Raw genomic sequence first — 144,179 nt, 5'->3', positions numbered from 1 at the left:
AAAAGAAGAGTGGCATAAGCACAAGAATTCAGATGGGCACGCTACATGCCTTTGTTCTGGTAGTAGTCCACTACTTTGGTGCTACGGTTAATGATCTCGAATGAGTTCACGGAGCAAGAATGTAGCCCAGAAAAAATATTACGCTTAACAGCTGTTTCTAGTGGTATCATTTTGCCTATGCCACTTTATATAACCCTGTGCATACTTACCTAAAGCACATGAGTGGCATCCTAAAAAAATATTCAGCTTTTGATATTGCTTTGGAGAAAATTCATACCTGCATTCGGTATAACTTATCATCAACTGTTAAGTCACCTTCTTACCTCATCAGCGAATCACTCCTGCAACCAAGTGTGCTGGTCCGAGTTTTAGCTGCATTTCCACCTGTGCAGCTGATAAAAGTGTTTGGCTGTTTACTGTAACTTCATATTTCAAACATTTGGTTGCATAAGAGGCTTTGGCAACACTGGCAACCCTAATGCTTTAGCAGGCTTCACGAAAGGCCACCAGTACCTCCTCGTTGCAGACTGTACTCGACATTCTTCTTGGTTCGACTGTGACTAAGAACCCATATATCTTTCCTCCAATACGACTGGTATTGGCGATGCTTTGATGCAGAAAGAGGCTATTGTCGCACGTGTCAACCTTAGGCCAGAAACCAGTCTGGCACAGGTGGAAACAGTCTTGTCTTTCCCATATGGTGGTTCAGTCTCGCGAGGCATATTCCTCACTCAATTTGCACACTGTCAGTGTGACTGAGACTGATCAAAGGTTGGCTATGGTGTCTGCTTTCTTGCCTGGTTTCGGTAGTGACATCGTGGCCAAGTGTTTCCACTCTGTGGGGAATTCCAATATTGCAGATTTCATTGATTACAAGCAATAGTGCTTGCTTCCTCGTTTCAGCAAGATTCCTCAACATCTGCAACATGGCTCCATCTTTGCCACGTGCAGTTTAAGTGTTGACATGCTCGAGAGCAACAACAGGTTCTGCCATAGTATGTAGAGCAGGCACGTACGCAGGATTTTTTTTTTCGGGCGTGGGGGGGGGCAACCCAAGGTAACGTTTTTATGCAAATGAGGGGGATGGTACTTTTACTAGTACAAATGTTAATAATCCCACTATTCGCCATAAATACCAGTAAACCCGCAAAGCAGAATTGAAATAACGTGTATCTCACAGGTATGCCTGTGAGATACACCTCTTCTTTGCTTGGCAAACAGCGAACCACATCAGATGGACTCGCGCATGAAAGATGGGCAGGAAGAACCTTGTCAAGAACAAGTTGACAAGCGAAAGTGCAAAATAAAGATTTCTAGTAGCGTTTTCTGAATTAGCACTGGAAGAATTACAGAGAAATGATTATTTTTGCAACAATCGCAGTTCTTTTGGATCCCTCGTTTACAGATCTACCAAGTGCCAAATTCGACTCGTGTTGTTATATGGCAAGTTACGTAACTATGCGTGGTCACGAGTCCCGTAAGACCGCGTAGAGAGCAGGACGCTGCGGTTCTAGGCGTACTGCGCCCACCACGGAAGGTTAGAAAAACGCCCCCATTAGCACAACAGGGAAGTGGCTACGTCAGGCGGCTCGATTGATAACTGTAGAAGCGTCATTCAAAACACACGGAATTATTCTCCACATCCGGCGGCGTTTTCTCTACTTCCTTTTTAAATAAAAAAGATGCTGATTAATAAATATTTTTACAAACAGTTTTCGCTTTTCCTCCCTGTTTGGCTGTCACCTTGGCTTTCTCCCTTAGTAGACAGCTTACTTTCTCACATCCTTGCGACTCTTGTTCCCAGTTGCCAATTTTGCTCGAAAAGTGCTGTACAATTAGGGAAAAACCAGACGAGGTAACGGGGGACAGTCATATTGCTTATGGTTTGAACGGTTATTGCAATGTCTGAAGTTGGACGCTGTTTCGCAATATTTTATTTTCCACCTTATCTAACGCATATCGCGGATATATGGTTCCGAGGATCGGCCAGCGTCGCGGCGAGCCGTTACTCGAGGAAATAATGATGCAAAAGGAAAAGTTAAACGCAATTGTCGTTTTCTCCGGCCACCACTCGTTCCACAAGCGTACAGACCAGCTGACTATGAATCGAATCTCTTTCCTGGCCCCTGGATCAGTCTGAACAAAGAAGGTTGAACTAATGAAGCAACAGCGTTGCGCGTGATCGTTGAATAGATGGTGAAATAGAAATTATGTTGGGCATTATAAATAAAACACTATAATTAAAACAATAAACTACGCCCTGCCTGTTGCAATAGATGGTGACAACTGAATTGATCTTGAGTTAATCGCGCGGGCACCGAATCGATGAGATAACTGGCCTCCACACCCCAGAAGATGCTGATAACTACCGCCATCCAGAAGGACTGAAAATATTGAAAACTATTCTACCTTGTGAAGATGGAATGGCAGCGAAAGCTGATATTCAAAGCTCTCAAACGAAAAGCAAAGTGTTTCACATCCGCTGCGGGTCGGCCTGAAGATAGTGCATGAATGTGTCCTAAATAAAAGAAAATCAGCTCGTGTCATTCCTGTACTTAAACCTGGTGAGCCGTCTAAGCCATCAAATTACAGATGTATTTCATTAACCACTATGCGTCAGAAATATCTCGAAAACAACCAGCGCCACGTGACTCATAAAGAGAATAACGAGACTCATAAGAGACGCGCGGGCATGAAGGAAGAAAGCGTCATTCGACTGATACACTCCTTCGTTGTCAGCCACATCGCCTACGTAGCCGCCTACCACAACTGGTATGTCGCGGAAAAGAACAAGATCAACACACTCATAAGGAAAACGTACAAGATAGCCCTGGGCCTCCCGTAATCGACGAGCACCGAGTTCCTGGCTCAGCTGGGCATATGCAACACCCTAGAAGAAATAGCCGAAGCACAACGCATATCGCAGCTCGAACGCCAGTCGACCACCACGACGGGAAGGTACATTATGAACACGCTCCGCATAACGTACCACAACCAGCACGGCCAGAAAATGCAAATCCCCAACAAAATCAGAGAGACCATTACGGTGGCAACCATCCCAAGAAACGTGCACCCCGATTACAACAGAGGTAGGAGAAAGGCAAGAGCCGAGGCTCTGCTCCGTTCATTCGGCAGCGAGAGAAACGCGCGCTTTGTCGACGCAGCCGAATATGCAAACGGCCAAAAATACACCACCGTAGTCATAGACGCAGAGTCAAAAATCAGAAGCACATGCAGTGTATGCACCAAACACTCGGAAATAGCGGAGGAAGCAGCGATTGCGCTGGCCCTCACAGAACAGGAATGCGAAGACGTACTAAGTGACTCGCAAACGGAAGTAAAGAATTATGCCAAAGGTCGAATTTCTAAGGAAGCCCTGTCCATTCTGGCCAAAGCGGGCAGATCTAAAACCGCGAGCTCGAGGATCATATGGTTCCCCGCGCACGACACCAAGGAAGGCGACGCGCTCCCGAACCTAAACGAGACGGCGCACCGGACGACGCGAGACATGACCCACCGCGCCGAACAGGGCAGCGCCTCTCGCACGATAGCGAACGCTTCTCGAGCAGAACGGGACAGGATCACCAGATACAATGACATAACCAGTGCATATTTGAACGCCAGAAGGATATACCCAACGCCGAGTCCCAAATTGAACAGGAGGCCGGCCGTCGCCTGGCGACAACTCCAGACGAACACCTTCCGTAATCCATTCCGTCTGAAACGTATCTTCCCAGATAAGCATCAGGACGACACGTGCAAATTGTGCCAGGAAGGACCAGCAACACTCAAACACATGCTGTGGGAGTGCAATGTAGTCATAGGAGGGATGGCAGTTACTCCGGAGACCCTGTCGTCGAGGTGGGCCGCCGCTCTGCGCAGCTTAGACCTCGGAATCCAGATGTGGACAGTCCAGCAAGCCCGTGAGGTGGCGTGGAGGCAGGGCCTTGACGTTCCCCCGTGGGAGACCTCAGCCCGGGTCGCGTTAAACCTTGCTGGACGAACAAGAAAGTTGTATCCATTCCTCCATCGATGAAACATCACCCATATGTATTGACTATACTAGTTTATTCCATAGCTACGGATATGATTATTTAATTGAGGTCCCCACACATGAAGTTACTAACGGCACAGGTACGCTTATTTATCATGCTCTTTCTAACCTCCTTCATTCACCAGAGGCCAAAGTTTTGCACATCGACATCACTGATATTATCCCCTGCTCTTACGCTTCAACTCCAACGTACGACCTTGCCCACCATACTAAAGACGTTCTGGACAAAGTCGGCTTCATAACTGCTGTTGCTAATACAAATTGGTCTGAAATTAAATCACTAAACGACCCACAGAAAGCATTTTCCACATTTTTTTCGCGTATTATATCATACTTACGGCAGTTCACCTCCAAAAACAAATGTAAAGAAACTAGCATTTTCTCACAATCCATGGATCTCGCAGCAGTTATTAACAGCATTGCGTAAACGAGATAACTTATATAGGAAAACCAAAAGGCAACCGTTTAACATGAACTTACGTGCCCGATATAGAAACCTCTGTAACACTCTTACCTGTAAACATAAATCAGCTAAATGACTGTATTTCGAGCAAAAAATTTTACAGGTGGCTAATAACAGCAAAAGAAAATGGGAGATTGTCCATTCTTCCTTAAACAGGAACACACGACTAAACCAAGAATCCAGAATTTTAAATGATGGAGTCGAGCTCAATTCCCCTGCCGATATGGCTGAGGCTTTTAGTAGTTTTTTCTTTCCTAACAATTTACCTTCCCCTACAAAGACCATCAGTATGAACCGTCTACCTAATTCATTCTTTTTATTTCCCACAACGCCAGAAGAAATAACTGTGGTTATAAATAATCTAAAAGTGACAAGCGCTAGAATTAATGAGGTCCACCCTGCTAAAATTACATTAATTGTGCATTTAATTACAGATATACTTTCATTTATTCTTAATTTATTATTCAAGACTGGTTCATTTCCTTCTGAACTTAAGCATGGCAAAATCATCCCAGTTTTTAAAAAAGGCGACAGCTCATTATTAAATAATTACAGACCTATTTACATTCTACCATTCTTTGGGAAGTTATCGAGAAACTAATTGAAATACGGCTAATGAAATACCTTTCTCAATTTAATATTCTCTCTTCATGCCAGTCTGGTTTTCGCCACGGATATTCCACAGAGCTGGCACTCATTCATCTTACTGATCAACTAAAGAAAAATAATCGACGAAGGATTTCTCGCCGCCTCAGTTTTTATTGATCTAACGCAAGCATTTGATAGCATAAATCATAATATCCTTTTTTCGAAGCTCGAAGCAATTGGCATTTGTGGGCCTGCTCTCTCACTACTAAAAAGCTACTTATATAACAGAGTTCAAGTTGTGTCCATCTCCAACACTTATTCTCGACAGCGATTTACTAACGTTGGTGTGCCCCAGGGCTCTATCCAGGGGCCACTTCTGTTTTTGGTTTATATTAATGATTTACCTAACTGTCTTTCTTCCACAAAATGCATTCTGTACGCAGATGACACCACTATATTCACATTTCATAAAGATATCTCATCTGTCGTTAATAAGTTAAAAGCTGACTTATAGAGGTTGATTGTACTCCGTAGATTTCTTGATTACCTGATTGATGACGTGGATGTGATCCATCGTAGAATACCCCTGCCTGAAGCCTGCCTGTTCTCTTGGTTGACTGAAGTCAAGTGTTGCCCTGATTCTATTGGAAATAATCTTGGTCATTATGTTATACAATACTGAAAGCAAGCTAATGGGCCTATAATTCTTGAATTCTTTGTCGTCTCCCTTATGGATTAGTATAATGTTGGCATTCTTATAGTTTTCTGGTACACCTGAAGTCATGAGGCCTATTGCGTATAATTTCCTCTTCAATTAACAATGGAACACAGATGGACGCCGTATTTATGGATTTCTCGAAAGCTTTTCACAGGGTCACTCACGAAAAGGTAATTTATAAGTTAGACACTATACTTCATAACAAACAATTAGTAAAGTGGATTTCAGACTACCTTTTAAACAGGGAACAATTCGTTGTTATTAACAATCATTGTTCTGACAAGCTTACAGTTCACTCTGGCGTCTCTCAGGGCTCCGTTCTTGGGATTCCATTGTTTTTAATATATATTAATGATATTGTGTCTAGCATTCCTGTGAAAATTAGGCTTTACGCTGATGATTGTGTCATTTATACAGAAGTAAGAAGTGTCTCAGATCAAATACTACTAAATAGTACGTTGCAAAAAGTTTCTGCATGGCGTGAATCATGGCAAATGTCCATTAATTTTGAAAGAACTGTATTGATGATGATTACTCACAAAAAGAACGCCTTACTGTTTGATTACAGTATTAATGATGTGAAACTTCCAGAAGTAACAGAATATAAATATCTAGGGCTCTGGGTCACTAACAATCTCAGCTGGAACAAACATATTGATTTCATAACGTGTAACGCTTTTCGTAAATTGTTTTTCTTAAGACGGACATTGCGGTTATGCACTCTACCTGTCCGCCTCCTTGCTTACAAATGTATTGTCTTGCCTACCTTAGATTATGCTGCTACCATTTGGGACCCATTCACTAAGACTAACATAAATAAAGTAGAGAGGGTTCAAAGGAGGGCTGCTCGATACATATATAATGATTACCGACGTACATCGATAACACATCTTTTAATCAAAGTTTGTCTGCCGACAATAAATGCGCGAAATCGTTCTGCAAGACTTAAATTCATGTGCCAATTAATTAAAGGACACTACAGAACTGAAATCACCCATTTAGTTCATTTTTCGTCAGGGTATGCGACCCGACAACGACATCAGCTAACTTTAACGCCTTTTCGCATCCGTAATAAATGTTTTAAATACTCATTTCTTCCACGAACTATTACCGATTGGAATAACCTCACTAACAATGAAGTGTTGCAACCGTCACTGACGTTATTCGCTCAACATATTGCCTAGTCTGTGTTACTGCATTTCATCACTTTACTGTTCTATTGTGTATTTTATTTTTTACTGCTTGATATCTTGTTCAAATGTATTCCTGATGCTGGCTGCAGAGCTTCAACATGCACCCTTATTTCTTTTGTTTACATTTTGCCATTTTTGTGAAACTGCTTAATTCTTTTTCCCACCCTGCTATAATCCCGATACCGAGATCGCAGTATCAATAAATAAATAAATAAATAAATAAATAAATAAATAAATAAATAAATAAAGGGCCGGAAGCTTTTCAAGAACGACGTCTCCTCCATCTTTAATTAAATCGGCTGTTATTCCATCTCCTCCTGCCGCTTGGCCCCGGGTCATATCTTGCAAGGCCATTCTAACTTTATCGCTTGTTATAGAAGGAGCCTCTGTATCCTGTTCATCACTACTTTGAATGAAGGTAGCGTGGCTGCTCTGGGTACAATACAGGTCAGTTAGAATTCTTCCGCTTTTACTATGTTATAGAAATTGCTGATGATATTACCCTGCCTATCTTTCAGTGCATACATTTTGTCTTGTCCTGTACCAAGTTTTCTTCTCACTGATTTCACGCGGCGTCCATTTTGCAGCGAAGCTATATATGGCTAGGGCATTTCCGTGGTCCGCCAACCGTCGAACTAGCGCGTTGGCGCCCCTCGGCGCAACCGCGCTCACGCGTTCGTCGTCGTCTCCTTTCACAACTAGCTCCATTGCCGCTCATGACTTAAGGGGGTGAGAGCCATTCATTGGCAGAACAAACGATCATCATCATCATCATCATCATCATCATAAACAGCAGCAGCAGCAATGGGTGGAGCATCGTCGTCTTCTTTCAGAGCTGGCTCGTTTGCCGCTCATCATACCAGTAGAATTTCATTTCTCTTCTATTGTCGTAAAGGCGAGGCCGCGCTAATTTTTTTATTGACTGTGATATGAACCATTTCTCAAGGGGGTATGAGCCACTTATTGCCTTACTTGACAGACACATTTAATAACAGAGGCGATACGAGAATGTGTGTGCATACCTATCGTCATGATGGCAACCGATCAAAACAACAAATATGTTCGGATGGATGAATGGATGGATGAAAAACTTTATTAGGGTCCTTTAGGGCGCGCCCTAGCGCGCAGCGGGCCGCTCCCACGTCGGGACAGAGAGGCCGAGCCTCTCCGCTGCGTCGCGGGCCCGTTGGACAGCCCATAACTGTTCTTCGAGGTTGGGGCTGTGTAGGACAGCATCCCAGCGTCAAGTGTTACTTTCATCGCCGCGTCACGCGGGGCATCGCCAGAGCATGTGAGGTAAGTTCGCTAAGTCATTGCATAGTGCACATGCATTTGTCGTCTTAATTTCTGGGTACATCTTGTGAAGAAGTAGGGGGTTTGGGTATACCCCTGTCTGTAGAAGCCTTAGTGTCAAAGCCTGAGGTCCGCATTTTTATTTGCTGTGGTATGAACCATTGCTTCAGGGGATATGAGCCCTTCATTGCCTTACGTGACGAACGCATTTAATGACACAGGTGATTAGGGTGATGTGTGTGCATATCTATTGTCAGGATGACCACCGATCAGGACAATAAATCTGTTCGTACCTTTATTCAAAATTCCATGTCACTTCTGTGTCGTACGCTCAACAGCTTCGCTGGACATCCGTCTTCATAGAGTGGAATGACTCATGATTTCTTACTGCTTCCTTGATCTTTTCCACATTATAATTTCGAATATCCCTTTCTTGTTGTTGATCAGCTTTGACAGTTGAGTGAATTCTATCTGGTCTCTTGAGTTGGACGTTTTCATGCTTTGTTGTTTCATTATTAGGTCCTTTGTTACTAAAGAGACCTTACCTATTGGCTGCCTTGGTGACTTGCATCTCACTTCAATTGCTGCCTCTGAAACCAACCTAGTTACGGTTTCATTCATTAGCTCTATGTCATTATCATCTCTCTGTTCTAAGGCTACTTATTTGTTTGCATGTACCAGCCTCAATTTGTCTGCTTTTCCCCTAACTGTGTCAAGGTTGGCCTGTTTCTTCTTGACCACGTGGACGCTTTGTCTCTTCATACTGACGTGAATCATAGACCTCACTAACCTATGATGACTGCGCTTTACCCAACCTAACACTTCTACATGTTGCACTATGCTGGGATCGGCAGAAAGTATGAAATCTATTTCTTCTTTCAACATTAGGGGGGCCACTTCATTCTATACCTCCTGTTCAACTTAATTGCGACTGCTACCCTCTTATTAAATGCTGTAGGATTGATCAATGTTGCCCGCTATGTTTTTATGGATTAGATCTATGTCCTTAGGCATTAGATCATGCCTTATGGCAACGTTCAACACGAGCTCAAGTGAGGCTAGCTTAGCAGGGCTGTTTAAGGAATTATAAGGCATTGCCTGGGATATCATTGGCCTTATTGTGGTAAGAACTGGTGAAGCCTATACAGTGCTAGCGGCCACTTCTTCTGCTACCGATCTCTTCCGAATAAGAGAGAATACGGGGAACGTTTTCTAATCCGTAAGAATTTCCGATATATGGTGGCGAAGAACTTGATTCTGAACGACAGGGTGCTCTCGGCGGCGGCACTGAGCCTCTGTTCGGGCATCTCGTTTAGCAGCACTGGCAGGCGGACCGTTTCCACCAGTTGCGTCGCTCATTGTTCAGAAAGAAAGCGTGAACACACGCGGAACGCATTCTCTTGCGGCATCGGCACAGGCGAAGAAGCGCATGAGCAGTGGGTCCGAAGGCCACGCCAGCGCTTTGTGTCCACACTGGCCGTATGCCTGGTCGCCGCAGGCACTCCGCTTTGCTTCTCACTCTCTCCGCATACTCTCCTTCACTTTCAGCGTCAGGGGTCCGCTGCACCCTCCTCTCCGCTTTGATCCTCGCGCCTCTTCCCTCTCGCCGCTTGTTTTAACGCGACAGCGTTAAGGAGCTCGTGTCGCAGAAAAGCCGGTGTCGTCGGCGTCGGCGTCCGCGGCGTTGGCCGTGAGCGATAAATCACGGCAGGCACTTCATAAATAAAAAGCAACTTCCAAGATGGGCTAGGTGGGAATCGAACCAGGGTCTCCGGAGTGTGAGACGGAGACGTTACCACTGAGCCACGAGTTCGATGCTTCAAAGCGGTACAAAAGCGCCTCTAGTGAACGCGGTGTTGCCTTAGAAACGCGCTGTTTCTAAGGCTCAGGCGTGCATTCCTTGCTCAGGCGCACATTTCGTTGTCGCGCCGAACGCTGCGTTGCTCGACGCTCACCGCGTCCGATGCGGGGCGCGTAGTCGCTGCGCCGTAGCCCATTGTCTTACACCCCTTGGCGGGTCGACGGGAACGCTGTCGCGTTCCACTCTTGAAGGCGAAGCTTAAGCGTCCTCCAATTTTTCAGCTGCCGCGGCGTCCCGCATTCGCTCTCATGTTCCGCCGTGCTCGTTCGCTAGGTTATGCCGGGAACGCCAGCGCTCGCTGCAGAAACGGGCGGCTATGAGCTGCGTCTAAAAGCGCGGTGCCACGGAAGACGTGATCTGCGAAGACGACCGCTACGAGATGGCGCTAGAGCAGCGCATGTCGTCTGTTCACCGATGACGCCATCGATAACGTATGCGGCGAGCGCGTACACTGAAATCATATGTGAAAAAAATTCGGAGGACGCTTAAGCTTCGCCTTTAATAGTGGAACGCGATAAAGTTCAAGGATATCTGACTGCTTCTCACGGTTCCAGGCAACCGCAGCTTTCTTGCGGATGCGCGGAGGCGAGCGCGATGGTGGTGTTGCAGGAACCTGCCGGGCCGCGCCGGTATATGTATGGCATAAACGCTGGAAAAGTGGTTTGTGTCAGAGATTCGGCGTAACAGAATTAAGTTTTCTGTTATATTCAAATTACACTCCGACGCAGCCATGTCCGTAGGTTGTCTTTAGTTCGTACTTTACGATTTTTCTGACGCATTTTACTTTAAAGAATTCAATTAATTCAGTAACGCCTCTGCGCTACACGGAGAGCCTCCGTGGCTGTGGTTCGAAAAGATTTTTCGCGAGACGTCGTCCGACGCCCACAACGGATTTTTAGCAACACGGGGCGCTTACCGCTATCACGTTAACAAAGTGCTGCATCAGCGGAGATCTGTCTGCGGCGCCTGTTGTGAATCGTGCCCACGCATCCACACGTCCATAGCCTCTCGAAATCTGCCGATTAGCAAGATAATCACGCTACACTTCGCTCCGTTTGCCGCGCGGCGCACGTGACAGATTGTCCGCACCAGCAAATATATGGTGAAATGAAAATGCGTATAAAGCTGTGCTCAAATTTCGCATTAGGGAGCATCGTAATCGTTGGCGAATTTTTTATACATTATTTTCTTCATGGCCATTAAGGAGGCGCAGATAGAACGCAAGCGAGAGCTTGCGCGGGCAAAGGAATTCACGGAAAAATCAGGCTTCCGTGAGCGAAGGTTACGTGACGTAGAGGCGATGCCGTCTCCACTCACGCAATGCCTGGCGCACCAGCACGGCAGCAAGTCTTCCCTTTAGCCCACTCTGCTCCTACAAGGCGCGAAAGTTATCTGGCGCTCCTGCCAATGACAATTTAGGTGCCGTTTCGCTGCTGCAAACACCTGCTTTTTCGCTGAATGAGTCATTTGATGTTTTCGCATCAATAAATGTAGAGAAAAAGCGCCGGTGTATGTCTGTGAACGCCATGTATGAGTAACGTGTTATGCCAATACGTTAAATATCTTTTCTTTCTGTGCCTGGAAGTCGTGAATAGGGATCTCATGGTTGACACTTTCTTTTTTTTAATGCGAGGGTAAATGCCTCAGGACATACAGAGGCAGCGTGCGTCTAAATGTCATACAAAAATCCCTCACGTGACCTTATCCTAGGTGCCTAGGGACAGGATCGTTTAGGGACTTCTGAGAAGGGGCGATGGTGGCGTCAAGTGATGCCGTGGCGCGCGTTGAATCTCCAGCCCACGCCGACCGCTGGTCGTATGTCTCCGCAGTGGGTTCAGTATTTGTTGGCTAAATGTCGTGCTGTAGTACTGGTGTGGCACGTCGGCTTTTAGTCTCGGTGAACTCTGGTGGTGTGAGATCCGTATTTCTGAAGAATTGAGTGGTGCTGACGATCGAACTATTTAAGTGGCGTAGCGCCTCGGCAATGCAATTTGCGAACCGGCGCTGTGCAGCAGCGTCGTCATGTTCGCCCCTTGTCAGCAGCGTCATCACATCGCACATGCACCTTTACTTGACGGGCGTCGCAGGCGGAGGTATTGTACGTGTTCTTTGCCACGACTTACGTTACGTAAGTAATGTAGTGCTTAAGATGGTGTTTGTTCACAACTGTTCACGCGTCCTTGAAATGGGGTAGCGCATGTTTTAAACCGTGTTTAGTGGATGCAAGTAGTGGACGCAAGCGGCATGCGTAAACAAGCATGCGTAAACAATCATTACATTACTTACGTAGCGTAAGTCGAAGACGAAGACAAGGATGACGAAGACAAGCGCTATCAGCACTTGTCTTCATCGTCCGTTTTGTCCCTCGTCTATGTATGCGCTGTAAGTTACGATTGATACCATGGCGTATATAACTCGTCTCAAAGCTCCTTTTACATAAGTGTACCCCCTTCTTACGGCTTGAACAAAAAAACAAGCTCTTCATAAACGTTGCCTTCAGCATTATCGATGCTGTCATCAGAATTTCTCAAACTTTTCAACACCACTGGGGCACGCAACTGGCTCAAAATAAGGCGCCTCCATAGGATGCTGCAGCCCGTCCGCGGGAGCCTAGGAGAAAAAGCGTGCCGTGCGCAGCGCGCGCAGCCGACGGGTGAGCAGAATCGTGGAGGAAAGCACCACGGGGATGCTTTTCAAATTATTATGGGGCTTTACACATGCGTGGACGTGAGCGCCATCTGGCAGTGCTGCAAGGTGGCTTCCTCCGTTTTCCTCCTCGTACTCTCTTGGCGATCGCTATACTCGCGGACAACTTTTCTTTGCTATGAAGCGAAGGCAACGAAAACTAAGCGCGCCTATTTCACCGCTGCTGGAAGCAGTCCCGCAGTTTTTCTCGCGTTTTCTTACGTGGGAAATAAGAAACAATACTTGTTTTTTACAGCGCCTAATTTGAAACAATACGTAACATTCAATAGTCAAATATTGATATTTTATTGCACTTTTAGTTTATTCTTTCGAGTTTTCACACACCCGAGACCGTCGCACGTTTCGCACACTCATCAAACGCACAATGACGCCCGTGTCTTCTGGTGAGTGTTCGTCGCTTGCTTTCCCACCAATTAGCTCCCCTGAGAGGCTGTTGACTAACTTTAGCAACAAAAACTGTTGAAGCACACAAAAATTTTGCAGCGTCTGCGCAGAAACTAAGCGAGCCCATCTGGAAATCTCAACCATGGCACGTACAAACGAGTGATCGAGCTGACTGCTGCGCCGGCTCTACCGACGGCAGCGTCAGTGGCGCGTCGCCATACGGCTGCTTCGGAGCTCCAACGCAGGCTGTGATGCTGGCTGTTCATATCGTATGTGAATACGATATCGTATGGTACATATCGTATGTGAATAAACACTGATTAACGCCGAGTTATTGTATCCGCCTTGACCAGAGAAGTTGTGCGAGGTTGGCTAAACCTAAACTAGTGCCGAGCGTGCCCGGTCTACATTGCGTACGAATACACTCATGTGCAGGAGCTCCGCCCCCGTAGCTTTCGCTTCACAGCCAAAAAATGTCCTCCACAAGTATATCTTTCAACCCCTTCTGCGCTCCGCTTTCGCTCTTTCGTCCTTCGCTGTGCTCGTTCGCTCAGTTACGCCGAGGTAGGACAAAGGACGCTGGGGAATGCCGAGGCGCGCCGACGCTTAACTCAGCGACGGGCGCCTAAGAGCTGCATTCTAAAACACCCAACTTGACGAGAATTCTCAGCTTGAGGGTGTTCAAATGAAGCTCTCTAACATCTGCAGCACTCTTGCCTTTCTTAAGAAGCGTCAAGCGATAATTCAAGCTGGTGAAGGGCCGATCAATAATTTAAAAATGTACTTCCATGTGACCAAGAAAGTGGAGCAATTTAAAAATAGAGTACATCGCAATAGCAAAGTTATAATTGGGCTAAAATAATCTAATAGGTGAAATTGGTCTGTCAAGCTGCCTGTCAGCTTTGATCCAAATCCGTGAATTGGGCTCTTGAGCGTATCCCCGCGACAACATTAACATATACGTGCTTTTGTAACTGTTGAAAACAATAATTGGGACATTCTTCGTGTCTGTCCTAATAACACCACCGTTTATTGAGTCTTCACACTGTAAATAATTGGTGTTATTATGTGATGGCTGTCTTTTGTAAGATGTAACAACTCTTCGTAAGACCAAATTCATGCCCATCCCGTTGTAGGACATATCATTAGGGAAAGTGTTCAACAAATGGCGAAATGCTCTAACGAAATAAAAACTTTGTTGAAACCGGCCCCAGCTCCTAGGCAGCCACTATGCTGCAATTTTAGGGTGCTAATAGTAGCTAGCCACAAGACCGCTAGACTCACTGCTTCTTCCTTCGTAACCACTATACCCAAGCGTGCGCAAAGATGATTAGTGCCCCAGATTTGGAGGCGCATGTTTAAAAATCTTTACATAATATATGTTCGACATAAAAAACAGTAAGTACAGCCAGTACGGGTTGGCTGAACAAAACGAAAGTCGCAGTTGTGTCTTCTCGCTACTAGGTGTTTGTCTGCGAACCTAACACCACTAGGAACTGCTCACATGAGTATTGAATTCGGCCAGAGCCGAGACGCAGATCAGGTGTTTTATTTCTGTATTTGCTGCACCGCTTTTACTGTGGCTCTGGAATGTGTTAAAAAAATGAAACGAAAATACTATGCAGATGGTTCGTTCACACATAGATAGCAAAGGAAAGCCGAAAGATTAAGGCTTGAAGGTACGAAACCAGTCCTTCCTTCAATAAAACGAAATATCTTGTACAGTGATTATTTAAATGAAAGTGAAGGGTGCGGTCCATAATTTCTCAGGTAATCAGCGTTGTTGATGTTGTTCAGCGCTGTTGCTGTTGTTCTTGCGCAGTGTGCAAGTGCATGTCTAGATCAGCCGGTTCGAGTTTATGCACGAGCCGATCAACTTAGAATCTGCAGCATATTTGCAGGCGTCTTCAACTGACACCTCCTGCGACGCTTTTCGCGGACACATCCTCGGCTGACGGTGCGTGTTGTGGAACGACAGTACATGGAACTTCCTCTTTCTTTTCTAGTAATTAGCATCGAAATCAAGCTATTTATAAGGGCAGTTTTAATGCTAAAGCATTATGGCCCATTGTGGGAAAATCTGGCATTGTCGTCGGCGGCGTAACCGAAAGAAAGTAATAAAAATGGCGAGCGGCGCGAAGAGTAAGAACACGTCAGAAATGCCGGGATTGACTTGCCAGGCGAGTTAGCTGTAAACAATGTAAATTGATGCCTTCGAAAAGAAAATTAGGTAAATTTCGATCTGGATGGGAATCGAACCTCGGCCTTCGGAGTGCGTGACAAGCATGCTGTTCCGAAGCTAAGGTGGCTCTTTTTATTCTTTGTTGCATGGAACTATGAATAATGTCCCAATCCAAAATTCTTTCACTATATTTTAACATACATGAGAAACAAATGCACACACGGTACGCAGTGCAATGAAAGCTCAAAATTCGGGCAAACACAAGCGTCCAGACGCGAAATCCATTCAGACATGGGGTCAAAGGTAGCAACCACACTACTCACTTGAGCAGCCCCTTCGCTAAAGACAGACCTTGTCGAACGAGGTGGCTTGGCATGCCTGTTAACCACTCGGCTTCTCCATAATGAATGAGGTCTTAATAACATAAACAAATCATATGGAGTATTACTGACTGTCTTTGTGAAATGAAGGAACCGGATACCATAATATGCGAGAGGTAAGTCCTTTTTCATAGTTCTTCGTAAAATGTCCCAAAAATGAAATGCGTCACGACGAAGTATGAAGCAATGTTCTATTGCCTCGGGTGGATTCCAATGTCTACAATTTGTATTCCAGGATACAAACAGTCCTTTCTCCTGAATCGATGTTTCGACTGGCAGGGTGGAGGTGTGCAGCTTAAAGAAAAATGTTTTCGCAGCTGGCGTAATGCACATCTACTGACACGGCAAAGAACATCTTGACCAAATAGAGACAGATACAGCTTTCGGCACAGAGGTTCAGGAAAAAGGTTATCAATAAGTGCTACAATAAACAAATATTCAAGGTTGAATCTGGCTTTTAAGAATGAAATAGTGTCGACAAGTTCCTTTAAGAGGCCCCATAACGCTAGTTCTTGAGCAAAGTTTCTCGTGACAAAAAGAAAAGGGAGGTGTGACGCAAGACGTGCTCGATTAACTGCGAGAAGGAATGGATGAAGGACATTTTTAAGGTAAAATAAGCGCATGACCAATTGTCGCACAAACAAATGCACAAGACCCAGGCCTCCCTTTTCAAGCGAGACAAAAAGGTTGTCCCTTCTCATGGCTTCCCATGATGAATGCCAAATAAAACATGCAAATATTCTATAAAATGCTGGAACATCGACACGTGAGCAGTGCAAGACCTGCAGAACATAAAGAAGCTTAGAAGCGCGAAATGTATTGCATGCCTTACCTCTCCCAAAAATGGAGAGATCACGTCCCTGCCAGGTTGTCACCGTTCGACGGATAGAGCGTATCGTGGACGTCCGATGAGGTCCACCATTACGGAAGTTATCGAGAGGCACACCAAGATATCGCAACGGAGACTGATTCCAATGACTGTTCGCGAATACAGAGGGAGTGAGCGCCCACATGCCTAGCCAAAAGCCTCTACTTTTGTCAAAATTTACACTAGCTCCTGCAGTCTCACAGAAACGCAGGGTAGCGTTTATTGCCTTGGTAATGCTTGGCTTATCGACGCAAGAGAAGGCAGTGTCATCTACATAAGCTAGCACTTTAATTTCCTCATCTGCATACATGTACCCTATAATGCTCGAGTCGCAAAGCACGCTTAATCAAAGCGGTTCTAAGTATATGGCGAAGAGTAAAGGCGAGAGCGGACAACCCTGACGAACGGATGACTGTACCTGTGTTATATCTGAGAGGGTACAGTTCACAATTAACTTTCTAGTGCGATGTTTATAACAAAGCTTTATACCATTGTATAATACATCCCCTAACTGAATATGTCGCGGTAGTTGGAACAAAATATCCTGCTGTCAGTATAGTCATTTGTCAGTATAGAGTGGCCTCGAATTCCGCATGTTTGATGGTCACCTACTAATTTGGTAATGACTGTCTGCAACGTATTTGTCAGTACTTTTGCAAATATATTGTAATCGATGTTACATGACGGTATCGGCCTATGTCCGTTTACTCTATTTATTACTTCGCTATCAGAGCTCTTTGGTATTAGGGTTGTGTGGCCCTGATAGAAAGATGGAGGAAGCTCACCATATTGATAGGCTTCCTCGAAAAGCTGCTCCAGAAGAGGACACAGGAATTGCTGAAAATTTGCATAAAATTCAGCACTAAGGCCATCGGGACCAGGTGTCTTGTTCTTCTGCAGCGTTTCGACGGTAAAATTAATTTCTTCTCGAGTTATTGGTCCAGCAACGCTGAGTCGATCATCTTCTTCTAAGTGGGGCATAAGCGAAATAAACTGATCAGCGTTTTCTTCGTATCCGTTCTGAGGCTTAACTGCAGTGAAAAGGATTTTATAATGGGCTTCAAATACGGTTGTTATTTGTGAAATTTCTGTGTATATGGAAACACCAGACTCAATTTCCAATATTTGCTTAGAAAGCGCGTATCGCTTTTCATCACTGAGAGCCCTTTTTGTGGGCTGCTCATCTGTGAAGCGAGTTGTGCGTGAACGCACCATTGCCCCCTTTGCACACTTCCGTCTCATATTTCTGTGTTTGTGCACGAACTATATTTATCTCATCACTATACAATCCCGGTTCCTGGCTTTCGAAAGCGTGCAACTTGTGAAGTAGATCAAAAAGATAATGCTTTTCAGATTTTTCTTCTTTGAGACAGCTCACATGAAATGGCAATCGCCTCATTTTTTAGTCTATCTTTGAACATTTTCCATTGAGCAAACAATGGAAGCTGTTGACATTGTGTTATTTCTAGTAATAATTCTTTCACTTTGTTTACAAAACTTTCCTCTCGTAAAAGTTGTGTTATTAAGTTTCCACAGTTTCCAGTTAGGAGCAAACTTTCGAAATTTTTGGGGACCCCATGAAACAGCTACTACACAGTGGTCTGTGAAAAATACAGGCTTCACGTCGTAGTTGTGAATGTGAGACCAGAGATTCGTCGAAATGTACACACTATCAAGTCGAGCATGAGAGGCGCCTTGAATGTACGTAAAGCGCACCCAAGAAGGCGTGTAGGCTCGCACGTCTATTAGATTGTGATCTTCCGTTAACTGATGCAGGAAAGTAGCACTTGCATCATAACGATTAGTTAGGTATGAGTGATCTCTTGCATGACAAACACAGTTGAAGTCTCCAAACGCTACCAAATCTCCGTCAGTATTTAGGAGTGGAGCAAGAGAGAGCAACAAAGCCTTCCTGGTCATTCACTTTTCAGGGATCATAAACGCAAATAAACAGCCAATTACGGGAACGAAAAGAAAGGTCACAGCATATAAAGCGGCCTTCCCCATCTACACGTAGTGACAATGAAAAGCGATTTAACTGCTTTCTAACTAAAAGAAGGCATCCAGCGGAAGCACCACAGGCTTGCCTAATACACACCTCATAATCTGGTTGAAAAGTTTGCAGCGCAAGGCTGACATAATTAGCAGACCAAATCTTGGTCTCTTGCACTGTACCAACATGAATTTCATGCTGCCTAAACATGTAGAGTAACTGGTGCTGGCGCCTTATATTTCGCAGCCCACGCACATTCAGTGTCGCTACACAGAAGGGAAGGGTAAAGGCGGCAGTCATTTTGCTCACCAAAAGCTTTTATTTTTGATCGCCCTTGACGACAGGTAAATCTGTGGTCTTGCGCCTTTTGGAATTCTTTGTGGCACTCTCCTGACTACGCTGACAAAACCGGTGCGGTACAACATCACCAGGGAAGGGAATTCCCTGAGCACTAGAAGGCCCTTTCTTGGGTGCCTGTACTGCACTTTCTGTTGCTTCGCGGTTGCACGGTGCCGGACGTTTCTTTGCCTGATTGATGTTCATCGCCTCTTCCTTGTCATCAGGGGGCTTTTCTAAAGAAATCGGCACTTTACGTGCCAAAACCACTTTCTGATTATGAGGCACGCCGTAGTGTCCCCGGGGACTCCGCAAATTTCGACCACCTGGGGTTCTTTAACGTACACCTAAATCTGAGAACCCGGGTGTTTTCGCATTGTACCCCCATGGAAATGCGGCCGCCGAGGCCGAGATTCGATTCCGCGACATCGTGCTTAGCAGCCCAACACCACAACCACTAAGCAACCACGGGAGGGCAAACCTTGCAAACCTTTCTTAGGGTTTGCTAGGTCATGTGGGCAAACCGAGTTATCCTGGCCGGAAGCTTCGTTAGTCTTTCTTGCGCTGCTGTGGCTGCTGATTCCACCTGTAGTCTCTCCGGTGGCATCTGCTCCCTCAATAGAATCCATGAGATGGTCCAGTTGTGGCTCGTCAGCGCTATATCGCCCAGAACGAAGCTTATTGGCGCAGGTCGACACGCAGGCGTACACCGAGTGACCAAATCGGTGGCACAGCAAGCATATCGGTGTTCTGCATTGTCGACAGACGTGTCCCTCACACTTGCAACGAAGACACAGCGGAGGCCTACCGGGGATAAGTACCAGGCACTGGTGTCCATAAATGGACATAATGTGTGGTATTGAGATTGCGGTGACAGTATCCTTGAGCACCAAGGAAACCTCCCGGTTCCTTAGCGCAAACTCCTGGGCCAGTAGGTGCATGATGAACTTGAAAAAGAGGGTACCAGCCAAACACAAAAGGACGCGCACACAAGGAAAAGGCTTTAGACAGGAAGGGAAGGTCCGTGTCTAACGCCTAACGCCTTTTCCTTGCGTGCACGTCCTTTGTGTTTCACTGGCACCCCCTTTTTTCAAGTTCTTCCCCGCTTGTTGTCACCTGTTCTTCCTTACCAGTGTGCCTCCATACTTTTCTCTCCACAGACTTCACCTAACCATACGCCTGGAATATCTCTTCAATGCGTCGAGGTTCAAGGTGAGGCAGAAACCATAGTAACTTCAGCTTGATGTTTTTAATCTCCGGATCCATCACCATCCCTTTGACACGGAGCTCATCACAGGCGACAAGAGTAGGTTTCGCCGCGCTACTTGCACAGTTAATTGTCCATACATGTCTCATTTGATACTGTCCGACAGCAATAATAAGTGCAGTATTCACTACTTCAAGCAGAGCGTCTCGGAAGTCAGGAGCACGGAATGGTCTGCGACTCAAGTCCAAATGAAGAAAAATGGAATTCAAAACATCGTTAGCGGTTGTTGGACGCGGGAGGACAACTTTGTAACTTGCATCTTCATTCAGAAACGGGTTCGACCGTCTGATACGCTGTTTCTAGCAGAGAGCATTTTCGAGCACAGCCGTTCCACACGCCGAGGTGGCTCCATGGTGATGGTTGACTAATGTGTCTAGAGCGTGCTTCATTGCAAACGCCACGTCACTGTCTCCGTCACTGCCTCCCACGTATCGCTTGCTCTTCGGATTTCATTGGTGCTGTGTCTGCTGCGATGCACTCTCGATGCCAAATAATGAGTGTACAAAATATGCGTGCCGAGCGCGTGCACATGTCATGTCGCTGCCTGCCACCCGTTACTTGCTCTTCGAATTTTATCGGCGCTGTGTCTACTGCGATGCAGTCCGAAGCGTCTACCTCAGCGGCAGCTGTGCAAACGTGGTCGCCCACGGAAGCGTGCCTCAAAAGACGAAGCAAGGGAGCACGAAAGAAGACGACATATTCACGACAGATCTATCATTGGGCACAAAATAAAATTCATCGATCTACAGCAAAATAGTCCGAACGTTTCCAGCCTATGGCCAACGTATACGCAAACCCACATAGACCGGTTCAGCAGAAATAACTTTAATGCCCCCCCCCCCTTGTCGAAAAGATCAATCTAAAAGATTTAACCTAAGCAATTACTATGCTTTCGCATGCCCGCACGTAAGCAGTCTTGACTGTCTATGCTGATGTCTTTTTCCTCTTCACCTGGACTAGCTGGCTTTCTGCGTAGTTTGCAGCTTATTCCCAATGCTCGAGAAAGTAATCTGTTGGTAGCTTTAACGCAAATAATTTTGCTGCGAACTGAGCAAAGCCACTATATGACGCTATACATGTCCAAGCATGAAGCCAAACCTCGGTACGCAATACGAACAACGGAGGCCCTCCTGCTACACTTAGCACAGTGAGCACGTTTTAAGCGGTTTCTGTTTATTTTCTTATCGTCGTCATGTCCTTTTCATCAGCCTACCTGATAACACGGCTAGTACCTTCATCTTCCTAAATTTTACGTTTTCTCTTTCTCTCTAATGCTGATCAACACACGCTGTTGTGTTCCAAGAAACAACTAGCCACTTAGTTAAGGTGCCCAGCGTTTTAACCACTATAATCGGCTTGCATAGCGGCCTGTATGTTTTGCTCCACCTGTAGGTGCTTTGGGCACTAAGCTCATGCACTGTACGTCACTTCGCCCATGACACTATCGTAAAACTCAGAGGGCGTATTTAGTAATTGTCCACTTGCTGGACCTGTCCATTGTGCCTGCTACTGAAGTTCTGAACGGCTGGGCTAGGCTATGCGTCAGAGAGACAGACGGCCCCAGCGAATCAGCACTCCAGCAGCAGACGAAATGAACATCTCTGCTAGGCAGAAACTTGCACAATACGCCCTCCCCTCTCCCCAGGACCGCGGAGTTTGATGAATTGACATTCGTATTGACATTGCAGTCATGTTCCGAGTAACATCCTAGCGCTTCTACTAATATGACATTGATCATCTTAAGCTGTCGATACCCAACACGGAGCCAAGGAAAATACAAAAGTTACAAAGCGTCGCCACGGATATTTGGAGGAACTGCCATCATATTACGTGTATGCAAAACAGACAGTCGTGTATAGTGCATTGCGTCCAAAGGTGAGGTTAATTGCTGGACCTATCGCAATTACATTAAATTTCAGTGGCACTATTCCAATCCACAGAAAATATTGCTATTCCTTCCTGGATCATTCATTCATTCATTCATTCATTCATGAAACTTTATTTGCTGAAAGACGTCGGAGTCGATGTGGTCGGAGCCCTCAGTCCAGGGCTCCGCTGGCCTTTGTTGCCCATCGGACCAGTTGGAGGAGGGCTAGTTGCTGTCCTGGATCCGAGCTGGCGAGTAGTACCTTGCACTGCACCTTATTAAGGGTGTAGATGTGTAGGTGCTTACCTACCTCGACGGGTTTGTTGGGACAATGTTTTACTCCAATAGTCGCCTGTGCCAGTCGTCTTTTTCAACTTCCCTTGTTCCAGTCCTCGCCAGTCTGTCTTTTAAACGTAGTAGCTTGCATAAGCGCGCACATTTTCCCATTTTTAAGGTAACCAGCCTTCCCTTTACTACATTTTGGTAACTGCCACCCAAGTTTACATGTTTTGTAATATCCTTGTCATCCCTAAAGCTTATGTAAAATGGAATAACACTTACAGAAGTTAAGAATAAATGAATCTATGGCGCCTGTGTTACGTTTCCGCATGGCTCAAAAGGTAATACCGTATTGATCCTATCACATTTCATAACATACCGAGTGCTGTAGCTTCCGACTACAGTAAAGATAACCAAAGCATGCAGGACCAAGCGGGCGTTGCCATAATTTACAGTGAAGAGAAGTGGCTACCTCTGAAATATTAAATGGCCACATTTTCCATCGTCACCACGTTTAGAGCATACTAAACTGGTCTACTTCTGAGCCCTGCATGCTGCAGCTTAGAAACACAGTCTATCCATGTTCTACTTCTGGAGTAGTAGTGAAAACCGATTTTATTGATGGGGATGGCCTCAAGGCCTGCGATGGTATGGGGTAAAGTGTCGCGAAGCTCGTCTATTCACAAGGAGTCCAAACCGGCCTTTCGCATGTAGGAGAGGGGCGTGTGATACAAGACGCCGTTCAGCCATGTCTGTAGGCCGTCTGCGTCTCCCATGATGACTTTGGTTTAGACGGCACGACAACGCCCCATTTTTTTTTTGTATCTGGACAAATACAGAGTAAGTGAGATGAGTCTGTGGGTTGTAATGCAAGTGATTTGGGCTTGTTGGCATGACGCCGTGAGGCTTATAGCTTGTGCAAAGACAAGGACGAAAGGAAGACGTGACACACACAGGCGCTCGTGTGTGTCACGTCTTCCCTCGTGTGTGTCACGTCTTCCCTCGTGTGTGTCACGTCTTCCATTCGTCCTTGTCTTTTCACAAGCTGTAAGCCTCACGGTGTCTACGGGCACATCGTATCGGCGGCAAAAGGGTCAGCTGCCGGTCGATTTGCTGCAAACTTCTCTACAATTTCGCATTCCGGCAGGCAAGTTCGAAAGGTGCCTGCCAACCTCCGAACGCCTTCTCGAGCTCTGCCGCGACCGCGAGGCACAGCCTGTCCATGTAGGGCGCCGCGACCACTTGCACGCCAACCGGCCGGCCGTCCGAAGTCAGGCCCGTCGGGACCGCCGTGCTGGGCAGGCCCGCCACGTTGGCCGGCGCCGTGAGCGACACGTGCCCCGGCCGCATGGCGTGCTCGTTGTGGAACGGCGCCGGTCCCAGCGCCGCGGGGCAAATTAGCACGCCGTCCTCGCCCAGCGAGGACAGGAGGCGCTCCCGGAAGTCTCTCGCCATCGCCAGGTAGCGCCGCACGTAGCCGGAGTCGGGCTTCGGCATCACGCTCTCGATCGTGGTGCACACGACGGCCGGAAAAGTGTGCAATGATCTGCGAACGACATAGAAGACGAACGTTTTCAGAAAAGTGAAGCTTGTTTAACCCAAGGCATACCAACCGAGCTGTGACGCCGAGCTTTCTGGTAATACATTAATTTGCTTGAAGTTTTCTTCTTGCTTGAGTGACCGTGCGAAAACAAGAAAAAGGCGTGGTGTCGCGCCCTACCCCGTGTGCCTTGTATGTGTTGCCCGTGACAGCTTAGTAGCTTTGGCACAACCGAATGCAAGTCTCTTATCATTTCCACTGTGTGATATACAAAATGCGTTCATAAAGCTTTAACTTCTGCTTTACGTGCTGTGTTCCTGTTTGTCAGAGCCCTTTTCCGGCGATGAAGCAATCCGCTTGGAGTTCGAGATAACGCGCTCAAGGTAATTAACGTTCCTTTAGCAGCGTCCTCGAGCGTTAAAGCCCAAGAACTGCAGCCAGCCCGATAGCAAACCGTCTGAAAGCACATTAAAAAAACTTTCCATTCCCAGCCTTCTATGTGGCATTATTTTTTTAGTTGTCTCTCGCTGCAACAGTGCCTAAAGCAATGGCTTGGCAACGCTTCAAGTAGCGTACGTATTACTCATTTTATTTCAAAATCGGTCCGCTGTGAACTCTAGGTGTATTGCAAATCCAATAGATCACAATAATTAAAAAAGAAATCACGAAAGAGCCACCATTTCTGCGGTCAGAATATTCTCATGTGAAACGGTTTCAAGATGCACAGCTTTGGAATGCCCGCAATAACAACGCAATATCGATGTGTCTTGTTCACAAAACGTATTTGCTTACAGAAGCGTACTTGTGAAACTTCGCGCTCAAATGTAGAGGTCACGTGACGTTCAGCCTGCACCGCTAGTCCAATCAATGCACACGCGCTCTACTTAAATGTCAGTTGAAGTAATAAAGTGAGTTTTTGCAGGGGTTTATAGTTTTAATCTTCTTTGAGTGCCTTATTACTGAACAAGGCCATGTTTAAGCTTCTTTAACGCAAGCTCTACATTTCGATACCCCTTTTATGGCCGCTCATAGCAGCTGCTGCATCAAGACGGCCGCTCATAGCAGCTGCTGCATCAAGACGGCAAGTTGGGCCAGTTGGTTGGGATTCAGCCCCGTGTCATCGTTTTATACCTTCTTTCGTCCTTGTCTTGTGTTCCGCTGTAACGAGCCTTACTATAGTAGTTAGCCTGTTCGACCTAGCTCCATTATTTGCTAGGACACCGCTTCAAAAGAAAGAAAAAATAATAGCTTGATCCCGAATCTCCTTCTTTTTCTGATGTTGAAACACTTTCTTGAACGTGGCCTAAATACCGCCACTTAATTTATTGGTGACAGAAGAAGCACTTCGTTTCTACGCTGAAACAGCTACGTATTGAAACAGTAGTTTAGGAATCGATCTGGTCAAGTAGTGTGTACACCTGAGATGAACTATGAACTCTGCGTCGTGAGAGAATTGGCGATTATGTTCTGCGTAGCACCTTGCGTGAGAAAGCACTTAAGGACAGCCCTTTACTGCGCACTGCGTCAAATATTGTGGCGCACAGTGTGAGGAACCATCCCCAATCACATTCAAATTCTATGGGGTTCAATCCCTAATTTGAATTATTCAAATCTCATATGGAGGCCGATTTTACTGTGTAACAACGCATCTAATCGCCACAATTCGATCGCTCTATATTATACCTAACGACAACTGTATTTCTATAGCTAGTTTACTTTGTGTGTAGAAACGTTGCAAGACTTGATAATTTGATCCTTGGTAATACTCAGGTTTATTCTTGGATCTATTCACATGCGTACTGTAGCAAGCCTGGTCATTTTCGTCGTATTGTTCAGTCATTTCCGTCACTAAGCTATATGATAATAACCTCTAAACACGTGCTCTCGTCAAGTAGAACAAAATTAAATTCGTTTTTCTTTCTTTTTTTCTGTGTGCTAGAACCGCGGCTTGAATATGAAGCATGTCGTAGTGAGGGACTCCGGATTAATTTTGACCACGTGGAGATATTTAACGTGTCCACAGTGCACAGGACGCTGGCGTTTTTGCATTTCGTCCCCATTTCATCCTCAGCCGGGATTTGATCCCGTGACCTCGTGCTTAGCAGCGTCTCGCGAATTGTAAAGCAGTCGCTAGACTAGGCCATCGTTTCCAACTCAGCACACGCATTAAGTCCCATTCGAGGTCATAGATTTTTAAGAAGAGTAGAGCGAAAGGCATTGAATCTGCGCGTGGGAGTCTAGTAAGAAACGACCGGAAGATTGTTATTATTATTCGATTTGAATACATACATACACATGGCAGGAAACAGAGTGCGAGGAGCAGGCTGGCAACTGCCACCAGAAAGGGCACAACGCCTGCCTACTCTTCAAAGAGGAGGAGACAGAAACATAGAAATGGAGGATAGGAAGAAGGGGAGGTAGGCAGAAAGAAAGTGAAAGCTGGCAAATGTAAAAGAATAACGTCTAACACACCAAAGCACATGTCACGCACAGCACAGGTGGCAGACAGGAGGGCCAGTTAAAAATTATGCTGATAACAAGCACTGTAGAAGCTGGTGTGAGTCAAGATTTCATGAGCCGGCAAAGCAAAATTGTGCATCACGATCACTTTCCGTTATATTAGCACCGTCAGTAGATTTCATGCGACTCGGCGCCGGACGCGTAGGATTAGACTGCCGAAAGTGTTCCTGACACTGCGCTAACATACCCAGCTTGTGCGCCCGGTGCCAAGTCACAAGAAACCTATCGAAAGTGATCGCATTCACGATAGCGACAGCTTTTTTGACGGGACACATCACAGTGACCAGCATGGCGATGACGACGATGTCATGCCGAGTGGCGGAAATTTGACCAAAAGAATCTTCGCTTCGAAAAAATCCGAGGACACCTCAGCACTTTTTTGAGTCGCGAATGAGAAAGCATTAATATCTAATAGAACGCCGCCCAGCGGTCCTTAGAGTTATGGACTCCTCGCGGACAAGCGAGCGCGTTTTGATTTGGCCTTACCGAGGCGCAGTGAGAACGCAGGCGAGAACTTGCGAGAGAGAGAAAGATAGCGATTGTGATGGGGAAGACGCGCTAATTTTCTGCAGCCCTTCAGGGACCACGACTCAGCGCCATGAGAGCTTGCGCGCGCAAGGAACGCGCGGATAACATAGGCGTCCCAGAGATAGGGTGACGTGCCGCCGCGGCGATGCCCTCTCCCCTCGCCCAACACCTGGCGCGCTTTCGAGGCATCAGGTGTTCCCTTCCGCGCACTCCACTCGGTCGAGACGCGCTCGTGACACGGTATTGCAGCCAATGGCAGTGGGCGCTTAGGTGTCGCTTCGCTGCTACAGACGACAGGCGCGAAGCTCTTTCGCTCCATGGGCCATTTGACGCTTGCGCATCAAAATGAGCTGAATGAAGCCACCAAGCCAGAACATCACGCGAAGTTTGTACGATCATAATTATTATCGCTGTAGCCATCAATCACCTTCCGCAGAGGATCCGCAGTGTCTCGACGAAAGGGTTGATACGGCGGCCGTCGGCGTTGGTGAAGAGGCGCGACGCCGGCTCGCACTTGCTGGCGCTGAACTTCGACAGCCACATCTCGAAGCCGCACGAGAGGGCCTCCAGCTTGATGGGCTCAACAGCACTGCCGCACTGCTCTTTCAAGTGCCTGGCCGCCTGCGACCATTGGCGGAGGACGGCCTTTGTATTCAACCAGTTGTTTCATTCAATAGTTGATTTGTTAAGGAAAGCGATTCATGTCCCAAAGCAGCTGAGGGCTACGATAGGCGTTGAACGTAAAGATAACCACGCCATTTTATACAGAAACAAAATTTACGTATAGGTGATTTTCTTTTAGAGAATCCAGCTTATTTACACATAGCACAAATGCGGTTAAAACTGTTTAATATAGTGCGCTCCACTAGAGCACACATATTTCTTCCCGTCTTTTTGCACCACTATGAAGCATCTTAGGATATTGCCGTTGAGTGCCACCTGCGAAGCGGTTTTCACCTGGCCAGGCAGCGGTAAAAGCACCCTTATGGGAGCGTCTGGTTCGAACGTATGGGTCATTTCTAGTGCTGGAAAAGCTGGGAGTGATGCGGTCTCAAAATGTTCCACCCAACCAAATACAAGCACAACAACAAGAACACTCGGTGTAACAACGTCAGTTACAGCTTTAGTTGATACAAAGGGTCAATACAAATGCACATATAGTGTAAATAATAATAATCGCAGGAGCAAAATAACTTAACCTGCATAGAAGTACAAAGTAAACTGAAGAAGAGCGTACATACAGCACTGCGTCTGGTACAATAGGCTCTCTAGAAAACAATCTCATTATACGTATGTTTTTTTTTTTTTTTTACAATCTGTAGTGCCTGATAAGAAACGTTCCCAAAGGCGCTTTTATTGATGGAAGTACGCACAGTGTGCTTCTAAAACGAAATGTTATATGAACACTGTTAAATAAACGTAACACATTCCTCCTCATTAAAATGAGAGCATCAACATATTTGAAAAGGCTGCAATTGTCGCTACGTTCCTAAGCTGCCTGCGAGAACGGAAGTCATGAGCGAGCGAACGCAATGTTCGCCACATGCTTGCCTTCCTCACTGCCTCGCGCATGTCGGGGTGGATGCGGCTGAAGAAGCTGCACCCTTCGTCATCCGCGTAGAAGACCTTGATCTCACTCAGATCGACCTGCGAGCATATGCCGTAGGATTCGGGTGGGTTAACTGCGCAACGTGGTCCTGCGTTCATGAAGACTCACGTAAGCAGACAGTCGCGGAGTCCGCGACTGTATCCGTGCGTACCTTCTTGTCGAGCTGCATGCGCGCCAGTTGCTCGGGTGTAAGCATGACCTTGAGCACAGCCAGCAGGTCGCACGCGTAGCGAGTCATGGGCCCTGTTGAGTACAGCTTCATGAACTCGTCGTTGAAGGGGTGCCGGTGGCCGTCATAGGACAGGATGCCTGCACAGGATGATGCCGTGGGGGAACACGTGATTGCACCGAACCCACGCGAACCATCGGTTGGACGATCCGTGGGAAATATGGATCTTCGTACCGTTCGAGCCTGTGCCAAGCGGATATAAAGTGATTGAAGATGTGTTCGACGCTGTTGTGGGTAGGCCTAGTAGTTCAGCGCTTCGGACTAGTTTTGCGTATGCGTTTTTCCTGGTTGCTCCGACAAGGTTCCTTCGGCAGTCCATTAAATTGTTACGACCTGCCGTGTAGTTTTAAATTCGGTTTTCATTACATTTTGATAGGCAATACCAAAGGAATCGACGCATTCGGATAGGGTGCAAGATTGTGTACATGGCAAAGCGGCAACCGAATCTTGAAGAAGGTAATGAGAACTATAATGCTAGGGACGAGAAAAAAGAAAACTGCGCTGCGTCACGCCATAATTGCGGTGGCCGTTGGAACATTGACGTGTTCGACGGTGTTCGTCGGGGATGATTGAGCAGAGGAGCGTAATGAAGAACGCGAGGTCAACCGATGCGCGCAACGGGTGTCAAAAGGCAAAAGCCAAAGACCCGAACAAAACGGAGCGAGGCGGAAAATTTGGAGCATACGCGAGAAGCCACAAGGAGCAAAGAGAGGGGCACAAAGGGAGGAAGAAAGCAAAACAAAGCAACTTTAAGATATAAAATTCAGTTTGTTAAGGAACTGCTCATGTAGGCAATCTTTTTCTCTGTCACAAAAACATCGAAATGACACACGGCTTGTTCATACACGTCTCCCTTTTTCACCGCATCATGTAGGCCTCAAATATTTCGTACGTTCGTTCTAAATGTCATGTACCAACGAGCCCTGCAACAAACTTTCTTGAAATCCAGTTATGAAGTTTTACGTCCAAAAGCGACAGAACTGCTGTGAGAGACTACGCAGTTGGGGGTCTACGGAGTGATTTCTGCCACCTGGGCTTTTTTTTTTTTACGTGCATCTAAGTCCAAGTACTAGCCTCCTACACTAGCCTCCTAGCAGTCATTTTCACCCATAATGAAGTCGCCCCATCGGGAATTAAATCTGTAGCCTCGTCCACAGTAGAAGAACGCACTTCGGAGACCGATTGCATGATTCGAGATTTTCAGAACGCTTCTCATTAGGTCTCCCCTCAGTTACTAATACAGATGCTTGTGTGCATAATTATACATAACTCTGTTAAAAAATGAATAATGGACGACTCAACATACCGGAAGCAACGAGTTGTCCTAAATGGCAAATGCTTTCCATGAGTTGATATCACATCTGCAGTTTCGCAGGGGTCCCTACTCGCACCTCGGCTGTTCCTCGTCCTTGTGAATGAAATTTCCAATGAAATCAAGTCACCTGCATGGTTGTTTGCCGATGATTATGTATTGTATTGAAATGTGGCCAGGGCGCGGATTGCGCACAGTTACGGGAAGATTTCCATCGTGTTGAAGCGTTATGCAGATTAAACATTATGATTTTGAACATGGATAAGCGCATGCACGTCAGCTTCACCAGAAAAGCTCACAAAGTGCACTATTTTCATCGTCATCATCAGCCTATCTATATGTCCACTGCAGGAGGAAGGGCTCTCTCCCTGTGGTCTCCCATTACCCCTGTCCTGCGCCAACTGATTCCAACTTGCGCTTACAGATTTCTTAATTTCATCGCTCCGCCTAGTCTTCTCCCGTCCTCGACTGCGCTTCCATTCTCTTGGCACCCATTCAGTAGCTCCAATGGTCCACCGGTTATCTAACCTACGCATTACATGACCTGCCCAGCTCCATTTCTTTCTCTTAATGTCAATTAGAATATCGGCTATCCCCGTTTGCTCTCTGATCCACACCGCCCTCTTCCTGTCTCTTAATGTTATGCCTAACATTTTTAGTTCCATCGCTCTTTGCACGGTCCTTAACTTCTTCTCGAGCTTCTCTGTCAACCTCCACGTTTCTGCCCCATATATTGGCTCCGGTGGAATGCAGTAATTGTACACCTTTCTTTTCAATGATAATGATAAGCTTCCAGTCTGTATCTGGCAATGCCTGCCGTGTGCCTTCCAACCCGTTTTACAGCGAAGCTGTATACCTCTCCCATCCAAGTAAATTTTCATGTCGTTTTTGGCGGGGTAATCAAAAAACTTCCGATACGTGGACCGATCCCGGAGATAGGGCAATGCCGGGCACACCCTCGGCGGAGGCGAAGCAGGCGTTAAGCACTCCCCATACGTGGGCCGATCCTGAAGATAGTGCAATGCCGGGCCTACCCACGGCGGAAGTGCGGTTCCCCATTAAGCGGCCCACATACACAGCTTCGCTGGTCATTCTTCTTCACAGAGTGGAAGGGCAATGAGTTTTTTTATTTTTATGTAAATTCTATTTGCATGATCAGGGTCCCCAGTGAGTAATTTACCTGTATAGAGGTACTCCTTTACAGACTCTAGAGGCTGACTGGTGATCCTGAACTGTTGCTCCCTTGCCATAATCAAGGAGTACAGGAGGCATGCATGGCATTGAACCACCTCGTAGATCGGCCCTGTGGGGATGCGCTACTCTCACGCGTCCTCTGATATCTTGTTTCCTCGCATAGCTCCCGTCTCCTGTAATCCAGCCTCGCCGCATGGCTTTACTGTGGCGGTCGGTATGCTTGCAGGGTAGTACGAGAGATGGCGCGAGTGTTGCTGTGCTAACGCCACGTATCGGCGGGGTTGCTTGGGCGCAAAAAGGAGAAGGCTCTTTCTCTTTGGCTCGCGGCCGCCAAGCGGCGCGGACGTTCTGCGCGTGCGCCGATCCATGCTTCTGCGAGACCGTCTCGCGAGGCCTTCCCCGGAATAGACAAACACGATCGTTCAAGCGCGCCACCGTTCGCGTGAACGTACGCGCGAACGACCAGGAGTTGGTGTCCAGCATGGGACGAACATATTCGCTCGTTATCCGGTCACCGTGAGTCGGATTCCGCCATTTCAGGCGTGCCCATCGGCACGTTTTGTGAATAGGAACTCGGCTAGCAGGCATTAGTCTATGAAAGGTCCAATAAATGCCCGTGTGATTGTTTGCACTACTGCGTTGTCGTTCCTTTGTCCAAGAGCATGGGTGAGAACCTCACAGCCCACTCCTTCGTCCATGGACATTGACAGAAAAAATATCGACCAACGAAAAGATCATAGCTTCGCTGTAAATTGCGTGCTCTGGACAAACAGCCTCGGGGAAAATGTTGGGCACACGCCCAACTGGAGACCCTTGAGCAGGCCCGGCGAGCCGCTGTAACAAGTGGGGCCCTGGAAGAGGCGCTCCACCCACCATAACCAAACAACCTCTACTACAATAAACGCTTACTCTCTCTCTCTCTCTCTCCCTCTCTGTCTGTGTGTGTGCGTGTGTGTGTGTGTGTGTGTGTGTGTGTGTGTGTGTGTGTGTGTGTGTGTGTGTGTGTGTGTGTGTGTGTGTGTGTGTGTGTGTGTGTGTGTGTGTGTGTTTGTGTGTGTGTGTGTGTATGTGTGTGTGTGTGTGTGTGTGTGTGTGTGTGTGTGTGTGTGTGTGTGTGTGTGTGTGTGTGTGTGTGTGTGTGTGTGTGTGTGTGCGCGTGTGTGTGTGTGTGTAAGCCTACAGCTGTGCCAGTAAATGATTTCAACGCCTGAGGAATCACTGACCTATATTCTGACATTATTTCCCCTGAATACGAAAATGATCGCAAGCAGACGTACCAGGTGTGGTCATGTGGCCGAAGGTGCCACAGTAGGTGGATGGGATTCGTATGCTGCCGCCAATGTCGGTACCGATGCCCAAGAGTGCGCCCGCTGCAGAGAGCAGGCTGCCTTCGCCCCCTGCACTGACAAGAGAGGTGGGCGAAATGGTACCTTCTAGATTGCACTCGAAGACCAACGAAACGAAATGGTACGAACGTTGAAAGGAAAACATCTGTTCTCCTTCTTCTTATGATGCTGCATAGAATAGACGCGACTTTTGTAACGCTTGGAAATAGCGCTGCACACACGCATATCGAGTCACCTTACACAGGGTGCTTTCTTTAGCTGCATCAAATTTTTGTAGCACCATTCTAATCCTTGATCTACATTTCTCGCTGAGGCGGCCATTGCTTCCACGAGAAATCGAAATGTTCAATTTATGAATTAACGTAATTTTTACTCTATTATTTTATTATTTACTCTGAAATTTTACTCTATTATTATAACGTAACTATTTACTCTATTATTTTATGCCACATATTTCAATAAACGAATTATAGCCGCTTACGTTGCGCAGCGTATCCACTTGGAACGAATTCTCTGGAGAGTGCCGAGATAATAAGTTTCAAAGTGTCCGTTGATATTCACTGGTGTTCCAGTTACTTTTGTGTTTCAGTACCATGAAGCACCGGTTTCTTAAAGAAGTAACTGTAATGCCAATGCATTTTGTCGGACACTTTGAAAGTTGATATCTCGGAACTGGTTCTGTCTAGAGAACTCGCTCCAAGTGGATAGGCTGCGCGAACTCTGCGGCTATAATTCATAGATTCGTATAATTCGCACACGTTGTCGTGTGAGTTCTTTATACATCGTTCTTGAAAGGGATCCGAGTGCAAAAAAGAAAGACAGGTTCACGCGACAAGGCGACGTCGTCTTCCCTGTTTTCATCTTATGTTCTTTTTTTTCCTTCTCGGATCGATTTCAAAAGCAGGGGCGGTATAACGTACAGTTATTCCACTGCGTTTCTATTCCATTTCCTTCGTTAGCCCTCTGCGATTGGTCAAACATTTAGGAGGCCTCGCCTGAAAACCGAAACTGACGAGAAGTCATGAAAACCGCGAAAACTCCCCATCTCGAGATGATGCGTATACCTTGATTACGCATGATCAAGTCGAACAAAAGAAAGCCATTTATTTCTAATTCAGCGTCTTTGTCAGCATAAGCTTCCCGCACGTCGCAAAACACGGAAAAGTGGCGTGTACGCAGTGAAGATGCAATAATATGCCGAACAAAACTATATATATATATATATATATATATATATATATATATATATATATATATATATATATAATACCGAGACCGATCAAGTTGTCAAGCGCTGTTTATTCCACAAAAGGCAACGCCCCAGCTCACGCGCGAAGAAGACGAAGAACAGGGAAGATGATGATGGCTATGTACAAATGAAAACGACGAAGTACGTTAATAGTGCTTACACTAACTTCCCTTACACCTTCCCTTGCTTACACAGAGGCCTGGGGTGCGGAGTGGAGTCCAAAGCAGGACTTGGTCTCCAGGGTGAAAACGTAGGTCACGGCGTTTGTTGTCGCAGTAACGCTTGCGCTCAGCTTGGGTAGCTTCTGTGCTTTGCCGGGCGATTTGACGGCAATGTGCAACTCGGGCAGCAAAATCTTCTGGAAGCGACGCGTTAGGCGAAGAAGGTGCGAAAAATAGTTCTCTGTCGAATATGGTGGAAGGAGATCGTCCATACACAAGGAAGAAAGGGCTGTAGCCGGTAGTCCGTTGAATAGCAGTATTATATGCGAATGTCACAAAAGGAAGAATTTTATCCCAGTCAGTGTGGTCACGACGGATGTACATGGAAATCATGTCAGACAGCGTACGGTGGAAGCGCTCAGTAAGGCCATTGGTTTGCGGATGATAAGTAGAAGTAGATTTGTGGACGGTATTAGTGGCTCGAAGAACTTCCTCGAGAACTTGTGAAATGAACGCCTTGCCACGGTCACTGAGAAGAACGCGAGGAGCCCCATGGCGCAAGACGATGGCGCGCAAGAAAAAGTCGGCGACCTCAGAAGCGGTGCCGGATCGCAGAGGGGCAGTCTCGGCATATCTTGTTAAATGGTCGACCGAAGTGACAATCCAACGGTGACCGGAGGGTGTCAACGGCAAGGGACCATATAAATCAATGCCAACAAATTCAAAAGGTGCGTCTGGGCAAGGGAGAGGTTGTAGTAAACCGGCAGGAGGGGATGTCGAGCGTTTGCGGTGCTGACATGACGCACAAGAGGCAATGTATTTGGCCACCGTTGAGGATAGGCCAGGCCAGAAGCAGCGGGTCTTTATGCGGTCGTAAGTCTTGTGGAAGCCTAAGTGGCCAGCCGATACATCGTCGTGAAGTGCCTCTAATACCCGCAAACGAAGGCAGCGAGGTAGAACTGGGACCCACCGGTGACCTGTTGGGTGGTAAACGTAGCGGTGTAGCACGCCACCTTGAAGGCGGAATTGTCGAAGTTGGCGTCGCAAGCGGCTGTTGGGTGGTTCGGCGGACCCACTAAGGCGATCCATGAGAGCTCGACAGTAGGAGTCGGCCCGCTGAAGCGAGACGAAATCAGAGCGTGATGAAAGCGTAACTTGGTCCAGGGGCGTTATCGAGAGTTGGTGAGAGGCAGGCGTAGCATCGGAACGACGTGGTTGGGAAGACGACGGCGCGTTACCTAGAGAGAGTGAGAGTGGGCAGCGAGACAATGCGTCTGCATCATGATGGTGTTTTCCAGACTTGTACGTTATAGTGAAGTCATATTCCTGCAAGCGGAGTATCCAGCGGCCTAAGCGTCCTGACATGTTTTTCATTGATGACAGCCAACACAGAGCCTGATGGTCGGTGACGATGGTGAAGTGGCGGCCGTAAAGGTATGGGCGAAATTTCTGAATCGACCAAACGATAGCCAGGCACTCTTGCTCTGTAATGGTGTAGTTCTGCTCCGCTGGAGAAAGTGTTCGGCTGGCATATGCTATGACTTGCTCTTTAGATGCTGTATTGCGTTGCAGAAGTACTGCGCCAATACCTTGTGCGCTTGCGTCAGTATGGAGTATGGTGGGGGCACGATTATCGAAGTGGCGAAGCACTGGTCCAGAAGTAAGATGCCGCTTAAGAGCTTGAAAAGCCGACTCGCAGTCGCTAGTCCACGTGAAAGAGGCACCGGTAACCAGCAGCTTGTGTAGAGGAGCTGCTATTGCTGCGAAGTCGCGTATAAACCTACGAAAATATGACGCCAAGCCGAGGAAACTACGTAGATCTTTCTGTTGCTGGGGGCGAAGAAACTGAAGAACGGCACTAATCTTTTCGGGGTCAGGCTGGATGCCATTTTTTGAGACGACGTGACCCAACACTTTTATTGTTTTGCTTGCAAATTTGCATTTTTTTGGTATTGATCTGGAGACCAGCATTCGCAAGGCACTTGAGAACTTCGTCTAATCGATGAAGATGTTGGCTGAAGTCAGACGAAAAGATGACAATATCGTCCAGATAACAGAGGCATGTCTTCCATTTTGGACCACGAAGTACGTTGTCTATCATGCGCTCAAATGTGGCAGGAGCATTACCAAAGCCAAAAGGCATCACATTAAATTCATAAAGGCCATCCGGTGTAGCGAATGCGGTCTTTTCTTTGTCAGTCTCGTTCATCGGAATTTGCCAATATCCTGATCGAAGATCAAGGCTGGAGAAATACTCCGCCCCTTGTAGTGTGTCCAAAGCGTCGTCAATTCTAGGTATTGGATATACGTCCTTGCGTGTGATCTTATTGAGCGCTCGATAATCCACGCAAAAGCGAACTGAGCCATCTTTTTTCTTTACCAGGACCACGGGAGACGCCCATGGGCTAGATGAAGGTCGTATTATCTTCCGCGCAAGCATGTCAGCGACCTGTTGTTCAATGACCTTTCGTTCGGACGGCGATACACGATAGGGGCGTCGTCGTATTATAGCGGAACCATCGGTTTCAATGCGGTGTGTAGCCGCAGGAGTTTGGCTCAACACAGGGGAACAGCTATCGAAACAGGCTTTGTGTTTTGCCAAGACCACCATTAAGGCTTCGGACTGCGCGGCTGTTAGGTCAGAACCAAGAACGGCTGGAGGAGGGAAAGAATCATCCAAACCTGAGGTTGGTGCTGGCGATGAAGAAGGGCAAAGCGTGACTAGAGAGATAGGTTGAGTGTCGGCGAGGGTTGCCACAGTCATCCCTTTGGGCAGCATCACAGGATCTGGGGTCGTGTTGCAAGCAGACAGAAGGGCGCGGCCGCTTGAAAACCGGACGAGACAGGTGGCAATGAGAATTCCGCGAGAAGTACAGCGGGAAGAAGGGGCGACTAGGGCATCTCCGTCGGTGATCTGAGGGGATGTTACGGCTACAACGTCTTCGTGACCAGGACGCAGAACGTAGTCTGCAGCGATGGCCAAGTTCACGCATGAAAGTGATGAGTCCGCAACAGGTTCAAACTCTGTATCCGTGATCTGGACAACTTCCTCTCTACATGAAATGACGGCTGAAGCAGAATGTAGGAAGTCCCAACCAAGTATAAGTTCATGGATACACGTTGGAAGGATGATAAACTCGATGTGGTGGCGTATGCCGTCGATGAGAACACGAGCAGTACACTGTCCGTCAGGGTGAATGAATGCATTATTAGCACCGCGCAAAATAGGTCCAAGATAAGGCGTTTTTACTTTACGAAGCCGGGAACACAGATCACTCCGAAGAACAGAAACGGCGGCACCAGTATCGATGAGAGCTGACGCGCGAACACCTTCGACAGTCACAGAAAGCATGTTGGCGGGGCGAACAGGAGGAATTTTTGAAGACCGATAAGAAGCAGTTTCCCCTCCAAAAACTGCAACAGTTAGTTTTCCGAGTGCTGGTCGACAAAATGGGAAGTGGGACGAAGCGGTGATGTAGAGCGCCGGTAAGGGGATGGAGAACGACGTCTGCCCGAACGGGAACTATGAGGCAGACTGGGAGCAGCTGGTGGAGAAGGAGAACGCTGTTGAGGGAACGAGTGCGGTAACGAGTGCGGTCCGGGATAGTAGTCGTCTGATCGGCGAGTGCGGTCTCTTTCGTGCTCAGCATAGCCTCGCCTTTCATCCTGCTGGCGCCGGCGGCAGAAGCGAGATATATGGCCGCGTATGCCACAGTAAAAACAAACCGGACGAGGTGGACGCCACTGAGGGTAAGATGGCGCAGCAAGTGCTCTAGTTCCCATCGAAGCCAAATGGTCATAGGAAACGCCAGTAGGCACGGAAGTCACGGTAGGGTTGGGTAGCGAAACAACATCCGCGTAGGTAGGTGTGGAGCGCGCTACCGGAGCAAGATGCGTCGTGGGTGTAGTCATCGCCGTCAACTCCTGCTTTACGACCTCGCGCAAGTCGAAGGTGGGGGTTGGTGCGCAGGCAGCAGGGGGACGCTTTAGGTCTTGTAGTTGAAGCTCCTCGCGGACGATGGTGCGGATAAGAGCACGTAGATCTGGAGAATGAGGAACTTGAGGATCGCTGCTGTCATGTGGAAGACGAATAGATTGCAGCTCGTCGAGGCGTTGACACGTTGAAGTGATGTCTTGGACAGAAGCCGGATTTTGCACGATTAAGGCGTTGAACGCGACAGGCCCAATGCCCTTTAAGATGTGGCGAACGCGTTCGGCTTCCGTCATGCTAGGATTCGCACGGCGGCACAGAGCCAAGACGTCCTCTATGTATGAGGTGTAAGACTCTTGGGGAAGTTGGCGGCGCGTTCCCAGCTTCTGTTTGGCGAATTCTGCACGGCCAGACGAGGAAGCGAAGATTTGCCGCAGCTTCGAGGTAAACGTGGACCAATCCGCGATGTCGGATTCGTGGTTGAAATACCACGTCTTTGCAACACCGGTCAAGTAGAAGGCGACGTGCCTCAATTTCTGGGTGTCGTTCCACTTGTTGCAAGAACTCACGCGGTCGTAGTGGTCGATCCAATCGTCTACGTCATCACCGCGCAGTCCCGCAAAGACAGGGGGATCGCGCTGAGGGCTCGTCACAGTCCAATAGGGCGCCGCAGGTGGGGTCGTCTGTGTGGTAGGGTTTGAGGCGCCGGAAGGGCCGGGGTTGGAAGTGTCCATTGTTGTAGGGGTAGCTGGGGGCAGGCGGCGACCGGAACGGAGCTCCAGGGAGAACGGGAACGCGAGAGGACGTCGGGATCTTGACGTACCTCCACCACTTTATAATACCGAGACCGATCAAGTTGTCAAGCGCTGTTTATTCCACAAAAGGCAACGCCCCAGCTCACGCGCGAAGAAGACGAAGAACAGGGAAGATGATGATGGCTATGTACAAATGAAAACGACGAAGTACGTTAATAGTGCTTACAATATATATATATATATATATATATATATATATATATACATAGCCGCTGACGTGGGGAGCGAGGGGGGCGTTTCGAAGGGAAATAAAGTGCTCACCCAGTGCTGTTTACTTGCCGCTGCTGGCACGAGTTGATTTCTTTCCTCTATTTATATGAAAAAAATTTTGTGGGAGCGCATAAGTTTCCCGAGCCACGTGTAGAGAGCATCACTCTGCCAAATCTCCTTCACCGAGCATCCATCTTGGCCGCAATAGTGACAGCTGTTTTCCCTTCTTCTGCCACGTGCTTGAACCTCAACAATGGCTTAGTAGGTGAACAACACAGGAGCCAACAAAAACGAAAGCGAGACTACATCCGCCTCGCTTTTCCCGTGATCCTTCCGCATACTCACCTTGCCGGGCTCTCCGACGATGAGCTCCGGGAATCTGTGCCGAAGTTCATCATTGTACTGCGGTAGTGGTACCTCATCTATCAATTTATGGCACCCCGTAAATTGCTCACGCCGACCGAAGACGTGCGCGCCAGTGGCAGCTCAGCACGTGCGTTCTTTTACGTCGCCCTTTCCACGGCCATCGCTCTGCGCGTTCTCACGAATTCGGCGCGACTTCGCAGCGTGCTCCCCCCTCACCGCTGCTCCCGCCGGCCGTGCGGCGAGTGTCGTGCGGGTTGTGCGTGCGCCCGTACAGCTTGTTGAACGACTCGGTCCACAGGCACAGCTCGGGCGTGTTGGTGGTGGCCACCGGGATGGCGCCGGCCTCCCGCAGGAGCCTCACGGCCTCGGCGTCGCGCTCGGCGCGGTCCCCCCGCCACGCTGGAAGGCCCGCGTCCACGAGAAGACCTGCGATGCGGGAACCACGACGACGAAAAGAAACAAAAAATAATAATAAGGGCATAGACTTTGGCAACGTTGCAGTAAGAACGAGACATATAAGTGCCCGAAAAGATTTTTTTTATTTTATGCTTAAATGTGCATAACCAAGGGAATAATTATCAAACAATAAGCCCAATTAAAGAAAATAAAAATAAAATTTGAAGTACTTTGAGCACTAGAAGGCCAACGCCAGACATCAAACTGGAAGTAGTCTTTACGACGAGCGACCTATGCATCATTTGGAACTTGTGAAGACATCTCTCATTATATGTGATCCACACGCGTACACAGCATTTACTTTGCATTGCGTACGCCATACCCCTACCACAGGAGATCTGTAGTCTCGTCTCTGTATGTCTACTCTAAACGTGCTTTCAAAATGGTTTGGTTTGGGTGCCTGTGGGTTTCGCTCAATCCACTACGGGGGATTATCATGAATCCGGTGGCAGTAAATCAAAAGAAATGAACACTTAAATGAATGAACGCTGGCGCGTCTCGAACTCGTCCTTCCTCGTCACGTGTTTCTGCTCTAAACCAACAAATCACTCTTGCGGCCTGCGATTCACTGAGGTCATAAAAGGTTTAGGCAGCAACTTCGTGCTCAATGCCAAAATTTGGCAAGAAAAAAATTTATTTCTGATGATTTGTCTGTAGGCGACACGCGGATAATGGAAGAGAAAATAGTCTAGAGGAATTCGAAATCCCGAAGGTAACGCCGGAAGAAGTAAAGAAAGCCTTAGGAGATATGCAAAGGGGGAAGGCAGCTGGGGAGGATCAGGTAACAGCAGATTTGTTGAAGGATGGTGGACAGATTGTTCTAGAGAAACTGGTCACCCTGTATACGCAATACCTCATGACCTCGAGCGTACCGGAATCTTGGAAAAACGCTAACATAATCCTAATCCATAAGAAAGGGGACGCCAAAGACTTGAAAAATTATAGACCGATCAGCTTACTGTCCGTTGCCTACAAAGTATTTACTAAGGTAATTGCAAATAGAATCAGGAACACCTTAGACTTCTGTCAACCAAAGGACCAGGCAGGATTCCGTAAAGGCTACTCAACAATAGACCATATTCACACTATCAATCAAGTGATAGACAAATGTGCAGAATATAAGCAACCGTTATATATAGCTTTCATTGATTACGAGAAAGCGTTTGATTCAGTCGAAACCTCAGCAGTCATGGAGGCATTACGGAATCAGGGTGTAGATGAGCCATATGTAAAAATACTGGAAGATATCTATAGCGGCTCCACAGCCACCGTAGTCCTCCATAAAGCAAGCAACAAAATCCCAATAAAAAAAGGCGTCAGGCGGGGAGATACGATATGTCCAATGCTATTCACAGCGTGTTTACAGGAGGTATTCAGAGACCTGGATTGGGAAGAATTGGGGATAAAAGTTAATGGAGAATACCTTAGTAACTTGCGATTCGCTGATGATATTGCCTTGCTTAGTAACTCAGGGGACCAATTGCAATGCATGCTCACTGACCTGGAGAGGCAAAGCAGAAGAGTGGGTCTAAAAATTAATATGCAGAAAACTAAAGTAATGCTTAACAGTCTCGGGGGAGAACAGCAATTTACAATAGGCAGCGAGGCGCTGGAAGTCGTAAGGGAATACATCTACTTAGGGCAGGTAGTGACGGCGGATCCGGATCATGAGACGGAAATAATCAGAAGAATAAGAATGGGCTGGAGTGCGTTTGGCAGGCATTCCCAAATCATGAACAGCAGGTTGCCGTTATCCCTCAAGAGAAAAGTATATAATAGCTGTGTCTTACCAGTACTCACCTACGGGGCAGAAACCTGGAGGCTTACGAAAAGGGTTCTACTCAAATTGAGGACGACACAACGAGCTATGGAAAGAAGAATGATAGGCGTAACATTAAGGGATAAGAAAAGAGCAGATTGGGTGAGGGAACAAACGCGAGTTAATGACATCTTAGTGGAAATCAAGAAAAAGAAATGGGCATGGGCAGGACATGTAATGAGGAGGGAAGATAACCGATGGTCATTGAGGGTTACGGACTGGATACCAAGGGAAGGGAAGCGTAGCAGAGGGCGGCAGAAAGTTAGGTGGGCGGATGAGATTAAGAAGTTTGCAGGGATGGCATGGCCACAATTAGTACATGACCGGGGTTGTTGGAGAAGTATGGGAGAGGCCTTTGCCCTGCAGTGGGTGCAACCAGGCTGATGATGATGATGATGATGACACGCGTCCATAAAGGGTTAAGCAATTTACTGAGCAAAACAGCTAGCTAGGTATTGTCACGTCGTGGTGACGTTGAAGAACACATTAGCAAATACTGTGAAAGACAACTAACTTTTATTGGGCGAATCTGTGCCCATAGAAACAGGCTACACTTATAGCACAACGATAGCGGCGAACACGGTCGGCGATCGTCGAAAATCTGATCAGCGGGTCAAATGCGTCGGCTTTTATACAGCAGTCATCGAATGTTCCAGACTAATCGTTGGGACCCGTATGCCTTCCACGAAGTTCTACAACATTCGAGTCACGCGATGAAATCAGATAACACAAGGTTCAGCGAAAACAGCCAGCGGATAGAAGCATCGATAACTTTCCAGAAACTTCGGATACATGCAGACACGTCCCGCGCTGTGCGATAACATTTGTTAGGAGGCGAAACGTGGTCGCCCGTTAAATATAAGTACACGTGTCAGTATAAATGTTTTCGATCGTTTCACTGAAACATAAGCAAAGCAGCCCACCTACGCTTCGCGGGTGCGATGTAGAGTGGAGCCCACTATTAAACGGAACACATATGTGTGGCCCTCTAGGTGACGAAAGTTACGCTGAAGACTGCTGTCTGAAGCTATAAGCTATGTCATTGCACTGCGCTGCTGTGAAGAAAATCCTTCAGCGCCACCGACCTCAAGCCATCTGCTACAAAACCGAGCAATTCCGCACTTAGCATATGGGGCGGTTTAGGCATGCTCTACACCGATGTGGTTTCTTTAATTAAACGTGGGCCGCACTGTGTATTTAGGAGAAAAGGCAGGACGACAACAACCACAATGACGCCACGACGGCGAGATCCACACGATCATGACGACGAAACCATGTTGGCCATTGTGTAACGCTAATTCGCTAATTATTAACCAATGGCGGTAACCATAAACTTTACACCAACACTGTTACATCAGCAGCGTTACGCTCACAACTAGCTCACTTAGACAATACTGCTTGCAACACCTAAAGTTGCTTTCCCCGCTTGCCTGAGAGAAACAATAACCGCAGAGATGTATTTGGAAGACGTGGGGGCCATTCTATGGAGGACATGTACGGGAAGTTCTGGTGCATATCTTAATTATGCGCTTTAAAATATTTACTAAGTACTCTTTTTCTCCCAAATGCCATGCAACATACGAGACATGTACTTGGTTTTCGATGTCTCCTCGGTGAACTATATGAAAGCACGTCGTCTATATTTCGCCGAAGTAGGAAGCAGGCTGTAAGTGATGTAGAATAAGCGTATAAGTTTTATACATTTATACTATTTGCATAGGTTAATTGCAGAATACGTAGAAAAATTATTTCTTCAATCGTTCCGAAGTGTCATACTGCCAAAATCCGCAACGTTTTCTAAAGTCATAAAACAACTGCACAATACAGCAAACTCAAATTAATTGAAAATAGGGGACAGGTTAAGTGCAGTGCATAGCGAAACTCTTACGTTCACGGCTTAATTAAGCGCATTGCATAGAATTACTAAACATTTGGGGTATTTTTTTCTCTATTTTCATCTGTTATGCGTGATTCGCCTTCGAGTTCCTGGTCTCCTCGCTGAGCTAAACAAGTCATCTTCTTCATATTTCGTGAAAGCAAGGACGACGTTATGGGTTGTGCGTGCGCGAAGTTCGAAGTCGTTGCATTACTTGGGGGATTTGCAAATAAATTACATGTTCAAGCGTTGTGCGGCGTTATTAGTTAATTTTCTTTCGTGTGACGCAAACTAGCACTCTCTCCTGGCATAATTACAAATTCTACCGAAATCAAACTCTGCGAACATGGGGAGAAACCAATGGGAAATCAGTATGTGACGGTAAATTTGTGTGCATTAAATACAGCCCTTGTAAAAAATTTTATTTAGCAACTGTTTAAAATCGTAATATGGCCACATTTTACCCTACGTTTACCACTGTCCCGAGGAAGCTCTACATTAGATCAAGCTTATATTTGCTGAAAATAAGGGCCAGGTTATTGCGTATTCAATTGCTCCGGAGCGTTATGACAGAGTTTCATTAACAGCGCAAAATTTAGCGCGTTGCCCTGACTTAAGAGGGAGCTTTAACTCAGGCATAACTGCGAGGCCGCCTATTCAAATAAACTTAAAACTAACAAATGCTTTTCTGAGATAATCTTTGGGCTCATTTTAATAAGATTTGTTGTATTTAAGAGAGAAAGGTAAATTCTAGGGACTGTTAGAAGAGGAATTTCTATTTATGGCGTTACTGCATTACGAGAATTTTCGAAAAAATGTAAACGTGAAAAAAATAGAAGTACGAAGTTTACAAATTTGTAACTTTGCACAACGAACAAATATCGCTGTTATACAAATTGCATTCGTTAAAGCATCCAAAGTGGACAACATTTCTCATACTAATTTCTATCTTACCTGAATCTGTTGCAACGTTTACAAGGGCATTGCTAAAATCCTGCTCCCATATTAGTGGCGTGCTTAATAGCCATGTACAATACAGCAAGTCTGTCTGCTTTATTTGTGGTATGAGATGCATTTGACAGAATTGTGATACCTTTCTGCATTGCTGAGTTACAAAGTTGTGAACTTGACACTTTCGTTTTTGAAAATTTGCAATTTTTGACAAGGTTTATTATAAAATCGAAGGCCTAAATAAAACATTCGCCCCCAAACGTCACTAAACTTTACCTTTTGCCTCTTAAGTTCTATAAACTTCAGAAAATTTAGCGCACCGGTTGCCGAGAAGAATGATTTCTCCTTTCCCGTGTATTCAGATAGGAGCCCTCAAGCTAAAGCTACATCTAAACTACAATTGCCGCTGAGGTAATACTTAGCGAAAATGAGGAACCACTAGTGAAAATCTCCAAGGGAAGTTTAATGCGTGTGTATGCAATGCACACATTCAAAAAATTTGTTAAACAAGTATTCAAAAGTTCCTCACGTACATTGTCGGCTATATTTCCCGTTGTCTCGAGGGAAGCGTACGTTACAACCAAGTTTATATATATGAACAACCGGGGAATTTTAGCATGACGAAATTGTGACGTTTCTGCGTTAATTACGAGCCTTACAAACATTTGGTGAACCGTCGTTCTTGTGTTTTTTTTTTTTCATGCGTTATAGGAGTATCGTTGTAGGTTTTACCGGAGCCAAACAGGAAGAACCTTCTCCTTTCTGCGCGTAAGTAACCCCGCCGTTAGGCTGCGTTAGCAGAGCAACACTCACGCCATCTCTCGTACTACCCTGCAAGCGTACCGACCGCCGCAGTAAAGCCACGCGGCGAAGTCGCATTACAGGAGACGGTAGCTATGCGAGTAAACAACATATCAGGGGACGCGTGACAGTCGCGCATCCCGACGAAGTTTTGGAGTGAGCGAAGCTCAGATTAAAATTGATCATGAAGAACGACTGAGGAATATGGAAACAGTCAAATGGGCTGGGAGAGTATTCAGATACATCTAAAGGAAAAAAATCATTGATGCACAGCGGAGGAAAAGAACTAGGAAGCTTACCAGCAAGTATGGGACCGGTATGGTAAACATGTCAACAAATAATGTTGGTGGCAGCAGTGGAAAATAAACCTGCTATGATTGACTACCTAAGAGATAGAAACGAGATCAGAAAAGAAGCAATTTATGATAACCCAAAGAGAACCTATTTACTTTTCGAAGCGAGTTCAGGATGCCTTAGAACGCTGTTATAAAGCGAAGGACATCAAGAAGGAAGAAGCCTGCCTTTGCTGCGGCAAAGAGATAAATTATGGGACACGTTATGTTAGAATGTCGAAATATCTACCCAGCTGTCGGTTTAGGCTCCTCTGGCCTCCTTGAAGACCTTGCGTTTAGGGATAGCAAGAAAAAAGGAAACGTGGCCGCGATAGAGATAAGTAAAAGGCGATTAGAGCTTTGGTGGCAGAAAAGCAAGGAGACCACAAACAACGGAGGCGTTGTTATGTCTGCAGTACTCCCCTTTGGTTCACGCTTCCGTCTTCAGATAAGATTATCACGCTCACCCGCAGTAGCTTTTCTTTTTATTTTTGCGCCAATATGATTGGTCAGGAAACGCACAAAGAGAGTGTTTGACAAGAATAAACGGGATTGCCTTCCGGGCCTCAGTGCTCATCGTACGTTTCTCGATCACCGGCGGTCACTCTGCCACCGAATACGTAAAACCGTACAAAAAAGAACACATTTACCAATAGTTGTTAAGAAAGTTTGATGCTGGGAATTTTTTATGGATTTTTTCAGATAGGTAGGACATTAGCCAAAAATAGACAACAGCTTGATGGCAGAACCCACCGCCTCGTTTCTAAGGAGACGCTCATAGCATCCATCGAACCATCCATCCAGCTGACATCCGCGTCTCCGGTAACCCGGTGTTCGCTGAACGCTATAAGTTCACGGAGAAGTTAAAACTCTCAGTGCCCTTTTGGAGGATCCATACTACGCGCCAGAACAAAGTGTGATTCAAAATTATTGGCAGCGATGACTGGTGGCACAAAAGACACTAGAAACAATTATTATTATTTGGCAAGGGATCAATATTTTTTGCTCTTTATTATGAAACAAAATAATATAACTAGCGCTTAGAGGAAGTGCTTAAACAGCAGCACCCGCGCTCTCTTCAAGGTTCTTCAAGGATCCGTTCTTGGGCCTGTTTCTCTTCCTACTGCTCATAAAATACGTTTTGTCAGCTAATCAACTCTCTTGATTACTTCTATTTGGTGACGAACTTAACGCTATTTAAGACTGCCAACAGTGCTGCCGACTGCATTCACTTACAAGATTTTTTTTTATACTCTCAAACTGTGTAGAGACAATAAGCCCGCCTTAAATGTTTCCAAAGCTACGGTACATTAGATTACACGGGGAAAACGCGTCATGTACACTTTTCATACACCCCTCGCCATGCTCCATTGACCAGGGTCAACAAAATTAAAGATCTTGGTGTTTACTTCGACAAAAGTCTAAGCTTCTGTTCATGCGTTAAAGATGCGGAACAATGACCCTTCGTGCCCTTGGTCTTGTTTTTCATGTATCGCACGACTTCCGCTCACATGTTGGCTTTGTGAAATTGTGTTCTACTGTGTGCCATCCACTACTATTGATTCTGCTGCACATACTCCAGATCTTTCAAATATACCGCAACACGCACCTCTAAAATCATCATCAGCCTGGTTACGCCCAATGCAGGGCAAAGGCCTCTCCCATACTTCTCCAACTACCCCGGTCATGTACTAATTGTGGCCATATTGTCCCTGCAAACTTCTTAATCTCATCCGCCCACCTAACGTTCTGCCGCCCCCTGCTAACTTTGCCACAGCTAACTTTAGCCACAGTTTAAAAATATGCAAAGGCCACGTAGATGGACAGAACCAAGGTAATGCTGTTTGCCGTCGCTTGGAGATACTCAGATTATTTTTTTTTTCTTTCCGCCTAATTAGATGATGAGCTTTAATTAATTAATGAGCTTCTCAAATATTATAGTTAGATGAAAAGTGTGAATGAGAAAGTTGTAGAGCCACATGAAAAACTCCCGATACAGCTTTCTCTTGCTCGATACGTGCTACATTAAAGTGTTTTTCCTAGTGTAAAAGAAGCCCGCGAATACCTACCAAGTGCCTCGAGCGGCCAGACGCGCGCCGATTTTGAGTGCGCTTGCGGGCTTCTTTCACGCTCGGAATAACACCTGTATGGAGCTCGTATTACCTACAGAAAGCTGTATCGGGGGTGTTTCACGTTTCTCGACAATTGTTTGATTGATACTTTTCATCTAGTTATAATATTGGAAAATACTATGAATAAATTAGTAGTAATTATGCAAGTACACGGAATGCAAAAAATAATCTGAGTATCTCCAAGCGACAGCAAACAACATTACCTTGGTTCTGTCCAGCTACGTGGTATTCCCATATTTTGAAGTTCTGGCTAAAGTTAGCTGGGGCATACTTATATGTAGATAGTCATGTTGTATGATTTCAGCCTCTTTGTTTTCCGCTGCCCTATCTCACTTTGTTTTGTGTGCCACATTTGCCTTTTCCGCACATTTGTTTCTTGCGCATTACTTTTATTGCAATAGCAATTACATTGTCACGTAGTAGCAACTGTGATATAGAACACAGTAGCGAAACCGTGAATTGCGAAACGAACTTTTAAATTGGGCGAACCTGTGCCCAGAAAAAAAAAATGCTACACTCGCAGCCCAACGACAGCGGCGAGCACACTCGGCGATCATCGGTATCTGATCTGCGGGTCAAGCACTTCGGCGTTTATATGCATGACTCGTTCAACGTTCCAGCGTAATCGCTGGCGCCGGCGTGCCTTCCCGAAAGTAGGGCGCGTCTTGCGCTGAGCGATGAATTTATGGTACAGGTGGAACACAGTCCAAGGATGTATAAGTACACGTGTCAGTGTGAACACTGCAAGAGAATTTGAAAGGCCTAAGCCTCTCTATGCCTACCCAACCACGAAACCCGTCAGTCCGTCTGTCACGTAAGACGAATCGCTGCTATAAAGACATTAATGCATAAAATAAATTCCAAAGGAAGCACGTTGGCGGTCGTCAATTCCGAGCCTACGACCCCACGCTCAGAATCCGAGTGTCTTACCCACTGGGCTACACGCTTGCAGAAGGGTTAACATATCTTAAACGTTTGAATGTGCTATACCGACAGTACAATATAAATGTCCGAGGAGAACAGTTTCTACGAAGGCTTTGTTAAAAGGTTTGGTGATGATGGAATTAAACGCTATCCTGGGACCACATTCTGAGCCAACTTGGAGCCTTGCAAAGAGAGAAATATTGAGATTTTGCGAAAATTCAGTGCCAAGCCCGCCACATCGCCAATGCGTTTCGGTGGTCGCGGGATGCGCTTTAGGTTGGGGCGTTCCTTTAGCTACCGAAATGCCCCCCGATCTCCGATGGCTCATGAGCTGCGCGTCGCGCAACACACGCACACAAGCAGTCAATGAGTGGATAAGGACGATGAGTAGTGATAAGGGTTTATATGAGTCTCATCACAGTTGATAATGATTCGTCTGGAATGCATAAGGTGCTAAAGAGCGATAATGACTTATAATCGTTGGAGCAATTCGAAAAAGTTTAATAACACCTATAAGGGTTGTATCAAGTCCAATAAGTTCCATAAAAGCAGATGGGTTGATTGGGGTCGGCTCATGACCGATAAGGTTGATAAGTGCAAATAAGGGTTAATTGAGATAACGTTGATACCGATCGATAAGGGTTGATAAGGCTCGGATCAAGTCCGATAAGGTTGATAACAACCCATAAACAGTCTTAATGGTTGGACCCACTCCGATAAGGTTGATAACGACCGATAAGGGTTGATAAGGGTTTATTCTCATCGAGTCAAGTTTCATAACATTGATAACGACACCCGGCTGCGTGGACATAAGCAGGTGGCGCAATGCTTAATTATGCATACGTAGACAACCCCCAGAGAAGTTTCTGCGTGATTTTTGTTTTCTTTTTTTTTTTGTCGTCGTCGTTGCTTTCGGCGTTGACGTAGGGAACATGCACATACTTAGGTATATGTGTGCTGTAAGCCATGCCATGCTCATTTGTGGGCCATATTACCCCACTATCCTATCACTAAAGTTGGTAGTAGCAGGTTTTACATTCTTGACCAAGTTATGCTTCAGAATTTTCAGAATGGTAGCCCACAAACAAATTACACGAAACAAAGCAGTGACATCGCATGCATTTTATCCTAACTATTCTCATTTTATTAAAAGTGCGAAACAGTATCAGAGCTCACACCTAAATGTGATGTACTTTGACTGGCGCAGTTCCGCACTATCTCCGGGATCGGCCCCTGAAAGAGCTTTGAAACATACTCGATACGAGAATCGGGCGGTGAAGCAGCTAAGAAGGACATGGCATTAAATAAATAGGCATAGATGAAATTGTAAGACGGCAGGATTCTCACAACAGCTCGATCTCCTCTTACGCCACGGGCGCGTGCCTCAGTAAATGGAATAGAACACCGTTAAGGACTTTCCGTGTGGAAGCCAGCGCCTTGAGACACTCCGCGTGATGTTTTGCGTTCATCAATAATTGCGCATAAAAATACTGATTTTTGTACATTTAACGTGTTTTCTGCAAAGCATTTAACACGTTAAATGTACGATTTCCCTTCGCGTCATAACTTTACCGGTACGTGACGAAAGACGTCTAGGATCGTTGATTTCCCGATCGCGCAGAGACCGGTGCACAGCGCAAAATGTGTTCTGACCTCAGTTTAGACAACTCTGCATGCTGGAATGAATTGTAAAACAGCCCACGCAGGCTCTGCGGATCATGCAAGCCATTTCGGCATGTGCCATCGTTTTGCCACGCGTAGTCGTCGAGGTACCGTGGATAGAATAGTGCCTGCCGGTGCGTAGTTTCCGCAGCGAAGCACCGTGTCCCTAACATCGCGCAAGCGTGCGTGCCCTCCTCCTCCCTCTCCCCCCCTCCTTTTGTTGTCAGAATGGCGGCCGAGACGCTCCGGCGAAACGCTAATCGCAGTATACCCTAAATGACGATCACTATTTCTTTCTCTCTCTCTCTCTCTCTCTCTCTCTCTCTCTCTCTCAACCACAGAACAGCGTCTGCATTTGGCGTAGTGTCGCAGTATCTGCGACGTCCAGGCACCGCCCTTCACCACGGTGACCTACTTTCGCGCGTCACTCTTACTCACCCCGTCTCTATACTCCGTTTCATACATCAGATGCAACGCTGTAGAGGCTACAGATACTTTTTGCAGTGGCTGCGTTCGTTCTTAGAAACAGTTCGGGGTCTTTTGATAGATTTTTGTGAACATTTTCTTTATATAAAATCAGTTCTAAACGTAAATAAGGATTTGCCCTCAGCAGCAAAGCATGTGCTCATCCGGCTGCTAACACGTTCTTTTATACCCATTTGTTTTTCGTTGTTTTTTTATTTGCAGCCAGTCGCGGCAGCCTGACGTGCACGCTCACGCGAGCAGCGAAGCATAGACGGAACGCGCGGAGTGATAACTTCGCTTCACCGCACTTCTTGCGTAGCTCCCAGAGCGTTGCATCTGATGTATAAAACGGAGTATAGTCCCAGATCGTGTTGGTTGAGAGGGACGAAGCAGCCAACACGGCGCATGGATTCCCGTGAAGAGGGGAACCGCCCCAGCAAATCAAGCCATCCTTATGCTTATTAAAGATGTTTTCTCTCTCTCGCGCGCGCGCGCGGATTTCCCGCCAAGCGCCGGTTGCTGCAGCAACGAAAGATGAAACCTTCCGTCTCGAAATTGCGTCGCACAGGCGACAGGTGGCCGCTGCCGTCAGTGCACTGACGGGTGCACGACATTGTTACTTTATCTGTCCTCGCAAGCAAAGATACCCCCCCCCCCCCACTCACCCCTAAAGGAAAAGAGTATACAGGGTGTTTCGGCGAGCACTTTAAAAATTTGTTTGAAAATTGCCGGTGGCAGATAGCCCAATTCTAGCCTATGAGCTGGTCTGCTCAAAGAAGGGCACATTACTTCCACAAGAAATTGAGATGCATAATCAAATAATTAGCATAATTTCACCAATTAACTTTTTAACTCATTCGCTTATAGCACATATTGCCATATGCAAATTCTAGAGGGTGAGACTGCAAGGCCCGTTCATTTCGAAAGAATTGTGTGGCTTCCACCATTTACGAGGTACTTGCCGTCGAACTTACGGTAAAAATCCACTGTCGCCCCACTTACTTTCTTAACAAAACGTCGTTTTATGCACTGAAGCACAAAAGTAAAAGGAACGCCAATGCATTTCTCCGCAACGTTCGGGAGATCATGTCTCAAAGCTGGTGTCGTCCTGAGAATTCTTTCCAACTGTATCTGCTTTGCGAAGTCCTCGGCTCGAATTTGCAAATTGCAACACGTGCCATAAGGTGATTAGTTAGAAACATAATTAGTGAATTTTCGTTAATTAGTCGGTCGTGCATTTCAACTTTTTTTTTTTTTTTGCCAGCAAGGTGGGCACCTTCGAGAAGACCAGCTCATGGACTAGAATTGTGCTATCTGCCACACACAATTTTTTTTTTTCACTTGTTCAAAGCGTTCGCGTGAAGCACCCGGTATACCGTGCACCGCAGCCCAGACGTGGCACGGCGGGAACAGGAGGCCGAGGTCAAGCGGACAACGTCGACAAAACCCCGCAGTTCAAATGCGGGACGCGAAAGCGCGCCTCGCGTCTGCCGTGAACGTGTCGTAGTGCGGGAAGGCGAGGTCGTCACAAAGGCCACAACGCCAACAAGACCCCGCAGTTGTAGCCGATGCTGTTCGCGATCATCGAGTCTTCTCTGTCCATGTGTCTACGCACGCGACATCACATGCGTTTACTTGGTAAACTTATGTTTACTGCAATTCATGCTGCCACCATAGCCGCGAGGCTCACTCTTGTAGTATTCGAACATGTTGCTATCGCATTCAGTGCTTCGGCCTTATGGCAAAACTGATTTAAGCGCAGCAATACGAAGGCTCCGCAGCTGTTCCTAGGCACTATAATGAACATTTCATTGAGTAATTTATTGTTTAAATTATTATTATGTTATTGTTAGGTTGTTGTTATTGTTCAGCTGTTATTGTTATGCTGTTGTTGTTGTTGTTGTTTTTGTTGGGGTGGTGGTGGTCCTGCAACATGGCACGAGCCCACGATGAGAATATTTATTTATTTATTTATTTATTTATACTGTCAACTCTCATAGAGGGTCATAACATAGAGGACAATACAATTACATACATCAAATATGTACAATTTCTATGTTTGTAAAGTAGCTTAACACTTGTCAATTCACAGTGAATAAGATGTTCACTTCAATGATGTTCAGCACACTTCTGACATTTATCAAAATACGTACAATGAACATCAAGTCGCACATATCACTTGGCACTTCAAAACTAAATTGAAAACTCCCGTAAATACGTCTCAGCAGCATTTTCAAAGTCGGTGACATTTTTTAGGCTAACAATAGCGTTTGGCAATTGGTTCCACATTTCTATTGCGTCCGGGAAAAAAGAGTATCGATATGTATCAGTGTTGGTACGGTACGGCTTTATGACGTAGTCGTGGTTAGTTCGCGGCTTTCTTTTGCCTGGAGCGTGTAGATATTTGAGTTTATCAATCTTACGTTGATCCTGCATTATTTTATAAAGCATCTTCAGCCTATATTTCCTTCTACGTACCTCAAAAAGATCCAAGTTGCAACGCTGTAACGTAAGCGTGAGCGATTCCTTCCTTCGGTACGTCGAACAAATAAAACGCGCCGCCAGTCTCTGTATCCTTTCCAACTTTCTCTTAAGCGTCACTTGATGGGGACTCCAAACAACGGCTGAATATTCTAGTATCGTCCTAATGAAGGTGGTATAAGTTTTATATAATAAGTTTAGTTTTAATTAGTTTAGTTTAGTTAATAAGTTTAGTTTAATAAGTATAGTTTTATATATATAAGTTTTACATTACGTCTGTCTGTGGCCACATACAAATATATTGCCACAGACACCGAGGCAAGCGCCAAGCTAACTGACGGTTACCTTCACATTGGGCACCCCACAAGAAAATCTAACCCGCGATGAAGGACGGCCAGAAAATCGGCCAATGTTCTAACCACGGCCATGAGCTTTTTTGACACGTTACGCCCAACGACGCCATCAATATCGCGCCCTGGTGCCAGCAGGAGTACAGGAACGCAGCATCGAACGCTGTCACGTCGCAGAACACAAATGGATGCACGCGATCGAAGCAACTGTGGGACGCTCAACTACACGCGCGTCGTTTGTCTCTGAGACACACGCGAGAAACGCAAACCCGGTCTTTTCGAAGGTCACTGCATTGCGCGACGCCTCCCCCCCTCCCCGAACCGGGCGAAGGTAAAGCTTCAGTCACAAACACTCGTGCGCTTGCACAGCCACGTGTCGAGTAGTACGCGTTGCCCTTATCAGTGTCTGAAGTTATCCGCTGAGCTATCTTCGCTGCTCAATTAAGGTAAAGGTTATCTCTCTCTCTCTCTCTCTGTGTGTGTGTGTGTGTGTGTGCGTGTGTGTGTGCGCGCGTGTGTGTGTGCGTGTGTGTGTGTGCGTGTGTGCGTGTGTGTGTGTGCGTGTGTGTGTGTGTGTGTGTGTGTGTGTGTGTGTGTGTGTGTGTGTGTGTGTGTGTGTGCGTGCGTGCGTGTGTGTGTGTGTGTGTGTGTGTGTGTGTGTGTGTGTGTGTGTGTGTGTGTGTGTGTGTGTGTGTGTGTGTGTGTGTGTGTGTGTGTGTGTGTGTTTATTTCACTTTGTCTAATTTATTTTATTTTCCGTTTTTCCCCGTTCCGCAACTTCTTGAGTGCGGGCTGGACAGGTCTCTTGGAGCAGCACAAGCTTTAAGAAAATCCTCACTTTTCCGCTTGCACAATTGCGCCGAGAGGAATGTTTCCTGGCTCCGCTCTTTCCTTCTCAGTGCACAGAATAAGTAATAAAACCAAACAAAGGCGAAACCTAAGTGCATCACGGGGAAAACTTCGGACACGAAGCTGACAGCGGAGATTGTATACATGAATACACGCCGTCGCTCGCCGCACAATGGAAAACTGGATCTTCGTTCGAAGGGAAGCAGCGAGGCGCGTGCGCCGGATGTTTCTGGGAGTAGACGCGAGGAAATTGAGACGACGCATCTGTGGCAGAAGAATGAACGCCACTCCTCTGCCATGTTGGTGCAGCGTCGTAGATAGATAGATAGATAGATAGATAGATAGATAGATAGATAGATAGATAGATAGATAGATAGATAGATAGATAGATAGATAGATAGATAGATAGATAGATAGATAGATAGATAGATAGATAGATAGATAGATAGATAGATCACAAATAATTGTTGAATGTTACCTTAGCAGAAATAGTTGCATCTCATTTTCGGCACCATTATAAAGTATTTAGTTGCAATCGTGCGGCGTCACGTCTATGCTAGCTACACAGGCTTTGTCGGCTTCGTAGAAAATCTGCATTACGGAAGAACGGAAGGCCAATCAGCTGATTGGATTAATTAATTTATTTATTTATTACCGATACCCTAGTAGACGCTATCAAAGCTCATGATCTCATGGCGAGCCGGTGAGCGAACTTGAAGGCAGCGTCGTCACCCGCCGTGACATTTCAGCGCCTATTCTGGCTTGTACGGGTGTCCCAGCTAAATTGAGCCAGATTTTTTAAATATGCAAATGCTATGTGGCTGGACAAAACCAATGTAATTTTGTTTGCCGTCGCTTGGTGATACTCAAATTATTTTGTTCATTCCGGTTAATTAAATAATTCTTAGTTTATATAACTTCTCATATGTTATAATTAGAAGCAAAAAGTGACAATGAGAGAATTGTAGAGCGACATGAAAAACTCCCGGTGCAGCTTCCCGTTGTTCAATACATGATACATAAAGGTGTCTTTCAGAGCGTGAGAGAAGCTCGCCGATGCACGCGAAAAAATGCCGCGCGACTGACCGCTCGAGGCACTTTGCATGTGTTCGCTGGCTTCTTTCACGCTCGGGAAAAAAAACACTTTTATGTAGCGCGTATTCAGCAACAGAAAGCTGTATCGGGAGGTTTTGTCATGTTGCTCTACAATTTTCTAATTCAACCTTTCAACTATAGCATTTGTGAAGTTGAATAATTAATTAGGACTACTTATCTAATTGGGCGGAATAAAAAAATATATCTGAGTATCTCCAAGCGACGACAAGCAACACTACGTTGGCTCTCTCCAGCTACGTAGCGTCTGCATATTTTTAAACTCTGGCTAAAGTCAGTTGGGACGCCCTGTGTACGTATATCAACAAGCCTCGTCTCGCGATAAGCGTGGCCATTTTGAAGCGCCATGTGTTAGCACGACTTGGCCCAGCATTGACCTTCGGCGACCCTTCTTAAATGGCCCGCTTCCTCACCTTTGATCATGACCGAGTTCTTGGTGATGAAGGGCACCCCGAGCAGCGGCTTGGTGCGCTCCAGTTCTTCCGGCGAGCTCGTCCTGACGAGCTCGTCGGCTGCCCGGGCCTCGTCCACGGCGGCCTCGAAGCGTTCGTCCACCACCGCGTTGATCACGGGGTCCACCTGGAGCACGCGGCGCTCGTACGCACGGATCACCGCTTCGCTCGTCACCTGCGCCAGTGAGCATCGCCGTTGACGCACAGAGCAAAAACAAAAGAAAGCAAAGTTATTCCGCCTGCGACCTGTAACGAAACGCGGCAGAAATGCGCTGTGAAAGTCGCCGAGGTTTCCGATTATTCTTTTTTTTTTCATTTTTAACCGTGACAAATACATTTACAAGCGAGTGAAAATCATTCTGAGGGCTGTAGCCTTCAATGAATACGTTGAAAATGCACCTCGAGTATTTTGCTTTTCATTTTGTTCTCAAATTCCGCGGCTTCTCACGTTCGACGGCACAGATAACTTAGCAAAGGATAACGGAACGGGGGGGGGGGGGGGGGGGGGGGGGGCAGGGGAGGGATTCACCTTCTCCGTTGGTAGGTGCCGCGCTTGCGTAACAGCTCTAGCTGTCGTGGGCTCGTCCACGCTCGGGGTAAAGAAGCCTGCGGCCGATTTTCAAACTCAGGTGGCACAGGAGAATGCACGGAAGTGAAACATACTTTGCAGATCTGAGCCAATTTGGCGTAAAATAATGGTGGGAGTGCTATCAGACGTGCGATGTAACTTGAAGCTCGTAATTAATTGCCGAACTTCCAGTGAATATCGGTAAATGGAGACTGGAACAGTTGCAGACACTGGAGAAGCATCCTCAACCATCTCACGATCATAATAAAGGCAATGCACCTTCCTCCAACGTTGAGTGATCACTGCGAAGACTGTAGTACACGCTATGTACTCCATTTAGAGATCCTTAGACATGTATATTCAGTTCGTGTTTGCCTGGTAACAGTTCCCACAGGCCTGTTGACTTTAAAGAGCCGTTCGGCGGCGTCGTAACTCATGACGTAAGTTACGCCGAAGTGGTGAAGGAATTTGAAGGCGGCGTCGTTACCTGGCTTTCCTTTTTGCCTCTTTCCTGGTTTACCAAAGCGTATTCTTGCGGTAAAAGTGGCTCTTTTGGTATTGTGGAATGGTAATTTACTAACACATCTTAGACTATGTTTACCTATAGTGTCCCACTATAGCCTCTGACGGCAACACTGACGTCAACTCTGTCCTACATGTATAAGATGACGGGGTGTGTACACCAAGGTGATGTTTTGAAAGTTCCTTATTGATGCATGTCTACCGCATCTTGCTCTGTACATCGCATCACTGAAGATGCTTCCTTGAGCGTTGTTCTGTTGGCTCGAAACGTTTGAATAGCGGCACGAGGTAAAAATAGAAAATAAACACTAATGAGAACGCATGTAACGCAGCAGAAGCAAGGTTGGGAGTGGCTCGCCTTTATTGGAGATCCGACAAATGTAGTTTTTCATGTGAGACCGTTGCTTTTCACAATATTAAAACAAGCAGTCGAATAGCGAGAAACCCTTTGGCCACTGTAGGCATAGCGCATTGTATAACTCAGCAAGACCGAAGGCGTGAATATAGAAAGAGGTTGTAGATTTCGGCGATTTGTTGATGCTCGTAAGTCATGACATCCAGCGCACGGATGAGGACACGCGCGAAACAAACAGTGATTGCGTTTATTCAGAACTGTCTTACCCCTACCTCCATGGTCTGCATTGATTTTCGAAAGAAAAACTAAGATGTTTCTCAAATTTGGCTCGTGCTGAAGATCTAGCAACACTGTCCACCTTGCCAAGGTCGCGTATTGTCCATCACGTCCAACGGTAATAATCCATGCTTTGCATTCGTAAACAAGAAGATAAAGGAATTTGTCACGAAGCTTTCTAGTGCTGAAAATCTAGCCATCGTCGCTTCCAACGTGGAATGGTCCCATCATTGCCCATGTGCCCATGGTCGTATGTTATCCAGCACGTCCAAAGTTGATGGCCCGTACTCCATTTCAATTTAAGCGTCAAAATGAACCTTGTAAATGGGTGAGGGCAATGTACGCGCACGGGACATTCTTTATACTTCTGTACTATGCGCACAAAGAGGGAGAAATTTGTGTGTGATCGCCGTTTTTTTTTTCTTATCCAGCGCAGTTCCGTCGCCAACAGCGCGCAAACAATGTGGTATGTAGCATTCATGGATACACACAAAACTGTCTCCCCTGCTCATTTTCCATGAGGGGGCAAATACCAAATGTGCGATCATGCATTAAAGCATGCCGAATCAAGAGAAGTAAAGAAAATGCTCGCTTAAGAGAAGACGTGTTCAAAGCGGTGAGACTCCTACGGAAGGCACAGGTGTCCGCCAGTCATACTAACTGGCGTTCCGCACGCACTCAAGCAGTCTGGAGAGGCGGATCGTAAGCAACGTCTGTGTACGCTCACCATATTATTTCAGCAATTCGGAGATGGTGCACTGTTTTGGATCGCACCGCTGGTACGATCTGTTGGGAACTCGGCGCTGACGCCCGTGGTTGTACCTGGGTCGCAAGCCCCAAGGGTAGCGTTGGCCTGGCGGCCTGGGGTACAACTGGAAGCATCCGAAGGTCCCGGCAAAGCATGAGTCGACTGGTAACAACGAAACAACTTGTTTATTTTAACATCGCAAAGAGTTGGCGGTCAGGTTGACCGAAGTAGAGAGACGGGAGAGCACTTTACTCAACAGACGAAATCGGAGCCCTCCTTTTGGCGTCCGGGGGCAGCTGTTTTTATACTCTCGCAGTTGAGGGCAAGAAGGAACCCCTCAAAAGACGAGCACGTGAATGTACAATGGGCTAATGGTGACGCACACTGTCGAAGCGCTGCCGTAGCACCATGTCGAGCACGATCTCGTAGCACCCTGTCGTAGCGCTGCCGTAGCACCATGTCGAGCACGATCTCGTAGCACCCTGTCGTAGCGCTGCCGGTCGGGCACAATGACTGTAATGAGAGGATGATCCCTGCTTTCGCTTCGCCTGGTTCGGGCACAATGACTGGAATGAGAGGGTGATCCTTTGCGGTCGCATCGCCGCAGTCGCGCCTGGAAACACCTGCCGATGAGCGTTGCGGCGACGACGATCGGGCCAAAATGTCTGCCGCCCCGCCGCAGTCGCGCCGGCAAAACCACGTGTCGCAGGCGAAACGCAACAGACCGCCCCGCCGGGGGAAGGAGATCCCGATGGACAGGGGACTGCATCCGCTGTCCGGAGGGATGTCGCTCGATGATGCTCATAACCGAAGTCGGGCGTCCCTCGACGTTTCTTGAGCGCAGCGCACAGAGAAGGCCTCGTTCTCTCGTTCAGGTTCGCACGGGACACTGCAAAGTGACTTCGGGAGAGTTCACATTTTTGTTCTCGTTCCCGGCAAGCGTTAGAACTACGCTGAAACTCAACCGCTCAGTCAGCAAGCACGGCACAACCCTCACTAAGCCCTGCCAGGCTCTTTCCCCTTTTTATACCACTGCCTAGTTCCTTACAGTAGTCTAGCATCACTCAGAACGCGTCCACAAATTGAAAAATTGCACTAGAAAGCATATCATCACTTTGAAACACTAAACAAAAGCAATATGTTAAAAAAAATCCTGCCTCAGGAAGAAAAACATCAGTAACAAACAATTTTGAGGCTGATTCCTACGTTAGGGGCTTCGACTTAAGCCATCGGCGTTACCGTTGAGACTCCCCTTTTTGTAACGCACCTCAAAGGAATATTGTTGTAAAGCGAGGCTCCAGCGCAGGAGGCGGCCATTTTTGGGAGAGATGGTCTGCAGCCATTGGAGAGGGCAGTGATCCGTCTCAATGATAAACCTCGAGCCGGCTAGATAGCATGACAATTTCTGAACGGCCCACACGAGACATGCACACTCTTTCTCGGTGGCGCTATACGCCTGCTCACGACTGGTCAGCTTACGACTAGCATACAGGACGGGGTGTTCTACTTCTCCCTTTTCCCGTTGGCACAGTACAACGCCCATGCCTCGCTCACTAGCATCGCACTGAACAATGAACCCTTTTGTATAGTCTGGCGATCGTAGCACAGGCTGGTTTGTTAGGGCACTCTTTAGGGCGCTAAAAGCTCTTTCCTTTGTCTCGTCCCAGACGACTGTTTGAGGCTCTGTCTTTCTTAGAGCATCCGTCAGGGGAGCCGCGATATCAGAGTACCTAGGGATGTACCTCTGATAGTAGCCGGCGACACCCAAGAACGACCGAATATCGGTCTTGGTGCGCGGTTGCGGAAAGTCTCGCACAGCGGCCACTTTTATTTCAGAGGGGCGGCGACGACCCTGACCAATCACGTGACCGAGGTAGACAACCTCGGCCTGTGCTAACTGGCACTTAGGAGCCTTTACTGTCAAGCCCGCTTCGCGCAGGCGGGTTAGCACTGCCCGCAAGTGTGCCATATGCTCAGACCAGGATGCGGAGAATATCGCTACGTCGTCTAGATACGGTAAAGCGAATTCTTGCTGTCCCCGCAACACTTTATCCATGAGACTTGAAAAACAGTATGGCGCGTTTTTCAAACCAAAACTCAACACTTTAGGACGGAATGTTCCCATTGGTGAAATGAACGCCGCATACCTACTAGCCTCTTCTGTAAGTGGAACCTGCCAATAACCCCTGACAAGATCTAGGGTGGAAATAAACTGAGCGCTACTAACTTTCTCAAGGCGCTCCTCGATGTTAGGGATCGGATAAATTTGATCCTTAGTGATGGAATTAAGCCTGCGGTAGTCGACGCAAGGACGAGGTTCCTTGCCCGGTACCTCAACTAAAATCAAAGGGGAGGTATAACCACTCTCACCTGCCTCAATAACACCGAGCTGTAGCATTTTCTTTACCTCAGCCTCCATAATATCGCTCTGGCGGGGTGACACCCGATACGCCTTGGATCGTACTGGCTCTGTGGAGGTAAGTTCTATATCATGAGTAAGTACAGAAGTCCTACCAGGCCTCTCAGAGAACAGACCTTGAAACTCTTGTAATAGCTGGTGTAGTTCGGTTTTCTGCTCGGGCGACAGCGGTGCTTTACTGATAAGGTCACTAATGACTTGACCGGTGTCTTCCCTGTTCGTCACTGAGCCTAGTCCCGGAAGCTCGACCGGAAGCTCTTCAGGAACGTTTACCATCATGCACACCACTGCTTCCCTTTGTCTATAAGGTTTGAGCAGATTACAGTGGTAAACTTGCTGTGCTTTCCGCTTTCCTGGCAGACTTACCACGTAGTTAACGTCCGACAGTTTCTGAACAATTCGTGCTGGGCCCTCCCACTGCACGTCTAGTTTGTTGTTTAGCGATGTGCGCAATATCATGACCTCATCGCCAACCTCAAAACGACGGGCCCTGGCTGTCCGATCATAATAAACCTTGGCCCTCTGCTGGGCCTTTGTCATTGCTTCACCTGACAACTCCTGTGCCCTTCTTAAGCGTTCGAGGAGCTTAAGCACGTACTCCACCACGACTGGGTCGTCGCCCCTACCTTCCCACGATTCTCGAAGCATGCGAAGCGGAGATCGAAGCGAGCGACCGTACACCAGTTCAGCTGGCGAAAACCCCGTAGCCGCATGCGGCGCGGTCCTTAAAGCAAACATCACCCCAGGCAGACACAGCTCCCAGTCAGTTCGATGTTCAAAACACAACGCTCTCAACACGCGCTTCATGACGGAGTGGAGCTTCTCAACGGAATTCGACTGTGGGTGGTACACTGAGCTGTGTAACAGCTTTACCCCACACCTTTCGAGAAAAGTTGTCGTCAAAGCGCTAGTAAACACTGTGCCCTGATCTGATTGGATTTCCGCAGGGAAACCAACTCGCGCAAATATGGACAGTAGTGCATTAACTATCTCAACTGAGCTGAGTTCTTTAAGCGGCACTGCTTCAGGGAACTTTGTCGCTGGGCAGATCACAGTCAAAATGTGTCTGTACCCCGTGGCTGTTACCGGCAGAGGTCCCACAGTATCAATAACGAGCCGTCTAAAAGGCTCCGTAATGATAGGTACCAATTTCAACGGCGCCCTCGATTTGTCCCCTGGTTTGCCCACCCGCTGACAAGTGTCACATGTCCTCACGAAATGGTCTGCGTCCCGAAAACACCCTGGCCAATAGTACTCTTGCAAGAGACGGTCCTTAGTTTTCTTAACTCCAAGGTGTCCGGACCACGAACCCCCGTGTGACAAGCGCAACAGATCCTGACGATAGCATTGAGGCACGATCAGCTGATCGAACTCCACTCCTCTGCGGTCTAGATACTTCCGGTACAGGACTCCACCTCTCTCCACAAAACGCGCAGTTTTCCTGGCGATACCTTCTTTGACATTGCAGCGCACGTTTTCCAGGCTGCCATCCTTTTTTTGCTCGGCTATCAAAGCCGTCCGGCTGACTTTTAGCAACCTATCAAGTCCGTCTGACGTAGGCGCGATGAGCAAATCAGTAGATAGCTCTTCTAACTTTCCCGCGTCGGGCGTTTCCTCTCCAGTATCTGGCGCCTTTAACGTTACAGACTCAAGTTTATTCAGTTCGGGCGTGCTCGGAATATCAGCTTGCTGCGCCTCTGACCCTTTTTCGTTGTTTGATAACGTCGGCCCCGCAACTACCGCCTTTGCAGCGAGCTCCCGAACCTTCGATCTGGTTAAGGCCTGAACACTAGCTTCACCAAACAAAAGCCCCTTCTCGCGCAGGAGGTGATCGGACCTGTTTGAAAATAGGTACGGGTACTGGGGGGGGCAGCATAGATGACACTGCCGCCTCCGTCTCAAGCGCTCCGAAAGGTCCTTCAATAAGCACTTTTGCTACCGGCAGACACACGCTATGAGCTTCCACGGCTTGCTTGATCCACGCGCACTCGCCCGTGAACATATGGGGTTCTACGTAAGACGGGTGAACTACATCCATCGTAGCTGCGGAATCGCGAAGCACTCGGCACTCTTTCCCGTTCACGAGGAGGTCTCGCATGTAAGGCTCGAGAAGCTTCATGTTCTCGTCAGTGCTGCCTATTGAAAAAAACACAACTTTTGGTGTTGTTTCCGGACACTGCGCCGAAAAGTGACCCGGCTTCTGGCACGTATAACAAACGCGCGCTCGCCTCATCTCGAACCGCTTCCTGCGTTTGGCTGCCGCCGTCTCTTTACGTTTGGTCGGACTGCTTTCACTCGCATCCTCCCTACGCGTGTCCCCCTTTAATCTCATGGGCGTGAACCTCGGTCTCTCAAACTTCGAGCCAAATTCACCCTTTTGACCGTCCTTAGCTCCGCGAGCCCGACGCGTCACAAACTCCTCGGCTAGCTCAGCGGCTTTAGCCACCGTACAAACGTCTGGCCTATCCAAGACCCAGTATCGCACGTTCTCCGGTAACCGACTATAAAACTGTTCTAGCCCGAAACACTGCAGAACTTTATCGTGGTCACCAAACGCTTTCTCTTCTTTGAGCCACTCCTGCATGTTCGACATAAGCCTATACGCAAACTCTGTATATGACTCACTTCTGCCTTTCTCATTTTCCCGAAACTTCCGACGGAACGCCTCCGCAGACAGCCGGTACTTTTTTAGCAGACTCGATTTTACTTTGTCGAAATCCTCTGCTTCCTCTCTATCCAAGCGAGCGACTACGTCGGCCGCCTCGCCGGGTAACAAAGTGAGCAAGCGCTGTGGCCACGTTTCCCGAGAGAACCCCTGCTTCTCGCACGTTCGCTCAAAGTTAACCAGGAACAAACCAATGTCCTCTCCAAGCTTAAACGGCCGCATTAGGTCAGTCATTTTGAACAATACGCGTTCTCCTGCACCGTGTGCCTGACTTCCATTACGAGCGCGTTCCATCTCTACCTCAAGACGCTTCATTTCCAAAGCGTGTTCGCGCTCTTCTTTTTTCTCTTGTTGCTCTCGCTCTTTCTGTTCTTTACGTTCACGCTCTTCTTTTTCTTTCTGTTCTTTAAGTTCACGCTCCTGTCTTTTTGACCTCTCCTCAATAGTCTCAAGGCATTCCGACAGCTCGTCATCCTCAGCCTCTAACTCAAGAATAGCCTTTAGCAGTTCAGGTTTTCTTAGTTTGTCTGAGACATCCAGACCCAACTCTCTTGCAAGCTCCAACAATTTCGGTTTGCGCAACGACTTCAAATCCATGGCTGCTCTGAATGCTGCTTTCTCTACTGCTTACTATTGTCTTGCCGCAAACTAACCCGGCAGCAACGACAACCACAATTACCAGCTCTGTTTCTGACACTAACAAAAAGCCTGGCAAAGCTCAGAAGAAGAAAGTCCCGCACTCACCAAACCTCGCAGCCAAGAGTCCAGCGCAGTCGTTCCGCTGCAGGCAACCAGTCATCACACAGGGCTCGTTGCACTGCTCCCGGATCGTCGATGAGCTGCTCAGCATACAGTCAACTGCATCTCTTCGCTGCTGGCCTCCGTTGTCGCGATCTCACCGCTGGCAGACAGTTGTTTGAAGTCGGAGGCGATCCCACCGCTGCCAACCAGATGTTTTGGATCGGATCGCTGGTACGATCTGTTGGGAACTCGGCGCTGACGCCCGTGGTTGTACCTGGGTCGCAAGCCCCAAGGGTAGCGTTGGCCTGGCGGCCTGGGGTACAACTGGAAGCATCCGAAGGTCCCGGCAAAGCATGAGTCGACTGGTAACAACGAAACAACTTGTTTATTTTAACATCGCAAAGAGTTGGCGGTCAGGTTGACCGAAGTAGAGAGACGGGAGAGCACTTTACTCAACAGACGAAATCGGAGCCCTCCTTTTGGCGTCCGGGGGCAGCTGTTTTTATACTCTCGCAGTTGAGGGCAAGAAGGAACCCCTCAAAAGACGAGCACGTGAATGTACAATGGGCTAATGGTGACGCACACTGTCGAAGCGCTGCCGTAGCACCATGTCGAGCACGATCTCGTAGCACCCTGTCGTAGCGCTGCCGTAGCACCATGTCGAGCACGATCTCGTAGCACCCTGTCGTAGCGCTGCCGGTCGGGCACAATGACTGTAATGAGAGGATGATCCCTGCTTTCGCTTCGCCTGGTTCGGGCACAATGACTGGAATGAGAGGGTGATCCTTTGCGGTCGCATCGCCGCAGTCGCGCCTGGAAACACCTGCCGATGAGCGTTGCGGCGACGACGATCGGGCCAAAATGTCTGCCGCCCCGCCGCAGTCGCGCCGGCAAAACCACGTGTCGCAGGCGAAACGCAACAGCACGTAGACACCGTGGTTCCTTATGACGTCGGCACTTTTTAAGAAATCGTCGGCAGAAGTTCATCAGCTGACGACGCTGCCATTCAATAAGGACGTCTGCATTGCTAAAGGTCACGCAAGCGATGTGTAAAACAGAGCCGTCTAGCTTATGATCTAGGTATTGATTCTGAACATCTTAACCCTTGAATGAAACCTAGGCGGGGTCCAGGCCCACCCCACCAAATCGCAGGGCACTGAATAAAGTTATTTGAATGAATAAATGAACCTTTCCTTCCATCCTGCTTCCCTTTCCACCTGTGCATAGCGTACTTGGCGAGAATAAAGCACCTCAGACCGACCTTTGTGCACTTTTTATCAATCATCTCTCTCTCTCTCTCTCTTATCCAGCTTCATTTTTTCTTAATGCGTACACGTAAAGTTCTGGCATTATGGCGCTCCAAACTGAGCAGCGACTTTTCAGACCGCTAAAGCTTTATTTCGCAGACGAACTGCGAAAATGACGGAGAATGCTGTAGCTGCAATTGTATCAAGTTTATAGACTTTCTGGTTCGTTCGAGTCAGCTCGATAATCCATTATGCGTGGCACACTCCATAACCTAATGCAGTGGCGACACCCTCACTGATGCATGTGCTCTTCGCACGCTGCCATGGATAAATAGCCTGAAGAAAAAAAAGGACGTGGGCTCCTTCTTTGCATTAGCGGGCTCCAAGATTGCCGCGGTGGCCACTGCCGATTTATCGGAAGGCGGAGACGGTTCCCGCCGAACGGCGCAACCTTTTCTTCTATTCTGCTACGAGATTAGCCCTGCACCACACTTCGCGCGTGTAACTGCCTCGGCTCCACTAGAAAGTTTAGCAAACCGCTGCCCCTTCACCGTTACTATACTACCGCCTTCGCCACCTGCCAGCCGTATACGTGTGCCACCCAAAACGCGCCAGGTTCATTATCGGCGTTGCTGGTGCCGTCTAGATGACGGCACCAGCAACGCCGTGTTGCGTACTCCAGGGTAGCGTACCGTACTGCTGCCGAGAAGTAGCGGCACCTGCCTATCGAAGCTCGACCGGCATTACTTATTGGGTAGCGTGGCGTTGTCGGCGGGCTGCAGGCATCCGGTAGATCATGGCGACCAAGCAGGGGCGAGACGATTTGCTAGTGCGAAACTTGCACGGTTTATTCAAAGGGAGTTGAAAGAAAATAAGAAAAGCATGAAGTATGAAGTCTCAAGTATGAAGTATCTCAAAGTACATTTCGGAGCCCCTTAAATAGGCTGTCTACAAGTGTGGGCGGGATCTTGCTTCGCGTCGATGACACGTGACAGGCACGGAGAGAGGGCCCCTCCTCCTGCAATACCGTGCAGCGAAGGAGAAGTCGATCCTCTTTTCGACGAATCCGGGGAGAAGGTCGGGTGAATGACCTCTCCGGCGCCTTGGGGTCCGGCCAAGAGAAGGTGGAGGGGATGAGGTAGCATACACGATGCCACGGCCATGAGAGGAGGGTAAGGGGATGAGGTCGCCCGTGGGCTCCGGCTCAGGGGGTAGGGTGAATGACCTGTCGCCACGTGGTGACAGACGCCAACCCTAACAGCCGATAATGAAATCATCGCTTTCATTTGAATCGTTCAGGGATATGCGAATCCTTTAGTAAATGTTAATTGTGGGCGGCGATGGAGGACACCAAGAGGCACTTTGCGCCGGACCATGACAACGTTCAATGTGGATTGTTCAAAAATCCGTATGGTCACGTTCTGGATTCACTTCTTGACAAATTCAATTATATATGCGCCGACAGTATAATTGCAACCGAGTGAAAGCATTCTATAGTTGTTGCTGTTCCGACGCCGGGCAAGCCTCCTACTGACCTGAAAGCTCTAGCTCTGCACGCCATCTCTTTGTTTCCAACAACATGCAAAATATTCGAGTGAATGTTAGCAACATGCGTTTCCTGGTGGCTAGAAGGCTAGAAATAGTACCACCCAGTCAAGATTCTTTTTCGCACACATTTGGGCCCATGAGACGGCCTGGCTATCATAGCCTAGTGTGTTCTACATGTATCCCCGAAAAGTGGGGTTTTATATTGAAGAAGGCTCTCGCATGGGAAGCCGTAACGTCATCAGTTTTTTTGGTTGGTGCGCCTTTTCTCGTTTCCTCAACAGTAGCCGTATATATACTGCCATTGCAATCGACATCGCTGAAGCGTACGACGGCACACAGCATAAGATCGTTCACAACATGGAATTTCTAGAATTTTCTCTGCACGTAACCCTCACTGTACATTCATTTCTAAATTCGCACATATTCTCCATTGGTGTCGATGATCATCCAACAGTATCGCGTACCTCTTACAGAGTAGCTCCACAGGTATCGGTCCTCGCACCTGTTCTTTTCAGGTTGGCTTTGTTCCTCTGATTTGGGTTCTACAAGATATCCCACACATCGATTTTCTAATCTTCGCCATATTGTCTACAAATGAAGACTTCAATAGAGAGCAACGCTACCTGCAACAGGTAGCGTTACAGGCTTTGGACGTCATTGAAACCTACGCCCGCTGCGCAGGTTTCAACGTTCCTGCTACTGAATGCTCCTACAGCCATGTAGCAAGCAAGTCTGATCGTAAACGCCTACCTCGAACTGAATGTCTGCTTATTCTCGCGACACGTCCGTTGCCTGAGGTAGATGGAGTACGGATCCTTCGTCTCGTTATTCCCCAATCCGAAACAGGATCCAAGTGGCTAGGTAAAATAAAGAACGCATCGCAGTCTAGTCTTCCCCTGGTACAAAACATTGCACCTAAATTTGGAGGAGCTTGTACTGAGACAGCCCGTAGCGTCGTTCAAGCTGTACTGCAGCCACGCATACTCTATCAAGCTCAATTTCACTGCCTCACTTTGAAGCAGTGGGAGCATATCGAGATAATAAATAGAGATAAGGTGCTATGAGAGCCTCCAATCACCGCTCTCCCCTGCATTACCCCTCTGTTCACCCTTCGAGAACACACGCAGCTGAATGCCATAACGGAAAAGCCAACCCAACGTGATCGAGCGCGCGAATTATAGGCAACACGTTGCAGTTGCGGCTAAATTGTACGATACACCCGCCGAAGTTGCTTAATGGCTATGGTGTTGGGCTGTTATGCACGAGGTAGCGGTATAGAATTGGGCCACGGCGGCCGCATTTCGGTGGAGATGAAATGCGAGAACACCGGTGTACTTTGGTTTAGGCGCAAATTAAAGAACCGCTGGTGGTCCATATTATTCCGGAGTCCCCCACTCGTTCGCAATTTTGGCACACAAAACCCCATAATTAAATTTGAACTTCTACAATGATTTTCACAAAACATCACCGAGGGCACCTCAAGTAGATGAACTGTGCCCTTGGAAGTACACTTGCATAACTGGCAACAAATATCCCAGCTGCCAGAAAAAAACCTAAGCCAAAGGTGCAGTTGCACTTTGATATTCCCTTGGATTAGTGAGCTTTCTACACGGACGCTGCTGTTACTCGTGGCAGTGGACACACGGCATGTGTCAGCCCTGTGAATTTACCTCTGCAAGGAAATAAGGATTGTACAACGGATGTTTATGATTCGATTCTACTATTGTTATCAGAAATCCCATAAGTACACATATACACCGTTTTCTTAAGTGCGCTGAAAGGGCTGAAGAGACGCAGCAAAGCTACATCAGTTTGCCAAAAGGTACGAGTACATAAGGTTGACAAAAACTCGCCTTTCCAAGTTCATGATCACTGAATACAAAGTCACAGCTCTGATCCTTTCAGTGCAATGGAAAATAACCAAGCACATGACAAGAAGAACGCACACCAACCAACACTTCTTGTGCCAGACTTATTGACGACTTTCCTAGCTCGAAAAAAGAATTCCCTCAGACATAACACACGCGCTCTTACCTGTCCCCCCCCCCCCCACACTCCTTATGCAGGCTCCTTCCCCCGCAACCTGTGGACGAAGTTTACGTAAGGAAGATCTGGGATGGGGTAGCCCTCACACCTTCCTTTATCTGTAAGGGCAGAGGCCTTGCCAATGCGATGCCACCTACCCGAACTGTACAACTCTGGCACAAAACGCGGATTCGTGCCACCTGCTGTAGAGTTGCCATGTGCGAGACATAAATGGGAGCCCTTGTCCAGCCGCCCTGGCCTCTGCAGTGACCGAGATGCTGACTTCAAGAAGTGGAGTCAGGACGGCTCTAATTAGAAAGCCTTGTTGGACTTCCTGAATGACGCAGGAATGCATTCATATGTACAGACGTTTTTCTAGTTTCCTTCCATGTCATGTATGTCACTCCGTTATGTCACCGCTCAGGAGAAGCTAACGCATCGACTCCCAGTCGTGAAACTGAGTTAGCCTTCTATAACGCGGGCTGTGGCTTCGCGTCGCAGTATCTGCTCCTTCCAGGCGCGCTAGTGACGCGGCGTCGTGGCGATGCCCTCTCCCCTCACGCAACACCGATTCGCCCGCTCTGCTCCGTCGAGGTGCGTTCGTGACGTGGCATCGCAGCTAATGGGAATTTAGGTACCGTTTCGCTGCTACAGACGTCGGCTTTTCCGCTCAATGGACCGTTTGATGCGTTAGAGTCGAAAGTAATGAATGCACTATGAGGGTACCTCGGCGGCACTTCGTCGTTAGTTCGAGTAGCACGTAGGAAACATCCGCCGTGGTGGCTTAGCGGCTATGTGTTGCGTTGCTAAGCACGAGGTGGCGGGATGAAATGCTGGCCCCGGCGGCCGCATTTCGATGGGGGCGAAATGCAAGAACGTCCGTATCCCGTGCGTTGTGGGCACGTTAAAGATCCCCTGGTGGTAATAATTAATCCGAAGTCCCCCCCTGCAGCGTGCCTCATAATCAAATCGCGCTTTTGCTGAGTAAAACCCCAGAATTCAATTGAAGTACGTACGAATATCTTCTAACATATCGCAAAGACGGCTAAAATCTGTCTACCAGTAAACTGCTAAGAAAGCAGCGCTGTTTCGGCTAAAAAACACGTAGTGCAAAAGACAAGAACACAAATATAGTGCATATGTCTCAGACACACATCCAAGATCCATTATACAAAATAATAATACAAAAGGGAAACAAAAGTAGGGTGACGCCTCACGCATTTAAACACACCAGAAGCTATAAATTTAACATAATTAGCACTTAAACGTCTACACAGGCTTAAAATAACGTCGCAAATGTAACAAACACTGACTGTAAAAATTATTCGCAACCGAAAGGCGTACCGGCGAACAAAAATGGTGTTGATACAAAAGCAGCTGCTTCCCTGTTCGTTCAAGCTCTACGCGACTTCGCGGTCCCCGCGTAGAGGTCAATGTCCAGTGAAATGGCCACTGCGCGAAGGATTGACGACTTTTGACTAACGCCGCTTAGATGAGGCTGTCTTTCTTCTTCTCTCTCTCTCTCTCTCTCTCTCTCTCTCTCTCTCTGTCTGTCTCTCTATTTTCTTCGTTTATGAAAATCGCGGTGCCTTGTGCTGTTTCCTTCGTCTATTTTCGTTCGCAGCCCGTCAGCCCTGTTCGTTTCACGGCCAGCACGGGATTGGCAGGGTTAGGAGGACACCGCGCAAGCGACGTATGGAGGGCGCGCACAAAGAACAAGACGAAGAGCCCGTGACCGAAGAACTCGTCGAGGGCGCTGTCAGGAAAGCGCGGCGCCGTCAACCAGCGCGCATGCCAGGATGACGCCAGCCGGCGCACTTCCCCGACCCTCGAAGCCGATTGACGCCTGCGCACACATTCGCGCGCCCGTTCGAACGCTTGTGCGAGCGACCACTTCAGACTGCATGCACTCGCTCCACACCCGTCAAGCGCAAACTGTCTATTTGCAGTGCTTATTCAGCGACCTACTCTTGGGCACCACAGCAGGCCCTCTTTTGATTTCCCCTCGATGCCCACGTTGGTTCCACGTTGTACTATACGGTCGGGACCATGCCAAGGCGACACGGTCCAACGATATAAGAGAAAATATCGGGGTCTCGGAGGAGAAGGTTAAGTTAGACATATTCGGTATCTAGAACGCTTAGTATGGGTCTCTATTGCTAGAATGCTTACTAGGTCATATTGCCTCTGCGCCCGTTCGTCGAGGCTGCATAACAAATATCCACTGTTCCGAAACTTCAATGGAATTGTAGTGGTTCTGAAGGAGGTGTAACGAACGATATGATCTTGCTCCTAAGTCCCACGCAGCTTGGAAAGCTAAAATTAAGTGCACGATGCGCAAGTTTATACGTGTGAGGTCAACAATATGAAATAGCATTGACACGCCATCCCGGTCTTGAGAAACTGATGTCCAGAGAATTTGTTGTGAGGCCACTATACTCCGTTTCATACGTGAGGTGCAACACTGTGAAAGCTACCCAAGTCGTGTGGTCTCCAAATTTTATCACTCCGCGCGTTCTGTCTACGCTTCGCTGGGCGCCAGCGGCGTTTGCTCGCGCGAGCATGCACGTGAAGATGCCGCGACGGTATGCAAATAAAAAACTACGAAAAGGAAATTAATATAAAACAACTTGTTAGCAGTCAAATGAACGCATGTTTTGTCTGCTTCCAAGGAAGGGTAAATTTATTTTCATTCAGGACTGACCTTGTATAAACAATATTTTCGCAAGAATTGGTTAAAAGACACCGAACTCTTTTTGAGTGCGAACGCAGCGACTGCAAAAAGTATCTCTATCCTCCACAGCGTTAGGTACGAAACGGAGTATACACTCGCTCATGGGTGCATGAGGTGTTTGATTACTTTAGAGTAATCGTAGTGATAATCCATGTGATACCTCTGTCGTTTCGCAGCGTTCTCAGCTTACCGGTGCTCATCGTCGCCTTGGAGGCCTTGTCGCTTGCGCTCGGCTTCTCTGTCACGACCTTCAACTGTGGCACGCGCACGACGTCGTAGTTGACAATGACGTTTCTGCTGCCTTCAACTTAGCCTCGCACCCACGCCGTCCCTCGGGCGGCCTAACTATGCGTGGCCTACCTACAGCAGTGCCGCAACGGGATTCTCTGCGGGAGTTGCAAACGGAGTAATTGAGCCAGCATGGTGGTTATGGCAAGTGCGCGGATTTGCCTAAACTTCGTCCTTCTAGCTTCAAACGGCTTCGTGACTTTGTAAACTCGGCACTTTCAACCAATGTACTGCGTAGTAAATAAATAAACATTAAAACTGTCCGACGGCAGGATTCGAAGAGAGGCCCTCTAGTGCAGAGGCCCGATATTGAAACCATTACACCACGGCCGCACGCATCTAGAAGCGGCATAGAACGAAATTATGAATTTCTCGCGGGCTATGGTATGGTATGAAAAACTTTATTCAGGTCCTTCAGGTCGCACTAGATTCCTAGCCCGAAGCGGGCCGCTCCCACGCAGGGACCGAAAGGCCCAGCCTCTCGACCGCATCGCGGGCCCCAATGGGCTGCCCACGTGTGTTGTTCCAGTTCGGGGCTACGGAGAGCCGCACCCCAACCCTCTTTGGTGTTGTCCTTGTCACTGCGTAAGGCGGAGCACCGCCAGATAAGTCATCGAATAATATGGTTTGGATGCTTGTTATGTGATTGTTCTTTATGGAAACGAATGCTATTCCGTATGTTGTATGCGTGACTCCAAGAAATGTGTGCACTTTTCGCTTCGCTTCGCCGGGTGCTTGCAGCCTGCTTGACCTCCGCCGCGGGTCGGTCCGGTATTGCGCAACCTCCGGCCCATGTTTTTTTGCCCACGGACGCGGACGCGAAAAATGCCGACCAACAAGAGGCTAACGGCTTCGCTGTAGTTTCGCCGACAATGTGCAGTAAAAGACAGAAGCGTCTAAGTAAAAGATAAAGACAACAAACTTCAGAGATACCCTCGGCTCGTAGCTCATTTACTGAGATAGTGATAGTCACGATTTTATTTTAGCCTGTGTGCATATTCCTCAAACAACTGCGTTCACCCTCAACGGGAAATTGAACAAGAACCCAGCAGCTACAGGCCGGTTTGTCAGAGGAAACGCGTGCATTCCTATAAAAATGTAGCATTTTTTAGTAAAAAGTAAAACATAATATTAATTAAAACTATTTTAAAACGTATAATTATAATTTTTGATAGTACAGAAGGGATATTGAGGATTGAAAAATTTCGACTTTCTCATCTTTCTGAGGTACGCAATTTTCTTTCTGTGTGACATATAATAATGCATGTTGTGGAATGAACTACGTGCATGAAGATACTTTAGCACAGTCAGACTCCCACTAACTAAGCCGCATTCATTTAGTAAAGTTGATAGCTTTGTGAAACCTTTTATCAAAATAAATATTTAACCTAGACGCTTGCGCTAAACCTTTCTTTACCCGCCGGGATTGTTCAGTGGCTATGGTGTGCTGCCGAGCACGAGGTCGCGGGATCGAATCCCGGCCACGGCAGCTGCATTTCGATGGGGGCGAAATGTGAAAACACCCGTGTAGTTAGATTTAGGTGCACGTTAAAGAACCCCAGGTGGCCGAAATTTCTGGAGTTGTTCAATGCGACGTGCCTCATAATCAGAATGTGGTTCTGGCACGTAAAATCCCATACTTTAATTTTTTTAATCCTTTCTTTGACATTGTTAGCGCTGTTGTTCGGTAAGGTTCAACATGTTGCTCTTTTATTATATTGTATTCACAGGGTCATCGGGCAACTTGTCCCTCTCGTTTTCTTTCTTTTTCTTTTTTTTTTACCAAGGTGAGGTGGCGCTGGTGTTCAGTGTAACAAGTTTCGAGAACTTGTGTAAAACAGTCACTTTCTTTCAATCATTGAGTGGGACAACGCCCAAGCACCTATTTGCTCTACGTAACTGTACGGCGTCGCGTTTCAGATGACTTTCAAATTTCAAGTCTCCTGACAGAATTCTTCAATCCATTTGTGTGTGTGTGTGTGTGTGTGTGTGTGTGTGTGCGTGTGTGTGTGTGTGTGCGTGCGTGCGTGCGTGCGTGCGTGCGTGCGTGCGTGCGTGCGTGCGTGCGTGCGTGCGTGCGTGCGTGCGTGCGTGCGTGCGTGCGTGCGTAGAAATGCACTGCTGCTTTAATCGGCCACTTGGCGGTAGTGAATTCTGCGAGTTAACTCTGCAAACCACGTGATCTTGTCTATGGTTTCGACGTCATTTCTCCACCAACCACCTGATTCTCGGCGCATCTGCTATTGTAGGTATCTGCCATGCATTGGGTTTATCATCGCTATTGTAATCTACGCCTTGTTCCTGCCGCCGACGCTGTTTTCATGGGCACAATAACGAAGAATTGCGTGAGAGAACATCACCATCTTGCCAAAAACAATTCTCATGTGATGTACATAACGTAATCTTTGTCCACTAGAGCATTCTTTCCTTTTGCAAAATCTTAGTTTTAATCGTGAATTTTCCTTCTTTCTTTTTTACGGCTGCAACCACAACAACCATAACAAACTGGCCTTCAGCTGCTGGGTCCTCATCTATTTCAACGTATAGCGGTGAGGAATAAAAGAGCAGCTGTGCCAGCGATGCCGCATAATGTGATCCTCGTCCGCAACAGTATTGATCGTTCTGGGCCGCTATGTTGTACGTGTTTGAAAAGCCGACGTTCGGTTTCGCCTCACGTGATTCACCTAGAATGACATAGGCCGCGATGTCGGCGTGACCTGGACAATGCTCCATGCGTTCAGGTAGGCAGCAGCCAATAGCAGAGCACATGAACCAGCAACTAGGTGTGATCCGTTTTTTACGTGCGACACCTTCCTCTCGCAAAATGTGCAAGCAAATATCTCGTGTGTTTTTGTTTCTGTTCTTGGTGGTGGCGTTTTTTTTCTTTTTTTATAGCACTAGAGTCTGATTGAAAAACAATATTCATTGTCAGTGACCTGCATTGTGTTTGTGCGGACAGGTTCTATTCACATTTTCTCTTCTTCTGATGCTATCTACCTTTACCCCGTCATAGAAGCCAACCGTGTAGCTAACATGATAAACCCCTCTGCCTTTCATCTCCTATCGTCCCTCTCTCTCTCTCTCTTTAGAGCACAAGCTCTGACCTGCAGACAACGCCACCTCCTAAGAATGCGCCAGATGGCTTCCACGTGGAACACCGCCGCCAGTATAGGCTCTTCTCCGGCCGGAATTCTTTCTCTCGGCGGGGCCGCCGTAACCGTATGGCACGTGGCCGGAGTCGTCGTCCGGGGAGGCACGTGTAGCAACGTCGGCGTGGAAGCAGGCGGAAGCCGCTCCTTTCGCCCTCGCGTGTAGCCTTGGCCGCGTGGAAAGTTACCGACAGGATTGCACCCTCTCTTCTGCGGCGCTGTTGTCCGTTAGAAACAGTTCACGGGAATGGGTTTGTCGCACGACTTGACCACAATCGCGGCGCGACTTTGAAAAACGGGAGAATTTTTTAAGCAGAAGTTTTTCTGAGGAACTTAGGACAACCGTGGTCTCCTCCGTCGATTTGTAGTCCCGAGTAGGCTGTGTAAACGGCACTGAATGTCGACCGACGAAGTGGTTCCAGTGAACGCATCTCTGTTGCGCGGCATAGAACGATAAATCACATCAAGCCTGTGCGTATAATATATGCGCATAGGTATTTTTAAAGCACGCAGACGTCTTAATGAAATAGCGCACGATAATCAACAGCTTCGTTGATTTTCTTCGTTTTTTATCTCGGCCGCATTATTCTTGGGCCATTCAATATTTGCATGTCGCTGGCTATGTGCTTATTCTTCGCCAACCATTACGGTCTTTCTTTTTTCATTTTTCTTTCTCAATAATGCTATTCTTCAAAATCAAAGTAAAAGAGAGTTTATTCAGACAACGTGTGGTACAGTTGCCTGGGGCGCAGACCAAAAGGCAAGTGGTTGCCTGACAAGGAGTCTGCGCCCTTGCTCCCATTCGAGAGCACAAGACATTCAGCGCATAAAATAAACACTAAGCTAGATGGAAATACAGAGTGGTTGGTAACATTGAAACGGGAGTTCTTTCATATTGAATATTTATGTACAATTGGGAAAATGCTGTAAGAAACAACAGAAAAAACAAAACAAAAGGAGTGGTTATGCCTGCAGTGACAATAGATACATAGTGATGTTATTTTTTAAAGCTTTGAATGATTTACTTTCTTGGATAATGTTTACAGCAGGATGGTGATCGTTTAAAAAACTGGAAACCTCCTCCTCCTCTTTCCCAACGGATAGATGTCAGTGTGGCAATGCCACAGGATCAAAGTATGCGCACCTGGCTATGTATTTTGCTCACGGCTCCAGTCTATGGATTATATAGCTTGGCGTGTTCAAATCGAAGAAACTTGACTCGTGCTTCGAGCTCGCGCAATTTGCGACAAATATTCTGCGCACAGCAGTGGCTAAAAGCCTAGAAACAGTACTGGCATGTAAAGCGGCCTTACAACGGCACGCCGAATGTCGATCAAATGGCGCCCGCAACTTCACTTTCACTTTCATGGATAAGTGAACACGATCCCAGTTTGAGCTTTCTAGTTCCCGAATAACAAGGCCGGTGTAATGTAGCGATTCCTTTCGCTCGATGTCATTCCTTTCATATCATCTACGGTTGACAGCCAACCGATACTGTAGATGACGTAGGCGTACCGCTGACGAAACACGAAAATGAACACAGTTTGAATGCAATCGTCACACTATGCCCGCCCAATTTACCACAAGGGCTCATGCATGAAACACCTGCCACAAGATAAGGTGTCCAACGTTTGCGACCCACTTCTCGTATCACACATGAAATTACGCCGCAGTTTCATTCTGCACTATCAAGCAGAGATTGAAATAATATATGAACAGTTTTTTGCCTTTATTACGTGCTAAAGACACAACTCTTTCCATACATCGTTTTATTGCTTTTGGGCGTTTTGTTAAAGAACCAAATTTCCCCGGAAATAGAGTTGCCAGACATTTTCTAAATATCTGTATGGTTAGCTGTCCCTAAGGCACTCTATTATTGCCCACCGCAGTGCTTAGTGGCTATGACGTGGCACTGCTAAGCACGAGGTATTCGTTTCGATTACCGATCGCCCCGGCCGCATTTAAATGGTGGCAACGTGCGGACACGCCCTTGCACTTATATTTGGGCGCACCTTACGGAATCCCAGGTGGTCAAAATTTATCCGGAGTCGTCCACTACGGCACACCTGATAATCACGTCTTACTTTTTACACATAAAATATCCTAATTCAACATATTGTATCATAAATTAATATTAAGTTTTAACTCAACGTTTACTAAGCTTTCGGAGCAGTTTCTCACATTTCGCAATGCTAGATCCCTAGAAGGTCCCTAAAGAGTTGAGCGGACTTTTGTCAGCGGTTCTGGATAAGGAGTGGGTAACGGCCATCGCTGGTACGTGGTGTGGGTCCCCAACGGCATACACCGGTCTGCCTTATCTTTTGTGCATATCCTATTCGCGTAGATCGCCATGTCTCCTCTGGTTCGTGAACTTGCGAGATGTCGCGCGTGGAGTGCGTCCTCTAGAGCTGATATTAGCAGGGGAAAAAAAACCCCACCTTCTGCTCTTTCTTTTTCTTTGCCAGACTCATCAAAGTTTGGCCAACGCTGCATATACTAACACTCCTGTCGCCTTTCTAAACACTGTAATAGGCAACAGGGTAGTTTCATTAAAAAACTACATTCGTCATCTCCCGCTTCAGAATGACCCTGACCCTAAAGTCTCCGACGAAGACTACTATGGGGAATTCCGGCACTGAGGTCGTTTACCTTGGATGAAGAATTATAGGTGTAGTACACGGATTCGTCTGACCTTCTTTCTTGTGGATTCACACGTTCTTGTGGCTTTGTTTAATAGCTTTATCTATCTTTTTATTGGCTTAAATTTCAAGGGAATCCTGTTTTTGTTTCTAAATGCATCAGGCAATGATGCTATGCGCAATTGCATACTCAGTTGAAGTGATCTGAATTTATAACACAACATGTTGGCGAAAAATATCACTTAACAATGCCACCAAGCCAACTGAAGCCATAAGCACGAAGTTTAGGCAAATTCGTGCACTAGCCATCATTCCTGTGCAAGTTGAACAGCCATGCTTTGCAGCTCCGGTAGGATGGATGGATGGATGGATGTTATGAGCGTTCACTTTGGAACGGGGCGGCGGGTTGCGCCACCAAGCTCTTGCTATTATACTGCCTATTGTCCTACCTTGGTTAAACAATAAAGAAGAGAAAAAAAACACTATGAACTACCCTACCCAATTTTCTGATCCCCTATTTCGAACTGTGCTTTTGTACGTCTCCGTTTTTTGTTGTTTCTCTACTTTTCTTCCACCAGTCCTCTAATCGCATCTTACTAAAGCCTATTGCGGACATGTTTACTTCTCCACTGCTCTCGCTGAACCCAAGCGCTTCAAGAAGGCCAGTGGCGCCTAAATCGACCGCTGAGTAGACGTCTTCACATTCCAGTAAAACATGCTCCATAGTCTCCCTAGCTTTACCGCAGCAAGCACATGCTAGCGTAGGCAGTAGAGCCACAGTGCCCTCTGGTGATCTTTGTGGGAAGCTCCAGGGTTGTGAGGAAATCTGGAACATTCCAACACTCTTGAAAACTTGCGCCTCGTAGTCATGTACGTCATGCGGCGGACATGGTAGTATTTATTTTGTTATTTTATTGGACGTTAAGTACACTGTCTGCTTACGTTTATTAATGTTGATCAATTCTATAATGATTGTTTGCTGTGATTGCGTGTGTGAGTACTCTGCGATAGCGGCATGATGCTTTGTATAGTGATTTCTCCTGCAAATATTCTTTGTACCCACCTTCCGAAGCCTGTAAAGGGTTGTGAACTTGTCGAGCTATCTAATCCGCTTGACAACGCATTAGCATTAGGAATGTCAAGGTGTGAAAGAAAAATCCAGACAATAAAATGCATCCCGTGGATATCATGGGAAAGATCTCAACGTCCTAGCTTCTTATAGGACGTACTGAGGACGTCCATGGCACCATGCCTACGATGAATTTTAAACGCAACTTCTACTGCTGGCCACTGATTTACTTATTTTTTCGCAGGGCCTTATGTCTGTAGTTTGCGCAGACAGAAAATAAAAGATTCGCTAGCGTATAGCGGACGCTTCAAGCATATAAATGAACACAGGTGGCATAACTACACAATTCATTTTTCCCAGCGAAGCTGCCTATGGCTAGGATCTGGAAAAATATGTGTCCGAGTTGACAAAAAACACTCATCATGTGGGCCGATCCTGGTGGTAGTGCAGAAAGGGTCCAAGCTCAATGGCTTATCGGGCAACCAGCGCTGAAACTTACCGTGCTAACAGCAGCGCCGCAACACAGCCAAGCGAGCGGTGGACACAGTTTATAGTAGCACATGGTACGATTTTGCGTAGGCAATTTGACCGCTCATGTTGAAGCGCATGTATCCAGCTTCTTACCTTTTTGGGCACTGACGTGCTAGAACGTAGCAGCGAATGCACTCCTCGCAACCCGTATGACAATGGACAGAACTCGCATCAACCTAAGCAATCGTTAGTACAGGCGTGCGTCTTTTATCGTTATATATGCCGTGCAATCTTCGTGGCCTACCTACCGGACGGTGTCAGCATACTTTAGTCGCACACTCAAGCTTACTCCTGGCCAGCACTCGATGCCCACACCCGTGTGGGCTTGGCGACCTGTAACGCGCCCTTGAGCTACCGTTGTCTCACTTGGGACCCAGAGAGGTCCCATGCGCATGGGTACGAGCAGATGTTTTTGAAAAAAAATGTTTTCTACAACTTTTTGAAAAATTTCTTTAATTATTATCGGCGCAAACCACGTAAACGCCCAAATGCCATTGCTCGCGCGTTCGTCGTTGTCGTCGTCCTCTTCCACAGCTGGCTCCATTGTGCAGAATACCACCATCATCAGCAACAGCTCGACCGCCGTCGTCTTCCACAGCTGGATGCGTTACCGCGCATCATCCCAGAATAGAATTTCACTTCTGTCGTCTTCTGGGTAGGCCGGGTTTACGGGGATATGAGCCATTGCTTAAGCAGGTATGAGGTATTCATTTTTCTTACGTGACCGGCACATTTAAGAACAGAGGTGATACGCCAATATGTGTGCGTGTCTATATCGCCACAATGACTGTACATTAGGACAATAAATATATTCGTAATCTTGTTCAATATTCTGGCTAACCTCTGTGTCGTGCGCTAAACAGCTTCGCTGGTCATCCACTTTCACATAGTGGAAGGGCTCGTCAATTTTTCATGTCACTCCGCTCGCTACAGAGGATCGGCACGGACGATAGGCGCGGCAATTCGCCACGGTCGACGACGTTTGTTTCGCAAGAGGGAGCTGCACAATGTACCCGTGGTTTCTATTTTTTTTTTCTCCGTCAGGATGAGTTTATTCTGCTCCAAGCAGGTCTCTCTTTACCGGAATTGCCTTTGCGTGGCGGCAGTGATGGCACTGCTTCAAGTGATGTTGGTCGGCTGGTGTGTGTCGGTGGTATAGTCCCCGCTTGAGCAACTCTTTCCGGCACACAGCATCAATTATTTGTCCATCAGCTGACCGTCACGAAGGCGTGTGTGCACGAGGCCCGAGATATCTTTCTTTCTGTTATTACTGTTATCCGGTCTTAAACGGAAACGCACGCCAAGTGGCGTTCCTCCGTTGCGCAAGTTTTCCAGCGGACATAGTTTCCCACGCACTCTTTCCGCAACTACCAGTCATGTAACAATATATATATATATATATATATATATATATATATATATATATATATATATATATATATATATATATATATATATATATATATATATTGCCCCATTAATGTGAGAAATTAGCATGCGAGAGCATTATTAAATAGCGCTGCGGTAAGGCATTGTAGCCTAAAGGAACACGGTAGTAACCTTAAGGTTGCCGCATTGTGAGCATGCATATCACTGTCCTTTCGGGATACTTGAGCCCGCCTTATATTGTGGTTGACTGATAAGGAGCAAGGATTGTTGTGCGATGTGTTTAAGCAACTGCGCTTACATAAAAGAGGCCGTTATGGAGAGCTCCGCAATAAGTTTGACCGCTCTTTAACGCTTTAACAACATTTTGTTGGGTCCATGAAACTGTCTAGAGTGTATATGTACTCTTTAGTTTCTAGTGTATTCACCCATTCATATATGCAAAGAATTTATGCAGGGTGGTTGCATCTGAGGACGTGTAGAATAAACTTCGACCTTTGGGCTCTGTAATAACGTGCTCCTTAATAGGAGTAAAGGTACACGTTTACATTCTGCTCTTTCTAAATCTGGCCGCCACGTTCGGGATTCGGACCCGCTACCTCATGCTCACGAAGAGAGAAACGTCGCAGTCGGACTCCACCTATCTAAGCGGCCTCGGTGCTGAGCTCAGCTGTAAGGACCCATTGAGGTAGGCCACCAGCCCTGAACAAAGCAAGACCATATCGAGTGAACCACTGTGCTGGGTGTAAAAAGCGAGAAACGATGAAATAAGGTTAATTGCAGTTCATTGTACTTGCTGTCCAAACGCGAATGGTTTAATGCTTCTATAGAGAAAGGCGCTGTTGCGCTAAAAGTGTCAAGCAGTCGGGGTAAACTGACATGCTTTTCAAATGCAGGTGCCGTAGTGCTGACGGACTCAAAGTTAGCGCTACATCGATTAGACCATGGCCTACCTGGATAGAAGTTTACAAGGCAATCTCTGGTAATGCTTAAAGATCTAGTGCGCAAGGACATTGAGGTAAAATTTCAGTGGATCTCATCCCACGTAGGAATTGAAGGAAACGAGAAAGCTGACGCTCTTGCAGGACAAGAACTCACATGCGTCTCAAAAGTGAAAACGCCAAAACTCTTTCAGATTGTGACCCATGGACTTACTCGCGAAGAAGCAACACCGTTGCATCCAGTCAGAACCGACTCCGCGTACAATCCGTTTTGGTCATTCAAGACTGGACGATGCGCTTGCCCGCTCTGTTCGGGTGGATGCAAATTTTTTCGCTTTCAGATATCAATATGAGGCACGCCGTAGTGGGTAACTGCGATTAATTTCGACTACGTGGGGTTGCTTAACAGGAACCCAATGCAGGGCACACGGACGTTATTGCGTTTCTCCCCCATCGAAATGTGACCGCCGGGGCCTGAATTCGATCCCGCGCCCTCCGGCTTAGCCGCGCAACGCCAAAGCCACTACGCCACCACGGCGGGTTAGGCGCATGTTAAAGAGCCGCACACACTTGAACCGGAGCCCTCCTCTGTTCGGCGTCTCAAAGCGTCACCCTCTCGGGGCCTTACAAATCCCACGAATGAACCAGCATCGGCACGGAGTGAGCTCGCTGTGTTTTTTTTTTTTTTCGTTTTCAGTCTTTTCTGGCATTGATCAACCGTGGTTTGCTTAGACGAGCGGGAGCTTCCACAAATGTCATCTGCCACGTGCGCAATCTCTGTTTTTGCACAGTGGAAAGAAGTGCATATAAAACTGCATAGAGGAATTACAGTGATGGCGCGAATTGTCAGGTCGCTGCTACGATTGTCAGCTGCAAGTGATATGCTCAGAAAGCTGCTCGTTATACAACGCCAGCTATCGCACTCTCGGCTTCGCACTTTACGATAAATTTTCTCGTTGAACTTTTGATTTATTTATTTATTTATTTATTTATTTATTTATTTATTTATTCTGAATACCCATTACGGCATTTTTTGTACCGTCCCCTATATGAATGATGCTGGAAACATGACCAGCGATAGAATCTACGACGTCGCAGTCAACAGCAGTACGGCACAGAACCACTGAGCCGGCCTGGCGAATACTTGGAGAATTATGATCGCTCGAATACTAACCATCGGTGTACGTTAGTGTTAAGATGTTAGCGGATAGCCGGGTACATGCTAGGCATGATTCCAGCACTTGACTTGCTCAGAGAGCAAAAACGTTTATCATCTTAAGAAGTGAAGGACGTTCAATCACGTGCTCGTGACCGCGAGCTTGTGTTGCTCGATGTACGTACACGCAAGTGTTAAGGGTTATCACGGTTTTTGCTCGCATTCCCGCGCGACAGGGATTCGCTGTACTCGTCGTGAGGCTAATTTGTAAGCCGAGAAGGTCAGAGATGCTTAGGCGGAGCACTTCTCGCTCAGGCTGCCCAGCTAGGCACCTACAAGAAGCGACAACACCAACAGCCACAATACCCGCCAACATTGTCCGAGCAGTTAGTTCGCTATAGCGCTTCCAGCTGCCAAAGCCGGGAGGTGCAAACACGCTGCGCTGGTGCAACCTGCAACTCCGGGAACTGCGGTGCCCTTATCGAAACCTTATTGCTTAGCCTGACGCTAAACATTGGGCACGAATCCACTCTGTGAAGGTGGAATGGCAGCGAAGCTGTCGTTTGTGCTGTCAAATTCGCCCCCAATCCATGGTGTGAACGTGATTGGACAGCAAAGCCAAACGAGTGCACGAAATAAAACACGTGTTTTGCCATTTGTGATTGAGCAGACTTCTCAGTTAATTAGCTTAATGAAACCTGGAACGACTAGAGTTTTATCCTAACAGGCAAACATGGGGCTGTCCGTTTCCCTCCCGTGGAAGCCCATGTGTTGACAGCAAACGGGGATTCCACAACCTTTGCGACTTCACTGGGAACTACCTATTTATGAAAAGTAAATGAAAATAGGTGTAGTGATAGCGTCGTCTTAGTGGCCAATAGTCATACAATTTTTGGGGATACTTTTGATGAAACAAGAATGACGATGGGTACGCGCACACATTCTCGTATCACCTCTGTTATTAAAAGGGTAAGAATCTCTATGCCTACCCAACCAGAAATTTATCCGTTACGTAAGATAGTTAATGGCTCATCCTCCTTAAGCAATGGGTCATACGCTCGTAAGCAAGCAAGAAAAAATATTATCCACCTGAAGTCTACTGATCTTGAAGATGGTGCCTCTTGACAACTAATTTACTGAAAAGGCATATCCAAGTGATGAGACGTATAAGCTTTTGTACAGAATGAAGCGATTTTCCATCAAATTCAGAAGCTGAGTTTTCGCAGACGCAGATTCGTTGACGCACACGAGAAATTCACGGAACTCTAGCCTTAAATAGCTCCGCTGTAATGACGTGCAGACCGGCAAAGGTACGTAGTACTGCTGGAAAAAGTCGATGAGAAAGCAATCATTCGTTCTGTCTATCGATACACCGTTCTCGTTAGTTTTGTAGGCGACATAAGAAAGCGCGCAGAAGACAAGCAGACGACAAGGGGCGCATTAGTGCATTCCGGTTGGTGTTCGCGCGCACCTGATGCATCATGAAGCGCTTGTGAAATTTCTGTGAACATAAGAAGACTGTTTTCTATGGTCTACATGTGTGACTACGATCAAGGTGATATCTTTTATTTCTGTGATCTTTATTTTTAATTGCAAGTGACCGCACCTTGTTAGGTATAGCGGACTGCTAAAGAGCTGAAAGTTTTTACTTCATCCATCATCGCGCTTCATTCACTAAAATTTTAGAGGAGGGAAAAGAAAGGAATAGATACGCAGGCTTAACAACCAAACAGTCAACACTAAACAACTTAACGTTGTGAAGAAGCGGACGACCTACTGAACCTGTTGCAAATGCTTCTCAATATGTATTAAATTAATGAACCAGTCTATAAATCGCCTTCCTGGTTAGCCGCGGCTGCGTGTGCCATCCACAACGCTAAAGGCAACCAAGTCGAATGAAGGCGTGAAACAGTTGGGCCGCTAAAGAGAAAGAGAGAGAGATAAAAGAGACTTGAGATAAGCCAGCTTCTCCGGACGGACACGATCTTACTTAACGAATACTCTACAGACTGAGCAAGTGTGCCCGGTGATGAAAAATGAGGCAGCCGGCTGGCACCACTTTTCCTTGTGTTCGTTGAGGGGCGAGGTCATGAGCAGGCTTGAAGAGCCCTCATCTTCCGGGAGCGCGAGGAGGACAGCGCGCGTGCTCTACTCTCACCGAGCGGGAAGGAAAAACGCAGACGTCTATCTGCGAAAGGGTTGGCGTCCACTACGGCGCCACGCTATCCGAGAGACCTTGACGCCGCGTTGCGCAACGGGAGTACTCCGTAAGCTAGTAGCCGCTGTGTACGGCTCACCTTCGGGAATTGCAGAGCAAGGAGCGTCCGCGCCACCTACAATAATGTCGGGCCACTGACAAAAGCCTGAGAATGCATAAAGGAGGAGATGCGTCGACGCGCATGTTGATAACACGGTAACAAAGAGAACGAAGATGGAGTATGATCGGTGCCCTCAAATCAGATATATATATATATATATATATATATAAACAAACAGCAAGGAGGTTAACCGAGGGGCCGATTTGGTATGACTGCGTGTGTGTGTGTGTGTCAAAAAGAAATTCCCGACGATTACGATGCACCCCAATGCAACAACTTTGCGCAGCTCCATGCGTGCTTTCATTTCGCGATATATTGGCTGGCGTGGACAATCTGTCTGACCAGCCGCGGTGCCTTAGCGGCTACGATGTTCCGATGCTAAGCTCGAGGTCACGGAACGAATCCCGGCCGCGGCGACCGCATTTCGATGGGGGGACGAAATGAAAAAAACACCAGTCTCCCGTGCATTCGAGGCACGTTTAATCCGGATTCCACCACTAAGGCGTGCCTCATAATCAAATTGTGGTTTTGGCACGCAAAACCAAAAAAATTCACTTAAATGTCAGCTATTCTCTAATACAACGCATGTGTCCTCACTAGCCGCTGTAGTGAGTAAATTAATTAAAGGCGCCGCTGCTGAAGGATCTTCTAGCGTACAAAGTCGCAGCGCATCGAGATATACGAGAGTGACAGTTTTCGATGCAGAGATAGTTTTAATAGCGACGTCTGAACAGCAGTTGCGAACGCAGTGCACTGGTCTATGCTGCAAGTTTTCCTCGCAGCTGGATAAAGGGCGACTTGCACTGGATGTTTGGATTACTGGATGGCTATGGAGCTGGTCGACGAACTTGATTTGCTACCGAAGTGCTTTGAGACCCAGATAAAGAGAGCGGGAGACAGTTAATCTGGCTTTGTGCATTGTAATGTGCACAATCCTGCGTTTTTCTCACTGTTCGCAAATAAGTGTTCGTCTTCACAAAGCTCTTGTGTCTTTCTAGTGCACAGTGCGCTAGAGCGAGTAGCTGTGCACGAAGAGGCCTGTGTGCACGTCAAGTGTGTGCTTACTCACACTGGAGCCCGTTAGAAATTGGATCGACTAAGAGTGAGTTTTGAGCCTTACGTTAATGTATCTACTGTGTTGTTATATGATACTGTTTCAATAACACTCTGTCCCGACCTCGTATCGTCCGCAGCTTCTTACTGCAGGAATTTGCCCACACTGCATGTTTGGTTTCACAAAATACAGCCCCTGTTGCTTTTTTTTTTCTCCAAAGCACCCTTCACCTCGCAAAACACGAATCTAAGCGGAATTAGCCGTAACCTAAGGAACATTACAAGGTTTCCCTAGAGAGCTTCTTTCCAACGCAGCTTCATTCCCACTGGCCAAACCTAACTGACAAGGTTTCTCTGGAGTGTTTCCTAGCGTAAGGTTTCCGCTCCGCGATGTGCCTAGTCGAATGTGATTGACGGGGTTTCCCTAGAGAGTTTGTCCAGCATGGCGGTTCTGGTTACCCGCGGAGTGCAGACCTTGCAGTGTGACTGGCAGGCTTTCTTTTCCTCGAGAGTTTGTCGTTTCGGTTTCACATCGCGTCAAGCATCCAGTGCGATGTTCGATGTCACACAGCCGGTATAACGACATTTCTAGGGCACGCTAACAAAAAGTGGCAGTGGATGTGTTTGCAGCACAAGTACACGCCAATACCTGACATTCCTCTCCTTGCTGTCTCTCTCTCTCCCCCCATAAGACTTGGGGGTTTCGCTTTCTCATCAATTTAGCGGATAACGAAAACAATACAAATTGCAGTCACCAGCAAATATACAGGATACCCCATTTAGCACCAGCATTGTTAAGCAGTCAGAACGTTGTTAGATGAATAAATTTTATTTCTACATGCACATGAAAGCTGCATATGTCAGCTCGACGCATCACTCACGTGTGTGTATGCTTTTTTTTATTTGTTTGTTTTTTATCACATCACTGGAGTGTACCTTTAGTGAATTATGGAATATGATACTTTTTTTCTTGGTACATTTGGGTGGCGAATACGCCTGACTGGAAGTGTCCCGGTGTCACGAACGAGCTCCTGTAGCCAAACAGTTCCACAATACAGCTACTAGAGGTAACACTTGCTCTGCGATCGTTCAGCTACGGGGTTAATAATGGTTAGTACATAGATTTGTCTGATCTTCATGCTTGCGGCTTCAGACGTTCTTGCGGCTTTGTTTACTGCGTTTTATCTGCCTTTAATTGCCTCGAAGTCTGAAGCAATGCTTTTCTTTTCTTTTTTTCTAAACGCGGAAAGCTAAAAGACTCTGCATTGTTGCACTTATAGCGCAATACATCGTCGAAAATGATCGATTTGCGAAGTCGCAAGTCCGTTTGAATCCAGACTGACGGAAGTATAGGCCAACACGTGCGCCGACCACCATTCCCGTGCTGGTTCGACTGCCATAGTCGCAGCTCCCGTAGACGCTAGCTAGGGTGAAAGTTCGCTCTGGTACGTACACTTTGTATGAAACCACTATGCATGGGCCGCCGTACTGGTAAGGAAAGGGTTCATCTACTCACCCGACCGTGTCGTATGGCGTCGGCCAGCACCACGGCCGGCGCAAGGAGCAGCGGGTCGCGCGTGCCCTGGACGCGCTGCCTCCGCCGGGTCAGGTTGGCCACGAACAGCAGCAACTCGGAGATGCGGTCCAGCACACGCATCAGGAGCTCGGAGAGCAGCAGTTGCACCGTCGCCACCGCGGCAGCCATGACGTCAACTCTCGAATACGCTGTACCACTCGATCCTTGGGAGACCCACCTGGGTAGACGTTTCACGAAGCGCCAACCGAGAAACCGATTCCAAGCGTATACGGTATGCGTGACACTCAGGGCATCGGCGACGCAACTCGGCGGCGACGGTATTACCCGACCAGTGAACGAGCACCCTCTTCGCGGGGTACAGCCCACAGTACACGCGAGCACGGCCAAGCCGAGGAATCAGGCTTCGATCGCACGTCGGCGGCGCCCAAGAGGTGACGTCGAGCGCAAACGCCGGCACCAGGCAAATGCGTAAGGAGTCGCTGGCGAGCACCGAACACTTAGGAGCACACGCGCAAACGCTCGAAGTGAAAGTCCGTCGTGCGCGGTTAGGTGCAAAGCCAGCGCAGTCTTCTCCGGCAGGGCACACCGGCTTAAAAGAGGTGCGGAAGACGCCCCCGCGCGCACGCGTAGGGTTTCCAAGCTGCGAGTCGAAGCGGGTCAGCGCGTGGCAGGGCCAAAGAAAGGAAAACGCGGAAGAGGCACTTTCTCGCTTATGTACGGCGAGGCCGGACGGAGGAGGCAGGTCCCAGGTGACGAGAAAGAGACGCGCCCCACTGCTCTGGCGAGCGAAGCACTCAGATATAACGGCGAAACCAACCGACCGACTGACCGAGAGCGCGCGCTCTCTCTGTCTCACTTCTCCCAACGTCAGTTGGAGGGAGAGTTCCGGACTCGCGACCTCGCCAGCCGAACTCCGCTAGCGCTTCGCGTCAGCGCGCCGGCGCGCCCGCACGGTGGAGGATTGCTCTCTCTCTCTCGCTGTGTGTTCGTGTGGCGGCGGTGCACCTGAGTAGGACGCCGTCGCGTGTCTCCGAATCTCCCCTGTCCTCGCAACCACAGCTCACCCGGCTGCCTTCCGTCAAGCAGTGTTTTAATCCCTTCAGGACACGTGCCATCCAAGCCACGCAACGCCTCGTTACACAGCGCTACGCCTGGCTAAGCATTAACACCGATGTTCGCCTGTGGGCACGTTCGTGTCTCGCGTGCCAGACCACCAAAGTGACCCGTCGCACGCAGGCTTTCTTGCTTCCTGACTGTCGCTTTGACCTTGCCCATCTTGATTTTGGTTGGACCACTTCCTCCCTTTCACGACTGCCGGTACAATCTAACATTGACTGACCGCTTCAGCCGTTGGCCCGAAGCCATGCCCATACCGGGCACCACTGCGGAAATTGTCGCCGAAGCCTTCGTTTCAGCATAAGCTTCCCGCTACGGCGGCCCCCGCATTGTGACCACTGATCGCGGGCGGCAGTTTGACTTTACTCTCTTCCCTCAATTACCTGCTTGGCGCTAAACACTGGCGTACCACAGCATATTATCCCTGTGCCAACGGCATGGTTGAGCTGCTCCACCGCCAGCTAAGCTGCCCTCACTGCGCACCTAGATCGGGAGCACTGGGTCGACTACCTTCTTATGGTGCTTTTCGGCCTACGCGCTGTCTTCCGTCGTTACCTTGGCTGTTCTCCGGCCTAACTCGTCTATGGTGCACCTCTGTGGCTTCCTGTAGACTTGTTCGTTCTTTCGACCGCCTCGCGCCAGCCGCTGCAGTACCTTCATGCCTACAGGACTGCATTCAGCAACTGCGCCCGTCCCGCCTTGACCTTCGGACCACAGCATCTTTGTGCATTCGGGCCTTGTGTCTGCAATCCGCATTTTTCTCAGACGAGATGCTGTAAGGGCACTTCTTACACCCGCCTACAATGGGTCGCACCGTGTCCTCCACAATATGCCGAAGTCCACCACCATCCTATTGAATGGTCGCGAAAAGGTAGCCTAATTACACTGCCTCAAACCGGCCTACCTCGAGACGCCTCCCACGGAGCTCTACGCGGATTTAGCCGGCGTGTCCGCGGATCTGCATGTAACCAAGACAGCACCGTCTCAACTTCATCTACGACTACATTTCGCCATTCCCTCTTGGCGGGGGGCCCTGTAGCGCCCACCGACGCTGCTACGAGCGGACCTTAAAGCTTGGCGCTCTCAGTGGGCACTGCAAAAGATGAGGAAAATAAAGTTGGGCGGCGCTTGCTTGCGGGGCAAGCACGGCACCCGCTTGTCCGTTCTAAGAGCCTGCTACATTGGTCCTCAGGTTATGGCGCTCCGCTGCAATCGCTCGATTCGTGACAACCACATTAATAGCGACTCATGTCGGCGTGAAAGAGCTTCGTTGAATAGAGGCACGTATATGCACATTGTTACATGCTAGGTGGCCCAAGTTGATCCGATGGTTGATTTCGAACTGTGTTACCTCATCACAGCAGCCCGATGCACTAACTTTCAACCGCAGAGTACCCAGTGACCCAGGTGGGCTGTAAAACGGTTAGATACAAGCACATATAGAAACACAGATATATAGACAGCCCCCGAGTAGGCGTCAGGCACGGAGATAAGTTCTCTCCAATGCTATTCACAGCGTATTTACAGGAGGTACTCAGAGACCTGAATTGGGAAGAATTGGGGATAAGAGTTAATGGAGAATACCTTAGTAACTTGCGATTCGCTGATGATATTGCCTTGCTTAGTAACTCAGGGTACCAACTGCAATGCATGCTCACTGACCTGGAGAGGCAGAGCCGGAGGGTGGGTCTAAAAATTAATCTGCAGAAAACTAATGTTTAACAGTCTCGGAGGAGAACAGCAGTTTACGATAGGTAGTGAGGCACTGGAAGTGGTAAGGGAATGCATCTACTTAGGACAGGTAGTGACTGAGGATCAGGATCATGAGACTGAAATAATCAGAATTATAAGAATGGGCTGGGATGCGTTTGGCAGGCATTCTCAGATCATGAACAGCAGGTTGCCATTATCCCTCAAGAGAAAAGTATATAACAGCTGTGTCTTACCAGTACTCACGTACTGGGCAGAAACCTGGAGGCTTACGAAAAGGGTTCTACTTAAATTGAGGACGACGCAACGAACTATGGAAAGAAGAATGATGGGTGTAACGTTAAGGGATAAGAAAAGAGCAGATTGGGTGAGGGAACAAACGCGGGTTAATGATATCTTAGTTGAAATCAAGGAAAAGAAATGGGGGGGGGGGGGCGTGGGCAGGACACGTAATGAGGAGCGAAGATAACCAATGGTCATTAAGAGTTACGGAATGGATTCCAAGGGAAGGGAAGCGCAGCAGTGGGCGGCAGAAAGTTAGGTGGGTGGATGAGATTAAGAAGTTTGCAGGGACAACATGGCCACAATTAGTACATGACCGGGGTAGTTCGAGAAGTATGGGTGAGGCCTTTGTCCTGCAGTGGGCGTAACCAGGCTGCTGCTGCTGCTGCTGCTGCTGCTGCTGATGATGATGATGATGATGATGATGATGATTAGTGCATCAAGTACCCAAAGAATGAAGAACTCCATCTCACACCTTACGGTATCCTGTTCCTTCCTTTCTGAAAGACAATCAGTAATACACCATATGATTTGTTTATGCCATTAGAACTATATTCAGTATGAAGAAGCTGCACTATGGACAGCCATGCCGAGCCACCTCGCTCGACAAGTTCTGTCTTTCGAGAGGAGGCTGTTCAAGTGCGTAGTGTGGTTGGAACCTTCAATCCAGTTGCTGAGTGGATTTCGCATCCGGACTCTTGTCTGTGTTTGCTTCATTTTTGAACTTTCACTGGACTGCGTAGCACATGTGCGTTCGTATACCGCGTGTATATCTAAACGCAACGTAAACAAGGTTCGCATTGTATCGCTTATATTTCCATGCAATAAAGAGAAAAATGGGTGATCATGGTCTAATGGTTATACCACCGAGCTTCTGTGCTCCACAGCAGAATTTCGATTACACTGTCGGTCACACATCACTTCTTTCTTACTAAAGCGTGGGGATACAGAAACCTGCGTGCCGCAAAGTACCAAGAATCAGCCAAGGAATGATTCGCATTAAATAAACAATAGGTTTGTTTTGACACACCTGCTCAAAACCCAAATTAGCGATGCGAGTCGATTCAGTTGTTACTGCATCCGCTCATAAGTTCGTGATGTCGCGGCACGAAAACAGCGAGAACAAAGGAATGAAGCAGAGCACGTTTCGTGCCGTGCTTCCTTGGTCTTGTTTGCATCGTATTCGGGCCTTGAGATGAGGAGCTTGACAATATAAGAATATTTTTCTTTTATTTTCAACCCTGCCACTCTCGTGTGCTACCACGTCAGGTGGGTAAATAATTACGAGTCCATGGGAGGAAATGTTTTCTGTGGGAACACGTCGCACTGTGATCTGAATAGTGGACAGCGCAGTAAAGCTCCATGAAAAGCAATAATGCTCTACTACTTACATTAAATACCATGAAAGTAAACTATCTGTCATCCATCGGAATTGTAGCAGGAAGCTATAAAGGAAACTCTGAGGGTTTCTCAAAAACAAAGCCCCACTGTTGAAGAAAAATTTATGCAGAAACTACACTGGATTTCTATAAGTAGGCGTAAACATTGTGTCACTTCTTGATCTTTACGCAGCCCGGTGTCATTATCAATCTGATCAAACTTGATTCGACCAGTATAAGCACTTATCAAGCCTTATCAGTCGCTATCAACCTTATAAGACATCCTACCCGTATAAGCCTTTCGGTTGTTATCATCCTTATCGGACTCGATCCAACTCTTATCAACCCTTATCGGTCGTTAACCTTACGGCAATCGATCCGATCCTTATCAATCTTTATCTGTCTTTACCAACCTTATCGGGCATGATCCGACCCTTATCATGTTTTATCAGTCCTTATCAACCTTATCGGACTTATCCGACTTTTCTCAACCTTATCGGTTCTTATCAATCCTATCCGACCTTTATAAGTGCTTGTCGCTCTTTAGCACCTTATTCATCCACGTCGAACCATTATCAACCGTGATGAGACCCGCACAACTCCTAATCGCTCCTCATCATCCTAATCAACTGGTTGACTGCTTATCTGCCTCTATTGCGAGAAGGGAAGTGCATGAGCCCTCAGAGGTGTCGGTGGCATTTAGGTCTGTCAAGGAACGCCCCAACGGAAGGTGCATCCCGCAAAAACGGAAACACATAGGGAAAGTGGCATCTTTGGCATTAAACTTTTGCAAAATCGAAATTTTCCTAATTTCTACAAAGCTCCATGTGGGCTCCAGGTATGGTCCTGACTTTTATTCCACCATCACCAAATCATTAAACAAAGGCTTCACAGAAACTATGTTCCTCTGACATTTGTTTTGTAGCGCCACTACAACACATTCAAATGGTTCAGATATGGACACTTTTTGCAAGCGTGGGTGTATTTTCGCATGGCACTACTACTATTTCCAAGCAACGAAGAAAAAAAAAGGTTAAAGAGTCATTGTTCCCCTGTGAAGGTGGCTTACCTGCGAAGCTGCTATGGTTGTATCAGTTATGTTGGTGTAGGGTTTTGTTTGTCTGCGACTATAGAAACATATACAAATTATGTATATGTAATTTATGCGAAATATAAAGAAAAAGTTCAGTGTCCTACTTTGTGAAGGATGATCAGCGAAGTTGTGTGGGTGAGTCCCTTAAAAGGAAGCTTTAGCTCGGGTGCTCCTATCCAAATAGTCTGGGAATTTATTGTGCACTTCTTTATCATCTGTACACTATCATCATCATGTGTGTGCTCCTCTTCTTCATCATACGTGTAGCGCATCATCATAGTGGACCGTGCCGAGGGCCTTCACCGCGTCTCTCAGGCTCAATAAAGGTCCGTTCCTACTGGGACGTCACATGTAAAAGGAGAATTCGGGTTTATCGGCAACCACTGCACCAAATTTGACAAACATTGTTGCATTTAAAATAAAACTTCAAATCTAGTGACTGCTGGCTTCGAATGTTTTATTTAGATCGTCAATTTTTTTATTAAAGAGTGGCAAAAATCGAACATTTTCGGAAAACTGAACCCTGAAGTTTACAACTCTCTAACTCAGCAACGAAAGCTTATATCACAAATATATGGATTGCGTCTGTTAGTACATCTAAAGCGGACAAAATAGATATGTTATACATGAATTTTAAATGATTCAGTAATATGGAAATACATCTTTTGCAGAACCTTTGCACACAACGTTAAAAATTCACGTAAGACATAAATTGACGTATCGAATTTGTCCGCTTTGAATGATATAATGGATGCCTTTTACAGAACCGCGATATCTCTTCTTGACGCAGAGCGATTGATTTATAAACTTCGTGCGTCTATTTAGTTTTGCGAACTTTCGAATTTTTGAGTTCCTTTCACAAAATTCTGGCTAAATCAAAATTCCGCTTCCAACAGTCACTACAGCTCAACTTTCTCTCTCAAATACAATAAATGTCATTAGAATCGGTCCAGGAGTGATCTCAGAAAATACTTTTGCGTTTTACATGTATTTGAATAGGCTGTGTTGAAGTTGGGCTCGAGCTGAAGCTTCCTCTTAATGGGGAACTGCACGTCCGCCGGGGGTCCGCACGGCATTGCATTATCTTCGGGATGGGCCCACGTATGGGGAGCGCTTAACGACTGCTTCACCTCCACCGCAAGTCCACCCGGCATTTCAATACCTTCGGGATAGGCCCACGTATGGGGAGTGCTTAAAACCTGCTTCGCCTCCGCCTCTGGTTTGCACGGGATTGCATTACCTTCGGGATCGGCCCACGTATGAAAGAAAGATGTCGTCTGCGCGCGGACGCCATCCACCAGATCCGAGCCGTAGAGAGCTTGGCTGTAATATCAGGCGCGTACAACGTCGCGCACTACGTTATGCATACGCACGTCTACCGGCGAAAGGCTTTTACGACGCTGCTCTCAAGGCGCATATATCGTCGACGCAGCTGCGACGTTGCGCCGTTTAGACGCAGGTAGTGGTTAAACCGAGCCTCGACGCGAGCGACGATATGCATTGACCGGGGCGCAGTCCAAAGGAGTGCACGAAGCAAAACATGATTGTTTGTAATTTGCGATTAAGCATACTTCCTCGTTAATTAGCTGAATGAAACTTGCATGAGCTATTTTATTCTAGCGGACAAACATGGGACTGTCCGTTTCCCTCCCGTACAGCCCATGCATTGACATCATACGGGAATTCTACAATATTTACAACTTCACTGTGAACTACGTAATTATACGGCGTAATGATAAAGTCGTCTTAACGGCTAATTGTCCTATAATTTGCTTCGGGATAGATTCAATAAAACAAGAGTAACAGCCGCTTTCTGTAACAATACTCCATCTGTAGATGTCCATGTATTGACGGCAAACGGGAATTCTGTAACGTTTACAACTTCACTGTGAACTAACTAAGTGTGACAAGTAAATGAAACTCGGCGTAATGATAGAGTCGTCTTAGCGGTGAATTTCTGTATAATTTTTTCCCAAGATACCTACATTAGATTGAGGACCACAGGATATTCGTGAGAAAGTTGGCTTTGCCGCAGGGCTTTTCTGTTCGCCGCTACAATTTTCCCGTAGGGTAGACATAAACAACTTCGCTGTGAAAAGTGGGTCCTTAGCCCAACACAATACGGAAAGTCAAGTTTGGAGGTTTCTTTGCGTGCGAAGACGTGACATGGAGGACTACTTTCTTTCACTGACCCGGCACTTTCGCACTGACTGTATATTGGTTGTCTTAGGTGACTTTAACGGAGTGTGTAGTGCACAGGATCGGCCGTCTACAACGCCGTGCCACGATACCAGCGCTGATGTTTTCAATGCCGTGGCTTGTGACTACCAGTTTGTTGATGTAGAGGAAGACGAAAAAAGTCCCATTTCACTACACACACTTTCAATGTATATGTATCATTATCTGTCCTCCCTAGACTATACGGTTACAATGTGACCCTGCGTTATTCAGTGATCATTCTTTGGTGTCGGTTTGTTTCGGCAACCGGCAATCTTAAAGTTGGCGGATGACCTGGGATTTATGGAAAATGAATAGTGTGTTACTCTCACGCAAGCCTTTTCTAAAGCGCTTCCCAGATATTCTTATTGAACTATCAAGTCACAGTTCTTGATCTCTCTTTGCGCAGTGGGAGACATTCAAGCAAGAAGTTAAAATGATAGCCATTGAAGAAGCCAACTTACCGTCTTTTGAGAAAACAGCAAAAGATAAAGAGTTATGCAAGTTGCTAGGCCAGCTACACGAACTTGAATGCCTGCATCCTTGAAGACATTTGCGACATTAAGGCACAACTGCAGACAGTGTACACTGAGAGATACAGAGGTGCACTAGTCCGAGCGCGTACTCGTCGGTATTTGGAGCAACCGCCATGTAGTCGTTCGCTTCGTGATGAGCGTCGGCATGCTCTGTCGAAGCAAGGGCTCGAGATAGAGTATGCCGGAGCGATTGTTTATGACTAGGCTGGAAGAATGAAAGCATTCACGGATCATTATGAAAATATTCTTCAGTGTGACAAAGTTAATACTAGTGCAGCTGTAACGAAAAAAATTATTTCGTCGCTGCCACAGCTCAGTGAAGAAGAATGTGTTGATGTTGTTAACAGAGACATATGTATCACAGGATTGAAGCAGCCATTGCTTCGCTAACTAAAGTGAAATTATTTGGCCTGATGGCTCGAGTGAGAAATCTTGTCAGTGCTCTTGCACTATAATGGCTCCCTTTCTGTTTAAAGTGTATGAAGAAGCTTACCAGCTTGGATGCCTACCCACCACGCTCTATCAAGGGGGCGCGGTACCCCAAAAAACTGCGATGCAAATAAATTGGTGAAAGTCGAGGGTTATCACCCCGTATCACTTTGCAACGTGGATTATAAGATATTTGCGAAGATATTAGCTAGTCACCTTCAAGATGTGATACAACCAATGATAGGCGACCATCGAACATGTGGCATTGGAGGACGATCAATCTCGACCAATATCCACCTTGCGTAGTCTGGGCTAGAATGTATAGCAGAAAGTGCAGGTCAGGTCGCAATAGTTCAGGTTTATTTGGCAAAAGCGTTTCATAAGGTTAATTGCTACGTTTTGCTCGTGTGTTAGAGCACATAAAGATTGGGCCTCTTCTTTTTAAAGGCATCACTATTTGTTGTGCTAATGGCATAACAAGGCTAATAGTTAATGGTTTTCTATCCGAATCTACCTGAGGGCGACGGTAAGGCAAGTTTGTCCCTTGTCTCCTCTATTATTCGCTTTCTAATTAGAATCGCCTTGCGCATAAATTCTGGAGGGTCATGCCTTTCACGGTTTCAAATTGTTATCCAATGAGATCCACGTACGTGCCTACGCAGACGACATAGCCTTCTTTTGTGCTGACAAGAGAAGCGTACTACGCAACTGTATTGCTTAGCTTCTGGTGTAGCAGTAAACCTTGAGAAGAGCTGAACGTTTTGGTTCGGTCTATTTTGCACGATGCCAGCCCACTTCGCAGGTATTCAGTGGAGGCAAGACTTAGTACTTAGGTGTGCACCGCTCTCAATATCGCACTAGTAATCCACACTGTTCGGCGGAAGTTGTAGAAGTGCAACGTAAGGTTAAGAACGAGCAGGGGCGGCAGTTGTCCATATTTAGCCGAGCTGAAGCTTGCAATGTGTTCCCAGCAGCTCGGCTTATGTATGTCCTTGATATATTACACTGCTCGCGGCTTACGTTGCAAGCTTTCCATTGTGTGTTTGCTGACTATGCATGGAGGTCACGTGTTGAGGCCATGCTACGTGATAGCTTCTTTTTTCCTATTGAGAGTGGGGGTCTTGACCTAGTTCACCTTTTTATTAGGTAACTTGTCTCCCAGTTATTCTTCTTTCGTGATGTAAACAGTCTATTTCTAAGAGAGATGTTACAACTTCGATTAATCAATTACCTTCCAAAAATAATTGTCTCATCATCAGTCAGAGATGCACCACGGGCTCCTTGGGACTTCTTGAAGGATGTTGTCGAAGGCTTTCGTTTTCTTAAGGCTCGCTTTAGTATGAATTATATTTTCACTGCCTCCCGCAAAGAAGGTTTTGCTGCACATATACAAACATTGTTTTCTCTTCGCCATTATCGTACGCTTTACTTGGAATGCCATTACCTAGATGTACTTAAGCGTGTCCATCGAATGATCATTCCTCCAGATATCAAATAATTTTTTTTAAATTACATTAGGCAACCCTTCCTCTCAAAACCTGGTTATAAAAGCGGGCTGTTTTGTGCCGTGGTCGACAAACTGCCGCTGGTGTACACATTCTGAAACGACTGATGACTGTTTTGTAGATTGTAGAGACGCCGTATTCTTCTGAAACATTCCTCAATGAACACTTAAAAAGGATTTAGATGTAACACCATACACAATTCGCTTCCTACATTTTAAAGATCGCTGTAAGCCGCCATATGACGTGTTCATGGTACTCGGCCTACATAGTCTTTGGCGCAGTAGAATGTGTGACATACACGCTGAACTACGGCGAAGCCCTCAGTCGTTTCTTCAGCAATTCGTTGCCTACGTTCGTAGAGTGTGTGTGCGTTGCACAAGAAAGAGGGCCTTACTGGATGCCTTAATTGGACGCTTGCACCTGCTTGCCTGACTCCTGAATGTGTTTTCAGTCACATTAAATTTCTGTAGCGCTTTGTTTTTCTATTTTGCTGAAGATTCTGCTCCCATTAAATAAAGAAGAAAGTAGGTATTTAGCCCGGAGGTTAAGGCACTCCCCTTCCGAGCGTGCGGTCGTAAGTTCGAAACTCAACAGTGCCGGCGTTTTCGTGTCAACTATTTTCTTTACAACTCTGCGGATTTCCAACAAGCCATATGTAGTGAACAAATACATACAGGCAGCACGTAAACGCACTACAAGTGTCGTGCAGGTACTGCAACAATGAGCTTGTTAATTTGCTTTCCGTTATTGAATTTATTTTCCCTTGTGTGGTCGACTCACTCGGGATTGCTCAGATTGAGAGACGCTGAAAGATGTAGCACAGTTTCCGAGTGGTTCGAGTCAGAGTGGGTCGAGTTGAGCCCGTGTAAGTGTTGGTCCTAGTTTGAAGGAGTCACAGTGGGAGTGAGATTTCGTCGGGGAGGTGGGGGAAGGGGGCTGCTCGCGCCGTTTACAGCCACCAGCTGGGTGCCAAGTGGCGAGCATGCTGCAAGCGACCGGAAACCTCATCTCCTGCGAGGGGAGCGTCGGAAGCGGCAGCGAACGGAAGAAGAAACTGAGACTTGAAGGCGAGATGTTCCCTGAGTATCTCTCTGTCTTTGGTCGCTTAATAATGTCAGGTCATGCAAATAAATGTAAAAGAAGTTTGCTGCTTTTAGAACCTGTGGAGTGATCGCGCCGCCTCTTGAATGCTCACCTCGGAGAAAGGTCAAAGCACGGACTGCAACTCGTGTCACGAACGTGACTATGTGTTTCCGAAAAGCGTGCGGTTACACGTGCGAGACTGAGTCCAGATTATTTGATGCAAATGTAACTGTAAGTCACCGCCCATGTCGTTTCGCGTTCTCTTCCGCTGTCCTCATCTTTTTTGCCGTCAATATGATAAGGAGTTTGAGTTCGCTTGAGCTGTTCCGAAAAGAAATGCAATGGTCTATCGACACATTTTCAGAAACGAAGAATCGTGCCAAAACAGGAAACTCGTGCTAGACACGTACGCGATCACAATATACAAAAACAATCATTTCAGCTCATAAGGCGGTAGGACGCACATTCGCGCAAAAACAATCCTCAACAGAATGATATTCGTATCTCTATCAGCGACTTAAAGCTTTTATCCGACAAGCCCGAGCTAGTTTTGTCGGGTGAACGTGCAACCTGTCAATTGTACTTTTTTTCTTTCTTTGGCCGGTCACCTCGTCAACCTCACGACACGTGTGTGTTTAGCCCTGTACTCGCGGTCCTTTCACTTCGTAGATCTATGCATACAGACCGGCAGCAGCATAAGATGTACTGCCGACATATTTCCAGCGCCGAGTCATCGCGCGTTTGGCGCATGCTCGGTGACCGCAGTGTGAAATCCTATACCCTTGTCAAGCGGGCAAGTTAAGTGCACTTACGGGTAGTGCACTTCGGGACCTTGAGTGATACTTTAGGCTACGCGGTGCTAAACGACAAAACAGTGAGCACTCGCAGTAAAAAAAATGGCGAAGGGTCTAAGAGCGCGTTTTTTGAAGCTGTAGATTAAAAAGAAAAGAAACTTCTAAAAAAGTGATTGTTTTTCGTTATATTATAAATAAAAAGAAACAATCTATTTTTTCTCAACAAAAAACGAAAAGACTTTTTTATTATAAGAGTTTTGCAAGTCAATGCCGGCAAGGACGAATCCTAGCCAATTCAGAACAACATGGCAGCGTGCGACGAGGCGGCATTTGATGCTGAGACTATGAGTGAGTTATGCTTTAATTATTTAATTAAAAGCTGTTGAACAACTAAAATTAACTTCTGTGTCCTTTTTTATGGATTACATTGTGTACCATCAAAACCGCTGGCAGCCAGGCTACGCCCTCGGCCCACAAAGTGCGTTCCGTGAACGCACTCCGACCGGACTGGATTCTTCTGTGAGTACACTGTAATTGCGACATTTAAATATGAGAAAGTGCGTTTAAACCGAGTGACACTCTCCGTAAGTGCACTTAACTTGCCCGCTTGACAGGGGTATTAGTCTGAATGTCATCCTCAGCTATAATTAGCGTTGCATGGCCTGGGGTCGAAATTGTGACCATTATTACTTGCAACCTGGCTGTTGCGTGAAGTATACTAATGATACGGACGTCGCGTATGAACTTGTTTATAGATATCGACTAAATAGGCTTGCTGTCTACACTGTAATCATCCCTTTCAGTTCATCAAGAATGTATTTTTTTTTTCTTTTGCGCATTGACCACCAAGATTGCAGATTGCCTGCCTTCATGACCTATTTGACACCCAGAAAGAGAAAAGTATTTGTCGAAAAACAGTGTAATTAGTCGGCGTACATTTGACTAGACGCTACTCCGTAGGAAGTGGCACGGCAGGAAATTATTGCCTTAGAGAGAAGGCAGGCAAAATACTAGAAAAGAAATATCGAGAAAGAAGTGTAGGCTTTCCGACATTATCGGCACAAAATGTTACTATGCCGATAAAGTAAACATCGCTCTCTCTCTCTCTCTTTCTCTCTCTCTCTCTCTCTCTCTCTAGACGTCGCAAATATGCCTCACGTGGTTGCCACTTTGTGTGCCCACTCTAGCACAAACTACGCCCGATGTATAAAATTCATCTTGCGTAGAGACCGTTGTGGCCAGTTTAGGGACCTCGCCGCAACCGTCGTATTACATTGTATGTTCATCTCGATGCTTATGGTACGCCCCTGTAGTTGTAGCGATAACCGCCTGTTAATGTGAAAGTTGCGACCAAGCTTAAGGAATAATCGGATGTAACATTGGGTCCAAGAACCGTATATCCGTACACCTCCTAAATACGATACAGACACGCACAGAGGACAATGTGTTAATTGAGAGCTTTGAATATGGCCACATCTGGGTTGGTTTACACTGCTGCCATTTCTAACTACGCTTTGAAAAACGGCATATAGGGACCCTGTATGAACAGGAACGCTATGCGTATCCGGCGTTGGGCACAGAAATACATGGCTTCCCAGCCAACATTGCCACTCTTCTTTCTTTAAGCAATAATAAAGAAGGCGAAAAGACGCCGCATATTGAGATGCTCAATCACTCGGATAAAGTTGAGTACGTCTCGTTGTGTAAATGTCCTCACCGTGCCGTCTACGCCTCCGTCTGCCCCACAATGTGTCCTCACGCTACAAGCGCTCCTCCAATTCCTGATTTTGGAACAGTGAAATGTCCTGTTGCCTAGCTCGGACAGGCGGGAGCAGCAGCAGCTAGCGTGGCGGGCCCTGCAGGCAGCGGAATCCGCAGGGACGGTTTCCGGCGCAAACAGGAAGACCAGCCGGTTTGCGCCCCTTTCATTTACTCTCGAGAAAATTAGTTCCTCCTCCTCGTTGCTCTCCAGAGAGAGATAGAGAAAATCATGCAGAGAAAGGCAGGGAGGTTAACTAGAGGTAGTTCCGGTTGGCTACCCTGCGCGGGGGGAAGGGTTAAGGGGGATAAAAAGAGAGACAGAGTGGAAGGGGGAGATAGAAAGAAAGGAAGACAAGCACGAACAAAGCGCGTACTCTACACAGCGGTAGGGAGCGGCATTTTTAGAGTCTGTCGTGAAGCCCCGTAGACCACAAGAACCTTAATAGCGCGAGTAAGGCCTTCAACGCGGATGTTCTTTCGGAGCATTGGCCTAAAGCTTTTAGTCCTGAAAGTGGACGATTGTCCAACTGGTCCAGTGCTCTGCACATCACTTGTCTCTCAGCACTGTATCGCGGGCAGACACAGATAATGTGCGCGAGCGTCTCGTCGATGTCACATGTGTCGCACGTGGGGCTGTTGGCCAGTCCTATGAGGAAAGCATAGGTGTTTGTAAAGGCAACGCCTAGCCACAGACGGTAGAGCATGGTCTGTTCACATCGTGGTAATCCAGGCGGGAGGTGCATCTGTATGTCCGGAGACAATGAACGCAACCGACACATGGTGAAAACATTTGAGTCCCACAGAGGCAAAGTACACTCACGGGACATCAATCGCAGCTCAGCCGCAGCTTCTGTTCGCGAAAGCGGAATGAATACTCGTTGACCACTTTCATGTGCAGAGCGGGCGGCTTCGTCGGCGTGGTCATTCCCGCTGATGTTACAATGACCTGGAAGCCACTGAAAGAATATGTCGTGTCCCTTGTCATAGCTTTGATGATATATGTGCCGAATTTCTGAGGCGAGTTGTTCATTCGGTCCGTGGCGCATTGGGCTTCGTATGCACTGAAGGGCTGCCTTGGAGTCACTAAAGACTGTCCATTGTTGCGGTGGCTTCCGCTTAATGAAATCAAGTGCAGCACGGAGCGCCGCGAGTTCTGCACCCGTCGAAGTGGTCACACATGAAGTTCTTACTTTGATTTCCTCAGATTGTGCCGGGATGATGACTGCAGCAGCAGAGCTGTTGAGTTTTACTGAACCATCTGTGTAGACATGTTGCCAGAATCTGTGCACGTTGTGAATGTGCTCCAAAGTTGATTGTTTCACAGCTTGCAATGGCGCTCCAGCTTTTTTCTGATTCCTGGAATTGTCAGTTGCACTTGCGGCCGGTGCAGACACCACAATGGATCTGCCAATCGTGTAGCGGGCGTAAATTCTGATGGCAAGTACGACTGATGTCTTACAATAGTTTTAGCAAAAGTTGAAAGTGGCCTTTTTGCTTGCGCAAGATGGTGTGAGGGAATCCGAGTCAGGTGTCGGATGTGCGCTCTCAGGACATCTGTATCAATGTACACTGTCAAAGGAGCGTCTCTGGCTATGGCCACTGTCGCAACCGATGACGTTGTTTTGGGAAGACCGAGACAAGTCCTGAGTGCTTGGGCTTGCACGCTCTGGAGTTTGCGAATATTCGTAGTGCAAGTATTTCCTATTACAGGTAAGCTGTACCGCAGGAAGCCCAAAAACAGTGCTTTATATAGTTGCAACATTGACGGTACTGTTACGCGCCAGGACGGCACTGTTGCTCTCCAGTGCTTGTATTCGAACTATGGGGTAAGACCATGTGATCTTGTTCGAAACGAATGAAGCCAGGTATTGTTCGTTCCGTACCCCTATACGGCGTAACAGTGGCTGAATGTGACGCTGAACACAATATCCGTCACAGCGTTCAATTTAGCGAGAAATTTATGCCAATATCATACCCAGGAGCCGGAATGAACGGCATTGACTTCTTTATCCCGTCTCTTGAGTCCTTAAATTAAATTTTGAACTGCGTTGACATATTTGAGAATTTCATGAACGCATACCAAACCGTGTCTCTGCACTTAATGGCTCGTACCAGGTGCCACGTTCAAGGATGAATTCTATTGCTCGGCATGCTGCAACAAAGTTACTCGCGAAATTATTGACTCATAATTTACACTTCTCATTATATTCAAACAAAAAGTGTATTCTGCACCAAGTAAGAACTAATAGATAAGAAGAAAATCCATTGAGCTAAATTTATAATTAATGGCATAATCATGTAGGTTCGAATATCATTTTCTGCATCGCATTCTTCAATGGTTTTCAGCTCACCACATTTTTCCCGGTAATTTCTTCCAGCGTTTCAATGTTGTGGCGCAAAACTCGAGATAGAATGCGAAGCAAAAGTAAGATTGATGCGAAGTGAAGGTGGACAGTGCTCTGAAAAGGGATTTCAAAGAATCATCAATACTCAATTGCTGGCATAGAGTTTCCTACAATAAATACTAGAGGGAATTCTGGCGCAGCGATCGTTCAGTCACCATGGAAATGATGGGAAGTACATAGCTATGTAGCTATGTCTTATATTCGTACTTGTGGATTCAGAGGTTCTTGAGGCTTTGTCTATTACGCTTTTCTGTGTCTTCATTTTCCTGATTTTCAGAGCAATATAATCTTTTCGAAGTGCGGAATACTCTGCAAACACGCACAATCGCTGCTAACTGCACAGGCTCAACCTAATGAGATGGCCATTTTGAAACGAACCAAGTGTCTCAACACGCTGGCTCGCCCACAAGAAATCCATAACGGTGTTCTATGCCACATGTCGATGCATGTGTTCGTGGCGTAGCATTCTGCTTCCGGTCACCGACGCGTGCTGACGCGGGATGGTTGCCTCCGAGCGAGCGGCGAGAGTTGTCGTCAACGGCCGTGTTATCCCGTCGTTTTCCACGCCCAAGGACTACAGGATTATTCTGCCCTGTGTTTCATCGGATTAAGCTATGAAGCGTGCAGTCATGCTGCACTGCGACATCTCAGATCGTCCATATCGCGTCGAAGGCTTTCTAAAGCCCCTGCAAAGCGCCGGCGTCATCAATGACTCATTACACTTATTTTTAGGCGCCAAAAAAACAGCGCACACCTCGTAAGAGAGGACAACGGGACACAGCGCCCGTTGTTTGTGCTGTGTGTGGTTTTTTGGCTCCTTAAAAATAGGTGTAATGACTCAATACCAACTTTCCCAGCAAGTAGTTCTCTTAGGTCATCAAGGACGCTATCCCAGATGTCCCATGTCTGGCTCGTTAACCTCGGACGGATAAAGCTAAAAAGAAGCTTGTAGAAGCAGGACGCTTGGTCGTCAACATAGAGTTTCACACTACTATAACAAAAGGGAAATCTGGCGCTGCGATCGTTCGACTATCATGGGAATGACGAGAAGTACAGGCTATGGATTGGTATTCTGTTCACTGAGGAACTAGTCCACAGGTCTTCTTTTTCTTTGCAGTTTTAGTTTCGTTCCAAGCTCAGTTTCTGTAACCTGCAGTGGTGCTGTGCGACGCAAAGTTCTCTGCCTTTGTTCCGTTGCTCGAAGCGGCGACAGCTCGTGGGGCTAGTGGCTGGGCCGATGTTTGTGTCGCGGCGTGGTGACGAAGCCCTGACGACAAAGCGACGACATCGTAAACGTTAAGAGAACGTGTTTTGACTGTTCTGACCTCGGTTTGCTAAGCGCGTTAGATTGGCGCCGTCGGGTTACCTGCTTTAACAAACATCAAAAGAACAAAAAAGGTACTAATATTACAAGCACGATACATGTACTATGATTAGAAGCTTTAAAGCACGTAGAAAACGTGACTTGCCAGCTGATAAGCTTAAGTGGGGTTTTCATTAAAACGCGAAAGACGAGATTGAGCAAGTTTTTTACGAGTATTAGAGTGCTCTGTTTTCATTAGGTACGGTAGATAGCGACCACTCCAAAAGTGAATTTTTGTCCATGCCACAATTATATGACGAAACAAAGGATAGATTGGAACTTTGAGTCTCGGTAGGGGAGGTAGATAACGCGATGGAAGACCTAAATGTGATGGGCTAAGTGCTGCTTTGTGTAAGACCTTCAAGGGAGAAATATCTCCAATACTGCGGCGCTTGTTCAACGAAGCCTTTCAGTCTAAATCTCGGCTTCCATCATTTCTCACTCCCCGTACTATTTTTGCTCCTAAAACGAAAGTTTCTATCAAACTTCGACCGGTATCATCCTATGGGCCGATAAGGTTGACAAACGTAGATTACTAATTTTTTAAGAAGACAGTGGCGAGAAAAATGCATAGTATAATAAAATAAATAGTAGGCCCGCCTGAAACATTTGGAATAAAGGTCAGAAGCATCTTTACCAACATTCACAAAGCGAGGCGTGTATTAGTGTTGCGATGTCATGAAGGGTGCAGTCGTTATGCTTCAGATTGATTTGGAGAAGGCCTTTGACCGCGTGCCACATGACTTGGTTATAACTGTCTTAGAACATGCGAATGCTGGTACAGTAATAACAGAAGCTGTTCCTATGGCCTGCAGTGGTTGTGGTACTCGGATGGATGCTAACAACAAAGTAGGGGATCTCAACCAAGTGCGGCGCTCATTCTCCCATGGATGCATTATTTCTCTCCTCTTCTTTCTTGCATGTTTATTGAAAGCTTTTCCCTAGGTATTATAAACCGCAGTGCAATTTAGTGGCTTGAGACTTCATGCATGTGATGTACGCGTTGTGACCTATGCAGACGATATAGCTGTTTTTGTTCAAGTCTCGAATGTATTGCGGAGGTTATTGCGTTGTAAAATGCTTTTGCGAGGTAAGCGGAAGTGCAGTCAATTGGGGAAAATGTCTTTGCTCTTGGCATGGAGATTGAGATCTCACACCACAGTTTTTCCTAGATGTGCAGTGGGCAACAACGCCGGTGAAGTATTTAAGAGTACTCTTAGAACACTACTGGCGGAGACAAATAGAAGAAATCCGAGAAAAAGCCGAAAAATGGAAGGGCGAAGATTTGGCTATCTTCGCTCGTGCTACAGTTTGCAATTTGTTTTAAAGAACTAAATTGTGGTACTTGTTGTACGTTATCCACTGCTTTCGAACGAATGTGCAAAGACTTTACCGGTTTTTTGTCGTGTTTATATGGAGATTGACATGGGAACGAGCAAGTTGGACGAAACTTTTTCGGCGTGTCCGCGATTGGGGCTTGAGTTTGCCCAATTTATTTCTAGAGAGATTGTAAATCGTTATTTTTTGTGCCTTCGAGATGTTCAGGGTATTTCCTGCGCACAGTGTTCCAAGTACGACTGGCCAGTGCTCTGCCCCAGTTTGTCATCTCTTCTTATAAAGTAGAAGGTCGACTACACGGTTACCTTAAACATAGTTTAGTAACGTCTGCTGCCGGGCTAGTTGGTAGATGGCTTCTAGGAATGGTTTTAGTAAGACAGGGACAACAGAATAAAAGACACTGACCTGCGCGCACCGGTGGCACGGGAACTAGCAGGGGCGATGTATATCAGAAAGTTTGGTGACCAGTGTATCAGCGTTCCGTCATTGTCTCTTCACGAGAATGAGTTTAGTTTCCTGGCTGATAGGATATGATTAGGTTTGGTTTCTATCTCATGTGACCTCACCTGTGCATGTTCCTGTTCGCATGTCTTAGTGTATATAAGTGAAGCATCGCGGAAAATGAAAATCAGTTGCAAGTGTGCGCCTGTCTGCGTCTTTTATTCTGTTGTCCGTGTCTTACTTTTCGCGCCTAAAACCATTTCTAAATTTACCTTAAAGATGTCGTTTAGTCGTGTTGCTTCCTGGAAGCACGACTTTCGTGTCGCTATTTAAGCACATTGTCCCGTAAAATAATTGCATTATCGAGGTGTTTATTGACAGGGTACACAAGGAATGAGAGGTCGAACTCGATGTGGTAGTCAAAACCCTGCGAGCATTTAGTAGCGGCCCCGAGCGTAAAGCGCTGGTGATGCGCCTTACTGACCGGCACTACTTCTTTACATTTCATACGCTGGAAATGCGCCGGGCTAACCGGCGCTTCTTCTTCGTTACATTTGTCCCACGGAAAAATAGGCGCCATCCTGGCCATCTAAGCATAAGGTAGCATAGATGGATCGTAGAAGGGCTTGAGCCGATCTACGTGAACAGTTTCGCGACCGCGACGGCGCTGATCAGAAGACGGCGACACAGGCTCGACGACATAGTTCACGGGGGAAGTTTATGCAATAACACGGTAAGGTCCATGATATCGTGGGAGCAGCTTAGAAGAAAGGTCGGGAGCTATAAGTGGAACCCACAGCCAAACCAATGAATCTGAAGGGAAGCTTGGGGGGGTCAGCGCCACCACGACGAAGCTTCTGGTATGTATGATCTGCGATGGTAAGACAGCGGGCGAGTTGTCTGCATTCTTCAGCATGCTGCGCAGCTTGAGAGACAGGAACACATTCTGATGAATCAGGGTGGTAGGGCAGAATGGTATCGATGGTGCAGGAAAGTTCGCGGCCGTACAGAAAGAAAAACGGAGAAAAACCAGTGGTGGCTTGAGTGGCACTGTTACAGGCAAACGTGACGAACGGAAGCACAGAGGCCCAGTTGGAACGGTCGGACGTGACGTGCATGGCGAGCATGTCGCCAGGAGTGTGGTTGAAACGCTCCGTCAACCCGTTCATTTGCGGATGGTATGTGCTAGTGGTCCTGTGGATGATGTTACACTCCTTCAGAAGCGACGTCACGACTTCAGATAGAAAATTGCGGCCTCGATCACTAAGAAGTTCCCGAGAGACTCCGTGACGAAGAACAAAATGCCGCTGAATGAATGATCCAACGTCTTGGGTAGTGGCCGATGGAAGTGCAGATGGAAGTTCTGCATAACGCGTGAGATGATCCACTGCAACGATAATCCAGCGGTTGCCAGCCCCGGTACAAGGAAGTGGACCGTAAAGGTCGATTCCGACGTGATCGAAAGGACGGGACGGACAAGGAAGCGGCTGCAAAGGTGCGGCAGTGAAAGTAGGGGCAGTCGAGGCAGCAGCGGACGTACTTGCGAACGAACTTGCACATGCCAGGCCAGTAATACCGGAGCCTAAGGTGGGTGTACGCCTTTAACACGCCACCGTGTGCACATTTGGGATCATTGCGAAATGATGCACATAAATCAGCCCGAAGATGACGCGGTATTACGAGGAGCCATTGCCGATCCTCGGGGAGATAGTTGCGACGGTACAGGAGTTCGTCGCGAACAACAAAGTGATGCGCCTGCCGCCATAGCGTCCTAGATGGTGTAACAGTGGCAGGACCAGCGATAACCTCCAAAAGCGAAGAAATCAACGGGTCTTTGCTCTGCTCAGAGCGCATGTCATCGTTGGCAAGTGCTGACAGGACAAAGTTGAGTGGGCAAAGACTGTGCGGGTCAAGTGAAATGGGCGAGCGGGAAAGAGCGTCGGCATCGGTATGCTTGCGTCCAGAGCGGTACACGACCCGGATGTCGTACTCTTGCAAACGGAGCGCCCAGCGTGCGAGGTGGCCAGAGGGGTCTTTCAATCAGGATAGCCATGGTGGTCCGTTACTACATCAAATTGGCGGCCGTATAAGTAAGGTCGAAATTTTGTAAGAGCCCAGAGTATGGCTACACACTCCTTTTCTGTAAAAGAGTAGTTTAACTCCGACTTTGTCAACGTGCGGCTAGCATAAGCAACGACGTATTCCTCAAGACCACGTTAGCGTTGGGCAAGAACCGCCCCAAGGCCGACTCCACTAGCATCTGTATGGACCTCAGTTGGGGCAGCGGGGTCAAAATGTCGCAAAATAGGAGGAGAGGTGAGCAGAATGCGAAGGGTCGAGAACGCGTCATCACATGCTTTCGACCAGGTGGATTGGGCGATGTCTCCAGCCAGCAGTTGATTCAAAGGGACGACGATCATAGCGAAGTTCTTCACAAAGCGGTGAAAATAGGAGCAGAGGCAGACGAAACTGCGTAGTGTCTTCAGGTTGGTGGGTTTGGGGATCCTGCAAAACTGCACGGAGTTTTGCAGGATCCGGAAGCACGCTTTCTTTGGATACGACGTGGCCTAAGATGGTATGTTTACGGGCAGCAAAGAAGCATTTTTTGGAAGACAACGACATCATCTAGGTAGAACAAACAGGCGTTCCACTTGAGACCGCGCAAGATGCTGTCCATCATACGCTCGAAACTAGCGGGCGCATTACATAGGCCGAATGGCATGACATTAAATTCGTATAATCTGTCCTGTGTGACAAAGGCGGTTTTCGAGCGGTCAGCCTCTGCCATGGGGACTTGCCAATATCCAGACAGCAAATCAAAAGAGGAAAAGAACTCAGCACCTTGCAAACAGTCACAAGCATCGTCTATGCATGGCAGGGGATATACGTCTTTGCGCGTAATTTTGTTAAGGCGTCTGTTCTCTACGTAGAAGCGAATAGAGCCATCTTTCTTGTTTACGAGAATGATTGGCGACGCCCACAGGCTAAGGGACGGCTGAATCACGCCACACCGAAGCATATCGCTCACTTGTTCGTCGATGACACGGAGTTCAGAAGCTGAGACACGGTAAGGGCGCTGCCGGAGTGGGGCGTGCGAACCGGTGTCGATGCTGTGCGATACTGTGGTGGTGAGGCCGAGATAATGTTGATGGCAGTCCAAGGAAGCGGTAAATTCGCGTAGCAAGCTAAGTTGCGCGCGTTGTGAGGTTGTCAGATCACCGGAGATTGACGGATGGAAGCACTCCGACGGCGGTCGATTGGCACTGTCGAGGGCGGCGAGGGACGTCGAATGTGTGTCGTCGGGAGCATCGAAGAGCATTGAAGAATCCACAGTTTGCACGTAATCGAGGCACTCACCGCGATGCCAAGTAATCGGCTGAAAAGACACATTGCACACGCACATGACACCGCGGCATGCACTGAGGGCGATGTCGGCAAAGGGCAACGGAAGGGAACGGCGACGGACGAAGAAGTCACATGGCGTGAATAGCACAGCTGCGTCACGTGCTGATGCGCCAGATACGGAGACGACGGCGGCTGACTGAGGAGGGATATCAGTAACTTCGGCCACAAGCATTTTTGTAGACGTCACAGTATCTTGGGGGGGGGGGGGGGGTCCATGGCTGCATCGGCAAGAAAAGACAACTCCACCTCGGCGCGGGCACAGTTAATGATGGCATCACGTGCTCGATGACAACACGTGCAGTGCAGGCTCCCAATGGTTCGACAGGCTGTGCGCTCGCAGTACTCAAATACACTCCGGAAGGTAACGTGGTTACTTTTCCTATTCGTCGGCAAAGTCCTGCGCACAACACCGAAATTGCTGCGCCCGTATCGACCAGTGCGAATGTTCGAATCCCTTCGACGTATACCTCAATGACGTTGCAGGGATTAGTTCGAGGCCTTTGGCAAATCGAAGGGGACGCAGTTCTCGCCTCGGGAACTGCGACACTTAATTTCCCTGAGGTAGAGGGCTTGGCACGCGTCTCATCGGTGAGATGGAGCGGCGGCGTGGGGATGGGGAATGACGAGCATGGTTGAGAACAGGAGTTTCATCCGGCGGCGCAGGAGAGTGTAGCTGTCGAGGGGCGTGAGTGCCCATCGGTCGGCGGTTATCATAAATATGCAGCATACAGCGTTGACAAAATCAGGCAACGCTTCCCAGAATACCACAATGGTAACAAATTGGGCGGTTGTCCGCGGTGCGCCAAGGATTTGGCTGACGTGGTAGCTGTGGTGAAGGCGGTGAGAAGGGAATCGGGGGAGGTCGCGCAACAGCTTGGAGAGGTGGACGGGAAGCGAAGGGCGGCTTTGCAGCGACGTCAGCGTACGTCAGGGGCGCCGCGACGCTAGACGGTTGAATAACAGCTAGCAGGCTCTCGGCGACTTGCTCCTTGATGACGCTCTGTAAGCCCGGTGTCAATGGAGAGTATGGTTGCACGTTCGTAAAGGGCACCATGGAAAGCTGCCTAGCCAGTTCTGTTCGTACGAATTGCTTTATCTGGTGCATTTGACGCGACTCATCAACATCTATCGTCAGACCTGAGACAGCGGCGAATTCTGAGGGCGGATGTCGTGTGATTACTCGCTGCCTTCGAAGTTCATCGTAACTCTGACAAAGTGCAGTGACGACAGACACTGTGGTCGGGTTTCGGGCGACCAACATTTGAAAGGCGTCGTCCTCAATTCCCTTGAGGATAACCCGCCGTGGTTGCTCAGTGGCTATGGTGTTAGGCTGCTGAGCCCGAGGTCGCGGGATCGAATCCCGGCCACGGCGGCCGCATTTCGATGGGGCACGTTAGGTGCACTAACGATTTAGGTGCACGTTAAAGAACCCCAGGTGGTCGAAATTTCCGGAGTCCTCCACTACGGCGTGCCTCATAATCAGAAAGTGGTTTTGGCACGTAAAACCCCATAACTTAATTTTTAATTTTTCCCTTGAGGATATGCCTAATCTTGTCGGCTTCTGGCATCGTTGCGTCGACTGTTGCACAGATTAAGGACGCCTTCGATGTAGCTGGTGAAATTCTCACCTGGATGCTGGGCAAGCGTTGTTCGGACTGGAGTCTCCGGACAGCAGGACGATCAAATACTTCCGTGAAGTTGGTCTTGAACGCCGACCATGTCGGGATGTCGGATTCGTGGTTACGATACCACAAATGTGCAACGTTCCTCAAGTACGAAATTACGTTGTTGAGCTTTACCCCATCGTCCCAGTGGTTGTGCGCGCTGACTCTCTCGTACGAGGTGAGCCAGTCCTCGACGTCCTGACCACTGGTACCCGCAAAAATAGCAGGATTCCGTTGACGCTGCACGCCAGGACAGATGACAGTTGGTGCCGTGACTGCAGCTTCTTGAGCTGGATCGTCAGGCATGGTTCGAGAAGGCTGGGCAGGATCGTCCGCCATGGACTGAGGGACAAATGTGACGAAGAAGAACCGCCGGTTAGCCCGGCGCATCTCCAGCGTCTGAAATTTAACGAAAAACTGCCGGTCAGTCAGGCGCATCACCAGCGCTTTACGCACAGGGCAAGTTCTGACTGCTCGCAGGGTTTTGACTACCGCGCCGAGTTAGAGCTCTCACTCCTTACGTACCCTGTCAATAAACACCTTGACATTTGTTGGAGTGCGGGGCTCGGCTCCATCAACGCTGGAACTTCGAAGCCGAATCCTTCAACCATCTCGGCCCATGCCGGAGGATCCTACCCAGCACCTCCACCAAATGTCAAGGTGTTTATCGACAGGGTACGCAAGGAGTGAGAGGTCGAACTCGGTGCGGTAGTCAAAACCCTGCGAGCAGTCAGAACCGGCCCCGTGCGTAAAGCGCTGGTGATGCGCCTGACTGAACAGCCCTTCGTTACATTCCGTACGCTGGAGATTCGCCGGGTTAACCGGCGCCTCTTCTCCGTTACAGCCCGAAGATTTACGCGATGTGATTCTCCCAATTCCATAATACCGGACATATTTCTCTTGGGGAATATGGCAAGAAGAGTTGAAACGTGTAAACAAGCATGCCTGTGGGTCTGGGGTGAAAACTTTTGCCTTTAAATTACATGCAGGCGTTTTGCCAGTTAAGACATTGCTGTCTGAAAAGGGATTCTCCGTTACGTTGGGTGATCACTGTTTCTCGTGCCGCAAACCAGAAACGACTGAGCAAGTGCTCCTGGAATGCTGCGATGGCGTGTTCTTATCATATGTGCTGCAAAGGACCTAAAGGAAGGACTTCCCTTTGCATGCACAGGGAATAAGGTGCCTAATGGTTAATAACATGGATGGTTTTCCATATGACATTACTACGTTACTGGCTCGCCATAGTATTTGGACGTTGCGCATGGCTGTTCACCATCCAGATGTTGATGTTCGTCCTGCTTTAGAGTACTTTCCCGACTCTGGGATTTCATTTCTGGAAATAGAGAAAGTACGAAAGTGTGCACCCGACTGGGTGCCCCATATGGAATATTTGTTCAATATGAAACAATTGTAAAATGTGAATTTGCCATAACGTGATTGATAACTATATCACTGCAATAAAGGAAAACAAGCGTCCGTGACGTAATGACTTCAATGTCGGGCTTCTGTGCTTGAGGTCCTGTCTTCGAATCCTGCCGTCGGGCAATTGTAATAATGCTAATTTGATTCACAGTACTTTCTTGAAAACGGCGAATTTACGAGGTCACGGAGCCGTCTGAAGCCAGAAGGACGAAGTTCAGACAAGTCCATGTACTTCCCACAATTCCCATGCTGGCTGAAGCGTCCCCAGTGCAGCTTCTGCAGACACTAGCGCCAGAGTTCCCTCTAGGAATTATTGCATGAAATTCTGTGGTGGCTGACTTGGTGTGCGAGAAAATGTAACGAGATTACGGTGTAGCTGTTAGGTGTTGCTAGGCGCAAACAACTTTGCCACGCTGTTTCCTAGACCATCGCGCGAACAGGCTTAGGTTGGCCAAACAAAAACGTTGACGTCACGCAATTTTTCACGGCGAGCGTTCTAATCTGTTCCCCACTTCGACATCTGCGCCGCCGCACTGGACCCGGAAGTGATCACACACAAAGCAAACAATGAAATCTATTGTGTATGAGTTTGTTAGAAATCTCTTAGTCCCTTTCTGTTGCCGGACGCCGAAAAAAACTACGGGAGGTTAGTCATATACAGCTTTCGCTGTAAAGGAAGGACTGAAGCGAAAAAGAAAATAACAATAAAAATCACTGGCCCTCCCGTAATCGAGAGTAGACGTTAGCATGAAATGACAACCGGCACAGCAGATTGGGTGGAGATGATACTAGCCGCAATCTTGAAAGGAGTGTAGTGCATATTCGCACACCCCACCGCACCACGCCATACTGTGCACTGGTCCATATGGGCCCAATAGTTTCCTGTCACACACGGAACCTCATTGCAAGTCTCGTCTCGGTCAAACAGCCATCCGCGGTGCGCCGTTCGCTACCGGCTTGGGCGCTGCCGGACGCGCCGTGGGCCTCACGGACCGCTGGCGTTGAAAAGAGCACAGGCAACTCTCAGTGCCAAAAGGTGACCATCAAGTTCATAGTGTCCTGCATCTGCCTTTTGAAACGTTGCCCCCCCCCCCATATTGGAAATGACGAATAAAACTTCAGCATACTATCTTAACTAGAGACCTATTTAATTAACAAGCATTCCCTGTAAACTTCTAGAGCCCGTTATATACTCTAATCTCGTTTCTTGAAAGCAACTCGTTTTGCCGTTCTTGTCAGCACAGTTTTCGACAGAAATTTTCTTGCGCGACTGAACTCTTGTCTTTCACTAATATCTTAGAATCGTCTTTAGATAGCGGTTTGCTGACCGACTGTGTATTTCTAGACTTTGCTAAGGCTTTTGATAAGGTGTCACATCAATTACTCCATAAAATTAGTTCCCTGAACATTGACCATAATCTTTTCAAATGGACTGAATGTTTCTTGACTAACCGCTCTCAGTTTGTATCAGCTAATGACTCGTTATCATCACCATGTGCCGTAACATCTGGTGTTCCCGAAGGTTCTGTTTTGGGTCCTTTACTCTTTCTAAATTATATTAATGATCTTCAGATAGGAATTAACTCTTCCCTTGAGCTTTTTGCTCGCGACTGTGTTCTTCTCCATACAATAACTGACCCTAACGATAGTTGCGACCTTCAGTTTGATCTTGACCACGTATTTAATTGGTGTGAGCGATGGTGTATGGTTCTTAACCCCTTCCAAGTGTAAAATTATGTCCATCTCACGCCAATCGAATCCGTCCAAAACGTTCGATTACAAGATTAAGGGAGTCTTTCAAGAGAGTATCCTATATTATAAATATCTTGGTGTTCACATTACTAGCAACCTATCCTGGCGCCTGCACATCGCATATGTCACTAACAATGCGAACCGTGCCATTGGCTACATGCGCAGAAACTTCTCTCAGGCTACATTTCATTTGAAGTTATTTTTTCATCAAACACTGATACGGCCTAAACTAGAATATGCATCATCCATATGGGACCCCGTGCAACTCACTTCAATCGACTCTATAGAATCTCTTCAGAATCGCTCAGCTCACTTTATCATTTGGACTTATTCTCGCAGAGCCAGTCTTTCTTTAATGAAATCAAAACTTGGTCTAACTAATATTGCAGTTCACAGAAAAATTGCACGCCTTAGTCTTTTTCGCAGCATTTTCTTTCATAAACATACACTAACACAGAAATGTTTTTTTCTTCAATACCATCAGATATATCATCTCATGTTGATCATCCACATAAAGTTGCCATCCCTAGCTGCAAAACAAATGTGCTTTTTAATTCTTTCCTGCCTAAGACCACTGCAGAGTGGAACCACCTACCGCCTGTTATTGCCTGCATTGAAGACACGCCGTCCTTCAAGATAGCCATCACCAAGCCTATCATTGAAGAGGCATCTGCATTATGATTTTAACGCGACGGCGTTAAGGAGCTCGTGTCACAGAAAAGCCGGTGTCGTCGGCGTCGGCGTCCGCGGCGTTGGCCGTGAGCGATAAATCCCGGCAGGGACTTTATGAATAAAAAACAACTTGCAAGATGGGCTCGGTGGGAACCGAACAAGGATCTCCGGAGTGTGAGACGGAGACGCTACCACTCAGCCACGAATTTTTTTTTCTTTATTGCCGGCTTTGACATACACAAACAATACAGAAAAAGGAAAAACGTGTCAACAAGGATTTTGCTGGCACGACATATCAAAATTTTTTCAATGCTACAAGTTTATCTAGCATGTCAATCCATGTTGGTTGTTCAGGGAGTGCCCGATGGACATCCCTGAACCGTACTACAGATTCAATGAAGTGATCACGTGTAGGTCGCGAATTGACATCAGCATTGTTGAACTGCGTTCTAGCTTTCCACAAACTGTGGAGGCCCAGGAGCATTATAGCGTCATACGGAAAAGCCTCCGTTTCTACTGGTAAGAATCTTATTCCATGTGGATCTAAAGGTAACTCTTTCTTTAAAGTCCTTTGTAGCACATCCCAGAAAAGATGGGATCCCAGCAATCTAGAAACGCATGCTCTATCGTTTCAGGTTTCCTGCATAAGAAGCAGTTAATGGACCACGGGACAAAAATACCCCTGTTATGCATCCATGTTTTAACTGATAAGGTGTTAGTGTGTAGTTTAAAGAAAAAAGTTCTTACCGAAGGGGGTACTGGCATTCTTTTAACCCTTTTGAGGACATCTGCTGGGCCTCCACGGTTTGACATACGGTAAATCGGTACAGGGAGCATAGTGTCAATTAGGTCCTTATAGTTTTTTCCTAGTAATATTGGCGAGATACTGCACAGAGAACAGCACATGCAACATTCTGTACGCAAGCACGACTTCTCGCAGGTAACCTTTAACGGCACCATGCATTGCTTCACACGAGCATACAACAAATCCTGGAAGGTGACGACATAAAAGCACTTGGATGACTGTGCGAAGGAACACATCATTCTGATCGCGAAGGTACATAAAGCGCGACACAACTTGTCGCACAAATAAATGTGTCAACCCAAATAAATGTGTCAACCCCTTTCTTTACTGGCAAGAACAAGTTTGTGCGGCTGGTCCTTTCCCAAGTCGATGCCCATATGAAAACGGCGAAGATACGGTGGATTTTTTGGATGTTTATCCGCGAAGCACACAGCACATTCATGACATACCATATCTTGGACGTAAGAAATAGGTTACAGACCGTGGCGCGCGAGAACATTGACAGCTGTCGCCCTTGCCACGCGTTAGTCTTTCCTTTGCTCTCGCCACTTGTTCATTCCAGTACGGCTCAGGGTCGCTATAAGAGTCGAGAGGCACGCCTAGGTAGGTTGTTGCAGTGGTTGACCACCGAAGTCGAGCGAAGCAGTCTGGCGTTTCTTCCCATTCACCATGCCAAAACCCATAACTCTTCTCCCAGTTTAGTTGCGCCCCGGTGGACTTGCAGAAGGATTCAACTACCGCCACGGCCTCACGAATACTATTTCTATTTGAACAGAATATGGCGATGTCATCGGCATACGCCAATATTTTCACCTGTGTGGACTGTAACCTGAAGCCAGTTATCCGTTCATTGTTTTGGATGGCCACGAATTCGATGCTTCAAAGCGGTACAAAAGCGGCTTTAGTGAATGCGGTGTTGCCTTAGAAACGAGCCGTAGAAAGTTATACTGCGGTGTATATCGGTAATTATGAACATGTAACTTACAGAAGCCGCAGTTACACGAGTAGCGAAGTGCGCCTCCGCTACATTTCTTCTGCGCTTTCCGCACACACAGAGCCATCTTGCGGCAAACACAGAAGACCCCCTCCTCTGAATGTACGGCGCTGCCCCGACAGGTGGCGCGCCACGCGTGCATTGGGGTTGTGCGGGGACCGGTGCGAGGCGCGTCGCCGCCCGGACTCCCTCTCCCCTGACGACGTTTCGCCTTGCTCCCTCACGGGTTGCAGAATCAAGCGTCCTTCCTTTCTTTAGATCACTGTCTATGCTGGCGTGCATCGTTTCCCCTCCGAGACACCGAGTTCTTTGGTTTCTTCCGCTTGCTCAGGCGCACGTTTCGTTGCCGCGCCGAATGCTGCGTTGCTCGACGCTCACCGCGTCCGATGCGGGGCGCCTCGTAAGTGATCGCTGCGCCGTAGCCACTTACTCCGTGGCCGTAGCCCATTGTCTTACACCCCTTGGCGGTCGACGGGAACGCTGTCGCGTTCCAATCTTGAAGGCGAAGCTTAAGCGTCCTCCAATTTTTGTTAGGTGCTGCAAATATATTTTGTGAGGACAAGCTCTTAACTGTCAGTGCTAATGATTTTGAGTATCGTGAGTAGGCCTTCTCTGCTTCGCCGTCTCGGCAGGATAAAGTGGTGGACGAGTTTGTTGGCTCATATTGACTTGGAACTGCGGAAAGGGGGAAAGTGCTCATTGATGGAATTCATTTCTATGTGTAACTTTTGTCCTTGTGTACGCTTTGTTCACAAATGAAGTACAGGTTCCACTGCGATGTTCGCGCTTGAGAGCCAACGGCACCAGTTTCACTACATAAAGAGATGCCAGCGTCATGATGAAACAAGAATAGCTGAGATTCTCTGCGTTGATCCTGCACGTCTCTACGTGACGGTCACGTTCTTCAGGCGAATGTGACACACGCCTTGCGTTCGGTCATTATGGTACTAAGATGACTAAATTATGAAGCTGCACAAGATGTACACGCGTCAGTCGATTGTGTACACGCAAGTACACAGGCACGCACTTCGAGCAGCGCAAACGCGTCCGAGTCGTTGAATCGGCAGCTACACAGTGCTGCACACACGCAAGCGCATCTCCTTTGGCAAAACCTTCATCACAGCTCTTTCACGTCGGGCAAGTGTCTGTAGAAAGCCAAATAAAGAATCTGATCGATGCAGTGGAAATAAATCGCGAAGCGGGTTGATCTGTGCAAGCCGCGACAGTGCTCTTGCCTACGAGTACAATGAATGTCCGTGGACAACATAACATTCAAGCAAAGCCCCGGCATGTATATAAGCATCGTGTACATTACTTATACATCATTGCGAGACAACGAATCCTGATCTTTCTGCTAGTACTCGACAGTAAAAGGAATTTGCCCACCAAAATAGCCACAAAAACCTTCTTCTAACTGGACGCAGGCAGCCAACCCGAAGCCACGCAACAAGCGCGCAGTTCAGCGCCGAAAAAGCATCTGCTTCTGCCAGTTTCATAGCGTTCTATCATCGCTCTTAACACAGCACACAATAATCAAGCCTTAAATACGGTAAACATTCATGCACGAACACCCAACAACAGTTCCTAATGTCTCACCTTGTGTAACCTTATGGGTGGCTTGCGAGCGAACGACCAAACAGCGAGGGCGAGCTACGAGAGAAAGAGCGAGCTGCGAGAAGACCAGGAGATGGAGAGGCCGGGCGAGGAGGAATGTCGCTACCTTTAGTTTCATTCAGGAACCTTATAGACACTAGCGCCGGAGTTCCCTCTGGTAATTATTGTATGAAACACTGTATTGAGTGGCCTCATGGCGTTGCTCTTGCTACGCCAGGTGTCAGTACATGCCTTACTGGTTTGCTTTGCCTCCTCATAGAGGGCGCGGGAGCCTTTGAGCCACAGACATTGAAGGATGTATGGGAAGGGTGACATATACAGCTCCGCTGTAAAAGCGGCGAGAGCTAGCCCGCGCGAGGAGGAAAGCGGAAGGGACGGCGCAGAGGAACCACGAGGTGGAAAGCGGAGGAGGGTTTGGCGAAAGCGTGACAAGAAAATTTGGAGGACGCTTAAGCTTCGCCTTTAAGAGTGGAACGCGATAGCATTCAAAGATCCCTGGCTGCTTCTGACGCGTCCCGGCAACTGCAGCGCATGTAACCGTAATGCTTACCGGGAAACGATCGCGGCGAACGCGGTGCACGAAGGCGTGCTTTCTGGTGGAAACACGGCCTCTTGCATGGGCCGCGATGCAGCGGAGGCGAGCTCCATCTGGAAGTGTTTCCAGGAAGCGGCACAGCGCTCCGTGGACTCTGACATACTTACGCGCCGGCGTGCGCAAATGGCGGACCATTTCCGGTGTATGCTTTGTAGAGACGCTGGAAAAGGGGTTTGTTTGAGTTTTCGCGTAGCAGAATTATGATTTCTCGTATAGTCAGAATTGCAATGCGAAAGCTATCGTGTCTTTAGGTTGTGCGTAAGTCACAGATTACGATTTCGCCACGTATTTTAGCTTGAGAAATTCAGTTAGTTCAGTCAATCTCCTGCGTCACATGGAAAGCCTGGGTATACGTGGTTCGAAAATTTTTTTTGCTGAAACGACGTCAGACGCCGACGCCGGGCTTTCTGCGACACGGGCTGCTTAACGCTATCACGTCAAACAGCGTGGTGCAGCGACGGCGGCGCCACAGTGTCGCGCGTCACCTGGTAGGTCTGTTGGCGGCAGCTGCTGTGAATCGCGCCCAGGCGTCACGCACGCTCACGCATTGGCTCTCGCGATCTCCAGATATCGAGGCAGTCGCGCCACACTTCGCTCCGCCACAGTCTGCTCCTGCCCCGCCACAGCCAGCACCAACTACAAGTACACCCGACCCCTCAGGGTGCCGTCATGCAACGACTGCGTAGCACCGTAAGAACACGCCGCTAAACATATTAATGTTTTGCTTGACGTCTCAAAGGAAGCCAATCGCTTTCCATTCACCTCATATCCTCTCCCCCCCCCCCTGTTTTAGGCCACATGTCATATCAAATCATCATCATCATCAGCATGGTTACGCCCACTTCACGGCAAAGGCCTCTCCCATACTTCTCCAACTGCCCCGGTCATATACTAATTTTGGCCATGTTGTCCCTGCAAACTTCTTAATCTCATCCGCCCACCTAACTTTCTGCTGTCCCCTGCTAGGCTTCCCTTCCCTTGAAATCGAGTCCGTAACCCTTCACCAATCAAATCAAACTAAATCAAATGTTTTATTTCGAACAAGACTTCTTGGGAGTCCTCCAGGCGAAAAGCTGCGACATACAGCGTGAATGTGCCTGAAAGCCCCCACATATCAAGTAAATGCGTCAATAACAAGAACGTTCTCTTATACTATGACTCTTTGCCATATTCCACACGACTTATTCCTGCTTTCTGAAATTCTAAAAGGAAATTTGCTTGGTTGTTAGCTTTCTTTGGTGATTTTGCTCAACGAGTGTCGGAAATCCTCTATGGTGGATTGCGCAATCATCGGGTGAGTTAAAAAATTAATTAGTCGAATCTTAACATAAACACTAATGAAACACTGCGAAGGGATAAAATAATTAAAAAAAGATAAAGATTTAAACGTTTAGCAACGAGATCGTTCTGATTCAATTGTAAACATCAGAAAAGCTGAACCGGCATCCCTATGACAATGTACTATAGAAGGGACTCCCAAGGATAGCGTATCGAGAGTGGATAAATTCAATCCAACACCGTGATGCCCTTCTAAAATATGTTTTATTGCTTATGAGAAACGGCGGCATAATAAGAAGTGTTCTATCATCTCCTTCGCACCACAATATGAGCACAATGAGGAGGGTGGCCAGAGCATATCTATACAGATAATAGCTTTTTTTCTTAAACGGCAACATTTTCTACCCCATTAGAATAGGAGGTGTCAGAAATCAGTTAAATTTCCCAATGATAGGTTCCAAGAGTCTTGCATAACTTCACGCATTCTGAGCCTAGCAGCAGTTATGAAAACTCACATCGGAAGGAATGAGGGAAGTTGACCACTTCTGGCCGCTCTCGCCAAGCTGTCTGCTAGTTCATTCATAGCTAGTCCTGCGTGACTGGGCACCCATATCAATTTCATTAGAGGCAAATTAGAGGGTATTACAGGATAAACTGGACGCGAAATATGTGAGTGACTACGTTTAGTGAGAGCTAAACAGATAAGCAATTCGTTACTATAACAACTTTCCAGATTGATGAGTTAGTTTACTTTCAGTATGGCCAATATAACCTACAGAAACTCAGCTACATAATATCGGTAATAAATCAGGAAGTGATAGGGAGAACGACTAATCAAAAGTGAAAGACAAAATGTCAACTCCAGATTTTGTTCTTCAGTTCGTGAGGCATCTGTCGCTACGATAGCGTCTCTTGCTATCTCAAATTATTAAATTATTAAAAATATTAAATTATTTTGTTAAAGTCCATGTGTTGCACTATAGACAGACGCTTCGTGTGGTTCGCAAAGGTATCATCAAATATAATCCGCATATTCTCTCTCTCACACAGCAATTAGGTGGGACCTCACATAGCCGTACATCAAAGGTTTCAACAGCTGCCTGTACGATAACCATCTGAGGATCATGGAACCGAGGCCAGGAAGAGCGAAAAGATAATACAGAGTTTACCCTGCAAAAGAATTTTACCCTATTTTTTTTTGTTTTTGCTCATTCAAGGCAGGCTGCTCTCTTACTCCCATCACGGCAGTACCGTGGATAAGGTGTGGCACTGTTGAGATCGAGGTCATGGGTTCGATACCAAGCCCGGCAGCCGTACTCCAATGGGAGTACAACACAAAAGCGCTCGTGTACTGCGCATTAGGTGCCTAACTATTAAAGAACGCCCAGTGGTCAAAATGAATACAGCCCCCCACTACGGCATGCGTCAGCGCCATATCGTAGTTCTGGCACAAAAAAACCTAAAGCTTTAATTTTTTTTCTTTCTTGTTCCTGTTTTGTTTAAGTTATAACATTTTCCTCTGCATATTCAATTGTTCTTGCATATTCCTACCAGCCAGATCTTGCTTGTACCCCAGTGGGTTTGTGCCCTTCCCTGAGGTCATCATCATCATTTTCCTCTCGCGCAATACGGGCAGCTTTCGTTGTTCAAAATCTGTACCCGACCGCGCCCCTGCTAGTAACCTCGGCTTCCGGTGAGCAAGAACTGGGGCGCCATGAACCAAGCACAGCGAAGCATGCTGCGACGACCGCGGGCGTTCGACGATGCCAAGTACGTGATATCCGGAGACGATTTTTGCGCGCAACCAGGGCCGAGCTATTATAACCCATTGTTCGAGCGGAGTCAAGGCTTTGACTTGACTGCACCCTTTGATGGGCCGCACGTGCCGCAGTACCACCAAGACGCGGATCCTTACGCCATAGAGGCTGCTTGGCTGACTGCACACCGAGGTACACCAACCAGCGGCAAAGGAGTGCGCACTACGATGACGAAGCCAATCCACGCTTCGCAGTCACGGCAAAGCGACCAGTTTGAAGCGGGATCGAGCAGCTCCGCCACGTCTTCGGCGTGGACCAGCACTGTGCCGAACCAAGGTTGCGCAGATCCTTCGACTAGTAGTACGACAACGAGCAACACAACAACCAGCGTTGGCGGCAGCAGTAGTAGCTACTATACAGGGCGTAGCGCGCCCGGCCCCATGTACAGCGAGGCCAGCTACGACTCTGGCTGCAGGCGCCACATCCATGCCCATAGAACCCTTCGTTCTCTACCCGCCAAGCACGAAGAGCGTCAAACGTTCTGGGGGCCTTGCGTGCCCGTTGTCGTAACGGCTTTAATGGTAGCGTTTCTGGTGCTCATTTCCTTGGTCGCTATGCCATGGACCAGCCGTATGATTGCTTCGGTTTTCGCCGGCGGTCACTTCAGCGCCCACCACAATCCCCAGAAAGCGATGTCTCCGGTGCCCGTAGCAACTGCCCAGACACTGGTGCAGTCGAAAATCTCGACTAAGACCGGAAGTATGAACTTGCGCGGGGTGGAGTCGACCAACGTCATTAACTCCCGAAGTGACCCTAGCAAGATCGCGAACCCCACACCTGCGACCAAGCCCAAGGTCCACAGACTAGCCCCCGACAGAACCCAGGGTACCTGGCAGGGCAAGACAACAAAACATGCGACTGTTCCCAAGGCTCCAGCAGGCGAGTATGAGGACGTCGAAGCCGGCAAGAGCGAAGAGTACTTCTTAGCTTTTCCTTTCCAGTACCCGGTGAGTGCGAACGAAATTGCTACGGGATTCATCGGTCTATATATAATTTGTGCTTTAGTTCAGCTTAACCTACAAAGCTAAAAATGACAAACGCGTCCGATATTTTCGTAATACATTCCATCTTCAATTACAGCGTACATTTAAGAAAGCAAATTTTTTTAGTTGACGTGCGTTGGCTACTTGGTATACACTTTCATACTTGGTACTTCTGACACCTCGAATATAGAACAGCACGTCAAGTTTTCCGCCTGTCTTTCCCTTTGCTCCTGCAGAAGCGTCCCATGTGTGGTGACGTGTTCTACACAGTCTGCCAACCGAGCTCCCAGCGCGAGTTCCACTTCCGTCGCTCGGTGAACGCTTGCGTCGAGACGGCCGCCGACGCCGTGCACACGTGCAACCGAGGCGCCAACAGGTTCGCCTCGATGACCCACTGCCGCCAAAGCTGCACGCAAGCGGGGCGGCGGCCTGCCGACGAATGCTTCGGCAAGCCGCTATTCACCAACTGTGCCAGGTACGCACAAGAACACACGCGCTGCTCCCTTTTCTCCGACACTGGCGGCGGCTCTATACTCTGTATACGTTACGCGTAACTCCCTTTTCGGGTGATCCAGCAGCGCCTCATAGTACTGGGTCGCCCTTCCACGGTTGGTGCAATGCAAGGATTCCATTCGCTCAATTACATTCCTTCTCATTCACCGTTCACGGCCAGCCGATCCCGGTGATAATGCGGAAGGAGAGCCGCTTGCAGCACTGAGAAAGCGTGAAGAATGGTCACATCATATTAGCCAAGGTGGTTGTCCATCGCGGAGATTGAGTTATGCTCCGTATAAACATATACCTATAGCCTACCGTGCTACCATGCCAGTACACGTTGAGCTCCACAAATCAGCAGAATGCCTAGAAGGTACGAGCGTCGCTCAAGTCGATCCGGCACTTTAAAAAGAAACAAATAGAAGAACAAATTTCAAAGTGTGGAAAGTGGATTTATTTTTCACACATAACCTTCAGGTACAGCTATACATTTATTCCAGCGTTTAACAAACACCTGAAATGCTTCCGCATAGAAAGATTTATTGTTACGATGGAACCATTGTTGGACACCATTCTTCACTTCATCATCAGTGTTGAAAAGTTTTCATCCAAGGAATTTCTTCAGGGGCCCAAACAGGTAGAAATCACTTGGTGCTAAGTCAGGTCTATAGGGGGGTGTGTGGTAATATCTGCCAGCAAAGTTCCTGGCTTGTTTGGAATGTGCGTTGAGCGTTATGCGGTCGTGTATTGTCTTGCAAAAAGACCACACCCTTTGTGATCAAACCTGGACGTTTCTTTCATAAACTCTTGTGCACATCACGCAGAACACGGCAGTAATACTCACTGTTGATAGTGACGCCATGGGGTAAAAAATTTACGTGAACGACTCCCTGTTTATCCCAGAATATACTTCCCATCACTTTACCAGCAGACGCAGCTGTTCGAAATTTCTTTGGAGGTGGTGATTCCGAATGCGTCCACTGCATCGATGCTGTTTTAGATTCTGGGGTGAAACGGTGAACCCATCTTTCGTCACATGCCATGGTGCGATTCACAAAATCCTGGCCCTTCCCTTTCATAGCGTTCCTTCAGTTCTCTACAGACTTCAAATCTTCTCTGTCTCAAAAGTAGACAGCTGCTTTGGGACCCAGCGTGCGCTCATTTTTCGGAACAAATGATCATGAATTATTGTGTTCACTGTTCCTAAGGACAAATTAAACACCCTTGCAATTTTACGACAGATTATGCGACGATTGTCCACGATCAGCTGCTCCACGCGCTGAACGTTCTCAGAAATGGCTATTGTGGGCTGTGATCCCCCACGATCGGGATCGTCAGTAATAGAGATACGGCGATCTTTCAAACGCTTACACAATTCAAATGTCTGACTGCGACTGAGTGTCACATCACCGTACTGAGCCTGAAGTATTCTGTAAATTTCAGCAGGTGTTACGGCCTCTTTCACTAAAAACTTCATCACAACACGCTGTTCCACGTAGACGTTCACACTATTGTCCGCCATCTCGAATAACAGTCTATCCAGAAGCGCGGCAAATGAGCGTTGTCTACCAGCAACAGGACACAGGTGCCAGTTTCTACTGCATACGAAACATCCATCCTAGGCGTTCATGTAAACCGGGAAAGAAAAGAAGTCCCGGATTGAGTTGGACGACCCTCGTATATGCTTTAAGAGATGCATAGACGTGCCGCGTAAAGTAGATTTCTCACTGTTCAATATCCTGTTTCGGATAATGTAGCGATGTTATTCTAATGTTATTTCTGCTCATGCTTCGCCGGTGGCCAGAGCGCCGCTTCGCCCAAGCTATCACCGAGGTCGGCCAGCCATGAACGATTGATGATAAAGAATGATAAAATCGAGCAAAATGAGCGCTTACGTTATACTGGCCCAGCCTTATCTCGCTAATACGTGGAATGCACAAATAACGTTAACAGTGCGAGATGGGATTTACTGCTTCTCTGGCAGCGAATAGTAACGAATAGTAAGCAAGGTCATTTCCTAGAAGCAGCAAAAACAAGCCTTTAATGCGATAGCATTGGAGGAGATACATTGATTAGGGCTTGCGTTGGGGCTGGTTGGAATAATATAGTTGCCTGACGTACAGCGCTCTATTTATTCTACGGAAATAATGGCGAGCCGTTAAAGGATCAACATAGGCAGCGAAAGCTAAGCTTGAGCATAACTACGTGACATTCGTTATATTGCCAAATAGTACGGGTCGGGATTCTATAGACTTCGAGCGGACTTAGCCGCTGTGTGTTTTGACGTCGTTTTCGCGCATCATGCTTCGCTATCTTTTTCTCTAGCCCTTTCCCCGGCATAGTATAGCTGGCTAGAGGAATGTACTACGGGCCCACTTCTCTGCCTTTTATCTTCTTCGAGTTTGCTTCCTCTGCGGAGCTAAAACACAGTTCCATAATTGTTGAATTCGCCAATTTTTGCTATTTAATTAACACTTGCCAACTTTCCCGATTTGTCCGGCAGACTTCCGAATTCCGACCGATTCTCCTAATTGTACCGACACTCCCATAAATCTCCCGAAAAAACTGCCCCAGCCGCACCGCGAAAGAAAAATTCCGGCAGAACCCATCTCACCATTAGTGTCGAGGTTAAGTTCGATTAGCAGTGAAGCAGCGTAGTGGCACACCTCGTTGCCGCCACCGAAACGCATCACACACCAGGTGTCAATGCTGCCTGGATCCCCTCTCGCGCTCCTCCTCTCGACACGCTGCGCAACCTTGCGGCACCGCCATGAAGTCGGCGCGTGGCGCGTGTGTTGTTATATATTCAGACGAGATCGTCTTAATATATGGGACACGGGCTCGATTCCACCCTGCGACCCATGTTGGCCTCAAAGAGATTCATTGAAGATGGCGCATACCTACTATTTCAAATTGGTCCGATACTCCGATGTTCACCTCAGATCGAGACATGCTAGAGTGTGCGTGTAGGATAGGTACAACAAAAACAACAACAACAGTAGTAGTAGTTATTATTATTATTATTATTATTATTATTATTATTATTATTATTATTATTATTATTATTATTATTATTATTATTATTATTATTATTATTATTATTATTATTATTATTATTATTATTATTATAGCAATAATAATAAATTATTATTGTTGTTCTTGTTGTTGTCGTCGTCCTCATCATCAATAAATCAGTCAGTCAATCAAAGGTGCCCAGGAAAAACAATGCACGCCCACACACATACACACGCGCGCACACATTCAAAAAAATATTTTCGCGAATACAGATTTTGACAGACCGCGAAATTGGTACACGAAGAGAATACAAATCAAAGGGGGGAAACAAAAGAAAAGGATTACAGAATGACGGAGCACACAACAGATATGAGAGTTTTTGTTCAGTTATTGAAATTTTTCTGCAACTCCTTTGAGCAAAATAATTAAAATTAGGCACGAAGATATCCAGGCACTCTGAATGGGCGTTATATGTCGCCTGCACTCTAGATAGAAGCTCATAAAAATGTGAAGGCTGAAAGGCGCGCTGCTTCCTTGTTCCTTTCTGCGGAATGTAAAAGCGCACATTAGAAAGCAAGTGCGAGCAGCAGATTTTTCCATGTGTTAATTTGTGGAGAAAAATAACATCCCATTTGTTGCGTATAGAGGTGAGGGTAGGTAACTTGAGTGTCTGTGTTAGCGCTATGGAGATGGGAAGCATTTGAAAGAATCAATTTTTAAACATAGATGTGAACTTTTTTGCACATTTTCGAGAAGTTCACAATTCGACCTACAAGTGCCGTCCCAAAGGATAGAGGAGAACTCAAGAACTGGAAGGCATACGCTCTTACATAAAGTTACAAATGGCTCAGGTTATTTGAAGTTTCTCGTCATCCGATATACTGTGCAGAGCGTTCGAAGGGCCCGCGGCCTCGTCTGTTGAGCGTGGGCCGAGAAACACGGAGAGCTATCGAAGTACACTCCAGAGTCCTTCGTTCCCTGAGCTCAAGGCAGGAGAACGCCTTTAGCGCTACAGGAAAGTAGAGTCCTGTTATTCTTTCGCGTGAAGCTTACAACTTTCGTTTTTAATGCATTTATGGCCAGCTTATTTTCAGCGCACCATGAAGTAAAATTTACAAGGTCCTTCTGAAGAGCAGCGCAATGATTAACATATTTTAGCGCTTTGGAAAGCTTCGCGTTATCAGCATATAACAAAATTGCGTTTTGAATGACTGCCGAAACGTCGTTAATGAAAAGCGAGAAAAGAAAAGGCCCCAGGACAGATCCTTGAGGAACTTCACTTGTAACCGCATAAAGTTCTGACGACTGACCCTTTACGCTAACGTACCCGTCGCACAGGTAGCATCTTATCAGCGCTGTGGCAGAGGGGTGCAGATCGAGTTGTGTCAACTTTTGAAGGAGTATTTTGTGGCATACAAGATAAAACGCCTTACTGAGGTCAAAATAAGAGACATCCAGATGTCCTTTCTTGTGGACCACTTGAGAGGTATGCATCACGAAGCTAACGAACGAGGTTGGTAGTTGTGGAGCGTTCCGATATGAATTCATGCTGCTGAGGATTAAAGTATGTTTAATAGAGGCTGGAATTATTAAGTGCAGAGTTTATTACAATAATTTAGATGATGCGCATAGGAAAGAAATGAGGCTGTAGTTACTTGCAGCAGTCTTTACCTTTGACGTAAAGACGGGAACGACCCGAACGGTTTTCCAACATTTAGTGTTCGTCTTCAAAGCAGAATTAAAAATACAAGTAAGCACTGTAACAAGCAAGGACCCACACCTCTTAATCAAAGCAGGCGTAATGTCATCAGGACCACACGAAAAATACGGTTCTAAGCGTTTGATGGCTCTTAAAGGCAAGTTTATCTGAGACCGATAGACTTGAATTCAGGGGACGGTGATTTGAAAACTCACTAACTCCGTCACTGTACCCTTCACCGCACACAGAACCTAAGTGTAGGACGAAGGCGCCCGCGACGCCGCTAAGTAGAGAGATATCTTGTTTCGTATTGTTGGATGACTGTTCACGAACGTGTCTCCAGAAAGTCTTTGAATTATTCGAAGTACTAGCTTCCACATGTGCTGTACACTCGTAGATGGAATGATGACGCTTGTAAAGACGTTTAGAGAGTGCCCTGTACATCTTAAAATCTGTATGCCAGGGTTCTTGATTTGTACACTGTGCCTTCCTGTGAGCACAGTCTTTAAGCTATAAAGCTGTTTTCAGTTCAACGGAAAACCAGCGGAGAAATTTAGAGCGTTTAGCACCTTTCAGTGGTAGAAACTTATACATTACATCATGAATAATATCCGCCAATGCCGTGACTTGGTCATTAACATCTCTTAGTTCTACTACAGGAGACTAGTCCTCATTATTAAGATAATGGTAAAGACCCACGTAACCTCCACTTGAGAAATTAAAAGATTGAGGTATTGCTGTATCCTTTGATCTCCAGCGACTAGGTGTCGCGAACTGTAGTGAAATTTGAAGCGGAGGATGATATTTATGTGGCTTAACAAGGGAAAAATGGCCACAGGACAAATTCACAGCTTCTACATTACTAAGGCATAGGTCTAGTACGTTTACACAACAGTCCGGGATATTGTTAAATTGGCACACAGATCTAAAAGATATAAACTCAAGTAACGAGTTGCACTTGGCAGATAAGTAAAAAGAATGCGTTGGAATTTAACCAATTTGCCAGGAAATGCCAGTCCTGTTAAAATCACCAATTATTAGTAATTCTTGATTAACACTGGCCGATATAACATTTTCAGTAGTGGCTAGAATAGTGATGTACATCTCAATATTCATATCAGGCGCAACAAAGAAATTTCCTACTAATAGCCTCTTACTACCAGCACGAAAAATCTCCCCCCACACGCATTCCGTTGCACATTCTAAATCAGGGCACCCAACGGAGTGATTGATTGACAGCAATCAGGACCTTACTGCCCTTTGAATTCGGTGAAGAAGGATCGCGTACTCGTCGGAAAACTTGATAAGTGGGCGGTAACCATGAACTAGATGGTATTTCAGGGCATAACTAGGCCTCTGTTAAGGCAATAATGGGGAAACAAGGTGTAATGACGTTAGAGAAAAATCCGTTTACCTTTGTGCGTAATCCACAAACATTCTGATAGAAAACACTCAAATCAGTGATCCTTCTTTTCATCTCGCTGAACATTTTTCAGTGTCATAGTATCGTAAGGTTCTCATCTGCAAGGCTTGTAGAAGCAAGAGCGCAGCCACAGTGAAGGAGCTTTTAGACGCTGATAGCCGTTGTTATTAACAGACACATCAAATGACGCGTAGGAATCGCCCTTGGTTTTTAGTTGAGAGCGGGACAGGGGCTTTGCACCAATTATAATAATAATAATAATACTTTAGTACCAAACGAGTAGCAGTTACAACATACAGGCCTGCCAAAACCACAGAGGGCTTGAAGGCCAGCGCCTGGAAACCTGCAGGCAAACCACAGATAATCAAAACATAACAGAAAACATGTTTCATAGCCGTTGTTTGCAAGTATTGTTACAGATAGCAACAAAGCGCGCAATTTACGTTGAATAAGAGATGACATGCAGTACCAAATGAACACGAATGTCCGAACACGTCATTATTATAGAGTAGTAACACGATGTGAGTAGCACAACACATGTACTAAACACCGCTAGAAGCAACAAGGGACTCAAGATTAACACGTCGCACAGCTTTTTTTTTTTCAATGTATACATAGTAATGACTGGAAAAAGACTGGGTTATAGTTTATAAAGGTAGAAGGGGATATAATAAGGACGTCATCGGAAGCCGCACCTTGTGCAACAACGAGGTATTACGTACGGTTCGTTAGGTTTGAGATAGCGAACGGGGATGCAGACAATTCTGATGTTAATTGTCCGAAAGTGTTTTTCGATAACAGTTTCGAAAAACAACGAATTGAAATTGAAAACCTCAAACAATAAAACACTCTGAATCAGTCACCCAGGAAATATCGGACCTAACTGTTTTTAGTATGAAAGGCAAAATAGAATTGAGTCTCTTCTGCCATCTAGAGAACAGAGAGTTATTCCGTATCGGAGAACACTGCAGTAACATAAGACATGAACTGTTGTTTTACGAACAGATAAAATCATGTAATATATATTATTGTAAAATATACTGCGTGCTGCCCGAAGTTTAGAACAAACTTTCGCCAAGTGTGAATTGCATGAGAGATCATTGTCCAAAAATAAACCCAAGTATTTTATGGTCGAGCTGTATTTCACAAAGGGGCAGGAACAAGAAACAGCAGGCGGAAGAGTGCAAGAAAAGTGGGTAACCCAAATTTATCTTTTTTGGACATTTGTGAAAGCTGTTTGGTTGTGTCTTGGAGATTTTAACGCCTATTACATTTGATTCCAGTCAGTCCGTCGAGCGAATGGTGGCTTTTTACATGGAAGAAGTGACGTACGGAATTTGTTTTCCACGAGATAAAATGATAGTATCGTCTGCGTACTAAAATATGTAAGTGGGAACGGCACTGGAAAGATCATTGACAAAAACACCAAAGAGCAACGGGCTTACTATTGAACCTTCAGGTTCACCAAATTTTGTCAACGAAAGATTACTTTGGTGTGGTCCTATAGAAACAAATTAAGTTCTGTCTTTGAGGAAGCTTTCTAGAAGCCTGAGGAACGCTCCGCGGTATCGTAACATTGAAATTTCCCATACTAATACGCTGTGCAAACTCAGTGAAAGGCCTTGCGTACATCCAAGAAAAGAGCACATGCAACTTTTCTAGAGTCAAGTACATCGCATAGAAAAGTCCTCTAATAAAGCTTGTGCGCATCTTCCTTCAAAGAAACCATACTGTGATAGGGAGAGAACCCCTCGGGTGTTCAAAACGTGTTCATAAGTCTAAATGTGTGTTTGCTTATATGTGAGACACAGAAAATACTATTGAGATTAGACGGCAACGTTGTGCCTTGTTTTTAACGCCTCCTTTATATAACGGAACCACAAGTGCCCTTTTAATATTGGCGGGTATATTGCCTGTTAATTTAAGAATGCCCGGAGAACAAGTTAAATAACATCAAAATTACTACACCGTTCATTTATATAGATACCATCATATCCATGGGTCTTGCTAGTTTTTAGACTTACTAAGCGGACTCGCTTTAAGGTCTCTTCGGGGATAAAGGACAGAAGTGCTGAGCCATGTCTGCTTGGTGGCCACAAGTATCGCAACAGCAGAGTCATCGTGACTAGGCAATTTATGCACAGCAATGACATCATCAGCTCAGAAGTATACGCTAAGTTTGTTTACCAGGTCACTTAGCACAGAAGTCAAATTTTCATCGCACTTACTTAAAAACCTGCCTATTTCAATATTGCATTTACGGCTATATTTCCAATTCGTTCATAGACACATATATATCAGTGCACTTTGGGATGAAATGGTAGATGGCAAAGATTCATAATGACAGCGGAGCTCAGCAAGTCAATCAACTTCTGCATTTCATTGAGAGTGTGGCCTACTTTTTCACCAGTAGCCTTATATGTAGTTAGCTTCTCAACTTGTTTCATTAAGGCCCCCCCCCCCCAATGGCCGTCAGAATATTCAAATTGTTCTCAACAGCCGCGAATTCAGTGAAGATGACACTACATAATACAGAAGCTGAGCTAAGGAGTTGAGAAGAAAATGACGAAGAATCGCGGCTAACGGCGGACATGTTCGCGTAAGAGCCATCCAATGTAACTGCAGAGTATTCCTTGCCAACATGAAATCCATGTTTGCAAGAGGAACATGTGGAAAATTTCCCGTCATTGGAAAAACGGAGAGAACATAAACAAGGCATTCAGAAGGCATTTTGTTACAGTCAGCGGCAAACCATTACATAGATGAGACAAGTGAAATGCACAGCTCATGTGTCAACAGCAAGACAAGCGTTTCATTGCGGCTTCGGGTTCGCTGCTGACTGCAACCATTCATGAGGCAGCGTTTGTAAACACCAAGGGGGGGGGGGGGGGCATCAGTGACCAATGCGCTCGGCAGGGCCAAGGCAGCCGGAGATGCAAAGTGGCTGACACACCCAAACCAAATAACAAAGAAACAAAAAATATGGTTTTGGAACATTTTTGTTTTTTGTGTGTTTGGTTCTATCCGCCCCCCACTTCGCGCTAAGCTACTAATAACTTTTTTTTCCTTTCGACTTGTCTGCTGCAGCCTTTCTGTGAGTCTGTGAAGGACTCTACAGCATATAAAGGTAAGTGAATTCAACACTGGCACCAAGCTTTGACGTCAGCAGGCACTTTAGGGACACCGCCACGTACATATATAAGATCATGTACAATAAGGACGACATACGAGTTCCTTCTCCACATATTCATGAACAAAGGCGCTTTGCTTCTACACTGATCCTCAAGCGGCGTGTGTTCTTCCTAATCTCCCCCGGGGGGGGGGGGGGGAAGGGGAGGGGGTGCGCGCGTGTTCGTAGTGAAGTGTGCAAGTAAATAAGGTAGTTGACCCAACTCAGCTCCTCATACCATTCCTCAGCCACATCCAAGGTAACTTTATATAGAGTGACCTGCGCTTTTATTTTTAACAAACACATAAGACGCTGTGCTCACTTCTGCTCTGTTTTTGCTCAAACGCCACACCAAATTTGCATTTCTGGTCCACATCGTGAGCGAGCGTAAACATTTATTTTCAAATCAAGAAGATTTGAGTCCGGCGTCTTTTTAGTGGATCTGGGCGCCCGCCGCGGACGCGGTTCCGAGACCTTGTCTCGAAGCGGCTTCCTCAGCTCGATGGACGGCCCACAGTTGTGCTGTAAGGTTCGAGCTGAGCAGTGCGGTCTTCCAGCGCGACCAGAGGTTGGCGGTGGAAGAGACGGAGGGGTCGGCACTGCCCGACTTGTTTGTTAAGTCCCGACACTCCCATAACATGTGATTTAGTGTGGCAACCTCGCCACACGATGTGCATGTTTGTAGTGTACATGTCTGGATACATGGCTTGCATGAGTCTGGGATTTCTGTAAGAGTCCGTTTGTAATTGTCTGAAGTGTACTGCTTGCGTCCTGTCTAACCTAGCGTTAGGGAGTGGGTATATGCATCTTTGTATTTGGTAATGTGTCGTGATGTCGTGAAACGTGGTCATACGATCCTCCCATGCCCAGACGTTTGCAGTACCCCGCGGGGCCATCTCCGATGCTGCTCGGTGAGTCAGGCCTCGAGCAACGCGGTGAGCCGCTTCGTTGGGGGTGCTCAATCCAGTGTGTGCCGGGATCCACAGCAAATGCCTTCGGTTATCGACGTCGGCCTCTCCCTGGTGTATGGGATGTCGCTGGAGTATGTGATACGCTGCTTGCGAGATGCGCCCATTTGCAAAATTGTGAATTGCCGTTAGCGAGTCGCAGACAACGTATGTAGCTTTTGTTTGTGTGAGGGCCAGTGCTATGGCCGCTTCTTCTGCCGCTTCGGCATGTGCCGTGTTCACGGTGACGCTCGTGATGTGGTTGCCTCGGTAGCTAGTAACTGCCCACACGAAATTCTTCCTGTCTCGATAGCGGGCTGCGTCGGTGAAGACCGCCTCCTTGTCGTTAGAGTAACTTTTGTTCATGTGTTTTGCCCTGGATTTACGCCTCCCCGTATGGTGTGGGGGGTGCGTGTTGCGAGGCAATGGGGGTACGTATAGTTGCTCGCGTATGGTTCTTGGAATTTCTACTTTGATGCCGTGTTGCGAGTGGTATGTGATGCCGAGCTTTTCAAGCACGTGTCTGCCCGGGCGGGTCTTGGATAGGCGCTCAAGTTGCGACACTTGTTGCGCCTCCACGAGTTCTTCGAGCGTATTGTGTAGGCCTAGTTCTAAGAGCTTGGTGGTGCTAGCTCCAGGCGCAAGTCCCAGCGCACATTTTTACGCCTTGCGTATGAGGGCGCTGAGGTTGTTTCTTTCCGCAACCGTCCAGTTGTGAAACGCTGCCGTGTACCTAATCTGAGAAATGACGAAGGCTTGTATAAGTCGGATGACGCTGCCTTCACGCATGCCCACGTGTTTGTTGGTGATGCGTCGAATGAGCTGCATCGTACTGGTGGCCTTTGCCGTTATCTTGCGAAGTGCTCCGCCATTGCCACCCTTGTGTTCTATCATCATTCCTAGTATCCGGATCTTGTCTACTATCGGGATGGGTAGGCCGTTTGATGCCGTTAATTGGATCTCTTGCTTTTCCGGGGGGCTCTAGCATTTAGGTGGGTGCCCCTTTCTGACCGGTCTATATAGCAGCAGTTCGGATTTTTTGGCCGAGCAGGCGAGCCCCGTGCCCACGAGGTACTTTTCGACGCATTGGATGGCCTGTTGTAAACGTTGCTCGATCGCTCCGTCGCTGCCCGTTGTCGATCCGCATCGTAATGCTCGCTTTCTTTTCTCTCGGCCGTTGTGAATTGTCGACTGGCAGCAAAACCACACCACACATCTTAACAGCTGGCTTATTCGATGAAGAGGTGTGCATATGGTGGCTATATTTAAACCGAAGCGATCAGTGTACGATACATCGGCGTTTAATGCTGTCGTTACCGGTGGTTCGACTGCGGAGAGAAGAGCGCGGTGCGTTCGATACAGCGTATCGGATGTGCGTGATTTTTTTTCATTTTTCCTGCACCAACCAAAATGAAAAGACGCCTTTTTTAGTGCAACAAAACAGCGGTAGGTGGTAAATCTTCTTTTAATGTTCCAAGGAAGAAGATGGGCGGGCAGGAAGGCCGCATCGCCGTCGTTTGAACCGGCTTTTGTTTGGTCTGCTTGTATGGTTTTGGACTATCGCTGCAATCTAGTCCTTCTCTGCTAAACCTTTCCAGCCCGCCAATAGACATTCCTTACATTTGCAGAATGTGCTAGGGTACGCCACGAATCATGCAACTTTGCAGCAGGCCTCTGCCCTCTGTACACATCATGACGGAAGACCCATCTCCCCGTCCAGCGACCTCGATGTCTTCCGTGCCCAATTCACATGCATTCCTTGAGCGCATCCCAATATTAATACCTTATTGTAAATACCCGTCTCTCTTCGCTACAAAACGCAGATAATGGTGCACTGCCATGTGATCTAGCCGTGTAGCCATGGCTCAAGCTGTGACAAATATCACATGCAGGCAAGACGTGCTGTCCAGCTGGTGGTTCTTTGAGGGCCGAAAGTGCGTCCCCTGGAACTTCCCGTCGGGCGGATGTCCCGCCAACGACAGCGTCGTCTTCCACACGGCCCAAGAATGCAGGAAGCATTGCACGCCAGGAGGGCAAGCGGGTTCCCCGTGCCGCCCACCCGGAACGGTCACCTGCGAGAGCCAGCACCTCAAGTACCCCTTCTTTGCGGACCTGTCCATGAGGGACGGCCACATGCGGTGCCTGCGTTCATCGCCCGATGTGCTGCGAGGCCGCCGGTGCCTGACGGGTGCGAACCGGTTCCGCACCTTCGAAGCATGCAAGCACACGTGTAAGGAGACTGGAACGACCTGAGCCGTGTGATTCTGCTGTGCAGATTATTATATAGTCGAATATTCTTTGTAATATAACTTCTTTTACGATGCTCACGTTCTGACGAGAGCTGCAGGAAAATAAGTCTCCTTGTTTTTGTGTGTTGTATTCTGTTACATTTTAACACTTCATTATTTTATTCTTTCTTATTTTAGACGGGGTGAAGTGCAGAAATTAGTTTAGTACTCGAGCGGTCGTCAGCACCGGGTATGTCTATCCTTCCCAATGTAATATAAACAGAAACCATAGGATGTAGCAGCATATACAGAATGCTACATTTGCAATGTAGGCTCCCAGGTGTAAGAAATACGGCCTCGAAGTCTGTGGCTCAGCTCTCACCGGCGGCGCATTCATAACTTTCACGTATTACCTTTCCTGGTGCCATGGTTATAAACGATTAAAACAAATTAAACTTCCTATATGTTGGCTCACTTTCTTATATGTTGGCTCCTTATTCGTTACCAGACGGGAGTAACATAACGCGGCATATTTTATTTTCCGTGTGTAGGATGGTGGTAAAGGTGTTACAATATAAACGAAGAAACGAAGAACAATACCCGAATGAGAAAAAAAGCAGTAGTGCAATGTGTCTCGCGACGGACATGGTTTGGCGCGAGACGTGCATAAATGCGAGCGCCGTATTGAATATCAGGATGAACTATTTTTGTAGCAAGTTACACAGCGCACAATCATGCGTGTTTGGCGGTACGCGGAGCAACCTTTTCTGCGATCATGGACGGTCATTTGGCATCGACAGGTTACATAAACTAGCGACCAGTACCCTCAACAAAATGGCAGCACATGAAGTTTCGTTACGTCAATGTGCTGCGATAGAATATTTGGTAACAGAGCAAACCTGAGCTATATAAATTTATAAGAAGCTTAACTTCTGCATAGCGACGCATGAATGTGGCTTGCGCAGTTAACCAAGATTGATCAGGCATTTTAAAGATGGCCCAGACGAGCGTTGAAGATAGACTCGGAGTTGACGCCCTTGAACAGCCGCGCCTGAAGCCAATAATGAGGCCGTTGATATACTAATAAAAAAAAGCGAGAAAACACAGACGACGAGGAACTAGCGAGAATTTCTCAGATAGAGAAAGCTTAGGTTACAGAAAAATAAAGGCTGCTCTATGCGTTGGAACATTGCAGAAGCTCTTTCGCTCATTGCACGTTCATCGCGAACAAGAAAAATGATCTTGCAGAGCGACAAAGCACGCCCTTGCAGAAGCTCTTTCGCTCATTGCACGTTCATCGCGAACAAGAAAAATGATCTTGCAGAGCGACAAAGCACGCCCTTACACTTCTGGCTGAGCAGCGAAGACCACTGACAGAACCGGAAATGAAGTGCTTCCGCATCCACCTCTAATGCGACCGAATGCGAGGTCAACGACGCGAGACATCAGACGTGATCCGTGCAGCAGTGCGTCAGTATCCCTACTAGAGAGGAACGGAGTGCTATCGGAGGGGTGTGCTCAAGCGGTGCGATCGATGGTAGAGCAAAGGAGATAATGTTGAACAATGAACGAAAGTTTAGCACAGAAAGTGACAAAGTTTCTATTTTAGTAATACAGCGCAGTCCTTCGTGAAAAGTCGTTGCTCATTACTGTCAGTATGACGCTCCTCGATAAAGCTATAAAGAGGGAACAACAGTCAGCTTTGTTCGCCGCATTTGCATCACGTTATTATTCATTGTTTACTTCGTAAGGGATGAACTTTTCCTTGAGCCAGAGCATTCGACAAAGTCAAGCACGACGCTATCACAGAAGCCTTTTCAAATCTAGGAGTAGGCGAGTGAAGCCACAGCGATGTCAAAGCCTTCCTATCTACTAGGACGGCGGAGATACGCTTCGGGTCACGCAAATCTCACCCCTTCGCTCTCGGAACCAGGGGAACACCGCAAGGATCGGTACTCTCATCCCTCCTTTTCAATATCACGCGCAGACCTATGGCGTACCTTCTCGAAGGAATACCAAACCAATCGTGCTCCCCATACGCAGACGACATTACGCTTGGGTAACCAAGGGAAACGAGGAGAGATCGAGCACCTATTGCAAACTGGACCAGACGTAGTCTCAGAACACGCCAGAACTATAGGATTATCGTGCTCCCCGCAAAAATCGGATCTCCTCGTCATGAGATACAACCCATGAGTCCAAACAAAAACCTCGGTCCCAATAGAAATCTTCGTGGACAACACCCTAATTGCCAAGGTCCAAACGATCCGGTTACTAGGTATGCACCTACAAAGCAACGGCAAAAACGCAGTGACTAACAACAAACTAACGGCATGCCTGAACCAAACAGCCGTTTGATCTGACGCACCGCCAACAAACACTTTGGGATGAAGGAGGTGGACCTCAGGCGTCTAGTCCAGGCTTTCATGCTGAGCCGTTTCGTATCCTCCCTCCCATATCTCAACCTGTATAAAGCGGAGAATGAAAAGGTAATCTGGTTCATAAGATAAACCTACAAGGCGGCGCTCCACCTGCCGAGATACACATTTACCGAGAAACGCCTGAAAACTGGCGTCCACAACACGCTCGACGAACTATAGTTGAAGCACACAGGACAGCCCTATATGAAAAATTGACCAAGATACTCGCAGGAAGACACATCCTAAGGAAGCTAAACATCCCGTACGAGAGCAATCACACAAACGTTGAGCCCGTATCCAGAGACATCTTCAGCCACCTCATGGCCGACCCAATCCCAAAGAACATACATCCGCACTATAACAACAAACGGATGCATGCCCGGGCCAAAGTACACCAAAAAACACTACTCAAACAACGGAGAGGCAGTTTACGTAGACGTAGCCGAACTTGGAGAACGCGACACTTTCTTCGCAGGGGCGGTAGGAAATGACCTAACACCCATCAATGCGGTCACCATCTTTGGAAGGCACGCGCAACAAGCGCAAGAATCCACGATAGCAAAAGCAATCGCAAATACGGCAGCCAAAATCATTTTCCGCGACTCCAAGACGGCCGCGCATAATTTCCATCGCGCATTCCAAAATCATCTTGATCCCTGCACACTCGTCCCATCCCGTGAACGAAGCAACTTACAATTTAGCCCGAGGACTCGTCAACCGGACCGTGAGCCAACCCATACTGCGAGGAGCAAAAGAGCACGCGATAACTCCTAGTACGAAATTACTGAATACTATACAAACGAAAGACTCAAATACCAACCCCCTGCCAAATCCTTAACCGAAATCCCGCAGGCGACGTGGAGGCAACCCCGAACATGTACCTTCCCCAACCCGTACAAACTAGCCATAGTCTACGCTGGCATACACTCCGCCGAATGTGCGCTATGCGAGGCTGACAAAGGCGATTTAGATCACGTCTTAGATGAATGCCCTGAGCTCAAACCCAGAGGCGAATGATAGCTATCCAACCGAGAGCAGTGGGAGTCTAAAGTGACCAGCTCGGAACCTGAGGTTCTACTGCGGGCCGTAACCTGGGGTTTAGAAGTCGCCGAAAGAAGCGGTCTGATGGTCACCTCACGAAGCTTCAAGAAGCCTACATGTAACCTCAGTTAGTCTTTTCTGTTGACGAATTAAAGTTTTTACCACCACCACCAACTGAAAATTTCCTGCGCACTGAGGTGTTCAACATCACTGAGACACCCGAGCATAACAATCTCGAAGTCTGTCGGACTCGACCATTGTGTGTATATATATATATATATATATATATATATATATATATATATATATATATATATATATATATATATATATATATATATATATATATATATATATATACTCATAAGCTCGTCGATGCAGGACATTATGCAGTAAGGACGTCGTGGGTACTATATTCAAAGCAATGGCGGTCGCATTGAGTACAGGGATTTCTGCGCACTCAAGCAAACTCCCCGGTCGTCATGATTGATCGGGATATTCACCAATACTGCTTCTTTCACGGCCCCCTGTGTAGCTAGCCGTACATTGGGGCTACAGAGAAAATGTCGCCATCAGCCATGTCATGCTGAGTACGGAGAAGCTCAGCAGCACTCGGCTCGTTCAGCGCAAGTATCCACTTGGAACATCGTGCGCTTACTAAAACCCTTCTAGCTCGAAAGGGTTTGTGTAACAACTTTGAACGAGACAGCTACGGTGCCCACAGCAGAATGCGACCGCCTCTTTGGCCGTGCGCTTAACACGAATTGTGTCGTCACGTTGAGCAGCAGTGCGCAGCATTGGTAGCTAGTTTGAATCCGCGACATTAGCCGCACTCAAATATAAGAAAGCAAAATCATTTTTGCCACATACACACCTGCAAGACAGTGAACAGAACGCAAGCGTATTTTAACCTACTCCCAAGGCTATCAGTGATGCAAAGGGTCTATCTTACCGACATCTTCTGTTACTCGGAGACATCGTAAGTTGCGGCATGGCCTCCGCAATCGGGTTGCGCAAGCTGTCTCCCCAACTCGTGTGGAGAGCGCGTAGTCGACAAGAGTTCTCTCTCCGCCGCAGTGGCTCTCGCCACCGAGGCATGTATTCTGTGGGAGCATCTAAGAGTTAGGTCATAGAGAAAGAAAAAGACTAAGAGCGGACACTCCGAGAAATCTGGCCTCAGGAACTACGTCACGGCTACGTAACGAACTAGTGCTCTCACCAAACGCCAGAGGACGTAGGCGCAAAAAAAAATAAAATGTTGTTATGAATTCTGCTCAATTGTTTCACAATATAATAATTATACGCCCAAATCTGGCGTGTTTCTTATGCATAAAAACATAATTTATCCCAGACACCTTCCGTGTTTTTTGTTCTTCATTCGTACTGCCATGAACACCAATCACCATTTGTCCATCGAGAAGAAATCAGCGATTCGTGTACCAGCGGCGTGTCAGCGGGAAGGTTTCGTGAACGTCGGCTGCGGCGGTGTTTTCGTGTGTGAGACATGTGAGTCACGTTTTCAAGCGAAGCTTGAAGTAATTGAATTCTGAAGGCGACGAGGTTCGCTAAAAAAAAATAAAGAAACCAGTTTGCGGCTCTATATGAGGCGGCTAGACGCGAACAATGCGAAAAGCATGCCCCCTCAAGAAGCGCGTTGCGAGAGGGCTGTACCATGTGCTTTCTTGCTACCTCCGCCGAGAACGGAATAATCTTTGTTGGTTGCGTTCCGTGAAAATCATCAAACAACGCGCAGCTGCCATTAACTTGCACCGGTCCACGGCTGTGCACTGCACTGCGACTCGCAGCTTGACAGACGCCATCGAGACGCTGCGTCTCGGTTTGCGAGGGTAAACCGTTCTTGCCCAGCGCTGTTTGCGATAACCACGGTATCGCCGCTCCATTGAAATAGTTCGTGTTGGCCGACTAAAAACGATCTGCTGGACAACGCTTAAGGTCAATATCAGGAATTGCACATTTAAGGAAAATTCCGGTTTCGAGAAAATTGAATTCGTAACCCGCGTTTACATGATCGCGTGAAGGTTGACGGTCCTTTCGTTGGCCCGTTTTAGAGGCTGACGAACGCTGGAAAGAACATGAGATGCCACGCCGATTCAGACTGAAAACGGCGTTCCGGGGACGGGCGCCACCTAAATGAAGAAAATCAGGACGTTAGGCACGCTGTAGCCAAGCTTCGCTTGCTCGTTTCCACTATAGAGTAAGGGCTCCTGAATATTTTAATAATATTGCTTGCAAACAATGGCATGTGACATAAACAGCGAGCGCAGCTTATTGCGTTTTGTACTGCAGCGAGGTGTGTATCTACGGCGCACGGACGGACGGTGGGGTATACATCCGTGCGGTTTGTTTATACAGAAAAGTAACGGTGGGGAAAAGTCCCCAGTGACTACTGCATGTACATATTGCGGCGGCCGTGTTGAGAAGTACTGTGCGTTCTAGTTACTTTCGGTTCCTTACCATTTTTTCGTGGCGGAATACGTTGCACAAGGTACTCTCGCATAGGCGCGGCGTGGCGCGCATTTGAACGAAGGCCTCGTATTTGGACGTTTCGAATTTATCTTTAGCACGCTTATGTGAACTGCTATTTTGCCTACCAATGTACTCTTTATACTGACTACGTACAGGGGTGTACGAAAGTTCACAGGCCGCGATGCCATGGGATTACATAGGATGGCGGCCTGGGAACATTTGAACAGCCCTATACGGAGTGTTAACATTTATCCTTGCAAGTCTGAGTTTTATGGGTCAGAGGTCAGAATGTGTCGGTGGTTTTATATTGTACATCGGTTCGCTATTCATTCAAAGCGGTTTCCTGGTTCAGTTGTGACGCTTCCATATGTTTTTGGTAAATAACGAAGCGTGCACTTAGACATTTTCAGACCGTGCTGATGCCATGCCGTCCGGCGGTCCAAGCTACGGCAGCTACTGCTGTCTGTCGTGGTGCTTTGACAACGGCAGAACTCAGAAGAAGCCTATCTTGCCTTGGAATAAAAACATTGCGGAAACTCTGTCTCTTTGATACATATGACCGCTTGTACCAAAACACAGAAGACAAGCGCCATGGATAAAGCCGTAGTGAATTATGATTACCTCTATCTCCATCTGTTACAACTTAATCGAAATAAAAATTGCGTTACGACCTCAATTCACACCTAATATTGAACTAGACAAAATAGTGAATCGCTAAATCAAAGCGACAAATAAAAGCGTTGCCATTTGGGTGACGAAAAGTGGTCTCAAATGACAAGCTT

General features: G+C 47.2%; 1 protein-coding gene across 1 annotated transcript; it reads right to left on the bottom strand.

Moving 5' to 3' along the window:
• Positions 1 to 23,028: 23,028 nt before the first annotated feature.
• Positions 23,029 to 88,946, bottom strand: LOC142576425 (fatty-acid amide hydrolase 2-like). Its single transcript, XM_075686555.1, has 8 exons — positions 88,000 to 88,946; positions 56,067 to 56,280; positions 39,659 to 39,868; positions 32,642 to 32,761; positions 28,781 to 28,938; positions 28,572 to 28,667; positions 27,448 to 27,641; positions 23,029 to 23,978 (listed from the first exon to the last, which is right to left on the bottom strand). The coding sequence occupies exons 1-8, from the start codon at positions 88,186 to 88,188 to the stop codon at positions 23,558 to 23,560; spliced, it is 1,602 nt and encodes a 533-aa protein (XP_075542670.1). The 5' UTR covers positions 88,189 to 88,946; the 3' UTR covers positions 23,029 to 23,557.
• Positions 88,947 to 144,179: the final 55,233 nt, after the last annotated feature.

The sequence above is a fragment of the Dermacentor variabilis genome, chromosome 3 (genome assembly GCF_050947875.1).
Source record: "Dermacentor variabilis isolate Ectoservices chromosome 3, ASM5094787v1, whole genome shotgun sequence".
Taxonomy (NCBI): domain Eukaryota; kingdom Metazoa; phylum Arthropoda; class Arachnida; order Ixodida; family Ixodidae; genus Dermacentor; species Dermacentor variabilis.
This window is presented reverse-complemented; position numbering and strand designations above follow the sequence as displayed.

Coding starts and splice junctions, on each gene's coding strand:
- LOC142576425 (XM_075686555.1), bottom strand. CDS start 88,188: ATGGCTGCCGCGGTGGCGACGGTGCAACTGCTGCTCTCCGAGCTCCTG. Junction 32,762..39,658: donor CACGGCCGGCGGGAGCAGCG/GTGAGGGGGGAG, acceptor TTGTCAGTGCAG/GGGGCGAAGGCAGCCTGCTC. Junction 28,668..28,780: donor GCATGCAGCTCGACAAGAAG/GTACGCACGGAT, acceptor ATATGCTCGCAG/GTCGATCTGAGTGAGATCAA.